The sequence below is a fragment of the Barbatula barbatula genome (assembly GCF_947034865.1).
Source record: "Barbatula barbatula genome assembly, chromosome: 20".
Taxonomy (NCBI): domain Eukaryota; kingdom Metazoa; phylum Chordata; class Actinopteri; order Cypriniformes; family Nemacheilidae; genus Barbatula; species Barbatula barbatula.
In genome coordinates this window covers 628,078-761,021 of record NC_136783.1, presented here as the reverse complement: position 1 = coordinate 761,021, position 132,944 = coordinate 628,078, and the positions used below count along the sequence as shown (strand labels likewise).

Sequence of the window (132,944 nt, the reverse complement as noted above, 5' to 3'; positions counted from 1 at the left end):
AGAGAGAGAGACAGAGAGAGACAGAGAGAGAGAGACAGAGAGAGAGAGACAGAGAGTGAAAACCATCGGAATAACTTTGCATGAAATAACTAAGCGGACTCATGTCGGAGTATTTATTTACAAGAGGGAAGTTAAGAACGAACTTCTTCACTTATTCCGTCTCGAGCTACAGTGCAGTTTAACTATAACGCCCCTCCCCCCCCCACACACACGCACATACGCACAATATGTTTACATGTAATGTGTGTGTTTGACAAAACATCGGTTGTTAAGTTAACGTTACACGCATGAGTTAAGCGCATACGGTATGACTCTATGACAACTGTAGGCTACAAAATGATGTTTTCGTTGCGTGTTTGTTTACGGGTTACGTGCTCGTCTGTTCTGTCGGCTTAGGCCTAACCCATCACAGTTATTTACTAAACATGTCATTTCGTAAAGCTCTACGGGAATAAAGAAAACTGTTACCATACGGTGTGAAAATGTCGATCTTCACGTCTGTTTTCTTGCCAAAGGCCTGAAGTAAAACTCAACACTTCCCTGTCACGTCCAAGATTAGTATCAGTTGCGATGGCGTCAGGCGCGTCGCCGACGTAATGACGTAATACACAGGAAGCTGTGTCCAAAATCAACACTTGCTTTAGGCCTTTCTCAACGGTACCGCCCTCCAGTGGGCGTTCGGAGAACTACGGGGGGGATGGGGAGCAGAGGGGAATTGATGGAAGCAAGGGGGGTGTTCAGATGTTCTTTACACTGCAAATTCATTGTATGTGTAAAAACAGCTGAAACCCTTTGCTATAAGTTACATGTTAACATTTGGGTCCCAAATTCCGGGAGACCTGCGATTGTTTTCTCTGGAGGTTCTCCTGCCGTTAGTCCTTTCGCCATCACATTCCAGAAGTTTTAAGGGAGAAAAAACAAAACAATAACAAAACATTGGCTGTGAAAAATGTGAGACCGTTAGCTCCACTCCCCAGGACCATCTCCTCTGCAGCATCCTGGAACTTGCTGGCGAACCCCATGACATCGGAGTCCCCTTGGCGAAGTCCACAAAGGAGGTGAGCCTGACGAGACCGGGCTGCGTCATTTTGTACTGTTTAACCACAATCTGCTCTATGTGTTTCAAGGAATCACCCAACATGCCGTGATTTTTCTGAAACCTGAACTCTGGAAATAACCTTGGTCAACAAAGGTGCACGCATACAAACATACCTATCTAGATGCCACATGGCCTTGACATTTTCATGGAGGGATAGCTTTCTAATTAACCGCACATTCCGTGCGGGGCACATCCGCATGTCAAAATTGTATGAGATAACTTTTAACCACAACAGAAAATTATGAATTTTGTCTTTCAAAAGATGTTAACAATGTTACTTGAATTTGGTAGTATAAGTTGTTTTCTGTTTAGTGAAAGATATAACGAGAGGCACGGTCCAGCGTTTGTCATTAACCATAGATTTCACTAGAGACAGGTGAGAAACAAGACAGAGAGAGCTGTAGTAAGCTATGCTTCACGTGTTGAGACATTCCGCTCATAGCAGGTCACATACAGGACGTAAAAGCAGGGCCGTGCACAGGGGGGTGGCCCGGTGGCTAGAGCCACTGCCCCTCTGCCCTCATCGACTGAGGTGCCCGTTCCCATCCCCCACCGCTCCGCTCAAAGTATTCCACTGATTCCACTATTCCGCTCCACGTTTTCCCGCTCGCTCCGCAGCATCACTCACAGTGTCTGCGGCGCGCGCTCTCTGTCTCTTGAAACTGAGAGTGAACACGACAGTTAACGAAAGCTGGCGCATTAACAGGTCGGTTATGCAAGAGACAGTGGTTGAATCTGCAAAATTTGTCATTAGGTATTATACATTTTTTGTATGTCGGTAATGTTTTGCTCTTGGTATTGTACTAGTGCTAACAACTTGTACAACATATCCACGTTCTTAGAATTAAAGTTCTAAAGAACTAAATGTCCTGTTGTTGGCACACTTTGTAGACAACCCCCCCCCCAAAAAAAACAATGTACAACAATGCCTTCACAAAAAAGACGACAGATACAGAGAGAGAAAGAGCGAAGGGAGGCTGCTAAAGGCAGTTCAACACTGCAAACATGGATTCAAAGCTCCAGCAAGCCAGCAGGTAAATCAAATAGAAGTTAGAACAGTTAGCAGACACAGTTTGTCAGTTTACCCATTGTAATCACTTGTCTTAGTTCTGACTAACACATCATAGGCTCTAAATGAGTTGTATATTAGCAAAGTAGGCTATATAGATTAATGCTATGCTAATATGAAATTAAATGTCTATTACTTATTACTCCATTGAAGATGAGGCAGAGGTAGGCTCAGAGAGTGAGGGAGAGCCCATTGCGCATCAGCCAAATCAGCCACTTACAGGTAAGTGTTGTTAAACTGGCTGACAGTAAAGGATTCTGAATATGCTAGAATTTGTTAACAAGAAAGATAGACATTTAATTATTTGAATGGAAGAGTAGTTATATTACAAGAACATAAATTGAATTAGCACTAAGCCTAACAATTGTATTTAAAATATGATTGTTATTCATTCTCTATATTAAGATGAAACTGCCTCAGAATCAACTCAACAGAGTAAAAGTGAAGGTCTTGGAACTGAGCCAGAGACAGAGAAAGTTCAGAATGAGAAAGAAAGGCAATGCAATGAGACAGAGAGGGAAGAGACAGACGCAGAACAGGAAGAAATGGAGAGTGAGGCAGCCACAGCCATGTACACAAGGGAGAAAAAGCCAGAAGACTTTGAGTTTTTGCTTCAGTTAAAAAATCCATCAGATCCTGCGCATGTAAAGAAATACAATATAATGTACAATGTGGCCTTCAGAAAATTTTCAAATTCGGTAGGACCCTGTCGTCCAATTATGCAGTTCCCAAAAAATGAACAAGGACGTTCTTTTCAGGGACAGTGGTATGAAGAACACCCCTGGTTGGAGTATTCTCCTGAGAATGATGCAATGTACTGTTTCAGCTGCAGGCTTTTCATGAATGATGAAAAGTATAAGAGCAGGACAGGTTGGAAGTCAGTGGGGTTAAGTCTGTGGAAGCAAGCTAAAGGAAAAATAAAGGAGCATAGCAAGACAGAGTCACACATGCTAGGCATGATTCGGTGGAATGCCTTTAAAAGAAAAGCATTGGATACAGCATTGGAAAAGGCTGACTTTGAGATGCAAGCAGCCAAAGAAAGAGAAAGGCAAAACAACAGGGAGATTATCTACCGACTGATTGATATTATATTGTACTTAGCTAAACAAGGCATGGCATTCAGAGGTGACAATGAAAGCCTTGCAAGTTCAAACAAAGGAAATTTCTTAGAGCTTGTAGAGTTGGTTAGCCATTACGACAGTGTCCTTAAGCTTCATCTTGACAACATCAAAGAAAAACAAGCATCATGTCAAAAACCTCAGGTGTCTCTCCTCTCAAACCGAATACAAAATGACCTAATTAGAGCAATAGCTATTTATGTAAAACAGGAAATACTGAAGGAAGTAAGGGAAGCGTCAATATTTTCAATTTTACTTGATGAGACAACTGATGTATCACACATAGAACAGGTGTGCTTTGTGGTGCGTTATGTACATGACATGACCATAAAGGAGCGCTTCATTCAGCTCTGTGATGTTCAGTCAACAACAGGAGAACAGCTTGAAAACCTAGTAATGAACTTGCTGAAGGAGAACCAACTGAAAGTTGAGGACATCCATGGTCAGGGTTATGATGGAGCAGCCAACATGAGTGGACCTTACAAAGGACTACAGTCCAGAATTCAAAAGCAAAATGAAAAGGCATTATATGTTCATTGCCATGCTCATTGTTTGAATCTTGTATTAGTGGAGAGTGCAAAGTCAAGCATTCACTTTGTTAGTTTTTTTACAGTAGTTGAAAAACTTTACACCTTCATTGCCAACTCCACAAAACGACATGCAGCTTTTGTTCAAACACAGCAAGCCATGAATCCTGGCCAGCGTGCCCTTGAGCTACAGAAGCTCTCAGACACCCGATGGACCTGCAGGGAAACAGCACTCAGGACTCTCAGAAAATGCCTCCCTGCAGTTGTGCAATTCCTCGAAGATCTGACCAAGTCTGAGCCACCTGATCTAGCTGCAGGGGATGCACACATGCTGTTGCACAGCATTAACTTTGAATTTATTCTTTGCTTGGAGATAACAACTCCAATATTCATGGAAACAGCAGTTGCTTCAAATGCTCTTCAGCTGCAAGACTTGGACTTGGCAGCAGCATACACTGTTGTAAACGGTGTCATTAGCAGAATGAACACACTGAGGACTGAAGAGAAATTCAAAGAAATATTTCACTATGCTACCATTCAAGCAGAGACAAGAGGGATCAATGTGCCTGAAGAGATTCCAGGACAAGCAAGGCGGCGAAAAGTACCAACAAAGTTTAAGTACTGCTCCACATCAGCAACAGAGGACCACCAGCCACAAACTTTAGAGGAGTACTACAGAGGAAGGATGTACTTCACTTTTTTGGATTCCCTGATTCAGGAACTCCACAGGCGATTTCAAGGAAAGGGGAACACTGACAAAATTGTGATGTCACTGCATTGTTTGATTGAGCCATCAAAGTGGAAAGACACTGCAGATGCTGAAGCCCTTAATGCTGCCCATACTCTATGTGAGTTTTACGGCTTTCAAGAGGAGGAGGAACAGCTACGAACTGAGCTTAGAGTTCTCCACTCTTCATTCACATGCTCACAAAAAAGTGCCCATGCCATTTTGGAAACATTTAAGGAGTTTGATGCTCATGTTGTGTTTCCAACACTTTTTAAGATGCTGAAAATCTTTGCAACACCCTGTCTCAACAGCCACTGTTGAACGCTCATTCTCGAAGTTGAAGCTGGTGAAAACTAAACTTCGTAATGTGTGTGGACAAGAACGACTCTCTGATCTTCTGCTTCTGGCCATTGAAAAAGACATCCCAATCATAAAAGATGAGGTCATTAAGATCTTTCAGCAAATGGTACCAAATAGAAAGGTTTTGCTGTAAAAGGAAACCAAACCAAAATGTAAAATAGTTTGTTAATCAGCAATGTGTTATTGTGATGTTCTATCAAAACATATACAATAAAGTCTAAAATGTATTTGAGCGTGTGCTGAATTCTTTTTTAATTGTATATTTTTTAATAACTGGATAAGTACCCACTTAGTGCCCCTTTTTTTGGTTAAGGCAACTGCCCCTCAAAATGTCTGTGCACGGCCCTGTGTAAAAGCACCCGCATCGCTTCAAATGACCCGGTCATAGTCCGTGCAATGTCACGGTGCTGGACATAAAACAACACATAGCATATTCAAATGTCCTACGCTGTCGCTAAGCTGGAAGTAAACAAGTTAAAATATAACTGTCAGAGCCTCTCTCAGGAATGCCACTGTCTCTGTGAAACAGAACCGTCGTCTGTGTAAAACGTAAATTTTTATGTGTATTCATTTTTCAACATTTCTTTTAAAAGGTGTATTTATCATTTCCTTCAAATGGTGTTGTTACAAAGATCCATAAAAGAGAAAAAAGGAGGAACTTAAATTAAATAAACAGACAATCAAACAAACTTAAATTGCCGGCAGCCACCTCACAGTAGACTGCCGGCCACAAGAACATAAACACAAACTTAACATATGTCCGGGCCCGGTCCTCTCTCGTCATAAACTCCTGTCGCTCCTCTCTTATGCTTCCTGAGCTCCTCCGTGAGAGATGCGAGGCAGCCGACACTCGTTATCACTCACAGCTCTCGTCCCATCCTGCTCGCCACAGGTGTATTTCATTTTTATCATTTCGTATACCGCGGGGCTGTTAAATGCCTCAATCTGATTGGTTGACAAACATTTAATGGGTATGCATTAACTTTCAGTAAATGTACACCTATGAAGGTTTTTCAGGTCTGGCGATCGCATTACAGTTCCATATCACTGTGCCAAGTTTAAAAAATAGAAAGGTTATACAGTATAACATTTTGTGGCTTTAAACATGCATATTTCTAAATGTCGACTTAAAGTGGAAGTTGCCATGGAATTTACTTTTGTAGGCAAAACATATAAGGTTACACAAGTAAAAACACAGGTCAAATATCAGACAGACTATAAATTCGGGGTTCATCTGACCTTCCTCTTCTCCAGCGGGGGCGTGGTTCTTTTTTGTGGGGAAGAAGGATGGTTCCTTGCGACCTTGTATTTATTATCGAGGACTGAACAACATCATGGTATAGAATACCTATCCTTTACCGTTGATGTCTTCAGCTTTCGAGAGGTTGCAAGGAGCATCTGTTTTCACAAAATTGGATTTACGTAATGCTTATCATTTGGTTCGCATTCGGAAGGGGGATGAATGGAAAACCACATTTAACACCCCCAGGGGTCATTTCGTTGATGCCTTTCGGGCTGTCCAACTCCCCGGCGGTTTTTCAGGCACTCGTTAATGACGTGTTGAGCGATATGGTAGATTAGTTCTTATATGTCTACCTGGATGACATATTGATCCTTTCATCTTCTCTCCAGAAACACGTTCAGCATGTCAGGCGAGAGCTTGAGAGGCTGCTAGAGAATGGGCTTTTTCCTATTTATTGCCCTATCTTTCGTCTCATGTTTGTCAGATCGTTGTTGGAGTTATCCCGTGTTGTTTCCTGATCTCCTGGTGTAAAGTCTAGTTCTTCGGGTCGTGTTATACCCGTTCCAGTCTCTTTTGGATCCCGCACCAGTTACCACTCCTCACTCCGGGAACTTCTTCCAGTTACCACGCCTCACTCCGGGAGCTTCCTCAATCCATCAGGACACCTCTTCACTGGATACCCATCAAGGTCATCACTGTCACTGTCATCTCAATAAAGAGACTATTTTCTTGCAATTTGCATCCGCTTATTTCTACGTAACACCCTGATGTAGGGCATTATAGGCAATAAGCAGGATTTTAAAGTTAATGCAATGCTTTATAGGTAACCAGTGCAATGCTGACAGAACCGGGCTAATATGCTCATACTTTTTTGTACGTGAAAGAACTCGAGCTGCTGCATTTTGGACCAGTTGGAGTTTTTGTAATAGGCCTGCAGGGCAACCACCTAATAGTGCATTACAGTAATCTAGTCTTGATGTCATAAAGGCATGAATTAGCTTCTCTGCATCTGATGGTGACAGCATATGATGTAGTTTAGATATATTTTTAAGATGGAAAAACACAATTTTACAGGTGTTGGCGACCTGGTTCTCAAATGATCAAATAAAACACCAAGATTCTTTGCTGAAGATGAGGATTTTATGGAACATCCATCAATAGTTAAGCAGTATTCTTGTTTGTTACCTATGCCGGTTTTCGGTCCAATAAGTAACACTTCAGTTTTGTCTTAGTTCAGTAATAAGAAATTGTTACTCATCCACTTTTTTATATCGACTATGCATTCCACTATTCGATGGAATTGCTGTGTTTCATGAGGCTTCGAGGAAATATAAAGTTGTTTAACATCAGCATAATGTGTGAAAGCTAACTGTTGCATTATTATATCTCCTATTGGCAGCAGGTATAATGCGAAGAGCATAGGCCCTAAGACGGAGCCCTGTGGTAAACCGTACTGGACTTGCTATTGGCGTGACATCTCATTGTTTATTGCTAAATATTGAAAACGGTCGGATAAATAAGATCTAAGCCATTTCAAAGCTATTCCCTTAATGCTAATATAATTTGTGATAATTTGCATGTTTGAGTGTAATAGCTCTTTCAAGGAGTAAAATATAGGGCAGGGCATGATTTCATGCTTTGGGAATTGATTGGATTGTTAGTAGTGGAAAGCCTGGCCATTAGACAGTCAGTATCAGGGCCTACCCGACAAAGCATAGGCGACAATGGCAGATCGCATAGGCCAGAGGTCCACAACTCTATGGTCGCGACCCAGTAGCAGGCCGTGAAAGAATGTGCTGAAATTCCCTGTTACGTCACTGAATATTTTTATTATGCCTTGGCCCTTTAAGAGTGACAATTAAAATTTAAACAGAGGGCGCGTTTTTAAGCAATGATGAGACTTTCTATGTTCTACGTCCGTGTAAATAATTTAAAAACAAAACTGGTCCATGGTTTAAAAAAGGTTGGACACCGCTGGCATAGGCAACCAAGGGCGGAAAATGACCTGAGCGACATGTGAACAGCTTCTTGCATTATGACGTGATTATAATTAATCATCTTAATACGTTAATTATCCACATGTAACGGAAACTAGCTAGTGTGATCTCTGTAGGTAAACTTCACTCAACGACTTCAAAAGATGTTCCTTCAACTCATGTTAGTGTCTGTGGCCTTGATGTGTGCTTACCATGCTGGACTCATCATCGCTTTCAAGTTCCACGCTGTGTGCTGTTTTTGACTGCTTTCAACTAAATGAACTGCTAAGTGTGTTTACTGGCACTGTGAGTAGCCCATGCCATTTATTTAAGAAAATCCAAACCAATACAATAAACTATTATTTGTGTCCCTACAGCATTTGCTTATTAACCTTTATCTAAATAATAATAATGACATATTTGTTTTATGAGCTCTAATATTCAAATACAGTATTATAGAGAAAACAGGGACGATCTGTTTTATTTCATTTTCAGCATTATTTTCGAACAATAAGAAACATGGTCATTAAAAACATTTATTATAACATTTAATATTTATAGTTGTTATATATTTACTTCCCATTTATTCCTATTAATCACAATTCATGTTATGTGAAAATAAAAGACAAAAATTAATTTTGCTTTTAAAAAAGTCAATTTTCAGATATTTGCATTCATTTATTTTTGTATAGGGGGCGTAAACTAAAACCTTGCCTAGGGCACCAACAGAGACTGGGCCGGCCCTGGTCAGTATAGTCCTGCCATCAGGCCAAAAAATATGTAATGCAGAGAAGAGATGTTGCTTTGGAGGGGGAGTTTATCATGTTGATGAAAGATTATGAAGACATATGATTATGTGAATAAACACAAAAAAAAACAATGACCAGCACAGATAAAGCATTTATACATTAACATTTGTGATTTTATGATGACTTTTAATCCTTACACAAAGCCACTAGATGTCTTACTTTATAAAAATAGTGCATATGTTTATTGGATTTTATTTATTTCTTTTAATTATTTCTCGAATTAAGCTTGAGAGTCGCTATAAATGTCCACAAATATCAAATACACTTACCCTAAACATTTGAACCTTTACTGGTGAAGAAATACATTAATCTACACATACAGAAGAAAACAATAAAATTGTCCAGGTGGATGAACAACATAAGTTACTGTATTCATCACCGGTATCATCAAACATTCAGTAAACAAAGATAAAAACAGTAAAAAATCATATTACTATAAATTTGATTTATTCCAAAACTATTTGTACTATTAATTTGCTTATCTAAGCATTAAAGTCTAAACATGGTTTCCTAGACGCTCTTTTTATTTTAAATACACTGCATCTTTTTATGTGCTGCAGAGACGTTACATTACAACATTGTGTATTCCATATATACTTTAAAACAGCCCTTTTCCCTTCTTAATGTTGTTCTTTTTCCACAGAGGCAAAGTGTTAAATTCGTCTCTGGACATTCCAAGGATGGCATGGAAATCAGCATCAGAGAGAAATCTCTGAATAACAGAAAAGGGAGCAGAAAACGTTACGTTGCTTAAGGTAAACATCAACATGGCAAAAAAACGAAATGTTTTGTATTTAACAATTTATGAAAATGTATGCTTAAAATTGACAGGAAATGGGACGAAAATGTGGAAAAATAGACGATGGACTGAAGATATTTGAGTTTGTCTACATCAGTGTCCTGGAGAATCTGCGAATCAGCTAAAGCTGTACACACCTCTTTGTTGGTTGGGTCCACGTTCTCAGGAAGTTCCCCAGCCTGTTTGTTTATCAGCATTTCTGGTGGATATTCGAAAACAGCCTCATGCTCTGCCTCACTGGATGTCTGTTGTGAGATATTACAAGTCGTAATTGAGAAGAACAGTTATATTAATACAAGCATTTTATATTTGTCGTATACAAGAATATACAAACATACGGATTCAACTTGAGTTGGTAATGTGACCTCTCCCAACTCTTCCTTTAGTTGCTCATAGGTTTTGCCACCCTGGCGTGAGAAGAAAAGAGTGTGCAAGTTGAAGTGAAGCTAGTGTGCGAGCGTGTTCACATAAGGAGAGAAAGACTTCCTGCTTTTAAAATTCAAATCAAGCTTACGCTCCATTTTGTCGGGTCCCAGGCTGTAAACCAGCCAGTAAAGGTCGGGGGTTCAAAGCCCTGCTTCACAAGCATTATCGGCGTGTCAGTGTCTCGCACTCCAGGATGGGTCCGCAGGTATTCTTGGCAAGAGGTCAAAGATTCCTTACGCTCCACATCATTGGCTTCATTTCCTATCCAAAGGAATACCTGGAGGAGGCAAAAGATCACAAGAAATGACAACAATACAGAACAAACAAATGATAAAATTACTACATTTTATCAAATACAAGTCAGACTGATGTCACATGATTTTTGATCTACCTGATCCCATATGTCCAAAAGCATGACATCATCTTCTCTCAGATCATCCTGTGTGAACTGGGTTACCTCAGTGGCAATAAACCGACCGGTCTTATTGGAGCATTCAAAAAGACGGGGTTGATGATCTGGAGCAGTCTGTTGTAATCTTTAAGAAGAGAGTACACAGCTATGAATGCTGTCAAAAATGTCAACAAAGGTTTTGTCTCTGTACTTTTCAGACTGTAAATAGCTAGAAGATCGGTCTTCTTTAAACGGTATACCTTCTGTCACTTGCATAAGGCGTCTTTCCACCCAAGAGTTCCCAGAACTCATTTGGCTCCTGTCCTTCAGCCATGATTTCTTCAGTTGCACCTTGACCAATGAAGCCGCTCACTTCTTTTGCCATAGCCCTTTCATCTCCACTAGAGCCCTGCCAGGTTGTGAAAAGAATGGATTACACCTGCACAGTGTGAACAATTAACCCTTTTTTGTCTGACCAGGGGTGGCATTTGCTGATGGTGACAGCAAATGACATAGTTTATATATATTTTTAGGATGGAAAAACGCAATTTTACAGGTGTTGGCTACTTGTTTGGGTGTGGAGGGTGCTTCGGGAGTATGGGGTCTGTGGTCCTTTACTAAGGGCTGTCAGGTCCCTGTACGGCCGAAGCATGATCTTGGTTCGCATTGCCGGCAGTAAGTCGGACTGGTTCCCAGTGCATGTCGGACTCCGGTAGGGCTGCCCTTTGTCACCGGTCCTGTAATAATTTTTATATATGTACCGGTCCGTCGTGGTCAATTTACCGGTCAATCTACGTTCCTACTCTCACCTATGGTCATGAGCTTTGGGTCATGACCGAAAGGACAAGATCCCGTATACAGGCGGCTGAAATGAGCTTCCTCCGCAGGGTGGCTGGGCGATCCGCTGCTACTCCACATCGAGAGGGGTCAGCTGAGGTGGCTTGGACATCTGTTACGGATGCCTACTGGACGCCTTCCCCGGAAGGTGTTCTGGGCCCGTCCGACCGGGAGGAGACCTCGGGGAAGACCTAGGTGGGACTATGTCTCCCGGCTGGCCTGGGAACGCCTCGGTGTCCCCCCGGAAGAGCTGGAGGAAGTGTCTAGGGTGAGGGATGTCTGGGCATCTCTGCTTAGACTGCTGCCCCCGCGACCCGGCCACGGATAAGCGGTAGAAAATGGATGGATGGATGGGCTACTTGTTTCTCAAATGACAGAGTACTATCGAATAAAACACCAAGATTCTTTGCTGATGATGAGGATTTTATGGAACATATTTGTATTAAAAAATATTTAATATACTGTAAATAAAAACATTTATAGCGAGAACAATGATCAATGATGTTTGATATCATTGTGGACACTGCACAATCCGGTGGTGGAGTGGTCCATTGGCTCATATCTTCCACACGTCTCGTACAGTCACGTGAATGGAATTATGCATATGGTAATGTTATGCAGATTACGTTATGCATAATTAAACTAGGCATTGCAAGCTCCATATATGGATATATTAGGGTGGCAATTTCCATAACACCAAAAAGGAGGACACTTTGCGACATTTAGTGAGGCAAGAATTTGACCTACGACATATCTTGATGTAGACCTATGTGTAAGGAATCGTCAGGGTCGGATGCCAGGAGGTCGCCCTCCGATGCTGCGAGGGACATCTCATCGTCGTCACGCATCGAGCCCGATTGCGTGACGGAGGAGTAAGACGGTGTGGTACCGTCTCCCTGGGAACGGTCAGACGAGCGTGACGGGGCGTGAACGGTCCGCGAGCCATCGGCTGACGGATTTACGCTCACGGAAATCACCATGCCACCCAAGCTGCTCACCGCCGCTGACGGGCGGGGCCGCGGCCACCGCGGTCGCAGAGCGGGAAGCAGACGAGGTGGTGGCCGGCCCGTGACCGCAACGTCTGTATAGCCACGAAGGCTGCCTCAGCGTGTTGGACCCCCAAACACCTGACGCAAGCATCGTGTCCGTCCCCCTCCTCAATGAGGGAACCGCAACCACGAGAGCAGCGGGACATGCCACGCTGAGAAATTTGCTCTTTTAGGAAATTTATCTCTTTCAGAAAACACCTCTGGAACTGCTGACACGCCGGGGGGATGATCAGAATCAGAATCAGAAAGAGCTTTATTGCCAAGTATGCTTGCACATACAAGGAATTTGTTTTTGTGACATAACCTTCCAGTACACAGAGACAACAACACACAGACAAGAAATAGGCAAATAAATAAGTGTATAAACAATTGTGCTAGAAATTATAATGGGATAGGATTAAGTAGATGCAGAGATGTACTAGGATGGAGGGGTTAACAATAAATATAAGGATATTGCACATTTTTATTGCATAAGTGGGGAACATTTAACTGTTCATGAGGTAGATTGCCTGGGGGAAGAAACTGTTCTTGTGCCTGACTGTCCTGGTATTTGCGGCTCTGAAGCGCCGGCCAGATGGCAAAAGTTCAAAGATGGGGTAACTTGGATGTAAGGGATCTAGAGTGATTTTCCTAGCCCTTTTCCTCACTCTGGATGTATACAGTTCTTGAAGGGTGGGCAGGGGAGTACCAATAATCCTTTCAGCAGTCCGAACCGTTCTCTGTAGTCTTCTGATGTCTGATTTTGTAGCTGAACCAAACCAGACAGTTATTGAAGTGCACAGTACAGACTCAATGACGGATGAGTAGAACTGTTTCAGCAGCTCCTGTGGCAGGTTAAACTTCCTCAGCTGGCGAAGGAAGTACAACCTTTGTTGGGCCTTTTTCACAATTGAATCAATGTGATTGTCCCACTTCAGGTCCTGAGAGATGGTGGTTCCCAGGAATCTGAATGAGTCCACTGCAGCCACAGTGCTGTTCATGATGGTGAGTGGGAGGAGTGCAGGGGGGTTTCTTCTGAAGTCCAGGATCATCTCCACTGTTTTGAGCGTGTTCAGCTCCAGGTTGTTAAGACTGCACCAGACAGCCAGCTGCTCAACCTCTTGTCTGTAAGCAGACTCGTCACCGTCCTGGATGAGGCCGATGACTGTAGTGTCGTCTGCAAACTTCAGGAGCTTGACAGAAGGGTCTTTAGAGGTGCAGTCGTTGGTGTACAGTGAGAAGAGCAGTGGGGAGAGAACACATCCCTGAGGGGCACCCGTGTTGGTGGAGCAGCTGTTTGACATGAATTTCCCCAGTTTTACTAACTGTTGCCGATCTGTCAGAAAGCTGGTGATCCACTGACAGATAGAGCTAGGAACAGAGAGCTGGGTCAGTTTTGGATGATCGCTTGGAAGGGACAATCCGCTGCACCACGTCAAGAATTCAGCTCTTTCAGTCATTCGAGCGAAGGCTCCGAAGAACAAAAGGTGAATGAATGAGCACGCCGGCTCCCCTTTTATACCTGGATATCCGGGGGCGGAGCCCGGCATGCAAATTTCATTCGACAAATTTCATTTACATTTATTCATTTGGCAGACGCTTTTATCCAAAGCGACTTACAAGTAGTTTTTATACAGTGGCACATTACTGCAGAGCAATCAGGGGTAAGGTGCCTTGCTCAAGGGCCCTTCAGTCATGACCTGCTGGCACTGAGATTAGAACCGGCGACCTTCTGATCACAAGCCCAACGCTCTAACCACCAGAGATGATTGGTTCTCAAGGGCGACACAACGTCGTGAGACCGACAGAAAGGGAACGTCTACTTCACAGCGACATAGTGTGCAAAATCCATGGAAAGCATCTCTACTGCTTTTTGATATGAATTCGTGGTCTTTTGTTCATTCCGGATTAAATGATGTCTGACATTTCGGCATGTTAACGTTATGATGTGACGTAACCACTATGTGGACTCCACCTCCACGTCGTGGAGGCTTGTTTACGTTTTTAACCAATTATATATCAGATATTTATCAGACACCTCTTTCAGCCAATCATTTGTTTGACCGGAGATCTTACGGAGTCAGACGCTATGCTGCTGCGTCCCAATAAAGGTTTTAGAGCGCTTTTTTTAAGGCAGATTCAGCGCAACTCAGAAAAGGAGGACAAATGAGTGTCCGACTTGAGGCTGCGCCGGACGCCGGACAGGGGGCTTAAAATTCGGACTGTCCAGCCAAAATCCGGACCTTTGGCCATCCTAGGATATATAGGAGATGGGGAGGAGATATATACGTATGCACAATCTTTCCCTGACTGGGAAAGAAAATTATGAGCAGGTTTTTCCTTTTGTGCATGCGCACACTTTAAGGACGATCTACACAAAATGTTATAAATGAGACCCCAGGTCGTGCTGTCCTAGAGACTTAGCCTCAAGATGAGCAGCAATAGCAGCTACATAAACTTAGTGTTGAAGGGGAGAGATTGTTCTCAAGTCTCTCTTGGAGGAAGAACAGCACTTCTCAACACATTTCTGCGGGTCTTCCTGAACAACACCAGAACAAGATAGAAGGTTCTTTATCAGGGGAATCAGTTAGGGTGGAATCGTTGTCAGAAGCACCGGCTCTGAGAACCAAGTCTGTTTGCCCCAATAGGGTGCAAGACTTGATGCTCCTCTTCCCTGACCTTGTACAGAATCTGTGTGAATAGGCTGACTGGGGAAAGGCATATTTCTGCTTGTACCGCGGCCAGCTTTGCGCCAGGGTATCAATACCAAGGGGGCCCTCGGGGAGGAAGTTCCAAAGCAGGCAAATGAGTGGTGAGAACCGGTTCATCTATTCACAAGTCAGTCTACACAGAAGTTGGGGGATGGACAGTTTAAATACTGCAATTAACCTAACTTGCATGTCTTTGAGCTGTGGTTGAAAACCGGAGTAAACCCATGCTGACCCATGCAAACTCCACACAGAAAGGCTTCCTATCCCAGCCTGGGCTCAAACCGGAGACAACCTTCCTGTGAGACAACAGTGCTAACCACCGATTAACTGTCTGATTTCACTGATTAGTTGGATTACATGATCATTTTGATTATGCAAACTTTGTTACATAAACTTCATGTTAAACTTTCCTTAATGATGAAAGTACCACGGCAGTTGATAATTGTATCCCTTAAAACACGTCTTTGAGCATCAAAGTTTTTTCAAGTAACTTAAAATTACTAAAATAGCTTGAAGGTTTCTCAATGCACACTTGATCTGAATGTTAGCAACACATATTTTTTGTCACCCTAATAGGTTAGAGCATTAACAAATGCATGTGTGAGCAATAGGTTGCAGAAGTAGAGCTGAAACAGCAGTGAAATTATCGTTTCAGAACCGAGTTCATGCGCCATCCTTGCATATCTATGGATAATTGACAGGCGACAGTTTTATGACATTGGAAACCAGGGTGATATCAAATGCAGGTTTTAAACTGTCTTTGATAAAAAACGTTGCAATTAGATACATTAAAAGTAGTACTTCCCAACCATCATGTCCATAAGAAAAAGACTAGTTGTCTGCTTACTTTGCCATACCACAGGAAGACTCCGTACTGGCTTTTTAAAAGAAATACATCATTAGAGTTGAGAGAGGCAGACAGAGCTGGGACTTCTATTGCTTTTGAATTGGTTGGGTGAGTGCCACAGATCTGGAAAAGACGAATAGGGGGTTCCGGCTCAGAGACCCCCTTTCTTGAAGTCCCCCCCTAGAATGGAAATAAAGAAACTCATGTATTTGGAAAACAAACAAGCATTTTACAAAACCTAGATGTTCTGTAAGACTGTGATCAATCGCATAATATTCATATAAGAAGTCTAATATAAACTTTAAGGCTCTGGACTATCACTTAACTGGATTGTCTATACACCGATGGACACTTTCAGATAAGAAATCGCAACACACAAATATCTATAAGAACGGTTCAGTATTGGTGCTTAATTTCTCTTGACAGTCAACTTCATCCTGGTTTGATTTTGTGGTTTTAAGTCTATAAATTGTAAGTATCTTTCATTGATTTGACTAGGTTGTCTAGTCCTTTTAGCTTATGCCACAGTCACACTTGAGTTAAAAATAAACCCTGAAAAAACGTTGATACAAAAAAGTTGTCATGTACACTTAATGTATTCCATCTTTTATCACTGTTACTGTTCTTTTAGAGCTGAAACAAAATGGAACTGTTTACTTTACCGGAAAAGGTTACACCATGAATTATCAATTCTCTGTTGATCACACGTTTTATGTCATGTATTCGGTCATTGGAAAATGTTCCTGACTGAACGCATGACATCAAAGTGGTTTAAAATCGCTCTCGCAGTACTTTGATGTCAAAGCCTACGCCTGTGGGTTCTTGCAGTGCCAAATGTCCAACACACCAGTTATCTTCACCCTAATCAAACACACCTGGGGCCTCATTTATAAAGCTTGCGTACGCACAAAACGGGGCTGAAAACATGCGTACGCCAGTTCCTGCGCAACAGGTGGGATTTATAAAGAAAAACTTGACGTGAAAATATACGCACATCCACGCAAACTGTGACCCATGCGTACGCACATTTTGAAGACTAAGCAGTTTGGCGACACTGATGGTGAGCTGAGGGATTGACGGTAGATTAATGAAATTAAACACATTGAACTTGAAAAGTTGCGCATATAGACCTATCCATATAACCATAAACATACTAATCACTTTCAACCCTCATTATGCGTCCTAATCATAAAACATGCATGTCCACAATTCCAATTTATATAAATAAATGGTAATAATCTATCAAATAAAAGTGCATCAATTTAATTTATTTTACTTTCATTTGCTAATGATCTAAGGGTGGGCGTATGGGTTTACCACTCATTGTCTGATTGCTATGACAGGTGTAAAGGCTTGAATGTGATCGCTGTAAACATAAATACTACGGTGAAACCCCATCTACGACATGATGGATGCACTGGCATTGCTGGAGGACTATGCCAATGGCAGATTTAGGAGGGAAAGGGTGTTTAGAGACCGCGAAGATTTTCCAGCCCACGATGATGACTGACTAATAAGCCGATTTAGATTCCCTAGAGCCATGCTTTTGGATCTGTGTGCTGAATTGGGGCCAACATTACAAAGGCAAACTACACGAAACCGCGCCATCCCGGGATTTTTTTCATGCGCAAAGCTTGATTTGGAAATTTATAATTCTGTTAATTTGACATAAGTCTGGGATTTCACAGCCATCACTGAGCTCCTTATGCCTGCTGTTTTGAAAGGGATTATTAAAATGACAAATCGATACATAAAGTTTCCTTACACTATTCGGGAACAGGCCAATATCAAAAGGCCATTTGCAGCAATGTCCGGATTCCCAAATGTAATCGGTGCAATTGACTGCACTCATATTGCTATAAGATCTCCACATGAGAACGAGTACATTTATGTGAATCGAAACGTGCATTACATAAATGTGCAAGTTGTTCGTGACGCCAATACTATGGCTACCAAACAAAATAAATTTCCTTTCCTCCACCTCAGTCACAAGAACCTCTCTGTTTCTGTGTCTGTGAAATTTCTCTTTTTCCCCTTAGTTTCCATTGCTGCTATTATCACGCATACAGAACCTCTTGCTCATTAAGATGCACGGCCATTCATGAGGTGATTTGCATGTGCTATATATGGTTGAAAAGGGGTGGGTTGAGGGCGGGGTGTCGATTTTTTTCACGTGCGCAAATTATCAGGTAGACTGTGATTTATAAAGTGAAAATTGCGTGCAGTTGTGCGTACGCACAGTTTTATAAATCTAATTTTTTTTTTGCGTACGCTATTTTTGGCTTTTGTGCGTACGTACACTTTTAGTAAGGTTCCTACGCACAGTTTTATAAATGAGGCCCCTGATCCAGGTAATCAAGGTCTTCACTAGAAACCTTCGCGGGCAAGTGTGGTTTGAGCTAAACTTTGCTGGACACTGGCTCTCCAGGAGTTTGACCCCTTTGAAATAGACCTTTGGAATGCACGAGCATGCTTTTTTAGTCTGTCGCATACTCCTGCATATGAAAGGAAGTCAATGGAACAAAGACTGCCACTGCTAATCTGACAATGATTCTATTTTTTGTAACTCACCCTTTTAGACACAAGATATACAAGATAACATATCATCTGGGGTACAGTGAATTATTTGAAGAGCACTGTAGTTTATTCATGTCATTCAATGTTTATTTATTCAATCTAGCATTTACTTCGAAATAACTGTAATTGACTGAAGGTATATGAGTATATCTAAACTCTATTTAAACATAAACACAATGCCAGCACAAACAATGCGTTACCTCAAAAATAACCACTTTGCCCTTGAAAATGGCCATGAGGTGGCGAGTTTCTTTTCCCATGCAGACTCTCACTTGAACCGGTTGACCATCATATTGCTGGTCCAGAGTGACAGACTGATATGCACAGGCGGTAATTTCATCTTGAGAAGCATGACGTCCCTGTGGGATGTATTTAAAAAGTTTACATTACTTCTGAATTCTGTACTGTGCTGTCACTTCATTATCAGTACTTTGGCTTGGGTATTTGTCATGAGGGAAGACAGAGAACCCAGGCGCATACAGTAATGGGGTAAAACAAAATACTTTAATAATCACATACAAAACAAGAACCCAGGGGATAAAAAAGCAGAGGACAGGGTAACACACGTGGCAGGAGATAAACTAATCAAACTAAAATGACTGACTCTACTAGACAGGTAACAGACTTAACTGGGCACGTAGCGGCTACAAAGACAATGCCATGTCTCTCTCCACACTTAACACGTGGGTACCTCCATGATCCTGACACAAAACTAGAAAACCTTTGCTCTGTTTCAACATTCTCCTATGAATTCCGTATCACTCTAATCAAATAAAGGATTGCCCACACTGTGTGTCAAAAAACATGCCAGATTTAAAAGTTTTCCTTCTATATTTTTCCACCATGAGTCCAAGATAGCACACCATACAACCAAAAGTCCTGACTTTAGAGTAAACAACAACGGTTGACGATGAGCAAAGAAGAAATTTTGAGAATAGTGTTTTTACAGACAATCTGAGGATTGGGTGACCTTTGTGGAGATGGAGCAACATGCGTTACTTGAGCATGGTAGTTATGCTTCCCTCAGATCACTTTCTGATCAGATGTTTTGTATTTAACATGTGGAATATTTATGATTGGAGATTGGTGTGACCCCACTTTGTGTTAACCTACAGCACAAGGAAAATCTGTTACTGAACAATCTGTACAACCATCAAAGACAATCGGGACTTCACCTATGCGGATGGTCGGAAGGGGAGAACTCAGCCAACGATCTGCCAGACTTTCTTGCGTTGTTGTCTGGAGTGCTGTCCATCTAACGCAATGCCCATGTGCCTGATGTTTTGGAGTGTTGCTTTTATTTCTTCATCCTTCTTAAGAATCTTTCTGCATACTCGCTGGGCAAGGGTGGCTGACTGTAACACTGATGGACTTTCCTAAAGGTTCAATGTACTGGCAGTTCTGGTGACTACGGCATACTCCTCAACCCACATCATGCCACAAAACACAAGCAGCATTCCCCAACTCTGTGTTGCATGAAAAAGGCCAAATGTCTGTGTTGGTCTCATTTGTATGGTTGGACAAGATCAATCCAAAGTTTATAAATCATGATGCTTCATAAAAATAATGGTCACAACGAATCATACTTCTGAGCACCTGCCTGAAATCAAACCACTGCAAGTATTTCAAGTCTGTGGTTTTTTAACCTTTCTCTGTGTGTATTATAAGGTCTGTAGAACGGGGCACACTTAAAATAGTTGTTTAAGAGAAGTTGGAAACAATAAAGCCTATTTGGGAGAAGGCAAAGAGTGCAGAAGTGTAGGCCGTTTCACAGGTATAGAATGAAATCTGTTGCATTACCATCCATGTGTAAAGAATGTAGCTGTTCCTGCCATTTACTTCATAGCTGTAGAGAATGAGGTAGCAGTCACCTCCATAGAAGAATCCGTGCATCGCAGGATTTACCTCAACCAACTCCAGATTCTCAATACGCCACACCTGAGGATGTAAGAGATGTCTTTTTTCATTCATTTATAGTTGACAGTCATCTTTGTTAGTGGACGACCAAAATGTGAGGGCTGTATAACACAAATGAAATTACAGAAAAGGAGAAACATACAGAAAATTGGTGAGACTAAATGAATAATTTTTGTGTAGTTTAAAAAACTTGAAACCATAAACATGTGACCGAATAATCTCGGGCATTTTAATGTGGCTAAATATTTTAAAAATGTATAGGAATTTAAATGTATTATTAGTACTTACCACACAGTATTTGCATATCATCCACCTCACGTGACCCATTTTACTGTGGTCATTTACTACATCACATACTGGCTATATATCGCGGCAGAATAAAGAAATATCTCGGCCTATCACTATTCTCTGTGTTCTTTTACTGTACATGACATTTTACTTCTGTATAGCTCATTGTATTATTTCTATCCTTACCTGTATTTTGCCACTGCCATCATCCACCATGCGCTCCTGTGCAGCAACTTCAGGCATCACATGCATTTTTGTGGCGTCAAATTTCTCTTGAGGCACATCAGCTGTGCAATGAAGATATGTTTTGTGTAAGTGGACTCATTTTGAAAGGAAATGTGCATTGGATAGTAACTAACTTTATGTTAACATTAAACATGTTAAAACAATCAAATAATTCTATGTCGGTTTTGATGACAGTTGCCGATGCTAAAATGCAGCAAAGTGGTTGCTAAGCAGCAACAATAAACTAAAACTAGATTTACAAGTAGGAATTTAAGAGAAGCTAGGGCGAAATGCACACACAAAAATAATTGACATTTACATTTATGCATTTGGCAGACTCTTTTATCCAGAGCGACTTACATTGCATTATCCTATACATTTATACATATGCATCTGCAATCCCCTGGGATCCAACCCACAACCTTGCGTTGTTAACGCAATGCTCTTACTACTTACTACTAATTTAATAAAGCACATTGAACAACATTTTATCTTTTTACAGGTAAGATATCAATTATGCATCAGTAACAAAATTAAGGAATCATTAAAGGAGAGGTTCCTCTAAAAGGTGTCTGTTGTGTTCGAAAACTATGGCAAGCTGTTTTAAAGATGGGGTATCACGCTATGTCATTCATTCTGACTTCTTTACAGTGTTAAACGTGTTGTCTTCTCATGCTTGACATGTTAAAAAACGAGTTGGACGTGTGACGTAGTATTTCTGCACTCAATACACTCCCCCAGCACTCCAACTTGTTTCGGAAAGTTTTTTTATAATTCTGGATCCCTGTGTCGTCACAGAGTCCACCCAACCGACGAGCGAGACCCGCTTACCATCAAGATTAGATTATCTGTGCTGCGTCAAGAGGGGCTGCGCTGCGGCTCGTTACTCTTGTGATAGTGAAGTTGAGGCGTGTCTGTTTGTTCACAGCATTTCAGTGATGACTGTTATATAAACGGTGGATATAACGCTATATTTGGAGATGGTTTGAAACTTATAGATGGAGCGGTCCAAGTGCTAAAAGATGCCGGGCATGAACTGCCGGCAATAAGTCAAACTAAGTCATACGTCTTTGTTTGGTTGGCAATCGGCATGTATGTGCATAATTGTGTGCTCGTGCTGTAGTTCCGTCCCACTCCCAGCCTCCAGCAGACCCCGTTTTTCCGGAAATAATCGTACAGATCTAGCTCTCTTTTTAAATGCGATCAAAGCAATGTGGCGGGGGTACGGAGCCAGAATCAGCATCACCTGGGAGATAGCCCTTGGACCGGAGCACCCCGTAACCTGAATAATCCTGATTTCTCTCTGTCACTGCAAAATTATTAATAAAACCTCCCCTCTGTATAGGCACTCAAGATTAATATGAGTTTGGCAGAAACTGCATGTGATACGCCATCTTTAACATAGAATACCACCGGGTGTCCTAGTCATAATTTCATCTAGATATCTATTCTGCAATTTTGACTCAACACCATTTGGATTAATTTATCTACAATGTGATTCTGACTAGTCATAATATGCAATAAAGGTATCTATAGTACAATGTTATTTTGACTTGTCATATTGTACTTTCAAGATATCCATTAATGCTGTTTTGAGTAGAACAAACTATAATTCAAATATCTATAATTTATTTTGCACTAGGCATTATTGTAATAAGAGATATGTAAAATTAAACAAAATTTCTTTCTGCTTCTCGAATCTAATTAGCTGAAAGCCGTGCGATATTCCACCAGTATCATCACAAAACAACGCTTCACCGTTTGTGTCACTCCGCCATTAGGCTAAGTTGGGCTAATGAAACTAAACAAGGAATGAAGTGCTGCAGATATCTGAAAGTAATTTATTACTAGCCAAATAACAATTGTTGATATCTTGAGTTGTATTTTTTACTAGGCAAAACCTAAGATCTCACTTGAGATATCTCCAAATGTAATGATGGATATCTCAATCTGATGTTAGATTGTTGTCGGAGCCTGTGACCATTGAGACACAGTGCTCCAGACACAAAGCCCCAGAGTCCCACCTCATGGTGCTTTCCCAGTCCTGCTACCCTCTCTCCTATCGCTTCCTGTCTCTCTCTACTGTTCTCTTGACAGAAAATAAATAAACAGTATTTACATAAATGTAAATTTTGTGTTCAACCTTTCCAAACACAACCCAGCCCATTCTTTCTTTACACATTTTATTCTGGTTCCTTGACATAGCAATGTACTAAAACAGGAATTGTGGAAGTATGAACATGCCAGAAGTAAAACACATACCCACTCTCCCTACAGCATGTGTGCGTCCCAGGCCGTTGGTCTGCTCTTTGACAGTCCAGGTCTTGAAGAGTTGTTTAAAGAGAGCTGATTCTCCTCCATCACAGACAGTTTCCACTTTAGTAGTATTTGGATAACCCTTTATTTTAATGAACTCCTGGAGAAACCCAAAAATATGATCAGAATACAAATAAAAAAACTTGGTTCATCTTTTATAATCACATCAATGCAGGAAGATTGTGCTTTCTGAGGTTTCTTGTTATTGTGTTGCTTATAACTAGTTAGACCCTATCTCATTGAGCATACGGAAAAACTCCTTGTCCAGGCCCTGGTAATCTCAAGGTTGGACTACTGCAATGCTCTCCTTGCTGGTCTGCCTGCAAAGGCTATCAAACCACTTCAGCTGGTTCAAAACGCAGCAACACGCCTCATCTTCCAACAGCCCAAAAGGGCTCATGTACTGAGCTCTCCACTGGCTACCGGTTGAAGCCTGTATCAGATTCAAGTCACTGATGCTTGCCTACAGGACTATCACTGGATCTGCACCGGCATTCTTTCACACCCTCCTATAACCCATCAAGAACCCTGTGTTCGGCAAACGAGCAGGCCTTCTTTGCCTTCTCATAATGGCAGTAAATCTCTTTCCAGCTCATTCTCCTTACATTTATGCATTTAGCTGACGCTTTTATCCAAAATGACTTCCATTGCGTTATCCTATACATTTATACATAGGTATGTGCAATCCCCTGGGATTGAACCCACAACCTAATGCAATGCTCTTACCACTGAGCTACAGGAACATTCTTCCTAACTAAATGAAAAAAATATATATAATAATTTACACTAACCCTCACTCTTTCTCTCAACAGGAAGTGGTCTAGCTTATTGCTCCTGTATGACATACCGCTTACTGCTCCCTGAACTCTTTGTAAGTCGTTTTGGATAAAAGCGTCTGCTAAATGACTAAATGTAAATGTTTTTTTATGTTGATGCTTTGAAACTGTCTGTTGCCACTAGGGATGTTCATATGGACTGTTTGTAAAGCCACGGCAGCAGATGGAGCCATCGACGGAGGACTGACTGTGTAAGGGACCGGAACAGTGAGGCAAGAGAACACAGGAAGTTGTCTTTTAAACAAATGGGGTTTTATTACCCAAAATGTTGAGGAGTTACATAAGGACCAGAATTAATAGCTAGGCCTTAAAACAATCAACAAAACAGTGACTGCATATAGGCTAATGTACATAGCCTTGTAACTCAAGACTAACTGAACAAAAAACTGCCTCCTAACAAAGACACAGAAGGGAGCTTATATAACGGCTAAGCAAAACCAAATAACATAGAAGGGGTAAAAAAACTAACACTTAACACCACAATAATTAACTAAAGGCAAAATCCCCCCTGGCACATGTTGAGACATGGTATGGCATAATGGGCTGGCTTCCGGATATAGGTCTCCTCAGCCCTCCTCAGCCACTCCTTTTGCCCAACCAGGAAGTGACCGCCCCAAACGATCCAGGTAACTCAAAGAAACATGTGATTAATGCACTCCCTGTAAATCAATGTCAGGTAAAGCAAAATAAACCAAATCAAAGAAACTGTCTTGTGTTTGTTATTTAAATATCAGTTTAGATGACTGTAAATAATCAGTGCAACAAACTAAAGCGAACGAATAAAACTGTAATCAAATGTTTAGAATTGAGGTGATGTTACCCTGTGTGGCCGTAGCCATCACAGACTGGTTACCGCTCCTTCTGCAGACACTTACTGTTTGGCAGCCATATAGAGGGTATGGGTGTGTCGTCACCTTACCAAGTGAACTCCATGTGAGCACGCCGGAGCGTGCCCTTCTGGGTGGCAAAACACTTCGCAATATATCTGCTTACAATATTAGGAAACGCAATTCCGTGCAACCTTTCTGTTTCCAGGAACAGCTGATTCCTCATAGGGAAGCCGTAAGGATCGCGTCAAGTCTAGCTGCTTGTAATTTCAGCAAATAATTGAGTTTTTCAGGATTATTTGTTTCTCCTGTTCTCCTCAGACATTTTAATAAGTGTTTTACCACAGAGGGGCACGTGTCCTGGTATGTTCACGTGTGAAAGTGACGTCTGTCATGAACAGGGTGGTAAGACAAGGACAGAGGACCCAGGCGCAGACAGCGGGTAAGGGGTTAACACAAGAAAAAACTATGAGGGGGTAACATAACAAAAGAGGGATATATGATAACAAGACACTTCAGGACTAGGACTAACTACACTTAAACAAGACTAAAATAAACTTTTAACTTACTGACCCTTTTGGATTGTTGCCTGATTGGACTGATCATTTTGGGATATTGACCCAATGTTTCACTCTTTTATTACGTTTTGAACCTGTTTGCCTTTCCGTTCAATAAATCTCTGCAGATGGATTCTATAGAAATCCAAGCCTAATCATTTCACTGTTACTGTTAACCGATAGTCACATTTTTGACAGATTAATACTATCAGTTACACAATTTAAAATGTTATGTTTATTATTTTAAGTTTAACTTTTATAAATGTTTTTAGCTTCAATATTCTGATTATGCTCCACACTTGTGTAAGTGTGAAACCGCTGTGGCTGTGATCTGTTCATATGCATGCTTATTTCTGTCATTACGGTAATGTAGGGTCAATGAAAGATTATGTCGGGCTTATCAGTGTACTTAAGGTGAAATAAGCAAAGGCAGAAAAGTTGGTGTTGCTGAGCAAGTTTTGAGTTAAAAGCACCACAAAATGTCATAGGTCCTCTCCGTCAGCCACAAAAAAAGAGTTAGGACTATACTCACTGTCCAATGGCCAGGGATTTTAACCCCTCCCCTCCAGGCCCAATTTACAACAAACCAATCAAAAAGTGAAGGGCAAAATAAAACCCCGCCCTATCTTTTTTTCTAATTTCAGAAGCCATTTCACTCAGATATACAGATACGAAAAAGAAGTCAATTGCAACTTCTGTTTCATGGTGAGTTTAAATAGACAAATCAAACAAAGAAAACAAAATGAGATGATTAAGAGACACAGATGAACAAAGTTAACTAAAAGAGTGAATGAACTAATGAATATGAGCACAGACTAAAACTAGGACATAGAAAAGAATCATGTTGTACCTAACAGCAACAGTGTTGACATTGTTATTAAAAATGTAAATCATGTGTAGGTAATGTAAGAAAATGTAAATCAGACATGTTAATCGTTAATGTAAAATAAAAACATGGCAGCATATACAGTACATTGCGATGCACCGGTAATGTGATAAAGGGGGATTTTCAATGGTTAGAAATATTTCAACCTGTTTATTAAATTGTTTGAAAAATTGGACATGAAAGAGTGTTTCTCAATTATTGGGCGTTAAGGTATTAATATTTGTAATCTGCAGTCATTTTACTTCATCACTGTCATTCTGCATTTCATCCTGGCAAAAATTTGGGCTGCCTTTATTTGTGGTGGGTGTGTTTAGAATAGGGGCGTGGCGTGCATAAGGCATTGCAGGTGCAGCTCTAGAACATGCTAGTTATGTGTAAGATGACATCTTCGACCATACAATGGTAAACATGATTTCATTAACTAGGACATTCCAGGTTCAACATTGTTCTTACTGCAATAACATGTCTATCAAGCAATCAGATTTTAGGGTCAATGGTAAAGTTTTAGGTTTGGGACTTGTATTGCATTTATACTAGCCTATTACTTCCCTCTGAATTTAGGGGTTGGTTATGTTTAGGTGGTGAGGGTTATGAGTAGCATTCAGGCCAGGTTATGTTATGTTTTCGCATGAGTTTGCAATGGTACAGCTGAAACTTACCAAAGCTCTGGTCATTGCTGCTTGTCTCTCTGCTTTGTTTGCTGTCTTCCCTTTCCACACAAATATTGACACTCCCCCCTGGTCCAAAATATAACAGTCCTGCACACAACCGTATACGTATCATTAGAGTAAAGCTGTTACAAACACTAGTAGGAGTGCCCGGCAGGTCCACAAGGAGGCACTCCAGGCCAAATATTTGCCACTCATTTTGGACTCATTAGCCAGTTTAGGGAGCCTCACAGATGACGTTTTTTCGGAAGTGAGTTTGCATTTTAGGTTTTCCGGTTCCATCGCTCCAAAGTCTATGGTTTTCTGAATGGGTTTTTGGTAAATCGATCGAAATAAGGTCTGTGGTAAATAAAACCTCTTAATATTTTCATGTTTTATTCTATGACATAAAACATACCAATTATGTATTATTTTTTAAGCCTTATTTTGTCTTTAAAACAGTGGTTGCTAACAAGTTGCTAAGAGCGATTACTTCCTTTAGCAGGGACGTTAGACGTGTAGTAATTACTTACCAGGTAATACATTTTTAATTAAATTTAAATAGAGTTGTCGGAGGCTTGGTGGCAGGGACGTTGATATCCAGCGACCTTTAGTGTATTCTGTTTATAGCATCGCTTTAGCTTTATAATTCTGCCGATTGTATTTAAATGTGGTGTCAATTTGTAAAGATATTTTTTTTTATTTACTATAAAGGTATTATTTTTTGCAATCTTCCAAGTGTCTATGGGAAAAATGCATAGGCTTTCAGTAGAGGGAATCATCTCGGCACTTCTTGGTTAATCTACAAAAATACGTCATCTCTGAGGTACTGGATTGCATTTACCTGTGTCTTGTTATCTGTTGCACCTCGACCTATTTAAAGGCATTAAAAGTTAACAGCAACAAAATGATTGTTAGTTTATGCCGTGAACCTCTTTTAGGAATAAAGTGTTTAGTCAATAGTGATGAATTATTATAGCAACCGTTGTAAACACGACGGCTTTGTGTCGTTTCCAGGGGGTCTGTTATAGAATGCGACACTCATGTCTACTGGAAATCCTGTGAAATTTAACCAATCAGACGACGACTTTGAACGTGCTGAAGTGTTTCCAAAAAAGTGTGCCAAATGCATCAGATGTCCAGCCGACAGATCGTGGGCGTGAAGGCTGGGACTTCTGTTAACGTAGCCTGATCTGTGATTCCTGTCTCGTTTCCCCTGCCTGGTATTTCAAGTATGGTTCTTCTCCAACTTGTTTCCGAAAGTTTTTTATAATTTGATCATTCCTATTCTTTTCACTGGGTAATGGTTTGAAACTATTAGATGGAGTGGCCCCAGTGCTAAAGGATGCCGGACATGAACTTCAAGTAGTCAGTCAAACTAAGTCATATGTCTTTGTTTTGTTGGCAATCTGTGTGTAAATGCATCATTTACAAACACAAAGAGATTAATGTGATGATGTGTTGCTTCCTCGTGCTGTAGTTCCATCCCACTCCCCAAACTATTTCTGAAATAATCACACAGCTGTATCTCTGTGTGATCAAAATTTAAAAAAATACTCTTCGAAGATGCGATGTATCCAATACTACCGTATAGGCACTCAAGATTCATATGACATTGGCAGAAACTGCCTGTGATAAGCCGTCTTTAAACATTTGGATCAAAGTACAGAGCAGTCGTGTGGGTGTATGTGAAATGAAGCTTCAGACGTCATTGGTCAAGTGATTTTGATAGAATGAATCAAGCATCGATACTAAACTTTACAAAAAATCGCTTCATTTCTCACAGCTAACATCACTAATTGGACGGATAACCTGTGTTTCACCTTGGATCCCTGTGTTGCAGTGTGACAGAAGGATGCCTAAGACACTGTAGACTGATCATCGCGGATTAACCGTGTTATCATCGCGAAATTAACTGGATTCTGGAAAACTTCTCTTTAGTTTTCTAGTAAGACTTTTGAACATTTAGATAATTTGTTGTGCAAGCAGTGTGCCTGTCACAGGGACCGACATGCTATGGTCTTATATTTCTTATAATCATATCTGTGCCTCATTTAAACTGGTTATTATCAATCAAAACACATTACAGTGAAACTGGACTAAACCACAAAAGCATGGTTTAGTGCAGTAATGTCATGTACTTACATCATGATTCAACATGTCCTGTGTTAGTGGACTGGTTGCGATCTCAGTGATCTTCATAGTTCCATTCTCATCTGAGACACTTTAGAAAGAGAAGAGAACGTTTCAACACAAAACAACAACATGACTTTAGAGCCCCTTTAACATGGTTTACATTAATTTATTTTTATTGTTCAAATCTATGAAGTAAAGCTGACACTCCAGTGTTACAGTGTGCATAGCATGTTGAGAGACGCTTTGCAACCTGACACAAATCCATGAAAGGGCCTGAAGTCAGTATGATCATCAATCATGTGTTAAATGACATTTTAGTGGCCATATGGCATGTAAATTTGATCGTATGTACTGGTAGAGGGTGAGCTTAGTCAGTTGGTCCTGGTCTGATATTTCATCAGGCATTCCACTGGGCAGCACAGAGGGCCGTTCTCCAAGAATGCTGGTCATAATGTCCATTAGCTGAGGGGACTTTGCTTCTTCATCCCCCTCAATCACCCCAATCTCTGCCCGACCTCCTCGTTCCCGGTCCCTGATGTCCTTGGCCAGCATCATGCCCTTACAGTCAACAAGAAAACTGCATAAACAGCATAAAAGTAGCACTGCACTAACAAACATTAAATTATTTGCATTTTGAAGTCTTAATTTTACTTGCATTTTTGCACCTTTGAGGGACGCTGCCAAAAGAAACCTTTGCCGTGTTAGGGGCTGGTTAAAGTGAAGTGTACTATACACTATAGAAATTTTATGCAAAACAATTTACACTAAAAAAAGAGTACATTTTAAAGCTGTGAAATCAATTAAGGAAATCTGAGTAACTCCAATATATTTGTATATAGTGTATATTAAAAAATATAATTTGTTCTGGGTAGAGACATTTACCATTGGATGCTTTATATACTGTATGTCCCACTGAAAGTTTGGAAAAATGATTTTAAAAGATTTGCGTTAAGTTAATATAGCTGTTTATTTTTATGATATTTACTCAGCCTACAGACTTATTTTTTAGAGTGCACTAAACAAATAGGGCTATATATACCACTAAAAGTGGTCCTTGGCTTGTAATCATATAGGGGAACCACGTTTAGTGCTATAAAGAACCATATCTTGGTGCTTCGGTGGTCCTCCAGCAGTTCTTTGGGTTATCTGAGGTGCAAAAGAAGAATCGCTTAACATGTTCTTTAGATGGAAACAGTGCTATGTACCACCTCATTCACCCCAAAGAACCTCTGAAGAACCACTTAAGCACCAAGATATGGTGCTATATATAGCTCTAAAACTGGTTCCCCTATGACAGTGTTTCTCAAGACACTCCCCACTTTGGAGGTAGGGAAATGTTCCGAGCCCCACCTGTCCCAAATCACCCCAACAAAATGCTAATAAACTTTGTCCACTATCTAGCATGGTGTTGACTGCAGGTGCCGAATTTCCGGTTTTCTTTTCATTCCATGTCACAAACATTGTAGGGTCGGACCAATAGACGATGGATGCCAAAAGAAGATGCGCCTCACTTTATAACTATTTTAATGAATATAACATCAGAATAAGAATACAATCAAGCCTCACTTTATAACTGTGAAGCTCTGAATTGATAACTGCCCAGCTTGCGCTGTATAAAGATGTGTCTATGCACTCAAAGGGTGTAATTTGTTTTGAGAATTGCGGGGGACACAAAATGGGGGAAAATGTTTTCGGTTTTTTGAATCCCATTTCCTGCATTTACATACGTTTAGGCACTATGGTGATACAAAATCCATTAAATAATGAGCGAGGTGCGGATTGAGGGCAGCAAGGGATTTTCTCCTTAGCGAATTCACTATCACAAACTCACAATACCTGTGTTTTGCATCGTTTTTGATTGTTTAAATTGAATAAACCATGAAACCACACAGTGTTTTTATTGTGTAGCAAAGGTGTTTATAAAGGGGAAAAATCCGTGGATTGACTGAGAAAAGGAGGAAAAAATAAAAGTAAGACCTGAATCTGCAGTCGGGAGGAGACGAGCCGGTGTCCTACCCGTCAGATTATCCTACCAGTAATGCGCACATCAATATTACGTCATTTTTTGCATCATTCTACTTGTTTATTTTATACTGCCACTGTATTTTCGTTGTTAAATCATTCTACATATTTATTTAGTACTGGTAGTACAATGTGAAAGGGTATTACGCTGTTAATGAATCCAACATGTTCCAACATTTTAATCTGACAGGGTATTTTGCATTGTAAAATCATCCTACCTGTTTATTTTGTCTGTATTATCAGGTTTAGATTATAGCCTAAATTTAGGAAAATGTACATCCTTCAATTTGCAGGTTATAATTAGAAATATTCAGTTTACGTGTCTTTGGTCCGATAAGTAATATTTCTGTTTTATTCTAATTTAAAAGAAGGAAATTACAAGTCATCCAATGTTTTATATCTTCAATGCACAGGAATCATCTGGTCTTGATGAGATATATAGCTGAGTATCATCTGCATAACAGTGGAAGCTAATACCATGTTTTCTAATAATGTTTCCGAGGGGAAGCATGTATATTGAGAATAGCAGGGGTCCTAGAACCGATCCCTGAGGTAATCAGTGGGTCAGCTGTGGCCTAGTGGTTAGAGCGTTGGGCTTGTTCGAATCTCAGTGCCAGCAGGTCATGACTGAAGTGCCCTTGAGCAAGACACCTTACCCCTAAATGCTCTGCAGTAATGTGACACTGTAAAAAAACTACTTGTAAGTCGCATAGCGTCTGCCAAATGAATAAATGTAAAAATGTAATCTATAATTTACTTGCGTTAGATTGGATGATTCCCCATTTAAATGCACAAACTGATGTCTGTCTGATAAGTAAGATCTGAGCTAAACACTAGCTACTGTTAAAAGAACAAGCACTTATTCCGGGAATAACAACAGTCTCATATTAAACTTGTTTATTTAAAATAAACCACATAACGCGGCTCAAGGCAGCGACAAACTCACAACATAATTTTTTCTGGTATCATGTTTATGTTTGATATCAGTGAAAAACTAAATGTATTTAATTCGGTTAATAAGGGTTCGTTCTATTAACAGAAGCTGGTGTTTATTACAAGTAAGGTTGGACAGAAATTTGGGCACCTGGTCGTTGTTCAGGTCGTTGAACATAAGTACTTTGAGTTTGTCATAGTGAATTCCAATGGAGAAAATTGAAAACCACCGTTCAGTAAGCTAATTTTAGAGTGTGTACGCAACGCCCACATCAACAGGGAAATCTGCTCGGTCCTACTTTTCTGTGGCAATGATGTTGTACAGTTAAAAAATCTAAAACTAATTTGAAAGTGGGGGGACACGAACAGGATTTTGAAAAGTGGAGGAGACATGTCCCCCCTCGGAAATAACGCCCCTGTGAGACGCACCTCACGTTAAAACACCGCAGGGTGATATCATCGTCCATCACGATGTTTCGATGTATCCATCATCCGATGCAAATGTGGTAAACATGGCCCAACACTAATCCAAAATTGCTAACTGTTATACCCGCTACTGCCTACCGCCACTCCACATTAAAGTTTATGTGCCGCTTCAAGTAACATTCCAAGGCTACTATTGTTCCATGTGTCATTTTCTTTGCAGTCTGAGGTTGTTTTAAGTAAAGCTTGCATTTAAATGTGTCGTTGTTTTGTTTTGTGTATGGTCAAAATATAAAGGAATTAATAAAAATTACCCAATTTCCTCCAGTTTGTCAAGCCCCACCTGTAATGTATCTTTTCCCCACCAGTGGGCCCACGCAACACTGAGAAACGCTGTCCTATGATAACGAGCAAAGAACCACTTTTCGTGCTATATAGTACACACTCTTAAACACCCTGGATTCTTTCAACTCATGGTTGGGAAATTATGGAGGAGACACACGTCTGCGCAGCTCGCGTTGTATAAAGAAGACGTGACTCACATGAGTTAATTAAGACCATTGGTTTACATTAAGTCAGAAATGTCACCCAACCATGTAAAGTAATTTGGTCATTTCTTGGAAGCAATATTGCCCTTTATGACCACATAATGCTGAGTGTGGTGTTTGTGTAATTTATTTTTCAAACTGAGGTCACGATGTCCTAATCCTGAAATTCTAAACCTATTTTAACCTATTCTTATATAAATGAAGCAAAGAAGCAACTGTTTTTCTTCAGAGGATTAATATTTGTTTGCAATAATGACCTAATCCTTTCTTAAAACCAGGTTGTGATGGCTGGACATGCACCAATTTGAATTAAAAAAGGCTCACCAAAGTTTCACCAAAAATATTTCCCATAAGAGCAACAAAATCAGAACACATAAATTGATCAACTAGATGTGAACCTTCAACCGTTCTTGTTTGTTGCTTTCGGGCCCATTCCACTGGATAATGGTCTTGCCAAGATCCAGGAGAAAAACACTGCCAGTGTCAAAACTTCCCCAACTCATTTCCACCTAAAACACAAAACTAAAGTTATTGGCCTAAAAGTCTCCAGTTGTGTCTGTTCTGGACATTTCTGGATTTTAAATCAAGATGTTTGTGATTTTACAGAAGACAAGCGTTTGCTCACCTCTGTACCAGTCACCTTCCTCTTTCCTTTCACGTGAAGCAGTCTTTGAATGTCATAAGTGTTTGTCTGCACATGATTCATTCCAGTGGACACGCCTCCTGACTTGTATCTGAGAAAAAAAACACAGTGTCAACAACTCTTAGATGAGTGATTTGTATTATTGTTATTACACCGTCAATCAAATCCGGTTAAAAGTGAACAGCGATCAGTTATTGAGCAAGCAAATAAAAAGTCAGCATTGAAACCTCAAAACACAAAGATGAGCTGCAGTTTTGCATTTCAAACAGAGATGATGATAGGGAGACAAAGGTTTGCAGCTAGATGAATAATGAACCTTAAACACTTGTGCTCACATGATGCCCTGTTTAAAGTATCCACAGAAGATGCTGGACTCGTGGTGCTGAACCTCACGGTGCTGCACGGGTGAGGTTCCCAGGAATTCATCCAGCTGCATGGCATAGATTGCAGCAGCTCCTTGCTCATCCTGTGTAGACGTGGAACCTAGCCAATAATGTATGTCATAGTATGCTGATTTGCCAGCCTTGCGTGTCTGCGGATGGATAAAAGACATTGAAAGCAGGAAACTTCTGAATGAAACGGGGATATGATGAGCAAACCAGAAAAAAGTACTTTTGGAATATTATTTTTGCTTTGGAACATATGTTGGTGTTAGATGTTTATAACAGGGGTGTCAAACTCAATTCCTGGACAGCCACAGTTCTGCACAGTTTAGCTCCCACCTTAATCCCCTGCCGCCAGTTTGACAGCTGTGGTTTATGGGTATTCAATTGAAATATTTTGCATGCACTTACTTGCAACAATAAATAGCAGTCGCTTTCATAAAATTGTCCATGAGCACTTTCCGGGACCAAAACCAGATTCATTTTCTAGGGTAAAAAAAGTGTGAAATTGTCACATTTGGCTTTAAAGTGAGCCAAAGCAGATTTAATTAAACAAAATGGCTATAAAGAGGTCATCAGAACAAATCAACGAATAAGTCAAGTCAAGGCAACTTTATTTATATAGCGCCGTTCACTATTTCCATTGTTACAAAGCAGCTGTACAAGAAAACACATTGACTGTGAGCTAAACATATAAGTCAAAACAAAAAAGGTGAAAACACAGAAGACAGACACACACACAGATTCAGACACACGCACACAAAACACTCCAAACAACACGACCGACACGCACAAAGGCGCACACAGACAGACAGACAGACAAGCAGGTTAACTTACCCTCAGCTATACCCTGAACTCTGGGTTGGTTAACCCAAATCTTGCTTACTCTGGGTATATCGGTTCCAGAACACGTTTGAAGGGTTAGTTTAATGAACCTCACGAAAGATACCCAGAGTTAACGCTCGCTCACGGAAACAACATGAAGACATTAAAGTCAATGGATCACATTGACTTTAAAGTCAATCATCAGCTCACTGTCTTCCGGTAGACAGAGTTTCACCTAACTGCAGCGGAATCGGTTTGTTGTATCACTGCACTTGTACTTTCTTTCATATTAGTGTATTTTATTCATAGCATACATTGTTACTTATCACTGTTGTTGCTAAACTTATCCTGATATCTCAATAACCATCTCCTGGTTATTTATTTGAAGATCTTAAACCAAAACACTCAGCGCCGTTAGCATAGCACAAGCGTGCTAACAGGCTTTCTGTTTACACTACTAAATATCATCTCGCCTTCTAGTTTTCCTGTGTGCTAACAGTTTCTCTCTCAAGCGTATATACTAAGAATCACAGAGCAGCCTTGGTAATTTGGAATTACTCTTCAAACCCGGTGAGTTATGGCTTCTTCTCTTATTATTGTCACTTGCACCTCATGTCAAATGTTTAGCTAAGCCTTCTCAGTCAGCGGCGAGGGCTTTACATGCGATAAATGCAGGGAAATAGCTAGGCTGACAGAGAAGATCTCAGAATTAGAGTCTCGCATCCAATCTTTATCTGAGGATAGTAAGAATGTAAGGAGCTTAGAAAACACTTTGGATTCGAGCAATTATAGCGCACACAGTTCGGTTCCAGTTGAGCAACCCCCGCAGCTGGGAAGCTTTGTGACTGTGAGACGGTGTTGTCATGATTCCGCTATCATGTCATGTTTATTCTTGGTCTTGCAGCGGAGTCATGGCATAGCCTTAGGTTTTGTGTGAGAAAGACATGGCTTTGTTTTAATTCTGACTTGCCATGTGCTTTCTCGTGTCTCGTCAGTGTTTCCCGCCCTTATGTCTCGTTAACCTTCCCTGAGTGTTTCAGTACCCACACCTGACCTTTGTTAATTATCCTTTGTTAGTCTCCCTATTTAATGCCCTCTTGTCTACTGTCTTGTGCTCGTTCGTTGTACATGTTTTCCTGGCTTGTTCCTGTTTCCATGTCGTGTTCTTGAAGTTTACCTTGCTCCTTGTTTTGATGCATGTTTAGTTAGTCTTAGTTATTATAGCGTTAAGTATTTGTCTTTTGTTTTTTGCCCCCTCGTGGGAAGTCTTTGTTTTCTGTTTTTGATTCGTGCCTCAGTTCAGTTTTCCCAGAGCGAAGACATTTCGGATCATTATCTGGTATCATGCTTGCTTCACTACCCAATGGTGGCAAATCAAACTCCAAGTTACAAATATTGTAGAACAATAACTTCGACTACAAAAGGTGCATTTCTTGATAATTTGCCTGAATTGTCTCAAATCTCTACTATGAGTAATAACGTTGAAGATCTTGACTTTACCATTGAAAATATGAATAACACCTTCTCGGAAACGCTAGACATAGTTGCTCCTCTGCGCTTAAAGAAGATTAAAAATGACAGACTGACACCATGGAATAATGAACTCACTCAGGCTCTAAAGAAAGCGGCACGAAAAATGGAGCGCAACTTAAAGAAAACTAAATTAGAGGTTTTTCGTACTGCCTGGAACGATAGTATTAAAAATACAGGAAAGCCCTAAAAACGTCTAGATCTGCCTACCTTTCATCACTAATAGAAGAAAACCAGCATAACCCTAGGTTTTTATTTGATACAGTGGCTAAATTAAACAAAAATAAATCGTCAGCGACTTCTGATTCTGTATACCAGCATAGCAGTGATGATTTTATGAACTATTTCACAAATAAAATCAAAGATATTTAGAGAAAAAATTATAACTATGCAACCAGAAGTGAATCCCGCTGAACAAACGACTAACTACAGCGCCTCTAAGGAGAAATTATGTTTATTTTCTACCATAAATCACGATGAACTCTCTAAAATCATTTGATCATCTAAATCAACTTCATGCATGTTAAACCCTATACCTACAAATCTACTGAAAGAGATGCTCCCAGAAATTATAGATCCTCTACTTAGCATTATTAACTCATCTCTGACATTAGGACATGTGCCTAAAGCATATAAGGTGGCTGTTATAAGGCCCCTTGTCAAAAAACCCCATCTGGACCCTGGAGAACTAGTTAACTACAGACCTATTTCGAATCTAGCTTTCTTATCTAAAGTTCTGGAAAAAGTAGTCTCAACTCAAATATGTTCCTTCCTCCAAAGGAATGAGATTAATTAAGATTTCCAGTCTGGATTTAGAGCACATCACAGTACAGAGACTGCTCTGATCAGAGTTACAAATGATCTGCTAATGGCGTATGACAGAGGTTGTATCTCCTTATTGGTGCTGCTAGATCTTAGTGCTGTTTTCGACACCATTGACACAGCATGCTCCTACATAGACTCGAAAATGATGTCGGTATTAAGGAAATAGCTTTGAAATGGATTAGATCTTATTTATTGCGACCGTTTTCAATATGTAGCAATAAACAATGAGGTATCACGCAAATCGAAAGTCCAGTACGGTGTACCACAGGGCTCAGTCTTAGGGCCTATGCTCTTCGCATTATACATGCTACCTCTAGGAGATATAATAAAGCGACACGGAGTAAGCTTTCACTGTTATGCTGATGATACGCAACTTTATATTTCCTCGAAGCCTCATGAAACACAGCAATTCCATCGAATAGTGGAATGCATAGTCGATTAAAAAACTCCTGTTCACTGCAGTGATTCGGGGCAGCGTTGTGGCATGAAGTCACAGCGTCTCGTTCCCTCCATCAGGGAATGGAGGTTACAGACATAACCGAGACGTTCCCCTTCAGTCGGTCTCTCGACGTTGTGAGAGACTGACTGGGGATCTATCTTAAACGCCACAGCGCTTGCACCGACATCACAACCTCTAGCGGAGCGACCCTGACTGGGCTAGCGAGTCACAAGAGTGCTACAGCGAGACGTAATCTTCCAGTCATATAGTATTGGTCATACTGAGAAGCCTCTACTGACGGCCTCACGGACAGTGGCGTACGCCTCTAGTAGCGAGGAGCTGTCCGGAGCCGAACACCGGCGAAAGACTGCTCTCCTCTTAGAAGAGTGTGTTACGGAGGCCACATCCTACCAGGAGGGGAGGTTACATGTGGAGACACTAACATGGTCTCACCGGCGGGGAGAACAACATGCGCAAAAAAGGTGTCAGCCCGAGTAGGGGGACAAATCCAGGTGGGATTACTACCGGCGGGGACGTCACAGATTCACCAATCGGGAAATCATGAGTGAGGAATTCAACACACGGGACGACCCAGAGGGGAGTCACTACGTATGGGGCACTAGTCCTTGTACAGGGGTCTGCCTGAGCAGGGATGACTCTACCTATACCGGACCTGGTTCTAACAGACGGCTCCGCTCAGTCTGTTACCAAGTGCAAATGCTTAGTAATGGATGGAATGCCTATACTTCGCCACGAGAGGAGAAAGTAGGGAGGCTAAAATAGCGCACTAGTCTCACCTGGTGAGGGGAGAAGGCGCTTTCGCAGGCGTACGTCCAAACCAGGAGTCCGTCCTACACGCCGGGGGCGTTAAGGACATGGGCTGCAACTGGTTCCACGCGGAGATTGTAAAATCTTGCGAAGGTACTGGACAAAGCCCAACCCGCAGCATTACAGATGTCTGCTAGAGAGGCGCCCTGCGCCATTGCCCACGAGGAGGCCACACTCCGAGTGGAGTGGGCCCTCACTGCAAGCGGGCACGGGCGATCTTGGGACTGGTATACCACCGTGATGGCATCCACAATCCAGAGCGCCAATCTCTGTTTGGAGACAGCCCTCCTCGGGTGCTGTCCTCCGTAAAAGACAAAGAGCTGCTCGGAGCTTCTTAGGCTCCGTGTGCGGTCTAGATAGAGGCGCAGTGCGCGTACTGAACACAACACATTAGAGGTTGGGTCTTCCTCCCCTGAGGGGAGCGCCTGCAGGTTCACCACCTGGTCCCGGAAGGGAGTGATGGGAACCTTGGGCACGTAACCGGGACGGGGTCTCAAGACAACGTGAGAATCGCCGGGCCCGAACTCTAGGCACCCTTGGGACACGGAGAATGCCTGTAGGTCCCCCACCCTCTTGATGGAGGCGAGCACCGTCAGGAGTGCAGCTTTCATCGACAGATGAGGAAGACTAGCAACTCCGAGAGGCTCAAACAGGGCCGTACCAAGGCCCTGTAGGACCACGTTAAGGTCCCAAGAGGGTACAGAGCGCGGTCGAGGTGGATTCACCCTTCTCGCGCCCTTGAGGAACCTGGTGACCAAGTCGCGCTGACCGAGAGACTTACCCTCCACGAGATCGTGATGCGCGGCAATGGCAGAAACATACACTCTCAGCGTGGAAGGGGAGAGATTACTCTCAAGTCTCTGCTGTAAAAAGGCCAGCACCGACCCGATCGGGCAACTCCGCGGGTTCTCCTCCCGGGGAGAACACCAGGACGAGAAGAGGCGCCACTTATAAGCGTACAATCGCCTAGTGGCAGGGGCTCTAGCCTGCAGAACAGTCTCCCGGACCGCTACCGACAAGCCCCTTAGGGTCTCTAAGCCCCTGCAGAGGCAGCCGTTTTTGCCAGAGGGGAACTGGAATCCCCTGGTTAGGCCTGGTTTCCCTCTGAGGTATTTTTCTCCTCCAATGGAGTTTTGCGTTCCTCGCCGCCGTTTGCATACTGTTTTGCACTGTTTGCCTGGCCGGTGGGCTGCTAGAATTTGATAGTCTTATTTAATTAACACTGCGTATAGGAATTTATTGTGTGTCTGATATTTGAACTGTGTTTTGACTTCCATAACCTTTTATGTTTTACGTATAGTCAATGTTTTCTTGTACAGCTGCTATATAAATAAAGCTGACTTGACTTGACTTGACAGAGTTCCTGAGTCACCATGGAAACGGCCGGGAAGCTTCAGATTTTTCACTTTAAAACAACGTTAGAAATCAGGTGTATAAAGTGCAGGTTTAAAAACCATAAAAGTCAAATTATTTCATTTATATGTTAGACGCCTTCAATTAATGATATAACTTAATATATAAATAGTTTAAATATACTGTATGTTCTATTTTTATACTGAAATATATACTCATCATGACTGTCTTTGTTAAATAAAGTGTAGATTTGTTTAGGTGTTTGTAACTGTTATTTTAATAAAATAATAATTTTTGTTCCTTCCCTGTATGTTCCTTTATGTATTGATTCAGCTTAGTCAACTGCTGATGTAGTCATATTTATTACAAATATTTTTTTAATTGGGAAAACTGCTTCATTTTTCATCATTTTGGAAAAACGTGTGATGCTTTTCAGTACACCACACTATGTATGATCATTATTTTTGAGTAGAGGCTGAAGGTCTGCTGGGACAGAGTTAGAGGTTTCAAATGTTAGGCCCAGTCACATGTCCAATATGTCATGTAGCCTAATATATGAAACGTTTGTCTCCAACTCAGTTTTCTCATTGTATTAACATCAATCAAACTGCAGTTGGTTTGTTTTGATATAAGCCATTATAACTAAAACAATACAGCAAACTAACACAATACAACATATAAAAAACATGATAACATAATAAAAAACATCAAATATTATATAGTAAGTGGGGAAGAGTAATGAGATGCAAATGCTTAATAAATAGTTCTGAAGTGTGTATACTTTTTAAACATCCAATCATATTTGTAGATTTAATAATAAACCTAATTAAAATTATGTAGAGTATTCAATGTAAACACATAAAGCCTTAGATTTAGAATAGGTGCATGTGCGCATTTGCAATGCAAACATTTGTATACTTTAACCACCTCCGAGGGTAGTGGGGGTCTCGAGTTACTCGCACTGTTATTTTGGGGGTTGCGGGCTGAAAAGTTAGGGAACCCCTGGTCTAGATCACATGACAATTACAGTTCCAGTGCCTTGCATCCAGGTACGGCTTTTCATAGTGTCACCATGTGCCGTTCAGACGTTTTCAATACCTGCGTTTAACACGACAGCTGCGATTCTCAACATTCTAAATGAGAAATGTATGTGTTTGTTCTGAAATTGGTTTGTTAAAATTATACTTATGCTTTAAATGCTACCAAATCTTCTTCTCATAAGCTCAATGTGGTTAACCATTTATTTTCATGAAACTTTCCAAAACACCCCCTCCGATAAACCGCACCCTCATAAGAAAGAGTCAAATTCACCCAGAGCCCAATGACAGATGTTATGCCAAAGGATCCATCAATTAAAACCATTTCAAGGCAATCCCACAATACAGAACCATCTAGAACAAACAGCAGTTATTATTGAAAGGCTTTTGAAAGGACCTTCACACTCTCTTGCGTTTCTGGATGTTCATTAGCCTATCCATCACTGGTTCACAGTCGTGCACACAAAAGACAATTCAAACACTACATAGAGCATATAATACAAATGACAAATTGAATATAATGAAAAAGTAGCGGATTGTGCCTATGGCGCATTTCTCGGCAGATCTCTCACAGAAAGGCTCATTTGTGCTTGAAACATGCAATACACCATGCACCAATAAAAGATTTGGTGTGATTCACTCTTTCAATCTCAAAATATTTCGTATCGTCTTGTGCTTGAATTGAAAACCTACCTCAATTCTCCAAATAAGTATCCCAGGACTGTTTGTGACCGCTCGAAATGTTTGTTGCATGATTGCTCACTGTGACCGACTAAAACACAACAGTGAAAACATCACATTAGACATTGATTTAGCATCGTTATAACAGGTTCCATGTTAAGACATTCATTGGTTTCAATACCAACTGTTAAAAAGCAAGAACCTACCTTCAGATAAAAGTCAAATACCAATTTTCAAAGGATGTTTCTCCTCCGACAGAATGATGAAAATGTGGATGTGTGCAGTCCAGTCAGTGACATCACCCTGATGCCAGCAATGCACAAAGCAAAACATCTCCTTTTTTGTCCTGTTCTACCTCTTCTTGTTTTGCTCATTTCACTAAAACTTCATTTGATTGCGTTTGCATCTGCCGTCAATTCATGCTGAACTCACCGGCCAATCAGAATAAAGAGATAAGAAACCAAGCACAGTCCAGGCAAAGTAGTAATGTAAACAAAGGCGATTTATTCAAAACAGAAGAAAATAGTCATAAGCAGTCACAGAGCAGATGCTAGCGTGTAAAGCATCACATGTTTGCTAACAACTAGCAGGTTTATACTGTCACATTATTATTCAGTTACACGATAAATAACATGATAATATTAATCCTATATTACATTTTCTGCGTACTAAAATATGATCTCATTCAAGACGATTTTTAATATGGATTTTGATAATAGCATTTCCTAGGATATGTTTGAATTGTCATTTTCACAATGTGGAAATGCAGTGATGACTAATTAACATGACATTGACCCTTCTGTCGACTTGCGGGTTATATCACTTTTATTCAAGTCAAATTTCCAAACAAATCAACATCAAGATGTTTAGTCTCAGATCTTCACTGCTTACCTAAAATAGTTTCTGCTTCTCTCCCACAATCGGCTTTGGCTTGATAACTAGCGATCTTTAGACATATACTTAGTGGACACTTTATGAGACACCCCTCCCCTCTTCAATTGCTTAGAATTTCAAATATCTCATCAGCCAATGATGTGGCAGAACCTCAACACATTTAGAAACGTCTGCGTGGTCAAGAGGATCTGATGAAGTTTGAACCAAGCGTTACATGTGTGACTTTGAACACGGTATAGCTGTTGGTGCCACATGGGCTGTAGGGTTGCCACCCATCCCTTAAAATACGGAATCGTACCATATTTGAGAATGTTTTGAATCAATAGGGGACGGACGGGTTTTGTCACGTATGTTCTATTATTTTTTAAAGCAGTCTCTCATGCAAATCATCCCACATGCATTTTGTGAAGACGCTTCCTTTCCTAATCTTGATTGGGTAATGCTTGATGTCATCGCTGGTTTGATTGCTTTGTTTAACCATCACACAGGAGGGCAGGTCTTTTGAGCAGAGTCTGCAAAGTTTTGGCAGAGAGTCATTTTAAAACGATGGCTCCAGGTGACCCCCTGCGTCTTAAAGTTTCAGAGCGGCTGTAAAAACACAGCAGAGTGGGAGGAAACATGCTTGGCTGTCAACTGCACAATTTGTCAGAGAGTGTTCTATGTGGTGCATGGCGCAGACGGCGACAACATGCCTCCGGAGAGCAGCATTCCCCCCAATGACAATGACAGAGCTCACAAAAACCAAAACACAGTCAGACAGTTCTTCATACCTCAAGCCTCTTCCGAAGCAGACATGGTAATGACAGTGTGATTATCAACAATGTTCAGATTAATTGCTATTTGTTAGAAATAATGTTAAAAATGTGACCCAGTCTATTAAACCCAGCTGAAGTCATTTTTTGTGATTTACTGTTTTCTACATGAAAATAAATATTTCATGTCAATATCTTTATATTTATTGAATATTTACTGAGTAACCATGTCAACAACTGAAAACATAGAATTAACATTAGAATTACATTTAGACACGTTGGCCTAAAATTCTGTAAATTACAACGTAAATGGATCACATTCCAATGTACATTTACATTTTACATTTAGTCATTTAGCAGACGTTTTTATCCAAAGCGACTTACAGATGAGGAAACATTGGAAGCAATTATAACAACATAGGCAACAAAATACATAAGTGCATCAAAACTAGTCCATTAAAGCCTAGCACAGTATACAAAGCTAAGAATAGTGAGAAGGAAAGGGAAAGGAATTATGGTAGAATCAAACCAATGTTGACAGAAGAGATGCGTTTTTAGGCGTTTTTTAAAGATGGCAACAGAGTCTGCTGATCTGGTAGCAGCTGGTAGATCATTCCACCAATATGGAACAGAGCCAGAGAAGGTACGGGAGAGTGACTTTTTTCCTTTTTGGGATTGTACCACTAGTCGTTGTTCCTTTGCAGACCGCAGTGATCTGGCAGGAACATAGATCTGCATTAGTGAGTGGAGATACGATGGTGCAGACCCGGTGTTGGTCTTGTAGGCCAGGAGCAAAGCTTTGAACTTTATGCGGGCGGCAACAGGGAGCCAGTGTAACCTGATGAAGAGCGGAGTTACATGCACTCTCTTCGGTTCATTGAAGACCACTCTTGCCGCCGCATTCTGGATCATCTGGAGAGGTTTGATTGTGCAAGCAGGAAGTCCAGCCAGAAGCACATTGCAATAATCCAGTTTGGACAAGACAAGAGCATGGACAAGGACTTGCGTAGAGTGCTCCGATAGGAAAGGTCTAATTTTCCTAATGTTGTAGAGGATGAATCTACAGGACCATTGGTGCTGGTGTAACCGGCAGAGTAGTCACTGTCGGGTTGAAGTTTGTCCCTCTGCAGCTACGGCAGCCCTCTGACGTCACCCGGTTAGCCATGAGTGGCTAAACAACTAATTTGTGGCTAGGCTAGTCTCTATAAGACGGTCTGCACGGTCGGGCTTTGAGATATTCGCTGGTGTCCAGATAGGTCTTCGGTCTTGTTAGGACTTGGGTATGTGGCTCTCCTGTGCAGCGAAGGGGTTTGACTGATTGCCAGATACTTCCGGGTAGTCGGGCTGTGGATTACCGAAGGTCTTGGGCAAAGCACCCGCCAGGTAGCTGTACCGCAAATAAGACGCGACGTCTAAAAGGTAAATGTTTAGTGTTTGTTACGAGTGGATCCGGGGTGTTAGGACTAATGTCAAGTCAAGTCAAGTCAGCTTTATTTATATAGCGCTTTTTACAATTTTCATTGTTACAAAGCAGCTGTACAAGAAAAAATGACTATAAGTAAAACATAAAAGGTTATGGAATTTAAAACACAGGTCAAATATCAGACACACAATAAATTACTATATGCAGAGTTAATTAAATAAGACTATCAAATTCTAGCAGCCCCCCCGGCCAGGCAAAACAGTGCAAAACAGTATGCAAACGGTGGCGAGGAACCCAAAACTCCATTGGAGGAGAAAAAAAACCTCGGAGGGAAACCAGGCCTAACCAGGGGATTCCAGTTCCCCTCTGGCAAAAACTGCAGCCTCTGCACAAGCTCAACAGTGCTTGCACAACAAGGCGAAAATAAAAAAAAATTAGATTTAAAATTATCATTAATAATCTAATAGTGGCTGAAGTTTTGTAGGGACGTCACTTCCTTCGTCCAGCATTTGTCAGGTCTAGGAATGGATTGCGCCCTGCCCGCTCCGCTCTTGTAACCTTGGAACAATGAGACAAGACTGGCTGAGAGTAGAGTACTGTTCTGCACTCTTTGATGCAACAAATGCATCAGTTGTTATTGGAAGTGTCCCTGGTTCCGGTTGATCTAACTAGTGCAGCCTAGATCTTTGAAATACATATATTATGATAATCTAGTGTATGCAAGATTAAAAAGATGCGTCTTTAGTCTAGATTTAAACTGACAGAGTGTGTCCGCCTCCCGGACATTGCAGGGAAGACTGTTCCAAAGTTTAGGCGCTAGATAGGAAAAGGATCTGCCGCCTGCACTTGATTTTGAAATTCTAGGTATTACCAACTGACCTGACGCCTGAGAGCGTAGTGCACGTGATGGACTATAATACGTAAGAAGTTCTCTCAAGTAGTGAGGAGCTAAACCATGCAGGGCTTTATAGGTAATAAGCAAGATTTTAAAATTTATGCGATGCTTTATAGGTAACCAGTGCAAGGTTGACAGAACCGGGCTAATATGCTCATACTTTTTTGTACGTGTAAGAACTCGACCTGCCGCATTTTGGACCAGTTGGAGTCTTTGTAATAGGCCTGCAGGGCAACCACCTAATAGTGCATTACAGTAATCTAGTCTTGATGTCATAAAGGCATGTATAAGCTTCTCCGCATCTGATGATGACAGCATATGACGTAATTTAGATATATTTTTAAGATGGAAAAACGCAATCTTACAGGTTTTGGCGACCTGGTTCTCAAATGACAGAGTACTATCGAATATAAAGCCAAGATTCTTAGCTGAAGATGAGGGTTTTATGGAACATCCATCAATAGTTAAGCAGTATTCTTGGTTGTTACGTAGGGCGGTTTTCGGTCCGATAAGTAACACTTCAGTTTTGTCCGAGTTCAGTAATAAAAAAATTGCTACTCATCCACTTTTTTATATCGACAATGCATTCCACTATTCGATGGAATTGCTGTGTTTCGTGAGGCTTCGAGGAAATATAAAGTTGCGTATCATCAGCATAGCAGTGAAAGCTTATTCCGTGTCGCTTTATTATATCTCCTAGGGGTAACATGTATAATGCGAAGAGCATAGGCCCTAGTACTGAGCCCTGTGGTACACCGTACTGGACTTGCGATTTGCGTGATACCTCATTGTTTATTTTTACATATTGGAAACGGTCGCATAAATAAGATCTAAGCCATTTCAAAGCTATTTCCTTAATACCGACATCATTTTCAAGTCTATGTAGGAGCATGCTGTGGTCAATGGTGTCGAATGCAGCACTAAGATCTAGCAGCACCAATAAGGAGATACAACCTCGGTCGGACGCCATAAACAGATCATTTGTAACTCTAATCAGAGCAGTCTCTGTACTGTAATGTGCTCTAAATCCAGACTGGAAATCTTCATTAATCTCATTCCTTTGGAGGAAGGAACATATTTGAGTTGAGACTACTTTTTCCAGAACTTTAGATAAGAAAGGTAGATTCGAAATAGGTCTATAGTTAACTAGTTCTCCAGGGTCCAGATGGGGTTTTTTGACAAGGGGCCTTATAACAGACACCTTATATGCTTTAGGCACATGTCCTAATGTCAGAGATGAGTTAATAATGCTAAGTAGAGGATCTATAATTTCTGGGAGCATCTCTTTCAGAAGATTTGTAGGTATACAAATTGTAGGTATGGCGTGGAACGCGTGCAAAATGAGTTTGTGTTGCCCTGATGTAATGCATAGTTGTGTTTGTCAATTCTTAATGGTAATGTATTTATTAAATACGCTGTGTGTAACAACTGTTGTGCAGGATTGTGAAGACTGGTGCAAAGGGGCTGTTTTTCCACTGTGTCATTTCCGTATGTCAACATTGAGGTAAAAAGAAAATAAGGTTTTTATGAAATGTTTGTGATGCTATTTGACTAATTATGTATGTGTATATCAAGCACTGATTTAATGATTTTGTGTCTGCAGGCAGATTGCTCCTGCTGCTTAGCCTTGCCTAAATTAAGTTTTATATATATATTTTTCTTTTCGTTATTTGTGTTGTGGCCTCAGTTAATTCTCTGTCTGACCGATGTGGTGTTGGCTGTTCTAGTAGCATATAGTGTTATATTCTCTATCTACACGGCTAGTGATAACAGCTCGTCTTTTTTCCTTCTCTTCCGGAGTGCTAGAGTAGCTGCTCACGAGAGGTTCCTGGTTCCGTCCTCGCGCACTGCACCACGTGTTGTAGTGGTAAACTGCACTTCACCATATTGATTGAATCATTGACTTGTAGTGGTCGTGCCTGTGTGTGTGTGTGTGTGTGCGTGTGTGTGTGTGTGTGTGCATGTGATGGTGGACACCAGAGTCCAGAGCACGGGTGGTGAATGTCACACGTATCCCGGACAGGTAACTTGCCTTGACAGTGAATAAGTATTTCTCCCTATTAAATGGTTAATTATATTGTTCCTTGTATCAGCCAATACCAGGTCGGGTCTCTTGAGGCCAATTCTTTTGTTTTGGACCTACTGTGCCTCGAACATGATGTTGCGGCACTTTTAATCATAACAGTGTGTAATAAAGTATTGTTTTTCTATCGGAAGCACGTCTCTGTCCAGTTCATCTTTAGTGTAGTGCTACGAACCTGTTTGCCTTAGATTAGGTATTTGGCAGTTGAGGTGCAGAGTATATCCTGGTGTGAGAGGCACCAGGTGGCGTAGTCAAGAACCTTCAAATTTAGATCTGGTCAAAGCTTCATAAGGTCACACTGGCAACATGACTTGTGAGGTTAAGCTGATCATCGATTACCACCCCCAGGTTTCTGGCTGTGCTGGACGGTGTAATTAGCTGATGAGCCTAGTTGAATGGCAAGGTTGTGGTGAATCTTTGGGTTGGCTGGGATCACAAGCAGTCCGTTTTTGCAAGGTTCAGCTGCAGGTAATATTATTATTTGTTTATAAAGGTTAAGCAGGTAATGTAATATTATGATTTGTTTATTTAGGTTAAGTCAGACACATAAGCATTAATGTATAACGTGAAATATTACATTTAATACATTAAAAAAGGCTATGTAAAAGCTTTACTAGCTATTGTTAGTAGCTAGTTGCTGTGTGTGCTGTTTCAATGTTTGGATAGGTGTTACAGTAAACAATGACAAATGTTTCAGCCCAAATCTGTGATCAATACCACACTTTACAATTGCTCGAGTTCATGAGTAGATTCTCCTCTCAGCTATGATTATATGATTGAAAAAGTATGTTGAGTAAAAGAGAAAGACTGACTTAATCTGTTCACACAGATTTCAATAACGGATAGTTTAACATAATGTCTAAGTGTTCATACTTTTCTGAAAACATATTTCAAGTCATGATTTTCCACCACTGGCATGCCATTGGGCCTGGCCTGTGGCCTTGTGTCATGTTTCTGCCGCATCATGTCATGTTTCTTTCTATCCTGTGCTGGTTCATTTTACATTTAGGCATTTGACAGACACTTTCATATAAAGCCTGGGCAGGATTCGGCGCCTGGGCAGGAATCGGCACCTGGGCAGGACGTCACAATGATCTCATCTCCGCCTGCGAAAGTGGGTCCCTCAGACCGGCATTAAAGAGCTAGCTCCTCCTCCCCCATAACCATATCCGCTGCGACATCCAGCAATCTATCAAAATAGTCCTCCAGGTTTGAGTTCCCTTGCTGGATGGCGTAGAGGAGACGAGGTTTCTGGGATTGTGCAGAGTTCATTGCTGCCGGAAGTGCAGGCAGCGGGGATGAACGGGTAAACAAAGCCTTTAATTATAAATACAAAACAAACACCCAGAAAACAAATACTTCCCACAAGGGGGGCAAAAATAAACAACCAGGAATAACAAACAAGGAACTTGGAAATATACCCCCGGCCAGGCAAACAGTGTAAAACTGTATGCAAACGGTGGCGAGGAACCCAAAACTCCATTGGAAGAGAAAAAAAACCTCAGAGGGAAACCAGGCCTAACCAGGGGATTCCAGTTCCCCTCTGGCAAAAGCTGCAGGCTCTGCACAAGCTCAACAGTGCTTGCACAACAAGGCAAAATAAAAAAAGGTTCGATTTAAGATTATCATTACCTAAGAACATTTCGGGAAACACATATTAACAGTAAGGTACAGCTTAAGATATAACTTAAGAACGTCGCAGCGATTAGAAGGTTTCGGGATCTGCGGCCCAGATCATATTTGTGTTTTTGTCAAGGAGATTAATTATTGTGCCACACTCAGTCAATTCTTTCTTGTAATCTTTTGATTTAATACATATAAAACTTATTATGATGCCTATGATCTATTTTTTCTGATCTACCTTACCGCATTCGCACACTCTGACTCCTACCACTACCGTCACTTGCACATTTTTTTATTGAAATAATTTGTAATTGGGATGATAGTGTTTGTAATGCTTTTGACAGAAATGTTACAGAATAAAGAAAAGGGTCTGTTGGCAATAATCGATAGGACCCTCACATGGGCCGATCTGCGGTTGCTGCTCCAAGCAAGGTTACGTTTCCTGATCAGGGTTACATACGATACCCTCCCAAGCGCACAAAACCTCTATCATTTGTATGATATTAAATACATTTGCCAGCTGTGTGGCCACGAGAGTCCCAGCCTACAACACATCCTCTCCAGCTGTAAATCGGCTTTGACCCAGGGCCGGTACGGGTGGCGCCACATCTGTGTCCTGTGGCTAGCAGAGGTCATTGAAGCTCGTAGAGATAAGTTTACCAGGAGGCGAGTGGGACCTAAGAGCCGATCTTGGTTGCCAACTGAAGTTCCAACAGCAGATTGTCTTAACATCTCTTCGACATTACATTGTAATCTGGTTCACCATCACAAAGACTGTCATCATGGGTGGGTGGCTCCCTGTTGATGACATTTACATTTATTCATTTGGCAGACGCTTTTATCCAAAGCAACTTACGAGTAGTTTTTTTTAACAGTGGCACATTACTGCAGAGCAATTAGGGGTAAGGTGCCTTGCTCAAGGGCACTTCAGTCATGACCTGCTGGCACTGAGATTCGAACCGGCAACCTTCTGATCACAAGCCCAACTCTCTAGCCAACAGGCCAGATACGAACCTGCAAATACCCAACCGCCACTGATTGAAGTGCGTCTGGCAGAAATGCCTTGCCTGTAGTCATACCTGTGCTTATACTGTATCTGTCAGCTGGCTCTCTAATTGGGTATTGTTTTGTTCCACGTGACAATCAACCGAGATCTTGGGATCTCTGGGTTTCCACCACACATCAGAATTTCTGATCATAAATATTCAACATGTTGGATATTCACTCTTAACACACATCACACCACAGGGAAATCTGATAAGATTATATTTAGAGACGTTTCAAATCATTAGGACTTTACCTAGGATTGTCGGAAGGGGAGAAATCTGCCCGATTATCTTGTGGTGAAGCCCTGGCATTACCTGCATTCCCTCTACAGTATTCCAGTGTCACTCCTCAGCTCCTCACTGTCACGGTGTCGTGCCGGAGAGAGACAGACGAGAATCCAGGTATGCGAAAACGGGTAACTTTTAATAAATTAAACACAGACTGGTACACGTACATGGAGACATTCAATAACCGACAAAGGGAAAACAGAAACACAGAGTATAAATAGTCTTTGGTGATGAAACTGATGGCTGGCAGGTGCGGGAAACAACGTGATTACAAATGACGGACAGGTGCGGGATCGAGAAATTAAGTCCATGGGGAAAAACAGGCAGGGAAACGGACGGAGTGTTACAGTACACCCCCCTCCCCAAAGGCGCGTCCTCGCGCCAACGAAACACCAGGGAGGGGGGGTGGGCAGCTGAGAGACTCGTGCGGGACATACAGACTAGGACGGGACGGGGAGTCTCTCAGCTGGCTTCCTCCTGGCTTGGGGTCAGGAGGCTTGGGCTCGGGCTGTGGGTCAGGAGGCTTGGGCTCGGGCTGTGGGTCCGGAGGCTTGGGCTCGGGCTGTCCGGAGGCTTGGGCTTGGGTCCATGGGGAAAAACAGGCAGGGAAACGGACGGAGTGTTACAGTACACCCCCCTCCCCAAAGGCGCGTCCTCGCGCCAACGAAACACCAGGGAGGGGGGGTGGGCAGCTGAGAGACTCGTGCGGGACATACAGACTAGGACGGGACGGGGAGTCTCTCAGCTGGCTTCCTCCTGGCTTGGGGTCAGGAGGCTTGGGCTCGGGCTGTGGGTCAGGAGGCTTGGGCTCGGGCTGTGGGTCCGGAGGCTTGGGCTCGGGCTGTAGGTCCGGAGGCTTGGGCTCGGGCTGTGGGTCCGGAGGCTTGGGCTCGGGCTGTGGGTCCGGAGGCTTGGGCTCGGGCTGTGGGTCCGGAGGCTTGGGCTGTGGGTCCGGAGGCTTGTGCTCGGGCTGTGGGTCCAGAGGCTTGTGCTCGGGCTGAGGGTCCGGAGGCTTGGGCTCTGGGCTATCCGGGGCCATGGAACGACTGGCGGGTGCCGGGCTCCCCGGATAGGTAATGTGCACCCCCCCAAAAAACATTTGGGTTGGCCCCTGGGGTTCCTTGGGCTCTGGAAAGCACTCAGGGACGGGCACGGAGGCCTGGTGAGGCTCGGGGACGGGCACAGAGGCCTGGTGAGGCTCGGGGACGGGCACGGAGGCCTGGTGAGGCTCGGGGACGGGCACGGAGGCCTGGTGAGGCTCGGGGACGGGCACGGAGGCCTGGTGAGGCTCGGGCACGGGCACGGAGGCCTGGTGAGGCTCGGGCGTGCATCGGGGCGCTGGCACGGGAGTGCATCGGGGCGCTGGCACGGGAGTGCATCGGGGCGCTGGCACGGGAGTGCTTCGGGGCGCTGGCACGGGAGTGCTTCGGGACGCTGGCACGGGTGTGCATCGGGGCGCTGGCACGGGTGTGCATCGGGGCGCTGGCACGGGTGTGCATCGGGGCGCTGGCACGGGTGTGCATCGGGGCGCTGGCACGGGTGTGCATCGGGGCGCTGGCACGGGTGTGCATCGGGGCGCTGGCACGGGTGTGCATCGGGGCGCTGGCACGGGTGTGCATTGGGGAGGCCGGAGATTTTGACCCACATGGCCTTCCATATTCCGCTGCTGCGGAATCTCGGGAGCGCACTCGCGCTGCTTGCGCTGTAGTGCCCGCCGACGTGGATGGCGCCGACGGGACTTCGTGGAGGAGTGGAGCGCGCTTCCGGAGTGAGTCAGAACGACCCCCGCGCGGATGACCGGTACCGGACGCGAACCGCTCAAGCCACCGTCCAGCTCCCCAACGGGGTTCACGGATTCCTCCCCGGGAGAACCTGACTGATCATCTCCTCCAGGGGAAGGTCGTCCGCGTACGAGAGCAGAACGGCGGCGAGCATGTCGTCGTCCAGACCGGTCAAAAACACACGGTTAAGTGTGGGATCGTCCCAACCCACCCGGTAATACACCTCAAAAAACTCCTCCACGTACCTCTCCAGTGGCCGTCCTTCTTGCCGAAGACCCACCAGCTCGTCCACTGGAGAGATGTAGATGTGATCCATTGGGAGGTCGGTTATTCTGTCACGGTGTCGTGCCGGAGAGAGACAGACGAGAATCCAGGTATGCGAAAACGGGTAACTTTTAATAAATTAAACACAGACTGGTACACGTACATGGAGACATTCAATAACCGACAAAGGGAAAACAGAAACACAGAGTATAAATAGTCTTTGGTGATGAAACTGATGGCTGGCAGGTGCGGGAAACGACGTGATTACAAATGACGGACAGGTGCGGGATCGAGAAATTAAGTCCATGGGGAAAAACAGGCAGGGAAACGGACGGAGTGTTACACTCACCCCTTAAGCCCCCTGGGTTAGGTCTAAATTCCGTGCTCGGAGACCTCTTCCCGGATACGGGGAGAGTACTCCGGGTTCGGAAGAAATGGCAGAGCTCAGAGCCCAGAGAGACAATTGGTGATAATTAATATACAGTATGTCCCCGATATGACTTTTCTTTATTGTCTTTATCAAGACTTTCAAGACTTTTCAAAGTGTTTCTGTACAACTGTTTCATTGTTGCTTCAATCTTCTCTTCGGAGGAGTTTGACAGCTGACAGAGCTGACACCTTATCGACCACAGAAGACTCGTCTCTTTCCACTTCAACGGCAACCTTCTCTCTCATCAAGAGTATCAGTTGACATAACATCTGCAATTTTGTCAACAACAATTTTTGGTACCGATTTCTGCAGTAAACTTGTGCTTTGAGCATCGACAGCAGCAGGCAAAGCAGTAGTAACATTCTGCATCTCATCATCACGTGCAACATTCTTCTTTCTGACACCAGCCGGTGGATGATTTTTATCCAGCTGATTTAATCTGTCTGGGCAAGCGCAGAACAAATTACTAATTTACCCACAAAGATGAAATGTCATGCTGTTTGTTGTGACAAAGATAACATAATTTAATTCATTCTAGCAAAAATTTGGCCAGGTCCAGATCATCCAAAATGTCTTACACAAATCATACACGGTAGACTCCTAACGACATAACATGTTTCAATAGTGGAGACTTTCAACCAATTGGAATCATCTTTATTGGGGAAACAAGTTTGTGAGAGGGCATTCTAGCCAGAACCTCATTCGGGATAAAAGGTGGCACATTATTCTCTTTTTGAGGGAGTAGAGAGCAGATGCACTGGGGTATTTCACTACACCCCTTTCTACTAGCTGGTTCACTAAATCAACTGTTTTTCAAACACCACAATAGATCTGTTCATGTGGGATGCAGACAGGATGTTTTCAGTGCCAATCACTTCACCTACAGCCAGGGTACATTCTTCCACGCTCACAGCGGAATTTGTTTTGATACCATGATTCCGTGTCAGGAAATCAAAACTTCTGCTACCTGAGGCAGCCATGTTCCAGGCACAAAACTGGGAGCAGACACTCCAGTAAGTTACAAACTACCTTACTCTCCCAATTTAAAAAATCAAAAGTATTCAAGAGAAACGCTCACACTCAAAGCTCCACCTATTCACTCAGCACATGTGCACAGAGCGATCGAGATGTGTAAATCACCTGCACTATACTCGTCTCTACCTAGTCAAAAACAGCAAAGTGACCCCTCATTGCTTAAGAATAGAGCATTTCTTTAATGGATTTAATGCAGATATTTAGGAATGAATGTCATGGGCTGGGGCAGACTAGCCATCTGGCGTATTGGGAATTCTCCTGGTGGGACACTTTAAAATGTGGGCTGTAACACGAATGGACAGGGATCCCCGAAATGCAAAAAGAGATTGCACAGTTGAGGTCTGCACGGGCCTCAAATTATCAACTAGAAAAAATATATTAACTGCCAGAGTGGCATTTGCTCACGGCAGTTAACACAACTTGTCTGGCGCCTCCTCTTGTGGAGTCAGCAGGTGACGAAGTCTTTGTGTGCCACATACATACCGGGCGACCTGATCCAGACAGCCGACGTGCTCTCTCGTCAGTCTACGCCCCGTGGAGAGTGGCAACTCCACCCCCGCAAACTCCAGCTTATTTGGTGCAGTTCGGGGCCGCAGGTAGACCTGTTTGCCTCCCTGGACACCACCCATTGCCCGCTGTGGTATTCCCTGACCGAGGCTCCTCTCGGCACGGATGTCCTAGCACACAGCTGGCCGCGGGACAAGCAGAAGTACTATTCCCCCCAGTGAGCCTCATTGCACAGGTCCTTTGCTAGATCACGGAAGAGGAGCTTCAAGTCGGGAGTTGCGGACTTGGTTCTCATAGCTAATGCTTCTGACGACAACTCCTTCTGTATGCCTTTAAGTGGCGATCTTCTCGTCCTGGTGTTCTTCTTGCAAACAAGACCCACGGAATTGCTCGGTCGGGAACATGCTGTCCTTCCTGCAGGAGAGGCTGGAGAGTAATCACTCCCCTTCCACACTGAAAGTGTATGTAGTCGCTATTGCTGCACATCGCGAAACAGTTGCAGGTAAGCCTCTAGGGCAGCATGACCTGATCATCAGGTTCCTCAGGGGCGCGAGGATGCTAAATCTGCTTTGTCCGTGCTCCATACCCTCTTGGGACCTCAATGGGGTCCTGGCGGGCCTTCAGAGGCCCCCCCTTCAAGCCCCTTGGAGAGGCCCCTCTTGCTCATCTTACGATGAAGACGACTCTCCTGATGGCGCTCGCATTCATCAAGAGGGTGGGGGACCTCGGCCCGGCTACGTGCCCAAAGTTCCCACCACTCCCTTTCGGGAACAGGTGGTGAACTTGCAGGTGGGGAGGAAGCTGAGGGCACACTCCACTAGGGGTGTCGCCTCCTCGTGGGCACTGGCTTAAGGCACCTCTCTTGTAGACATCTGTAGAGCTGCGTGCAACACCTATGTGAGGTTTTACAACCTTTGCTTTGAACCGGTGTCAGCTCGAGACTTGCATGGTACCAACAGGTGAGACCAGCGGCCGTTATGGCGTACGCCTGCGAAAAGCACCATCTCCCTTTTTTGGTGGGTCAGTGCGCTATTGGCTGCCTCCCTTCTTTCCCCATGGGTGAAGAATAGGCAGTCCATCCCTCACTAAGCACTCAGGGCAGCGGGCTGGGCAGAGCAGCCCTGCCGCCTATGGCCGAGTATCAAGCTGAGTTATCCACATATAGCTCTAACCAGACCTAGTGCCCCACACGTAGTAACCCCCCAACAGGGTGGTTCCGTCTGAGATATCCTGTGGTGGCCGAGGGCAGGGGCTTCTCATCTTTGCCAAAGCTCTGGGACCCCCTGCCTGTCCACTGGATGGTTACAATTTCATGATAGCGCTCACGTCTGACTCGCCCAGGCCGGTCAGCGTCGCTTCGCTGGAGATTGTAACAGTGTTGTGGCGTTTTCCATAGGAACCCCATCTGTCCGTTCCACACAACTATAGCGCTTTTTACATATTGAATATAAGCATAACATATAAGGTTATACAAGTCAAAACAAAAAAGGTAGACAGAAAACAGTATGCAAATGGTGGCGAGGAACCCCCCCAAAAACAACTCCCCAAAAGGCCTAACCAGGGGATTCCAGTTCCCCTCTGGAAAAAGCTGCAGCCTCTGGACAAGCTCGACAGTGCTTGCACAACAAGGCAAAATATAAAATAATTTAGATTTAATAATTTCATTAATAATCTAATAACGGAAATTTTGTAGTGAAGACGTGTCAAGTCACCGCGTCCTTCTTTATCCAGCTCTATCATCTCAGCTCTTGTCAGGTCTGGGCATGAACTGCATCCTGCCCACTCTGGTAACCTTGGACTGCGTCCTGCCCGCTCTGGTAACCTTGGACTGCGTCCTGCCCGCTCTGGTAACCTTGGAACAATGAGACAAGACTGGCTGAGAGTAGAGTACTGTTCTGCACTCTTGCACATTTTGGACCAGCTGAGTTTTCGTAATAAGCCTGCAGGGCAACCACTTAATAGTGCATTACAGTAATCTTGATGTCATGAATGCATGAATTAACTTCTCTGCATCTGATTGTGACATCATATGACATAGTTTCTATATACTTTGTATTTTTAAGATGGAAAAACACAATTTTACAGGTGTTGGCGACATGGTTCTCAAATGACAGAGTACTATCGAATAAAACGCCAAGATTATTTGCTGAAGATGAGGGTTTTATGGAACATCCATCAATAGTTAAGCTGTATTCTTGGTTGTGACGTATGGCGGTTTTCGGTCCATTAAGTAACACTTCTGTTTTGTCTGAGTTCAGTAATAAAACTTGTAACTCAGTTTTTATATTGACTATGCATTCCGCTATTCAATGGAATTGCTGTGTTTCATGAGGCTTCGAGGAAATATAAAGTTGCGTATCATCAGCATAACAGTGAAAACTAACTCTGTGTCGCTTTATTATATCTCCTGGAGGTAGCATGTATAATGCGAAGAGCATATGCCTTAAGACTGAGCCCTGTGGCACACCGTACTGGACTAGTGATTTGCGTGACACCTCATTGTTTATTGCTACATATTGAAAACGGTCGGTTAAATACGATCTAATCCATTTCTAAGCTATTCCCTTAATACAGACATAATTTTCGAATCTATGTGGGAGCGTGCTGTGGTCAATGGTGTCGAATGCAGCACTAAGATCTAGCAGCACCAATAAGGAGATACAACCTCGGTCGGACGCCATAAGCAGATCATTTGTAACTCTGATCAGAGCAGTCTCTGTACTGTGATGTGCTCTAAATCCAGACCTGAAATCTTCATTGATGTCATTGCTTTGGAGGAAGGAACATATTTGAGTTGAGACTACTATTTCCAGAACTTTAGATAAGAAAGGTAGATTTGAAATAGGTCTATAGTTAACTAGTTCTCCAGGGTCCAGATGGGGTTTTTTGACAAGTGGCCTTATAACAGCCACCTTATATGCTTTAGGCACATTTCCTAATGTCAGAGATGAGTTAATAATGCTAAGTAGAGGATCTATAATTTCTGGGAGCATCTCTTTCAGAAGATTTGTAGGTATTTGGTCAATTGTAGGTATTCTACCAAAAACATTCCGCTCCGCTCCGTATCTAACAAGTTAGCTCCCAAATTGATTGGCCCGTTCCCGGTCACCAAGATCACTAGTCCGGTGGCTGTCCGACTTAAACTTCCTCTGGTACAGGAGAGTACATCCCGCCTTCCATGTATCAAAGATTAAACCTGTGTTTTATTCACACATTAATCTGCCGGCCCACCACCGCAACTCATAGATGGGGAACCTACATATTCGGTAAATCGTATCCTGGACTCGAGACGAAGGGGACGCGGATTCCAGTACTTGGTGGACTGGGAAGGTGGCGGACCGGAGGAGAGAAGTAGGGGACCTGCTAGGGACATCCTGGATCACTCCCTTATAGATGATTAAAATCGACAGGTAGGGTCGTCTGGGCGTTCCTAGAGGAGAGGGTACTGTAACGGTTGGTCATCCGCTGTCTCATTACGCTGATACGATGATAATCCTTGGAGATCCCTTACATTTTTGTTCGCAGACTCCATTGCTTGACAGATATGTAGCGCCTTGTCAAAAGTAAAATCCACTTCCGCCAGTAGCCGTCTCTGCATTCTCTCATCATACACTCCACACACAAGTCTATCCCGCAGCATTTGTTGAAGCGTAGCCCCGTACTCACAGTGTTTCGCAAACTTTTTCAACTCTTTCACATTATCCTCAACAGTCTCGCCACTCTTCCGTGTGTCGTGAATTAAATTTGTATCTTTGCACGATTTCGGTCCGCTTCGGATTGTAATGGTCTTCGAGCATGTTTATCAATTCCAAATATGTTTTATCACCCGAAGTCAAGGGACACAGCAAACTTCTTAACAAACTGTACGTGGCTGCACCTATTCAAGTCAACTTTATTTATATAGCGCTTTTTACAAATTTAATTTATGTTTCATTTATGTAATATCCTTAGTGACACACAATTATGAGACAGGAAGGAAATATTAACTCAGGCTTTATTTACAGGTGCAGCACACAAGCATACTGCGACGTCCACCACATGACTGTCCTGGAAACACTTAATCAAGGTTGCACAGGGGAACAGAAAAACATGCTAGTAAAATACGGCCTCTACTGGCCACCTCTACCATACAACACTACATTACTACAGTCATCAGTACCTCCAGAGCGTCTGCTAGAGCCAACAGTTCATCTCTCAGTGCTAGAGCAAGTTAAGGAAGGTAATGGTGATACTGGAACCCTATGTATGAACATCTAAAAGGAAAATGGTCAGACTGTGTACAGATATTTACTTATGGACTGTTGCTTGTCCCTTTTGTGTCCTTATTACTGTACTATTGCTCTTTGTATTATATATCGCTTATTGCTCCCCGAACTCTTTGTAAGTGGCTTTTGATAAAAAGCGACTTACAGGGGGTCAGCTGTGGCCTAATGGTTAGAGCGTTGGGCTTGTGGTCAGAAGGTTGCCGGTTCTAATCTCAGTGCCAGCAGGTCATGACTGAAGGGCCCTTGAGCAAGGCACCTTACCCCTGATTGCTCTGCAGTAATGTTCCACTGTATAAAAACTACTTGTAAGTCGCTTTGGATAAAAGCGTCTGACAAATGAATAAATGTAAATGTAAATGTACTTATGGTTCTATGGATTCACTCATCAGAAACACAGCTATAGGATAAGTGTCCATTTATCCTATAGCTGTCTTCTCCACAGAGCTAGTAGCAGTTTTGTGGGCCCTTGGGTGGGTGGAGGAGCAGAGACCTGGAAGAAGTGTTTAATGTTCAGATTCCACTGCAGCTCTTGTATGAATCTAGACCAGATTTAAAATTTTGCACATAATCGGGTGATAAGAATGGGACGTTCAGTGGGGTTTATGTGGGGCAAAAAAGACATAAGAATGAAGTTGATTTGAAAGTCATGCATGGAAGAGTTGAGTGCAAGAGTAGTATACAGTAAAGAATAGTTACATAGTTAAATATGGCAGAAAGAATGGAAAGGAGGGAATGACGGTAGGCATTACTTTTCAATTCAGCAGACATGAATTCACCCATCATTTACATGGTTGGGGCACTGAATTTTGGGCTGGCAATGGATGGCAAGCATCCAGACGATAGATGTTTGTGTGGAGAATTGGAATCTGTGAAGCAGTACGTAGTGTGAAATTGATCATGTTTTTTTCTGATCTGTTGGTGGCTGGAAACTCAACTATATCTTAAAAATGTATTCTTGAAGATAAGGACTATAAAACAACAAAGGTTGGTTGTCAGTGACTTCACACTGGTCTCTATTGGAGGATTTGATCTATAAGATGGAGTTCTTCAGATGAACTGAGGAGGGCAGCGATACCCCTTTGAAGCGCCTAAACTGCCACAAGAAGAATAAGAAGTTCAGCCACACACACACACACACAATTTTGTAATAATGTTAAACGACAGACAACACGAGTGAAGTGTGTCAGACAGAACAAACAGCGCACGAGAGACATGAGACACGTGCTATAGTTGAAATAACATTGCTCGTCGACAAGAAACGTGGTGAGTTTCCCATGAACTTGCGTTAACTTTATAATAATCGCGATGGATGTTTCCTAAAGTTAAGCGGAAGTGATGACGTGTTATTATGGGATGAATTCCGACTCAAAATGATTAACAAATGCAGGCACAGTCATCCGTGAACGTGATACACGTTTCATTTGTATTTTACGATTCACAAACAAATGCCTTATGATTTGATTCTGTGACATTTAGATTTGAATAAACACGAAGCGATTTGTACAAATAGAGGCAGATTTGTGATCGCAATGTTTTATTTTGTGTTCATGTAGATTGATTTTGCTCATACCAATGAGAAGTTGTGCATTTGGTCCATTTATCCTTTTCGGTTCATTTGGATTTTGAGACTTTCTTTACGCGGTTTTCAACATGCAACCTGGACACACTCCCCATATCATTTTTCAAAAAAGTGTTTAACTGTTTAGAAGCAGATCTTTTAAAAATACTAAATACGTTATTTCTCTCAGGATCTTTCCCATAGTCCCTAAAAACTGTATTTGTCAAGCCTTTACTTAAATAAGAGCAATCTAGAAAAACTTACTGTCTAACTACAGACCAACAAATCTTCCTTCATAGGCAAGATCATTGAAAAGGTTTTCTTCAATCAGCTGAACAAATTCCTAAACACAAATGGTAATCTGGACAATTATCAGTCTGGTTTCCGTCAGCATCACAGCACAGAAAAAGTAAATGATATTCGATTAAATTCTGATTCAGGCAAGATATACATACACACACTGCATCCTTTGCACTACAGAACTGTGTACTGGTACTGCATTAACTCATCTACGGCACTGTAACCTTATTAACTGCATTAACTCATCTACTGCACTGTAACCTTATTAACTGCATTAACTCATCTACTGCGCTGTAACTTTAATAACCGCATTAACTCATCTACTGCACTGTAACCTTATTAACTGCATTAACTCATCTACTGCACTGTAACCTTATTAACTGCATTAACTCATCTACTGCACTGTAACCTTATTAACTGCATTAACTCATCTACTGCGCTGTAACTTTAATAACCGCATTAACTCATCTACGGCACTGTAACCTTATTAACTGCATTAACTCATCTACTGCACTGTAACCTTATTAACTGCATTAACTCATCTACGGCACTGTAACCTTATTAACTGCATTAACTCATCTACTGCACTGTAACCTTATTAACTGCATTAACTCATCTACTGCGCTGTAACTTTAATAACCGCATTAACTCATCTACTGCACTGTAACCTTATTAACTGCATTAACTCATCTACTGCACTGTAACTTTAATAACCGCATTAACTCATCTACGGCACTGTAACCTTATTAACTGCATTAACTCATCTACTGCGCTGTAACTTTTATAACCGCATTAACTCATCTACTGCGCTGTAACTTTAATAACTGCATTGACTCATCTACTGCGCTGTAACTTTAATAACCGCATTAACTCATCTACTGCACTGTAACCTTATTAACTGCATTAACTCATCTACTGCACTGTAACTTTAATAACCGCATTAACTCATCTACGGCACTGTAACCTTATTAACTGCATTAACTCATCTACTGCGCTGTAACTTTAATAACCGCATTAACTCATCTACTGCACTGTAACCTTATTAACTGCATTAACTCATCTACGGCACTGTAACCTTATTAACTGCATTAACTCATCTACTGCACCGTAACTTTTATAACCGCATTAACTCATCTACTGCGCTGTAACCTTATTAACTGCATTAACTCATCTACTGCACTGTAACCTTATTAACTGCATTAACTCATCTACTGCACCGTAACTTTTATAACCGCATTAACTCATCTACTGCGCTGTAACTTTAATAACTGCATTAACTCATCTACTGCACCGTAACTTTAATAACCGCATGAACTCATCTACTGCACTGTAACTTTAATAACCGCATTAACTCATCTACTGCACTGTAACTTTAATAACTGCATTAACTCATCTACTGCACTGTAACCTTATTAACTGCATTAACTCATCTACTGCACCGTAACTTTTATAACCGCATTAACTCATCTACTGCGCTGTAACTTTAATAACCGCATTAACTCATCTACTGCACTGTAACTTTAATAACCGCATTAACTCATCTACTGCACTGTTACTTTAATAACCGCATTAACTCATCTACTGCACTGTTACTTTAATAACCGCATTAACTCATCTACTGAACTGTAACTTTAATAACCGCATTAACTCATCTACTGAACTGTAACATTAATAACTGCATTAACTCATCTACTGCACTGTAACTTTAATAACCGCATTAACTCATCTACTGCACTGTAACTTTAATAACCGCATTAACTCATCTACGGCACTGTAACCTTATTAACTGCATTAACTCATCTACTGCGCTGTAACTTTAATAACCGCATTAACTCATCTACTGCACTGTAACCTTATTAACTGCATTAACTCATCTACGGCACTGTAACCTTATTAACTGCATTAACTCATCTACTGCACCGTAACTTTTATAACCGCATTAACTCATCTACTGCGCTGTAACCTTATTAACTGCATTAACTCATCTACTGCACTGTAACCTTATTAACTGCATTAACTCATCTACTGCACCGTAACTTTTATAACCGCATTAACTCATCTACTGCGCTGTAACTTTAATAACTGCATTAACTCATCTACTGCACCGTAACTTTAATAACCGCATTAACTCATCTACTGCACTGTAACTTTAATAACCGCATTAACTCATCTACTGCACTGTAACTTTAATAACTGCATTAACTCATCTACTGCACTGTAACCTTATTAACTGCATTAACTCATCTACTGCACCGTAACTTTTATAACCGCATTAACTCATCTACTGCGCTGTAACTTTAATAACCGCATTAACTCATCTACTGCACTGTAACTTTAATAACCGCATTAACTCATCTACTGCACTGTTACTTTAATAACCGCATTAACTCATCTACTGCACTGTTACTTTAATAACCGCATTAACTCATCTACTGAACTGTAACATTAATAACTGCATTAACTCATCTACTGCACTGTAACTTTAATAACCGCATTAACTCATCTACTGCACTGTAACTTTAATAACTGCCACTATTAACTTCATGAGAAAATGCTTTGTCTTTGAGATTAAACGCCTTATCAATTTGGGATTTTCATTAGTTGTCAGTTATAATCATCACAATTAAAAGAAATAAACATTTGAAATATATCAGTCTGCGTGTAATGAATTAATATAATTGACAAGTTTCACTTTTTTAATGGAAATAGTGAAATGCATCAACTTTTTGATGATATTCTAATGATATGACCAGCACCTATGGTTTCCGTTAGCCTGCCATCTAGTGGTAGTTCTTATTTTGGGCACGGTTGCGCATGGATCTGCAGTTGCGTCTCAACATCCAAATGAACCGAACAGGATAAATGGACTCGCGTCACAGGATCCACAAATGCGCACATTGTTGTTGACATGCACAAATTAAGATAAATAAATACGAGAGAGAACATCCGTATTCACAAATATATCTCTGTTTGTACAAACCCGTGCAGATTCATTTAATTACGAATTTTGTTGATACGAAATGAAAGACATTTGTATTTGGATCATAACACATGAGCGTCGGTTTATTCATCGATAGTTTTTTGTACATGTTGGTGTTATGTCGAATACCGAACAGGATAAATGGACGCACGTTGCCGGATACACAAATTCACAACTTCTCATTGGTATGAGCAAAATCAATATACATGAACACAAAATAAAACATTGCGATCACAAATCTGCCTCTTTTTGTACAAATCGCTTCGTGTTTATTCAAATCTAAATGTCACAGAATCAAATCATAAGGCATTTGTTTGTGAATCGTAAAATACAAATGAAACGTGTATCACGTTCACGGATGACTGTGCGTGCATTTGTTAATCATTTTGAGTCGGAATTCATCCCATATGTTATTGACTGTGTAACGTTACGTGACATCTTTATTTTATATCTGCGCGTGTCAGAGTCTGTACATAAGTGAGTTATGTTATTCACAGCATCACAGTCTCTGGTACCCTCATCATTCAGCCACTTTATGGGAAAGTCACGAGGATATTGTACAGCTATTGTGACAAAATAACCCTTGACTGAATACACTTGACTTTGAGATGAAAGTAAAGCGATGCAGGAGACAAAACCACACAAGAGTCCAAATCTGCTGAGGCATAATAATGGTTTCAAAAGTGATGTTTTGGTCCTTTTAATCAAAATCATAATAGTTCAATGAATTATTTCAAATTGACTTTAAGCGATGTAAACATGTCATCTCACTCCTTTGATCGACTGCGTTGTGTTGTTAAAGGAGAGAGAGAGAGAGAGAGAGAGAGAGAGACACACACATCTCACAGTGGTGTAGTGAAATGTCACGTGTGTTTGTTTTGTGCAGGTCATGGCGCAGGAGAGCATGGTGCAGTACGAGCCGGTCGCAGAGATCGGTGGTGGTGCTCACGGGACAGTTTACAAAGCCCGGGACAAAGACAGTGGACAGTTTGTGGCTCTGAAGAGTGTGCGAGTGCAGACCAATCAGGATGGACTTCCTCTGTCCACGGTACGAGAGGTGGCCCTGCTCAGACGACTCGAGCAATTCGACCACCCTAACATTGTCAAGTAAGTCAAACTTGTTCTGTTAAAAACATTTCTATTGCCTGGTTTAATTAAACAATGCTGCTGACTTTCTTCTGTTACAAACGATAAAACACCATATTGAATCTCAAAATAAAGCGTCGGCTCTGAATCTCTTGAACAATTGGTTACTTTTTATCTCAGGCCTGTCACATTCAGACAAGGGTTGTAAAGGTGTGAGATGTTCTATTATTATAAAGATGACGGTTTGCTGGTTTCACAGGGCACTGTATCAATAATATTAACATCAGTTACAATGACCCTTAAAGAAAGTAGTTTTCCACAAATGCCTTCTATAGCAAATTAACATCTAATCTAATCTAATCAACAAATCACATGGCAGTTGCTTCAATGCCAATTGGGCATCGGTTAAATGCCACGGCCTACCTGACAAATCTCCATCAATTGCAAGATGCTATCCTATCAATATGGGCCAACATTTCTAAAGAATGCTTTCAGCACCTTGTTGAATCAATGCCACCTAGAATTAAGGCAGTTCTGAAGGTGAAAGGGGGTCAAACACAGTATTAGTATGGTGTTCCTAATAATCCTTTAGGTGAGTGTATATATACTGTTTGTGTGTGTGATGCTCGCAGGGAAGTCTGTCCTGCCATTTGCAATTTTCCTGTATCTCAGCCTCTTAAGACCCCATCTTAATACAGTAAATATGATATAAGTGAACTAAAGATTCTGCAGCCATGCTCATGTCAATGAGTATTGTATGTGTCTTGATTGCCTTGATTGCCTGGGGCTCAGGTTGTTTTCTGAAAATAAAATATAATATTTGCAGGTAATTTTCATTTTAATATTAGTAATATAGTATTAAGCAAAAATGAATTGAATCAATAAGGACACTGACTGATAAAATCTCTTAGATTGTGTGTGACCTAATGTGCACCTACAGTATCACCAGCACTGAAGCAAAATGACCTGAATCTGCACTAGTCAACAATCTTCAGTCACATTTATGATGGTACTGTGTTTAAAGACACCATTCCCTGACCCAAACCTATTACACTACAGCTCAAGTCCCGACAGGATCATGATATGGGCAACTGAGAGGAATGAAGGATTTCAGTGTATATCAATTCTGAGGAGAGAGAGAGAGAGGAGACCCGTGACGGAGAAGAGAGAGAGGAGACCCGTGACGGAGAAGAGAGAGAGGAGACCCGTGACGGAGAAGAGAGAGAGAGAGACCCGTGATGGAGAAGAGAGAGAGAGACCCATGACGGAGAAGAGAGAGAGAGATAAGTGCTTGCACTTATCACTCATGCCACCGGCCCCGCGTCACGGCTCTCGTCCCGCCTTCCTCACCACAATGCTGATTAAGTTAAAAAAGTATTTTACCTCAGGAAACTGACGGGACCGGCCGGCTCCTCTCAGAAGGCGTGCTTCTCAATAAATTATGAATATAAAAATATGATTTTAAATCGAAGTGTGCAATATGGTAATTGGAATCTGAAAGAGAGTTAGCAAGCACTTTTTTGCGATTGTTTGCTAATTTTCATTAGTTAATAACCTAGAGGGAACCTGTACATAACGTTTTTGTTTGTATTTTTACCCTCAAAAATAACCTGAAGGGAACGTTCCGAGAACTTTAGCTGTTGGTTAAAAAAAACTAACCTGCAGGGAACGTTCCGGTAACGTTCGCTGTTGGTCAGAAAAAACTTCTGTGAACGTTGCCCTGTGGTTCCCAACGAAAAAACCAAATGGGAACCATAGGGCAACGTTCTGTGTTTGCTGGGATCTGAGGGCGGGGCCTGTTGAATTAAATTAATTAGACGGGTATTTAAAAGCGACTACCCACTGCGGCAGCGGTCGCGTGCAGCCCTCATTGCGTGAAGACCGAAGAGAGTAAAGACATCGACTCTACCTGGGCGCGACTCCACCGAGCCGGGACACACCGACAGGGCACTTGAGTATTGCACTTCTTTTGTACCTTTTTGTTTTGTATTAACACTTGCACTTTTCTTACTTGTTTGCACTTACACTTAAACCTTTATTGTTATTTTTAATGCTTCTACCTATTTCCTTTCTGCTTCTCTTAAATATGTGTTTTAAAATCCTTTCTGTAATTACAACACGTAACTGTGTGTTCACATCGAGCGCGAATGAGGCGTCAAGCGCAAGTGATTTACATGTTAAGTCAATGCAAAGACGCGATAGACGCTCTTGCGGCGCGAATGAGGCGGCGCGAATGCCACGAATGGTGCGAGTTGAAAAATCTGAACTTTGGCGAAAATTCGCGCCGCGTTAACCAATCAGGAGCCTGCTCTAGTAGTGACGTAGACGACGTAGCGAGCGGAGACAGAAATACAAAATGGAGGACAAGCTCATAATCTCTGTTTGTGGACACCCGGAGCTTTACGATACTTGTTCCTACTTTTATAAAAACAGGAATAAAAAGGATCTTGCTTGGAAGAAAGTGAGTGAGGAGGTCGGAGAATCTGGTAAGTTGTAAAAACACTCTTAACTCAATTTGAGTGATATATACATATTGAAACTACAAGGTAGCTAAAGGCGGTAGATTGAGTTTATTTGCCTTATTTTACAACTACGTTCCCGCTAAAGCCCCTCCAATGACGTGAATTTCACGCGCGAATGAAGCGAGTAAACACAAAATGTTCAAGCGTCCAACTATTCGCGAATAACTCGTTTTTTACGCCTCATTCGCGCTCGATGTCAATACACAGTAGACCATCTGCCGCATGCCGAAGGCGACGCAATGCTAATAATCTTCACAATGTATCACTGCTAGCAACTGCCCCTTCTACTTTCCCAATAGGATTGTGGAACTGCCATTCTGCTGTGAACAAAGCTGATTTCATTACAGCTTTTGTTAAACATTCTGGTCTTTCCATTGTAGCACTTACAGAAGCATGGATCAAACCAGTGGACTCTGCCACTCCCGCTGCCCTCTCCCATAACCACACTTTCTCCCACAGCCCTCCCATCACAGGAAAGGGTGGAGGCACCGGTCTACTCATCCCCAAAGACTGGAAATTCAATCAGCTAACACCCATGTGTGACAACAGCTCCTTCGAGTTTCATGCTGTTACTATCACCCACCCTGTTAAAAGTCATTTTGTAGTTATATATCGTCCCCTGGGTCATTTCTTGGAGGAGCTGGATGTGCTTCTTTCATCCTTCCCTGAGGATGGTACTCCTCTGGTGGTACTAGGAGATTTCAACATCCACATTGGAAAGCCACAGTCTGCTGACTTCATCAACCTGACTGCATCATTTCTCATCGAGCAGGTTTCCACATCAGCAACCCACAAGTCTGGAAACCATCTAGATCTGATCTTCACAAGGTACTGCTCCACTCATCACTCTCAGGTCACCCAGCTGCACACGTCTGATCACTTCTTCATCACCCTCGACCTCACTGCTCCAGACATCGCAGATGTCTTACCGTTTGTCACTTTCCAGCGCAACCTGCGGTCCCTCCCTCCCTCCTGTTTTTCCTCTGCTGTCTTCTCTGCACTCCCCCCCTCTGATGAGCTCTCTCTTTTGAATACAGACAATGCCACAGACACTCTGTGTTCCACGCTTGCATCCTGCTTGGTCAACCTATGCCCTCTTGCATCTAGACCAGCCCGTGCATCCCCAGCGCTCCCTGGTTATCAAATGTACTGCGTGAGCATCGCGCCAGCCTCCAGTCAGCTGAGAGAAAATGGCTTAAGTCAAAAGACCCTGCTGACCTCTCTCTCTACCAATCTCTTCTCTCTACTTTCTCTGTTGACGTCACCTCTGCAAAAACTGATTACTACCACTCTAAGTTCTGCAACTCTCCGGACTCTCTCACGCTCTTCAAAACCTTCTCTGCTCTCCTCTGTCCGCCTGCTCTCGCACCTTCATCGGAGTTAACAGCTGCTGATTTTGCATCGTTCTTCGTAAAGAAAACTACCGCCATCAGCAGCCAGTTTTCTACGCCACCACCTGTTGAACCCGCCCACATCCCTGACACGTGTGTGATCCCCGCCTTTTCTCCTCTGTCTGGAGCTGATGTTTCCAAGGTCATTGGTTCCAACCACCCTACCACCTGCCCACTGGATCCCATCCCCACCCATCCTCTCCAGGCCATCCCTCCAACGGTTGTGCCTGCTCTGACCCACATCATCAACACTTCGCTCACCACTGGGACATTTCCCACAGCGTTCAAAGAGGCCCGCATCACACCGCTACTGAAGAAACCCACCCTCGACCCTACAATGCTAGAAAACTACAGGCCTGTTTCCCTTCTTCCCTTCATTGCCAAAGCCCTGGAGCGAGTTGTGTTCAACCAGTTCTCCTCCTTTCTCATGTGAAACAACCTCCTGGGAAGCAATCAGTCTGGTTTCAAGACCAGTCATTCCAAGAGACTGCACTGCTCTCAGTCATCGAAGCCCTGAGACTGGCAAAAGCATCATCCATGTCATCTGTGCTCATCCTACTGGATCTGTCTGCTGCCTTTGACGCTGTCAATCATCACATCCTCCTGGCTTCTCTCAGTGCTATGAGTGTCTCTGGAATGGCGTTGCAATGTTTCGAGTCCTACCTCTCGGGTAGGTCATTCAGAGTATCCTGGAGAGATGAGGTCTCCGTGTCCCAACAGCTCAACACGGGGGTCCCACAGGGCTCAGTGCTTGGACCACTACTTTTCTCCATTTACATGACATCCCTCGGCTCTGTCATTCAGAAGCATGGCTTCTCCTATCACTGCTATGCGGATGACACACAACTCTAAATTGTCATTTCAACCGCACGATCCGACGATCTGCTCGCATCGCGGCATGCCTGAGTGACATCTCGCTTTGGATGAAGGATCATCACCTGCAGCTGAACCTTGCAAAAACGGAACTGCTTGTGATCCCGGCCAACACAAAGATTCACCACAACCTTGCCATTCAACTAGGCTCATCAACTATTACACCGTCCAGCACAGCCAGAAACCTGGGGGTGGTAATCGATGATCGGCTTAACCTCACAAGTCATGTTGCCAGCACCACCCGGTCCTGTAAATTCATCCTCTACAACATGAGGAAAATTAGTTCTTTCCTATCAGAGCACTCTACGCAAGTCCTAGTCCAGGCTCTTGTCTTGTCCAAACTGGATTATTGCAATGCTCTTCTGGCTGGACTTCCTGCTTGCACAATCAAACCTCTCCAGATGATCCAGAATGCGGCGGCAAGAGTGGTCTTCAATAACCGAAGAGAGCGCATGTAACTCCGCTCTTCATCAGGTTACACTTGCTCCCTCTTGCCGCCCGCATAAAGTTCAAAGCTATGCTCCTGGCCTACAAGACCACCACCGGGTCCGCACCATCGTATCTCCACTCGCTAATGCAGATCTATGTTCCTGCCAGATCACTGCGGTCTGCAAAGGAACAACGACTAGTGGTACCATCCCAAAAAGGAAAAAAGTCACTCTCCCGTACCTTCTCTGGATCTGTTCCACATTGGTGGAATGATCTACCAGCTGCTACAAGATTAGCAGACTCTGTTGCCATCTTTAAAAAACGCCTAAAAACGCATCTCTTCCGTCAACACGTTGCTGATTGATATATCCTAATTCTTTTCCCTTTCCTTCTTATTAAAAAACTTACTAACCTCACAATTCTTAGCTTTGTATACTGTGCTAGGCTTTAATGGACTAGTTTTGATGCACTTATGTATTTTGTTGCCTATGTTGTTATAATTGCTTCCAATGTTGCATCATTTGGATAAAAGCGTCTGCTAAATGACTAAATGTAAATGTAACTTGTATACTTAAATGTTCTGATTTCTTTGTATGAATTCAATATTTGGCTTGATGGCTACATCTGGTGGAAATTTTGTGTCAATTGCCCACTTAGAAATCCCCTTACTGATAAAAATGCTGATGTGTCAAATACTTATTTTCCCCGCAGTAAGCATTTTGTCATTCACTTATCCGAGTACAAAAATGACTGAAATGAAAAATTATATTTCATTTGAATAAAAATATAATATAATCAATATAATTGTTTCGGATTTAGATTGGTCAAGTTTGCTTCTAAGCATTTTTACTAGTGTCTGCTTTGGCCGCCTGAATTTGGGCAAGCAGTAATTATTATTAGTGTTAAGGCTGTGAGTTAACTTTTTTTGCATATTGCACTGGTGCTAGAAAGGTTTAAAGTTTGTAGGCACAGGCCAAACAGTAGTAGCAAAAGTATAAATCATTTGTTGTCATCATAAAAAAATATGCAAGTGCAGTTCATCATGAATAGGCAGGTAACTGACAAAAGACATTAATGTTACATACAGATGGATAAATTAGGTACATATCATTCTTAGATTACCTTAATTTGCTTTAAGTTTTCTAAGTTCTGTGTTTTCCCTTTTTAATATACCAAAGTGGTATATTTGTCCACTTAAATTACTGTAGTAATAAATATTATAATATACTAAAGTAAACTGCAATACAATTCTTAGATACTGTAGTGTTTTTGAACTTTACTATAGTTTACAGTGTTTATCAATTTACTACAAGGGCACTACAATTTTCAATAGCAAATACTATAGTACACTACCGTATTTTTTGTCTGAGTGTTCCATTTAACAGGCTTTTTATTTTGACGGGTCTTCCGGAAGACGCTAGAGTTTTTGCAGATAGCTTCAGTCGAACAGTAAAACGTTTGTGAAATAAACTCTCAGAGGAACTCTGGAGCTGAAGATCATGTGTTTATATCCTCATACAGTGCAGACACAGACAAATCCTCGACTATCACTCGTGTAGAAGCAATTTAGCAGCAGAAGCGTACAGAACTGTGTAAGTGTATTTAAATTGTGTCTTGTTGAGTTTTAGTGCTGTGTTAAACTGAGAAATCGCTTTGTATTTACTTCCGCTCTGTCACGTGGTGAAACCGCGCGAAGTTTCGTTCCTTCGTTCGTTCTTGGGCTAGTTTAATTTGTTTGCTTTGTGTGCGCGTGTTATCTGAGGGCGGGGCCAAACGCCAGCACTGTTATTTAAATGGAGATTAGTGTTCAATCTGTAGGAGAAGCAATTTAGCAGCAGAAGCGTACAGAACTGTGTAAGTGTATTTAAATTGTGTCTTGTTGAGTGTTAGTGCTGTGTTAAACTGAGAAATCGCTTTGTTTTTACTTCCGCTCTGTCATGTGGTGAAACCGCGGGTAGTTTCGTTCCTTCGTTCGTTCTTGGGCTAGTTTAATTTGTTTGCGCGTGTCATCTGAGGGCGGGGCCTGTTGAATTTAAGTAATTAGACGCGTATTTAAAAAGTGTCTACCCACCGCGGCAGCGGTCGCGTGCAGCCCTCATCGCGTGAAGACCGAAGAGAGTAAAGACGTCGACTCTACCTGCGCGCGACTCCGCCGAGCCCGGGACACCGACAGGGCACTTGAGTATTGCACTTCTTTTGTATTATTATTTTTCTGTTTTGTATCAACACCTGCACTTTTTGTCTTACTGTTTGCACTAACACTTATTCCTTTATTGTTATCGTAAATGTTTCTTCCTATTTTCTTTCTGCTTCTCTTAAATATGTGTTTTAAAATCCTTTCTGTTATCACAACACGTAAATCATCTGCCGCATGCCGAAGGCGACGCAATGCTAATAATCTTCACAATGTATCACTGCTAGCAACTGCCCCTTCTACTTTCCCAATAGGATTGTGGAACTGCCAATCTGCTGTGAACAAAGCTGATTTCGTTACAGCTTTTGTTAAACATTCTGGTCTTTCCATTGTAGCACTTAAAGAAACGTGGATCAAACCAGAGGACTCTGCCACTCCCGCTGCCCTCTCCCATAACCACACTTTCTCCCACAGCCCTCGCATCACAGGAAGGGGTGGAGGCACCGGTCTACTCATCCCCAAAGACTGGAAATTCAATCAGCTAACACCCATGTGTGACAACAGCTCCTTCGAGTTTCATGCTGTTACTATCACCCACCCTGTTAAAAGTCATTTTGTAGTTATATATCGTCCCCCAGGTCAGCTTGGACATTTCTTGGAGGAGCTGGATGTGCTTCTTTCATCCTTCCCTGAGGATGGTACTCCCCTGGTGGTATTAGGTGACTTCAACATCCACATTGGAAAGCCACAGGCGGCTGACTTCGTCAACCTGACCGCATCATTTCTCCTCGAGCAGGTTTCCACATCAGCAACCCACAAGTCTGGAAACCATCTAGATCTGATCTTCACAAGGTACTGCTCCACTCATCACTCTCAGGTCACCCCGCTGCACACGTCTGATCACTTCTTCGTCACCCTTGACCTCGACCTCACTGCTCCGGATATCGCAGATGTCTTACCGATGGTCACCTTCCGGCGCAACCTGCGGTCTCTCCCTCCCTCCTGTTTTTCCTCTGCTATCTTCTCTGCACTCCCCCCCTCTGATGAGCTCTCTCTTTTGAATACAGACAATGCCACAGACACTCTGTGTTCCACACTTTCATCCTGCTTGGACAACCTATGCCCCCTTGCATCTGGACCAGCCCGTCCATCCCCGTCGGCTCCCTGGTTATCGGATGTCCTGCGTGAGCATCGCGCCAGCCTCCGGTCAGCTGAGAGAAAATGGCGCAAGTCAAAAGGCCCTGCAGACCTCTCTCTCTACCAATCTCTTCTTTCTTCTTTCTCTGTAGATTTCACCTCTGCAAAAACAGATTACTACCACTCGAGGATCTGCAAATCTCCGGACTCTCGAACGCTCTTCAAAACCTTCTCTGCTGTCCTCTGTCCGCCTGCTCCTGCACCTTCATCTGAGTTAACAGCTGCTGATTTTGCATCGTTCTTCGTGAAGAAAAATACTGCCATCAGCAGCCAGTTCTCTACGCCACCATCTGTCGAACCTGCCCACATCCCTGACACGTGTGTGCTCCCTGCCTTTTCAACTCTGTCTGAAGCTGATGTCTCAAAGGTCATTGGCTCCAACCACCCTACCACCTGCCCACTGGATCCCATCCCCACCCATCTCCTCCAGGCCATCTCTCCAACGGTTGTGCCTGCTCTGACCCACATCATCAACTCCTCGCTCACCACTGGGACATTTCCCACAGCGTTCAAAGAGGCCCGCATCACACCGCTTCTAAAGAAACCCACCCTGGACCCTGCACTTCTAGAAAACTACAGGCCTGTCTCCCTTCTTCCCTTCATCGCCAAAGCCCTGGAGCGAGTTGTGTTCAATCAGCTCTCCTCCTTTCTCATGCAAAACAACCTCCTGGACAGCAATCAGTCTGGGTTCAAGACCGGTCATTCCAAGAGACTGCACTGCTCTCAGTCATCGAAGCCCTGAGACTGGCAAAAGCAGCATCCATGTCATCTGTGCTCATCCTACTGGATCTGTCTGCTGCCTTTGACACTGTCAATCATCACATCCTCCTGGCTTCTCTCAGTGCTATGGGTGTCTCTGGAATGGCGTTGCAATGGTTTGAGTCTTACCTCTCGGGTAGGTCATTCAGAGTATCCTGGAGAGATGAGGTCTCCGCGTCCCAACAGCTCAACACGGGGGTGCCACAGGGCTCAGTGCTTGGACCGCTACTCTTCTCCATTTACATGACATCCCTCGGCTCGGTCATTCAGAAGCATGGCTTCTCCTATCACTGCTATGCGGATGACACACAACTCTACTTGTCATTTCAACCGGACGATCCAACGGTCGCTGCTCGCATCGCGGCATGCCTGAGTGACATCTCGCTTTGGATGAAGGATCATCACCTGCAGCTAAACCTTGCAAAAACGGAACTGCTTGTGATCCCGGCCAACCCAAAGATTCACCACAACCTTACCATTCAACTAGGCTCATCAACGATTACACCGTCCAGCACAGCCAGAAACCTGGGGGTGGTAATTGATGATCGGCTTAACCTCACAAGTCATGTTGCCAGCACCACCCGGTCCTGTAGATTCATCCTCTACAACATTAGGAAAATTAGACCTTTCCTATCGGAGCACTCTACGCAAGTCCTAGTCCAGGCTCTTGTCTTGTCCAAACTGGAATATTGCAATGCGCTTCTGGCTGGACTTCCTGCTTGCACAATCAAACCTCTCCAGATGATCCAGAATGCGGCGGCAAGAGTGGTCTTCAATGAACCGAAGAGAGCGCATGTAACTCCGCTCTTCATCAGGTTACACTGGCTCCCTGTTGCCGCCCGCATAGAGTTCAAAGCTTTGCTCCTGGCCTACAAGACCAACACCCCGGATCTGCACCATCGTATCTCCACTCGCTAATGCAGATCTATGTTCCTGCCAGATCACTGCGGTCTGCAAAGGAACAACGACTAGTGGTACCATCCCAAAAAGGAAAAAAGTCACTCTCCCGTACCTTCTCTGGATCTGTTCCACATTGGTGGAACGATCTACCAGCTGCTACAAGATCAGCAGACTCGGTTGCCATCTTTAAAAAACGCCTAAAAACGCATCTCTTCCGTCAACACGTCGCTGATTGATTTTTCCTAACTCTCTTCCCTTTCCTTCTTTAAAAAAAAAAAACCTTACTAACCTCACTATTCTTAGCTTTTTATACTGTGCTAGGCTTTAATGGACTAGTTTGATGCACTTATGTATTTTGTTGCCTATGTTGTTATAATTGCTTCCAATGTTTCCTCATCTGTAAGTCGCTTTGGATAAAAGCGTCTGCTAAATGACTAAATGTAAATGTAGTATGTTAAACTGTGCTTATAATTCACTCAGACATACAGAACAGCCAGATGACATTTAAATAACAGGATTCCACGTCCGCATCTAGTTACATGGACTGATTGGGTGATTATTGACCACAACAAACACAATTCACACAAACATGCAGAGCTGTCTAATGCACATATTCTACATATGTCACACTGTTGCAATCTTTTTTCAAGTTACTTGTTCGGTCGGACAAATAAAATTATCTCTGTTTTGCCAAAACATTCACTTGTCCAGGACAAGGGGCCAAGCTTTAATGTCGAGGCCTGGAGTCGTATGTCACGTGTGGCCTGTGACAGTGAACCGGTGAGAATTGTCACTGTACATCAGTAGCACATAATAAACATAACAGATAACAATGCAGATTATATAAAAACGAAACAAATAAGAATATAAACAGACCCAATTAGCGCAAAACTGCATTTTTGTTATTTCTCATGGAAACTCTCGTAACGCAAACTGGACAGAAGATCCCTGAAAACAACTGCTGACAGGTACGGTCATATATCATTCTACACCACACAACTATATATAGATAAACTATACGCAAAGCCTTGTCATCATGTCCGGAAAATAAGTCCGTAATTTGAGTAAAATCACAGGCCTTGCTTATCCTGTGCGTGTGCGCCACATGAAATACAGATGTGTGGATATATTTCGAAATCACACGAGCGCCCCAGATAATACTTATCGCGTGCTAATAGGGCTTAAATTACATTTATCATAATGCACATAACAAAGAGAGAAAGAACAACTGATGAAACTGTGTATCAGTCTGTGCGCTACAGATTTTGTGTTATTAATAGAAATATTAAAATGTCTTACCTGTTCTGTTCTGAAGAAATAAATCCATGTCTGCCAATATTAATTCTTGAGTCCAATCACATACCCCTTTTCATTGTTAACTGTCATCAGTTTCGTATTTCTTGGTTTTCACAACTGATGAATCCCCAGATGTCAGTGCAGTGCTGCTTGGTGTGTAATAGTAAAAGTACTAAATGGCGCCATAAATAATACTAAAAGTTTCCAAGAAAAAATGTCTTATGTACAATTCTACTACCCCTGTCAACCTCAGCATCCACACGCAGCCGCCAGCCAGATCCACTTCATTCTGTTCACAAATGTGACGAAATGACGCATAGATGAAAGACACCAAATAAGGATTTCCGGAAAAAAGTCAACCCAACAGGAAAATTACAAACCATTATTACAAGCTTTCCGTGGTGAATCCAGCAAGGGTAGTTAGACCACGTTTCTGTGCAGTCTCGGCAGATGTAAAAGCCTTTCAGATGATGTGGACTCCTGCAAATGCTACTGAGTTGCCAATTAAGAAATGTTATTAAAATGGACAGTCCTCCATAAATTTTTCTCAGTATCCTATGCAGGAAAAGTAAGCGACGTAAGAAGAACGTGCCCCAGGGCTCTGCGCAAACAGAGGTCTTGTGATCTCAACGAGCTACCTCACTGAAAGTGATATTGGAGCATGACATTCATTTTTGAGCCTGATGCAACACCTGACGGGCTTGTCTAGTGCAAATGTTGTGAGAAAGGCTGTTTGGAAGATAAATATTAAAATTAGTGCTGTCAACAGATTTCTTTAACAGCATCATTTTATGAATGAAAGCCGACATTCTGATATTATTACTGCAACTAATAATCCATTAAATTGATTCTTTTTCTGTATTTGAACATTACTTATAGCCCTTCAATATTGAAGTACAGTATAATTGAGAGCTATCTCGTCTAACAGGTAGGAAATATACAGATATTGAATTGAAAGTTCTCCAACACACAGTATTTCATGCTAAATTCTAAATTAAATACAGAATTAAAGCTACAAAAAGTATTTTTATTCGATTTAAACCAGAAATATCAGGTACAAGAAAACTATACCGGATTTACCAAAGTGATATAGAGTATTCATTCATTGAGTATATATATATATATATATATATATATATATATATATATATATATCTAATTCATACATTAAATGCTGTTTTTCTCTTTATGTTGTGTGCTTGTGACAGACTAAAATTGATGAAGCGCAATGGATCATCTCATTGGGCCCTATTTTAACAACGGCCCAAGCGTGCTTAGGGTGTGTCCGAATCCATTTTTGCTCGTTTAGAGATGGAAGAAATGGTCAGTGCCCCTGGCACATGACCTGGCACATGATCTTGAAGTCTTCAATATCCCTATTCCCTTAATGAGTCATGGGTGTGTTTTGGGCATGATATCCAGTAAACCAATCAGAGTATCATCTCTCATTCCCTTTAAGAGACAGTTGCACTTGTGCCATCGTGGATTCGCCTTGTACTCGGTGGAATTTGCGAGAACAACTGAACGCTTCTCCAGAGAGGAAACGCTTGTGTGCGAAAATAATATGTGCGAGCAGACCATCTACAGGACAAGTCAGATTTTTATCCTATTTACACAATCATTTTTTACATTGTAATCCATTTATTTTAAATATTTGGCATGTTTGTGTGCTGCGGGTCCCTCTGTGTGTAATAAGCAGAATGTACATGCGCTGCACATATTAGTAACGCGCTCTTTAAATAACTAAAATAGATTGCGCTGTTGACTTTAGAACAGGTTTCAGTTGGTCAGTGGTGCAGTCTATGTCAGTTGCCTCAAAATAGCAACTCGCCAACAATTCGCCTAAACACACCTTGTTTTCAGACCAGTATGCCAATGGGCGGAAAAGCATTTGCTTTTTAAACATGACATGAAAATGATAACTGCGTTGGACTGAAACGCGGAAAAAACTTGAATTTAATTCAGGCCCTGCAAGCTCTTGCAAATCATATTCCAATTTTGGAAAGCATGTAAAATGTAAGTCTATTTAATTGACCAGACAGTCAACAATTTAAGTTGGGAATGTCATTTTAAGAATTTTTTTTGGTTCTCCAGGTTGGTGGAGAGTTCCTTCCTCAAGTGGAGGAGTTTAAGTATCTCGGGGTCTTGTTCACGAGTGAGGGAAGGATGGAACGGGAGATTGACAGAACGATCGGTGCAGCTTCTGCAGTAATGCAGTCTATGTACCGGTCCGTCGTGGTGAAGAAAGAGCTGAGCCGCAAGGCGAAGCTCTCAATTTACCAGTCAATCTACGTTCCTACTCTCACCTATGGTCATGAGCTTTGGGTCATGACCGAAAGGACAAGATCCCGGATACAGGCGGCTGAAATGAGCTTCCTCCGCAGGGTGGCTGGGCGATCCCTTAGAGATAGGGTGAGAAGCTCGGTCACCCGGGAGGAGCTCGGAGTAGAGCCGCTGCTCCTCCACATCGAGAGGGGTCAGCTGAGGTGGCTTGGGCATCTGTTACGGATGCCTACTGGACGCCTTCCCAGGAAGGTGCTCCGGGCCCGTCCAACCGGGAGGAGACCCCGGGGAAGACCTAGGACACGCTGGTGGGACTATGTCTCCCGGCTGGGGAGCTTCTATCACACTACAACCCATCACGCTCTCTAAGATCTCAAAACTCCAGACTTTTGATAATACCTAGAATAACTAAATCCACCAAAGGGGGGGTCGAGCTTTCTCATACGTAGCACCTAAACTCTGGAATAGCCTTCATGATATTATTCGAGGATCAGACACACTCGCCCAATTTAAATCTAGATTAAAGACACATCTTTACTTTTGCATTCACTTAATGCAAAATATGCTAAATAAACCACCGGGAGACTGCTGACACTAGAGAATAATTTAGCTTGTTCTATAAACACCATGTACTGTGCTGTGTTTTACCTTTTTTGTGTTTTTCAGTTTTTCTTATTTTCTCCTGTAAAGCTGCTTTGTAACAATGCACATTGTGAAAAGCGCTATATAAATAAAATTGAATTGAACCTCCGGATCTCTATTGTCTAAAATATGTTGATTATTGTATAGTGTCTGTCGTTGTTACTTGGATAAAGAATAGGTTAATAAAAGATGTTGAAAGATTCACACTGACAAACTGTGATGTTTCATCAGTCAGTTACGTCAGCTAACTCATTAACGTTGTTTACTGTTTAGCTGTGGGACCAGTTCGCTTCCATAAGTGTATAAGTCTGCCGTTTCATGTAGAGCTGTCATCCTCAACAGGCGGACCGTGGTTCGGATCCGGACCTCTGCTTCATTCCATCCAGACCACGAGACAATTTAAACCATTTCATACTTTTGACTATTTTGGTTGTTTAAATTGAGCCGCGGGTCTTCACAACAGAGAATCACATCACACGCGCTATCATGAACATTATGCACTTGATCTTTTCCTGCTATATCCTCGAATATCTTTATTTAGCACCAAACGCGCTTCATTTAAAACCGTTCATTCCACCTATACCGTGACATTCATTTCAAAAGATTTTGGTATTATCCTGTGAATATTTAATATATTGTTATATTTTCACAGAATATTCTGTAGGATGATTTACTGAAGGCCATTTGCTGTGTTCTCACAAGCAGGTTCACATTTTGCAATGAACAACATTTTAATTGGGAAATTATTTAAAGATAGAAGTAGTTCTGGGATGAAAGTGAAAAGGTGACAATGGCATTGAAAGGCTAATGTTGTTAGTAACTCTGTTTTCTCTTTATGATTTTAATTGTTACATTACATTTGCTGTTTGCATGTTGTCAGTAGTTTTTTTATTTATTTACAAATATGAATTATCAGACATCTAATAAAGAGGGCATTCCCTTAAAGCCACAGATATACATATATATATATATATATATATATATATATATATTTCAAAATATTAAATAAAGGGCCTGATAAAAGATTATATCTTTAAAACAGTATATCCAACTGGGCTAAATTGATTAAATATTTAATTATTTTCAAAAAAGATATATTGTTCGGACCTCCGTTTGGAAAAAAAATATAAAGACCCTAACCTCTTGGAACTTTGATTGAATACCCCTGATGTAGAATGTATATCGTTTGGATTCATGATAAAGGATGTGGATAGATTTTGTTTATATGCTGTAAGGCAGAGTTCCTCAATAGGCGGCCCGCGGGCCAGATCCGGCCCGCAAATGAATTTTTTTTGGCCCGCTTAAAGCAATAAATGTGTGTTCAGTTTGATTTGGGTTGGCATGACATCACCGCACGAAAGCACACGAAGCACTCTGATCTCACACACCTCTCGCTGTACTCTATCAGCCAATCACATTGCTGGCGCGAAAATGCAAACGGCGCAGCTTAATTGACAGCGGTGAAAGCGAAATCATGGCAGGTGTAAAAAAGAGAAAGGTAGACACAGAAAACAGAAGATTCAAAAGCGAATGGACTGAACAGTTTTGTTTTATTTTGCCTGACCACCACAATGCAAAGCCAACGTGTTTATTATGCACACAGACCGTGGCGGTCTGCAAGGCTGATAACATGAAACGGCATTTCGGGGCATTGCACGGCAATTTCAACTGCAGTTATCCAGAACATTCTGAAAGCCGCAAACAGAAGGTAACACAATTGATAGCAGCTTACAAAAAGTCAGTTGCTGTTATTCACAAAACCACATCAGCGCAGGAGAATGTAACCGCAGCATCTTTACGTGTGGCTTGGAACCTGGCAAAGGCCAAAAAGCCGTTCACTGACGCCGAATTAATTAACCTGTGCAATTGACATGGTGGATGAACTGCTTAATCACGACCCGAAAACAAAGAAAATGGTAACGGAGCTTTTACAGCAGGTTCCATTATCTGATTGCACAGCAACAAGAAGAGTGGAGGCATTGGCGGGTGAGTGCCTGTCTAATCGGTTATCCGATGTAAAGAGAGCAGAAGCCCTATCACTCGCAATAGACTCGTCTTGCGACCGAACCGACATTGAACAGCTGTCGGTGTTTGTCCGATTTTTTTGATGGGAAGGATTTCGTGAAGAGCTGCTTTGTTCGCTGCCGATGCATGGACGCACAACCGGTGAAATGCTTTTTAACGAACTAACGGAGTTCTTTAAAAATAATGAATTAGATTTGAGCAAAGTTGTGTCTGTCATTACTGACGGGGCTCCCTCAATGGTTGGACATCACAAAGGCCTGATAAGCAAACTAGCTGCTGTCAGCCCGACACTCGTGGCATTTCACTGCATAATTCATAAATCGGTTTGTTGTGCGCCAAATTGTCTGGAAAAATGAAAGAGACGATGGATACTGTGACGAGACTGGTAAACTTTATTCGTGAGAGCTCGAGTCTGCAACATCGTCTTTTCCGAGCTTTACTGGAGGAAATGTCTGCAGAACGGCACGATCTTTTGCTGCACAACGATATCCGGTGGCTAAGCAAGGGTCGTGTGCTGGAGAGAGTTTGTGAATTACAAAAAGAACTATGTACATTTTTAAGTAGCATCCAAAGTCAGAAAGCAGATAATTTTTTGAGGTTTTTGAACGACAGCAAAAAGATGGGATACGTGAGTTTTTTGTGCGATATCATGTCTCATCTAAATCAGCTTAATTTGCAATTGCAAGGCAAGAACCACACTATTGCAGAGATGCACGGAGCTGTTGAAGCTTTCCGTTTAAAACTGACTCTTTTTGAACGGGATCTTCAAGGAAGAAAGCTACACTTTCCACATTTGCAACAGCATTGTGAGAAATACCATATGCGAGAGGACCCGCTAATGCGCGACTTCGTCACAAGACTGGCAGATAATTTCAAGGAGCGATTTGGGAGCTTTAACTTGTCGAGTGAACTCCTTCTCTTCCTAAGACATCCATTCTCAGTTCCGGCAGATGGACAGTGGACTGTTGAGGCGAAAAGCCTGATTCCATCTTTAGATGAAGCATCTTTGCAGCTGGAGATTTTGGAAATGTCAAAGTCTGATTTACTCAGAGAGCAACACAAGGCGTCTAATTTGAATGACTTTTGGAGCAAATTTGTTTCTCAAGATAAATCCAAGAACAGCAGGGAAAGCGAAGAGAAGAGATCCAGTGTGGAGATGAACAGAAAGTCTTGATATGGATGGGAAACATGATCAAGATTTTTTTGATTCTGCAACAATGTTTTTGAGCAATACAAAGTTATGTTTATTGTAATATATTGTTACTGTTTGAAACTGAGAAAATAGAACTAATAAAAAAACTAAATACATTTATATTGTGATTTTGTTTTAAACAAATAAACAACAGTAAAATAAATAATAATAGCAGTTATATCCAACTGGGCTAAATTGATTAAATATTTAATTATTTTCAAAAAAGATATATTGTTCGGACCTCCGTTTGGAAAAAAAATATAAAGACCCTAACCTCTTGGAACTTTGATTGAATACCCCTGATGTAGAATGTATATCGTTTGGATTCATGATAAAGGATGTGGATAGATTTTGTTTATATGCTGTAAGGCAGAGTTCCTCAATAGGCGGCATTGCAGTTATCAAATTATAGTTGGTGGCCCTTGTCTTGCTATTGTTAGTAGAATTTGGCCCGTGGTGAAAACTAATTGAGGAACCCTGCTGTAAGGTTTCATGAGTCACACATATTAGCATTGTGGCTAATGCAACGTTGTTTACTGTGCTGTGTTTACTGTTTAGCTGTGGGTCCGTTCGCTTACATAAGTGTCATTATCTGTACAACACAAAAGGTTACTGATGAGCCTCCGAGAGCTGAAATGTAGATGTGCATCTATGCAGAAAGACCAATCACAACAGACTGGGGTGGCCGACCAATCGGAGCACAGTGGGCTTGTGAAAGGGAGAGGTTTAGAGATCCTTGAGAAATGAGGTGATGTTAAATACATATTTTGAGAATATTGGATTTATTTAAACCTGTTGTTGGGGACTCCAATACAATATCAGGACACTTACAAATCCAACACAATGGGGATTTTAAAGAATGTCAAAGCGTTTTTTTACTCGAGTGGCCAAAAGCGATAAAATGTTTTGACGTCTACTCTCAATCACCTGAAACGTTGTTTGTCCAGCACCTGGTTTCGTTTGGCCAATCAGAATCAAGATAACAGCTAACAGCATCTTCTTTGGTCCTTGGGCGAACCAGAATTCACGTGTTCTCAACGTCATGTTTGCGCCTGTGAAAAGCATTGAAGAAAGGGACGTACGCAAAGTGTCTGTCAAAGAGAAAATGGCGTTGATATTTATTATTCAGGTCACCCGTGTGATGGAACGGCACTCTCCATCTAAGTGAGTGACGTGAAGGCACTTTGATGCGATTGATATTCGTCTGAAGTTTCAGTCGCAGAAGCTGTAGTTATGATATTTAATCATTATTTTAGAGACCAATCAATTGACTTCATAATACATTAATATGTCGTCAGGATCCGCGCGGATTACTTTTGTATTGTTTGTATCTGCACTTTGATCTTTCTTTTTTATGAAAAGGACAAAAAACTTTTTGAGCTCTTATAACTTGCACTCTGCACATTATCTCTCTTAATATCTCTCTTAACATCAGTCCTGCACTTTATTTTCTCAATCCTGCATTTTTTGTTTTAAAATTGAAACATCAGACGTGCAAACACTTTTCTTCTGATGGACAAGCATCCAATTTATATAAGGAAAGACTTATGAAGATGCATCCCTCAGAAAGCATAGACAAATGAAGAGCATTTTAGATGTTTAATTACGACTGAGCATTGGGATCGCGAGATGTATTTATATTTGATGAAAATCTCAAATTCGACCAAAATCCATGTTTCCTGTAGCTCAAAATGATTGTCATGTGATTAGCTGCTGATTGTCATGTGATTAGCATTTGACTGAACAAAGCCACATCACATTCTTTGCCTTTTGTCAGTAGAGGTTTGAATTCGATTACCATTATCATGTCAATGATTCAATTCAATATGATATCACGATGTGTTGCATCCTCGATTTACAGTATTACTGCACATGTGAGTCTCCCTCATACTTTGACTGTTGCACCGCATTACTATTAAGCTCCCGAGGCATGTGTGCTTCTTTGATAACGTGAGGTGGGGACGCAATGTGGTGTCTTTTACTGTACATGTCGAGGCATCTTGAACAGTTTTCAACAGCGGTCCAAGTTCAGAAACATACGAAAATGCACTTCATTTACATTCATCTCACCTCAGAGAAAGAGAAACGCCTGTGCTGATCCTGCTGGTCAAGCAGCATTTTCAGTAACAAGACATAATAAAATCAAAATACAAAAAACTGCAACATACGACATTTTATTGATTTGTTTATGCCTGGAGGCAGAATCGTTCAGATCATCAACGCAATGCATGATAAAAATGATCATATTTAACAGCCCTTGTTATCACATACAGAAGTGTCTGGAAAGCAGTTATGGGTGTGATCATTGATTCTGTCTTCATGAATGTGTGCAGATTGATGGACGTGTGTGCCACACTGAGAACAGAGCAAGAGACTAAAGTGACTCTGGTGTTTGAACATGTGGATCAGGACCTCAGGACGTATCTGGAGAAAGCTCCTGCGCCTGGACTGCCCATCAGCCAGATCAGAGTAAGATCAGTGAACATCCATCTGAACGCAGCAGACGTGTTTCAGTGTGAGTTATGGTCTCCTGATGTTGTGTCACGCAGGACTTGATGCAGCAGCTGTTGTGTGGTTTAGCGTTTCTACACTCGCATCGAGTTCTTCATCGAGACCTGAAGCCAGAGAACATCCTGGTGACCAGCAGAGGGCAGGTGAAACTGGCAGACTTTGGTTTGGCACGAATCTACAGCTGTCACATGGCGCTCACCCCAGTGGTAAAAACACAACAAATGGATTATAAACAAATACATTCTCCAGCAGTATTTGTAATGTCATTTTTATATCAAAATAACTTTATCGCAGGTGGATGCCTTTGTCATTTCTCATCCATCACGGTACACACGGAGCACATCTTAAGATTGACTCATTTAAGTTTTTCTCTTCAGGTTGTGACGTTGTGGTACCGCTCACCTGAAGTTTTGCTTCAGGCCTCTTATGCCACACCTGTAGACATCTGGAGCACTGGATGCATCTTTGCTGAGATGTTTCGACGCAAGTGAGTAGAAGACACATTTTATAAGTGACATTGGATGCCCGTTTTTTTCGATTTGGTATGAATCTTTAGGGTCTTCATGAAATGTCTTTAACATACTTTGCATAAAATGCTTGTGGAAAACAACACGCAAAAAAACCTCTGTTCACAGTGACCGGTCTCTTTAAATAATAATGGGCTAACGCTCACCCTGGTCACTCTTCGCATTGAAGGATGGGATTTGCTTCACGTGACCAGCATGTATGAATCTGGCCTTTAAAAAATTGCATGCAAGGTCCGGAAGGTGATCATGAACTTATTTTAGGTGTCATTGCCAACTGGCATCAGTGGTCTATTTAATTAGATGTAAAATAACAAGTGAACCAGTAATAAATCATAAAATATATTATTTTTAGTATAACAGCTGAATATAATATTTGATTTTTAAATAAAATCTGCATATTTGTTTTAATAAATATTACGCTCTCTTGGTGATAGGCTGCTTTAAAAGAGATATATCATTCAAACTAAAAGGAATAAACCCTAAATAAAAATGAATAATAACTGTACTGTTTGTACTGTATGGCTTCATGTATTAAAAAAGCACAAGCAATTGCATGAATTAGAGCATTTTTTATTACTATTCCTAAAGTATATATTTTTGTTGGGCCTATTTATCAGATTCTGAAAGTTCTGGACTGTATAATTGACAGAAATCCCAAATTGTGTCATCATGTCCAAGTTTTGACTGAAAATGCCATATCCATAGAATTACTCACATACCCACAAAATTACAAATTAAAAAAAATGTGTAAAAAAAAACAGACTTTCTGAACCTGCCATTCTCAGCATTGAAAGCCAGTGCGCATGGCATGGTACGACATTTTTAAATGCATAAATTACAAAGGGGCCCCGCCTCCACTGCTGCGGAAGGGCCACCGCAGTTTAAGATATGCCACTGACTTTTATTAGATCATTTTATACCACAAACTGTCAATATAGGCCTACTTTGTGTTTTGTACGTTTCGTTTTGTATGCTTTCACTCCACACACATACAGGATATAATATTAGTGCGTTGTTATTATTTTATTATAAACATAATTAGCGTGATGTGAAATTGAGAATAAAAATGAACTTAATTTAAATAAATAAATATTCAAATTCGTATATGATTTTAATGAAATATGCTAATCCCTCATTTTGATATTTACTGCATACCAAAGAAATGCGACCTTATTGCGTATAATGAGAACGTCACTTAAAAATGGTGCAACATAAACATTTACATTTAGTCATTTAGCTGACGCTTTTATTCAAAGCGACTTACAAATGAGGTGAACAATAGAAGCAATAGGAACAACATAAGGACAACAAAAACTACAAGTGCAATAGAACTGGTCTCATATAGGCTACTAGGGGTGTGTCATATCATACTGTCAACGATAACACCAGTATAGATTTTTACAAGATTAAAAAGTGTCATATCGCAAATCTCACGATATCAGTGATATAGCAACGCGATGATGTAAGACGCATTTACGTTCCTAGCGCACACAACAACACCTGTCTGAGAGGAACAACAGCATGATGTCAGTCTCCGAGGAAGATTTAGTGCCTAAAAAGGAAGCTACTTCAATAGTATGAAAGTGGTTTGGTTACAAGAGGACAGACCTCCAACAAAGCACAATATTTTGCAAAAATTTGCAAGAAAAATGTAACTGCTGACAGTATGTAATGAGCGGCCCATAATTAAACATAATTAAGTTTTTTTCTGAGACTTCTGAGGAGGAGTCAAGTCGCAGTCGGACGCTCCTGCTTACTTCTCCGCGCTTACTCTGTCGCTTTTATACTTTTATATTTTATCTCCTTTTATCACCTAATTTTAACTTCGGCACAGTGCTCAAACGTATTACTACAAAAATCAGAATAATCTTATTTGACCAGCCTCCAACTGAAAGCTTACATTCCGGGGAAGAGAAAACACAACTGTCTACACTCATAAGGATAAGAGAAAATGCCTTCTCTGGAATCTACTTGCTGCATAAACTGCCACAAACTTTTACAAAGGATTGCAGTTCTTGAAACAAAGTTACTTGTGGGACCACCAATCCAGACGGAACACAAATCAGAGCTCCGTCATGGACGCCCTCAGCACACAGCCGGTGAGTCCCATGAATCTAGTACTCCTCGACCGGCCTTTCTGAGTGTAGAGAAACAAGCCGATCGACTTACAAATAGATGGCATAAACAGGGAGCGAGACCTAAAGGCACTCGAGACATCAGACTGTCACGAGTATCACATATTACCGCAGCAGCATCCTCTACCCCAAATACGGCTACAAGGATTGCAAACACTGGTCTCCGAACACCGCCCATACATCTTGAGAACAGATTTGAAGTACTATTCAATGAGGAATCCCCAAATTTGATGAATGTGTCTGAACACAGACTAAATCAGCCAGCAGCTAACTCTGATTTTAACAGGCGCTCAAGGTCGAACAGACAGCGGCACTCAGCTCAAAGCGCAGCTGAGCCCAGGACTCTGATAGTGGGTGACTCCATAATCAGAAACATTAGTAGCAGGGATACAACTACGTGCTGCCGTCAACAAGCAACAACTTCTGATGTAAACAGGGAACTTCAGAACATTCTGATGAAACATAAGACTGTAAATCGACTCATCATTCATGTGGGGAAAAATTATATTCATAAAGAACAGTCAGAACTTCTTAAGAAGGACTTCAATGAACTCATTGAAACACTGAATGTGCAAACATTCATCAGTGGACCACTCCCAGCAAGAGGAACAAACAGGTTTTCACGTTTGCTTGGGCTTAATACATGGCTGCAAAAAACCTGCAATATAAAAGGAGTGAACTTCATTGACAACTTCAATATTTTCTGGAGTCAGAGGCAACTGTTTCAACAAAATGGCCACCAGCTAAACAAACTGGGTTCAAGAGTGCTTAAGGACAATATCTTCTTCTCCCTCAGTCATCCTTCTGCCAATCCACTCAACCAGAATGGCACACACACACCCGAACACAGTGTGAATGACCACATGTCTTCACCTCAGCACCTGGTTGGACATGCGTCTGACACGTCACACAATGATAACACCACTCAGTTCATGTACACCATCTCAGCTGAGCCCTGCCCACCGAGCTCCACACAGACAGACTGTGACATATTAGAACTGCTCCAAGATTCAGCACCCAAGGACGACTTCCTGGAAAACAGCCAGGGAAACCAGGACAGCGTATTACAGCCTCTGATAACACCAGAGATACAGCCCCTCTCACCAGACACGTTATCTCTCTGCCCAGCATCTCCACTTCTGTGCTTCTCAGAGAAAATGGAAAAACTGGTGTTTGCTGGAAGCCCCCAAATATCGACCAAAAAACGACAAGCCCCACGGCCACCAAAGCCTGCGGACCCAGCTCGCCCTCGCCCTCCTCCTGTGAGAGCTCTTCGGCCTCTACCACAACGCCAGGGCCCATACCCTCCTCCATCTCCTCGAGGTCAACCAAAAACAACTAATAGCAGCTCTAAGTGATGTGTCGGGTCCCCGCTATGATAACAGTAACTTTATCAAATGTTTACAGAACAAGCGGGAATCCAGTGTGCCTGTATCTTTTTCTATTGCTGTGCTATCACACGACAGAAAGTCTAAGGCCTTCAATAGTCGTAGATCAAACCAGACTAATCTGGTGCCCATTGCACGTCAAACCAAGATTGCTATGGGGGCAAAAAGCAAGACTGTTAAGTTAGCACTTTTAAACATCTGCTCACTTAAAAACAAATCACTTCTAGTCAACGACTTAATAACCACATACAACTTGGATTTTATGTTTCTAAATGAAACCTGGCTAGAAGACAGCTGCAGTGCAACAGTCCTCAATGAAGCATCTCCTCCTAACTTTACTTTTATGAGTGTCTGCAGGTCAGTTAGGAGAGGTGGGGGAGTAGCTGCTCTTTTTAAAGATGTCTATCAATGTAAGCAAATATCATTTGGAAATTACACGTCTTTTGAATATCTGGGTATTGTGTTAAAAGGTGCTCCTCACATTTTACTAATCACTATTTACAGGCCTCCAAAATACTCTTCATCCTTTGCTGAGGACTTTATAGAACTGTTATCAACAATTTCCTCAGAGTTTGACTGTTTCCCTATTGCCGGAGATTTTAACATGCACATAGATAATGCAGAAAACAATATGGCAAAAGAAATCAAAACTGTTTTAAAAACATTTGACCTGACTCAGCATGTACATGGACCCACACACAATCGTGGACACACTCTAGATTTACTTATCAGTAAGGGTCTAAACATTTCATCTATTGTTATTAAGGATGTAGCACTATCTGATCATTTCTGTATTTTCTTTGATATATTGATCTCTCCTGCCATTGAAGTTAGATCTGTGTCTGTCAAGAAGAGATGCTTAAATGAGAACACTAGTGTACTATTTATGAAGGCCATATCTTTAACACCAAGCATATCTGCTGACTCTGTTGATTCTCTCCTTGATTCTTTTAACTCGAAGGTTAAAAGTGTAATTGATGATATTGCCCCTGTGAAAGTCAGGAAGAGTGGTAGACAAAAAGCACCTTGGAGAAACTCAACAGCGGTGCAAAATATGAAAAGACAATGCAGAAAAGCAGAGCGCTTGTGGCGGAAGACAAAACTTGTAGTCCATTATAACATCTACAAAGACACCATCCATGCTTTCTATATGGAACTAGGCAAAGCTAGGCAGACTTTCTTCTCAAATATTATAAACAGCAACTTAAACAACACCGGACTCTTTTCGCTCTTTCCCCAAGCCAGATTCCCAGTGAAATGCTCTCAGACGGCAAGTGCAGTGAGTTTGCATCTTTCTTCTCTGATAAAATCAATAATATTAGAAAGGTGATCAGCACATCCTTGAGTAGCGCTGGGGTCGGGCAGATCACACCACAACCTGAGAAAGTAGTTACAATGTCTGATTTTGAAGAAATTGATGGCAAAAATTTGGAAGAAACCGTTCAACACCTAAAAACATCAACCTGCGCCCTTGACGCACTTCCCACATCTTTTTTCAAAAGTGTGTTAAACTGTTTAGAAGCAGATCTCCTAGATGTGGTAAATGCATCGCTTCTCTCTGGAAGTTTCCCAAACTCCCTGAAAACTGCTGTTGTCAAACCCCTCCTGAAAAAGAGCAATCTGGATAAGACCATATTAAACAACTATAGACCGATCTCAAATCTTCCCTTAATAGGTAAGATCATTGAAAAAGTTGTCTTCAACCAGCTGAACAAATTCTTAAGCTCAAATGGATACTTTGACAATTTTCAATCTGGGTTCCGCCCGCATCACAGCACAGAGACAGCGCTCATTAAGATAGTAAACGACATTCGCTTACGTACTGATTCAGGCAAATTATCCGTGCTGGTCCTACTCGACCTTTTGACACGGTCGATCACAACATACTTATAGACAGGCTGGAAAACTGGGTGGGGCTTTCTGGGATAGTCCTAAAATGGTTCAGGTCATACCTAGAAGCAAGAGGTTATTATGTGAGTATAGGTGACCATAAGTCTGAGTGGACATCCATGACATGCGGAGTCCCCCAAGGCTCAATTCTTGCGCCTTTCCTATTCAACCTGTACATGCTCCCAATGAGCCAAATAATGAGAAATAACCAAATTGCTTACCACAGCTATGCAGACGACACACAGATATACTTAGCCCTATCGCCTAACGATTACAGCCCCATTGACTCCCTGCTCAAATGCATTGATGAAATAAATAGTTGGATGTGCCAAAACTTTCTTCAGTTAAACAAAGACAAAACTGAAGTCATTGCGTTTGGAAATAAAGATGAAGTTCTCAAGGTGAACGCGTACCTTCACTCTAAAGGTCAAACAACAAAAAATCAATTCAGGAATCTCGGTGTGTCTCTAGAGTCAGACCTTAGCTTCAGTAGTCATGTCAAAGCAATAACTAAATCAGCATACTATCATCTGAAAAATATTGCAAGAATTAGATGCTTTGTTTCCAGTCAAGACTTAGAGAAACTAGTGCATGCTTTCATCACCAGCAGGGTGGATTATTGTAATGGACTCCTTACTGGCCTCCCCAAAAAGACCATAAGACAGATGCAGCTCATACAGAACGCTGCGGCAAGGATTCTGAGCAGAACCAGAAAATATGATCATATCACACCAGTCCTCAGGTCTTTACACTGGCTACCAGTTACATATAGGATAGATTTTAAAGTTTTATTACTGGTATATAAATCGTTCAATGGCCTAGGACCTCAATACATTGCAGACATGCTCAATGAATACAGACCCAAAAGAACACTCAGGTCATTAGGATCACATCAGCTAGAAATACCAAGGGTTCTCTCCAAGCAAGGAGAGTCTGCATTTAGCTATTATGCGAGCCGCAGCTGGAACCAGCTTCCAGAAGAGATCAGATGTGCTCCCACAGTAGCCACATTCAAATCCAGACTCAAAACACATCTGTTTAACTTTGCATTTGATTAATGTGCCACTGTGCCTCTGACTGTTTGTGCTGTACTTTATTTTATTTATTATCTATTATAATCTATATTTTATTTTATTTTTATTCTTAACTGGTTAATTTTTATTTTTCTTATTTCTTCTAAACTATGTTATTTTATTTTTTATTCTTAACTGGTTACTTTTATTTTTCTTATTTCTTAACTGTTTTATCAAATGGATATTTTTAATTTCTTCTATGTAAAGCACTTTGAATTGCCATTGTGTATGAAATGTGCTATACAAATAAACTTGCCTTGCCTTGCCTAAACAGATGACTCAACCGTGCATCGCTCAAGCACTTGCTAGTAGCACTCCATATGTCCGGAAGAGTCATTGTTAAACGGTGGATGGAAATTACTGACTGTGTCACTAGGGATGTCATGAGCCGATCGCAAAGTTTGGATCCGATCAAGGCATTTTTAACCTGATCGGGATCGGCTATTTAGCACTCTGTGACGCTGTGATAGAGAACACATGTTAGCGTCTGATTTCTTCCTTGATACAGCACTCTACCAGAGCTTTACAACAAACTTTCCTTCACAACTCCTTGCTCCTTCACAACTCCTTCCTGGTGGAACATTCTTCCTAACACGGTCCGGTCAACCACATCTCTCACAACCTTCAAAAAAGTACTTAAAACCCACCTCTTCTGTGATTTCTTGAGAGACATGAAAAAAATAGAAGGTGAAGTAGAGTAGTAGAAAACCAACAGACCCAACAGTCATGACATGCATGCTGCTAATTCTGGCAAAGCCAATGATCAGCTCCAGGGTGATCAAAGGAAGTCTGATAATACCTGTGAGTACTGTAACAATTAGTATATGCCTATGTGAAGCCAAGCTATCGGCAAGAAAACCCAGCAAGTCCCATTGTGGAAAAAACAACATTTTCTGAAGAGGTTACAATATGCCTAAGAACACATTGACTGGCCTTAAGAGAAATCTTTCAATATTTGTTTGTGGACTGATGAAAGCAGCAGACAGTCCTGTGTCAGACAACCCTCAAACACTGAACTCAGGCCACAGTACACTGTGAAGACAAGCATCGTGATATGGGGATTTTTCTCATACTATGGTGTTGGGCCTATTTATCAGATTCTGAAAGTTCTGGACTGCAGGCAGGCCATTTCAACTCTTCTACTATGAAGTCATGCTGAAGCCATTCTGTTGTAATAGCTGCAGTACGTGGTTTTGCATTGTCCTGCTGAGATACACAAGGTCTTCCCTGAAATAGACGTTGTCTAAAAACTTTATATACCTTTCAGCATTCATAGTGCCTTCCTAAACATTGCAAACAATGTATACCGTATGCACTTTTATCCCTGTACCATCAGAGATGCTGGCTTTTGAACTGAATGCTGAAAACACGCATCCGTGATTTCCAACAAATCAAATTTGAACTCGTCCAACCATAGAACACTTTCCCACTTTGAAACAGTCCATTTTGATCCTCGGCCCACAGGACACGACAGTGCTGGACCATGGTCACATATGGCTTTTATTGTGCATGATTGTTGGCATCTGCAGATGGAGTGGCGGATTGTGTATACTGACAGTGGTTTCTTGAAGTATTGCTGGGCCCATTTAGTAATGTCATTGACACAATCATGCAGATAAGTGATGCAGTGTCATCTGAGGGCCCGAAGACCATGGGCATCCAGTTAAGGCCTCCGGCTAAGTGGGGAGTGACCTGGGCCTGTCTGAATGTGGATGGAAAAGTGTGGGTGAGCAGGGAGGTGTTGATGGTGTGTGTGAGTGGAAATGTCCTGAAGGAGATGGGAGGGGATCAGGTCAAGGGGACAGGTGGTGGGGTTGCTGGAGAGAAGTCTAGTGACTTCAGTGACAGTCAGTGGTATGAAAAAGGAGTTTGATGTTTGAAGTGAGGGTAGTATCTACCGAGGTCTGTGGTGCTGAGAATTGTTTGCTGATAGATAATGTTTTTAGCTGTGGTAACACTAGAGAAAGAGGAGAGTAGTGACTGGTAGTACCATAGGTCAGCAGTATTCTTGGTCTTGTGCCATTTCCTTTCAGCAGCCCTGAGTGTACTCCGTTGTTCACAGAGGATGTCTGACAGCCAAGGGTAGGAGAGGGTGGCACAAGCTGGTCTGGAGGACAGAGGACAGAGATTATCTAGACAGGATGTAAGTGTAGAGCATAAGGTGTCGGTGGCAGTGTCAGCATCTAGAGATGCAAAGTTGGCGGGAAGAGAAGATGTCACTTTAGCAGAGAGGGTTCCAGAGGAGAGAGAGCGAAGGTTCCGTCTAAAATAATCAGGTGGTGGTATTGGACCTTTAGTGCATGTACAGGGGTGCACGTTGAAAGTGATGATGAAGTGGTCAGAAATGTGAAGAGGTGCAGTTTTGTAATGTAACGAAGTACAAATACTTCGTTACTGTACTTAAGTAGAATTTTCACATATCTGTACTTCGTTATTTATTTTTCTGACAACTTTCACTTTTACTCCACTACATTTCCGAAATAAATCGTGTATTTTTACTCCGATACATACACTAACTATCTTCGTTACTCGTTACTACAAATTAGAAGAAATTTGTGTTGGTGACGTGACGTAATGCCTGTTCGAAGTCATGTCAAGCGCCAAGCACGTTACCACTGACGGGCATCTCGACTACATTTGTGAACTTTGTGAACTTGGTGGTGGTGACGAAGATAACGTTACACACCCTTGGCCGTATTTGCAAGAAATATTTTCGTACATTCGAGAGAGAATTCTTTCTACCGGATTAAGTGCCTGTTATTCGTACCGAGAGTCACTGAAATATTGGCATTCAAAAACTCCCCGTCCAACATGAAGAAGTGATGCGATGTCAGTTTAAATTAGGTAGGTTAAATACATTTTCATTCAATGAAGCCGTAATGTCAACGCTATTTAACATGAATTAGTTATCATATAAGCCTGTTCTGATATCTGGCTAACGTGATGGCCAGGCTAATGTGTGCTAGTTAACTTTTCTGATTAGCCAATGTGCAGATATTTAACAACACAAATGATTTTCCTGCGAAATAATTCCACACGAAACTCTTGAAGAGATGTCCATAATACTGAAAGTGTTAATAGCGGTTTCTGATATAGTGGCCGAATATTTCCTTCGGTAAATTAGCGTTACACCGGTGGAGGGATTTTTTTTAGAGCACATTAGGCAACTTCATATGGCAGCTTCCAGAGGAGGGTTCAGGATTACTCGTGTCTTCTAAAGCACCATGCATTTTGTTAAACTTGAGATTTGCTTTGATTTAATTACCTCAAAACTTGTTATCGGCTAATGTTATATATTGTGAATGTAGGCTTACATATTGATCAAAGTCAAAGTGCTTTTATTGCCACATAACATAGGTCAGCTAGTAATAGACAGGAGACAAACGGCCAGTTAACACAATACAGTACAGGCTACACAACACCAACAACAGCAATGATAATAGTGTTGGTCTTGCAGTTAGGAAAATATCATATAAAAAAATGCTCATGTGACTGTTATTGTTGATTCCAACCGTTCACTTTTTTTGAAATACTATTACTTTTAATACTTAAGTACAATAAATGTCGGATACTTTAAGACTTTTACTCAAGTAAAATTTTGAAGGGTGACTTTAACTTCTACCAAAGTCATTTTCTGGTAAGATACTTGTACTTTTACTCAAGTATCGCTTTTAAGTACTTTATACAAGACTGAAGAGGTGTGACTTTAATGTTGTCTGTGGTGAAGTTACGGGTGTAGATGAGATCAAGCTGGTTGAGTACTGGCTGTGGCGAGGCATGTGAGGTTGAATGAGGCGGTGAGGGTGTGGAAGTCAGAAGCATAGGGTTCGTCAAGGTGGATGTTGAAGTCCCCAAAGACTACGCCATTCTCCGGAAATGATGAGAGCAGCACATCTAACTCTTCAATGAAGTTGTGCAGAGGACCTGGGGGACGGTAAAACTATGACAATACTGAGCTGAGTAGGAGAAGTGATATGAACAGCGTGGTATTCAAATGAATGGTTGTCGCATAGGGAAGATAGTGTGGAATATTTCCAATTATTGTTGATAAGCAAACCTGTGCCTCCTCCTCTTCCAGTTTGGCGGGGAGAGTGAGAGAAGGAGTAGTTAGTAGAAAGAGCAGCAAGTGTGTCAGGACAAATCCATGTCTCTTCACCTAGAATGTGAATGTCAGACTGGCTAGCGAAAGCATGAACAAAGTCTGTCTTGTTCACAGCTGACTGGCAGTTCCAGAGACCAACAGAGAGAGTCAGAGGTGTGGAAGTGGAGGCATGAATGGGACGGCGTGAGAGTGAACACAACATGGCTTGCATCTTGGGAGAGAGCACTGTCTGCGGTGGAGTACAGGAATAAACTGGAAACACATGATGTTAGTATTCAATTAAATAAAAAACAAAAGCTGTTTTAAATATACTCAAGCTCAAATAATATTAACTAACAACAGGCAACAGTCCAGTTCAACAGTTAAAACAAGGTAGCACGATAAATAGCAGTCTAACTGTGTGTTCACATAGAGCGCGAATGAGGCGTCAAAAACGCGCTATTCGCGAGTAGTTTGACGCTTGAACATTTTGTGTTTACTCGCTTCATTCGCGTCATTCGCTTCATTCGCGCTATTCGCGCGTGAAAAACGCGTCATTCGCGCTATTCGCGTCATTCGCGAGTGAAATTCGCTTCACGAAAATGTTTTTACAATTTACCGGATTCTCCGACCTCCTCACTCACTTTCTTCCAAGCAAGATCCTTTTTATTCCTATTTTTATGAACATGTATCATATAGCTCCGGGTGTCCACACACTGAGATGAGCGTGTCCTCCATTTTTTATTTCTGCCTCTGCTCGCTACGTCGTCTACGTCACTACTCAAGCAGGCTCCTGATTGGTTAACGCGGCGCGAATTTCCGCCAAAGTTCAGATTTTTCAACTCGCGCAATTCGCGTCATTCGCTTCATTCGCGTCATTCGCGCAATTCGCGTCATTCGCGCAATTCGTGTCATTCGCGTCATTCGCGCCGCCTCATTCGCGCTATTCGCGCCGCAAGCGCGTCTATCGCGTCTTTACATTGACTTAACATGTAAATCACTCGCGCTTGACGCCTCATTCGTGCTCGGTGTGAACACACAGTTACGGACTACTGCAGGCTTCTGATGACTATTCGCTTCTACTCTTACTCGAGTATGTTTCCAATTAAAAATCTGTACTTTTATTTGTTGTTTTTTATGTTGTTTATTATAATTATGTTGTTTATTATAATTTGTTTCCAAATTGTATCCAGAGGCTGTTTGAAATAAGAGAAAGCCAGTATAAACTAAGAGGAATGCATATGTTTAAAAAAATAAGGGCAAGAACTAATACAAAAAATAGATGCATAACTGTCAAAGGGGTAAATCTATGGAATAATTTGCATAAGGATCTAAAATTGTGTAATTCACTTTATAAATTCAAGAAAATGTTTAAAAATAAGGTGGTAAATAATTATTTCATTCAATTCTTTATGTATTTATTATAGTATCTGAAATGTGTACCATGTTGTTTTTTTCTCTTGTCTTGTATTAATTAATACCTGTGGAAAAATTATGCTAAATTGATTGATAATGATGTATAAAGGGTAGGCTTAATAAGCAGAGGCTTCAGCCTACACCTTTTTAGGTTATTATGTATAGCTTTATTTTTATGAGTGATTATTTGTGAGGAGTCTGAGGACCGAAATAAAATCTTATGTTATGTTATATGTTGTTTATGTTGTTGTTTTTTCAAAAACGGTTACACTTTACAGGTATTTGGCTTTTAACATGTTTTTCAGTCCCTACAGGATTTTGCAATCACAGAATTGAACGCATAATCAAACAAACTTTTGAGACAACTCACCAAATTTAGAGATTGTGGCAGATGTTCCTGCATAATTTGAAATACAGCCAAACATAGACCGGTTTGTATGCCAGGATTGCTTAATTGTCAAACGTTTTCTAAAATGAAAATGTACCTTCCTTAGCTAGCTTTACTAACTGTACTAAAACAGGTGGGAAGTGGGCATATGTCTACAGACATATAAGGAGACTCTGTAAATGGCACAGAGGTGGGTTTTATTCAAATAGCTATGCTATGTAGAAACCGACTGCAGTTTGAAACAGCTTGCTGGATTTTTTTATCCGATGTCCTCTTTAGGTTATTTTAGTCAAACAGGATCTGATCGGGGCTGTAGTCAAGTCCACCTTTGTCTAGTCCAAGACCAGGACTACTCGACACCGAGTCAAGACTGAGTCCAAAGAGGTTCGAGTTAATGTTGAAAAAATTTAGAAGTTTCAACAAACAATCATTATTTGCTTTAATTGGGTTCTTGATTCTTGTGTTTTGATGTTAGGTTCTCATTGTCTGTTATAACAGTGTGCTAAAATACAATTTTTGAGGCAATAAAAACTTAGATCCATTGGGATCAGGTGATAATGATAATAGTCTTTGTCCAGTTACCTGAATATTTGCTCACGAGTGCATTTTGTTACAGATTTTTTTAGTATTGTGCGATACTACATTGTGAGAATAAAGCAGTGGTGTGGCTAATAAAACATTTGTCCATGGTTTTGTTTGTCAATTTTCACTAATTCCTGTGAAGGCACTTGTCAACTGAATATACCACAATGCAGGGTAGAGACATTGGATTTTCATTTGTAGTTTTATATGATGTTCTCCGTCAGCATCTCGCCATGCTCGGGGAGAGAAAGTGGCGCAAATCTAAAGAACCTACTGACCTCTGTATCAGTCTCTTCTCTGCTTTCTCTGCTGATGTCTCCTGTGCAAAAGCCCAGTACTACCACACTAAAATCGACAACTTGCCTGACTCTTCTACTCTCTTTAAACCTTATCTGCTCCTCTTTACCTGCCTGCCCCCTCATCTCCATCGGACTTAACATCTGATGATTTTGCCTCTCTCTTTGAAAAGAAAATGACCACCATCAGCAGTCTATTCTCTGCTCTGGCGCCTCTTGACCACATCCTCATTCCCCTCTTTCTCTCTCCTATCTGAAGACGACGTTTCCAAGGTCATTTCTTCTAACCAACCGACTACCTGCCCGCTAGATCCCATCCCCACTAATCTCCTCCAGGCCATCTCTCCATCTGTGGTTCCTGCTCTGACCCACATTATTAACTCATCTTTCACCACTGGGACATTTCCCAAAGTCTTCAAAAAGGCCCATATTACCCCACTACTGAAGAAACCCACTCTTAATCCTGCACTGTTAGAAAACTACAGAACGATATCTCTCCTCCCCTTCATTGCTAAAACTCTTGAACTTTTTGTATGTAACCAGCGCTCATTTTTTCTCACCTAGAATAACCTCATGGACAGCAACCTGGTTTCAAGGGTGGTCATTCCACTAAGACTGCGCTGCTCTCCGTCATTGAAGCTCTGAGACTGGAAGAGCTGCCTCTAACTCATCTGTTCTTATTCATCTGTTCATCTTATTCGCCTTTGACACCATTAACCACCACATCCTCCTGTTGACCCTCAAGGCTATAAGTGTCTCTGAAATGGTGCTACAATGGTTCAAGTCTTACCTCTCAGGTTGGTCATTTAGAGTATCCTGGAGAGGTGAGGTCTCTGAGTCCCAACATCTCGATACAGGAGTGCCTCTAGATTCAACAATTGGACCGTTGCTCTATTCTGTATACATAACATCCCTAAGCTCTGTCATTCGGAAACATGTCTTTTCCTATCACTGCTATGCGGAGGATACACAACTTCACCTGTCATTTCAGCCTGACGATCCAACGGTTTCTCACACATTTCAGCAAGCCTGAGTGACATTTCACTCTGGATGAAGGACCATCACCTGCAGCTGAACCTTGCAAAAACAGAACTGCTTGTAATTCCGTCAGACACAAAGATTCATTGTAACTTAAACATTCAACAGGGTTCATCAACATCTTCCAGAAAGGCCAGAAACCTGTGAGTGGTGATCGATGATAAGACAAACTTCACAGATCATGTTGGCAGCACCACCCGGTCCTGTAGATTCATCCTCTACAATTTTAGGAAAATTAGACTTTTCCTGTCTGAGCATGCTACGAAAGTCCTAGTGTGGGCTCTTGCTCTGTCCAGACTGGACTATTGAAATGTGCTACTGGCTGGACTGCCAGCCTTCACAACCAAACCTCTACAGATGATCCAGAATGCAGCGGCAAGAGTGGTCTTCAATGGAGCGAAGAGAGCACACATCACTCCTCCCTTCATTAAGTTACATTTGCTCCCTGAAGTGGCTCGCTGGCTTACAAGACCACCACTGGTTCGTCACCCCCCATCTTCACTCGCTAATGCAGATGTATGTACCCGCCAGAATGTCTTGTGGTGCCATCCCAAAAAGGTAAAAAATTGCTCTCACGTACCTTCTCTGAATATGTTCCACTTATGTGGAATGATCTGCCCGCTGCTACAAGATCAGTAGATTCTTTAGCCATTTTTAAGAATTGGCTGAAAACACATTTCTTCGAGGCTATATGAGACCAGGTGCCGTTTCAATAAGGAGTTTCAACCAACTCTTGGTTAACCCTTGAACTCCGAGTTGGCTACTTAGAAATGAGAAACTTAGAGTTTAGGTTTCAGAACAGTTGATTTGAGTTAGTTCTATCAACTCTGGGCAGACTGACCTTGAGTTAAGCGCTTGGGCCACAAATACGACAAGCCATGATCAATGGAGCTCCAATATTACGGTTCGCCATGGCAACGGCACCAAAAAAAGCAACATGGCGGCAGAAACCGCCTGAGAGCGAGTCACACTTTCCGCTCTGCGTACAGTGGATTTACTAATGTGCTGAAAATAACTGAAGTTTAAACTAATAAATAGATAAATGTATCAATATCGTCTGCTTTCTTAACATGTTCACTATTTTGATGGCTCACAGTACATTTTCTGTAATTAATTTATGGACAAAAAATATATCAAATGAAAGAACCGAGTCTCTGCTTTCAAACTAAATAAACTGTATTCTTTTATCTTCATTTGTTCTTTTTTCATCACCCCTTAGATGTGGGTAGGTTTCTTAAAAAATGCATCACTTTGATTAAACAGCTGAGATAATTAAAATGTTTTGGTCAACGACTCCGCCCAGATTAGACTCCGAACAATCATTAAAAACGAATAAAATATATTCGTTCTAGGTTCAGAGATTCTGTACTTTTTCCAAAGGTGTGTAACAGTGCTACCTGGTGTACATCTGAACAAACACCAATTGGCATAATAACTCGTCTTTGGCGGGGAAAGAGTTAAGACTGTCGAGACTGACAGAATGTGGGTTTGACTTGAGAACCTATCATCTCCGATTCTACTTTGAACAGGCCAATTAACTTGGCAAATGGGACGGCATGCCAGACAACGCCCCGTACATACGGGTATAAAAGGGAAGAAGGTGGCCCATTCATTCACCTTTTTGGGCTGAGGAACTTGAGAGGCACCCTTGTTCGCTGCAGCGGGCCGGCGCGGTGCTCTTGGCATGATGGTCACAACGTTTCCTTTCTTTCGGTCTCTCGACGTTGTGTCGAGACTGATAGAATGGGGTCCCTGTCGAAAACGCCACGGTGCTGCACCGTGTCACAATTTCCAGCGGAACGACACTGACCGGCCTAGGCGAGTCACGAATGAGCATCCTCGCGAATCGTAACCATCCAGTGGTGTAGTTGGACATCAATTTGTGTGACCACAACGAGAGGTTCTTACTACCGGCCGTACAGGCGGTGGCCTTGCTATTCTAGAGGCGAGTAGACACCCAGACACCATAAGGAGCACTGGGAAGCGCTGCCCCCTCGCCTGAGTTGGTTCGAGGCCCGTGCAGAGCGGGGTGAGTGGAACCGGTTACACAAACTTCAAGTATTCACATTGGAAAGGTCATGCAAGCGGAAGTTCCAACCCAGTGTTTATGAGTCTGGAGAAAGAAGAGCATTCAAAAGTGCTTGGATGCTGAATGACACGTTATATGTCTTGTGCAAGATTATTGTTTAAAATAGTCATTTCCTGTGCATAATGAGGGATGTTTAAATCTTTTGAAATTTAAGCCACGTGTAACCTTTCTAATGTGATTGCGTAATACAGAAGTCGTGGACGCGCATCGCATAGGCAGTGGAAGCTGTGTATTAATGTTTAAAATGTATATCATTTTTTGTCTTCTACGATTCAAATTAATTCAACTTTATTTATATAGCGCTTTTCACAATTTGCATTGTTCCAAAGCAGTTTTACAGGGGAAAAAATAAAAAAAACCAAAAATGGTAAAACACGCTACATGGTGTTTTATATAGTAAATTAAATTATTCTGGTAAGTAATGTCTAATGTCAGCATCTCCTGGTGGTTTATTTAGCATATTTTGCATGAAGTGAATGCTTGGCTGAAAAGATGTGTCTTTAGTCTAGATTTAAATTGGGCGAGTGTGTCTGATCCTCGAATAATATCAGGGAGGCTGTTCCAGAGTTTAGGTGCTACGTATGAGAAAGCTCGACCCCCTTTGGTGGATTTAGTTATTCTAGGTGTTATCAAAAGTCCTGCGTTTTGAGATCTTAGAGAGCGTGATGGGTTGTAGTGTGATAGAAGCTCTGTTAGGTAGGTAGGGGCTAAACCCTTTAAGGCGCTATAAGTGATTAAAAGAACTTTAAAGTCAATACGATACTTAATGTGTATCCAGTGAAGGGTTGAGAACATTGGGGTTATGTGATGGTATTTTCTGGACCTGGTTAGAACTCTGGCAGCTGCATTCTGAACTAACTGTAGTTTGTTTATTGATGATGCAGGACAAACACTAAGTAGTGCATTACAGTAGTCAAGTCTTGAGGTCATAAATGCATGAATAAGCTTCTCCGCGTCAGCAACACATAGAATATATCGTAACTTGGCAACATTTCTTAGGTGGGAAAAGGCTGTTTTTGTGACATTTAAGATGTGATTACGAAATGACAGGTTGCTGTCTAATATAACGCCTCGATCTTTTACTGTATTAGTTGGAGTAACAGTACATCCTTCAACTTGCAGTTTATAATCAGAAATTTTCGGTTTACGTGTCTTTGGTCCGATAAGTAATATTTCTGTTTTATTAGAATTTAAAAGAAGGAAATTACAGGTCATCCAATGTTTTATATCTTCAATGCACTCTGCCAATTTGGATAGCTGGGAGGAATCATCTGGTCTTGATGAGATATATAGCTGAGTATCATCTGCATAGCAATGGAAGCTAATTCCATGTTCTTTAATAATGTTTGGGAGGGGCAGCATGTATATGGAGAACAGCACGGGTCCCAGAACCGATCCCTGAGGTAATCCATAATTTACGTGAGTTAGATTTGATGATTCCCCATTTAAATGGACAAATTGATGTCTGTTTGACAAGTAAGATCTGAACCATTGTAGTGCCTGTCCCTCAATACAGGTATATTTGAATAAATGATCTAGAACTATGTTATGGTCTACGGTATCGAACGCAGCACTAAGGTCAAGCAGGACCAGGAGTGAGATGTTACCTTTATCTGATGCTATAAGCAGGTCGTTTGTAATTTTAACGAGAGCAGTTTTAGTGCTATGATGCGATCTAAAGCCTGACTGAAATTTTTCGTGTATGTTGTTATTTTGTAAGAAAGAGCACAACTGAGTGGACACTACTTTTTCTAGTATTTTAGACAGGTATGGGAGATTTGAAATCGGTTCATTTGGATCTAAGTTTGGTTTCTTGATTAGAGGCTTAATGACGGCCATCTTAAAGGGTCCTGGGACATGGCCTAGATTAATTGATGAGTTGATAATGTTATAAATGGGCTCAGTTGCAACAGGTAGTAGCTCTTTTAATAATTTAGTTGATATGGGGTCTAATAAGCAAGTTGTAGGTTTAGATGTTGCAATAAGTTTAATTAAATCTTCCTGTTTTATAGGTGAAAAACGCTGTAGCCTTTCTTTTGGAGCGATGGTTGGTGCTAATTCATAGGACAGATTTGGAGGTTGAGTTTTTTACTATTTTGTCACGAATGTTTTCGATTTTCTCTGTAAAAATATCATTAATTCATTGCAACCGAGGTGCGGCGGAATAGCCAGGTCAGGTGGAGTCTGTTTATTTGTTAATTTAGCGACTGTGCTAAATAGAAACCTTGGATTGTTTTTGTTGGTTTCTATGAGGTTACGGAGGTGCTCAGCCTTTGCAGCTTTTAGTGCCTTTTTATAACAATTTGCATTCTCTTTCCACGCCATTTTAAAGATCTCTAATTGCGATTTTATCCATTTGCGCTCTAGTTTGTGAGATTCTCTTTTAAGGGCGCGAGTGGTGCTATTGTACCATGGTGCAATATTTTTCTCATTAATCTTTTTTGACTTCGTAGGTGCGACAGCTTCTAATGTATTAGAGAAAATAGTGCCCAATTTGCTGGTCATGTCATCGAGCGATTCTTTATTTATTGGTATGGTTATTAAAGGAGTCAGATCTGGCAAGCTCTTTGCGAAACTATCTTTAGTAGCGGAGGTGATTGTTCTACCCTGTCGATAACGAGTTAAAGGGCTGATTCCTGCCGTGCGCAAAGTACCCGTTATAAGATAGTGATCGGTGATATCGTCGCTTTGAGGCATAATATCGATATTGGTTAGATCGGCTTCGTGAGATATAATCAGGTCTAGTGTATGATTAAATCGATGAGTGGGTCCTTTAATGTGTTGTATTACCCCAAAAGATTGTAGTAGTTCTGTAAATGCCAGTGCTAATGCATCGTTAGCGCTATCTACGTGGATATTAAAATCTCAGACAATTAGTATTTTATCAACGTTAACCAATAGGTCCGATAGGAAGTCCGCAAACTCTTTCAGAAAATCAGTATAGGGACCAGGGGGTCTATACACCGTAGCCAATGTAAAAGAAAGCAATGGTTTTTTACTTTTGGTAGGAATAATTATGTTCAACGCAAGCACTTCAAATGATTTTTGAATCATTTCAAATGATAGATTTTTGCCGCCACCCCGACCAACCGGACGTGGCTCATGCATATAACAGTAGCTTGGTGGGGTACACTCATTAAGACCGAAATAATCATTTGGTTTAAGCCAGGTCTCTGTAAGACAGAGTATATCAAAACTGTTGTCCGTGATCATTTAATTTACAATAACTGCCTTTGAATTTAGTGATCTAATATTAAGTAGACCGAACTTTATGCGTTGCGTACAGTCTCGATCAGACTCCTGAAGTCCCTGTTCAGGAACTCCGACTGCCGCATCCTGACGTCGTTCACTCCCGCGCGCAGCACGACAGCTTCGACGTTAGCGTCGTCCTTCAGGATCGCAGGTACCTGCGCAGACACATCAAAAGAACACGAGCGCCGGGAAAACAATGAGTGCGCACCTTACCTTTAGTGGAGGAAGTGCGTACGTTCCGGACGATCGAGTCTCCGATGATCACAGCGTTGCATTCGGTCTCGCAGAGGGCGGCAGAGACAAGCGTTCAATAGACAAGTTTCCAAATTAAAATACTGTTCTACTGATAATATTTTTTGATATATTCTCTTTCTTAACATATGTTGCAGTTATTTCTGAGGCTTTTTGCAATATTGTTCATATCCATATTGAATTGATACAGTATTGACTGAAATGAAGAAATATATATCGCAAATATAAACGTGGCCATATCATGCTCTAACAACTGAGCCACAGCTTCAGATTTAAAATAGAACCTAATGTTTGCATTTGCATGGATATAATCACACACTGAGGATTGATTTATTTGGAGGTGTGGTAAATGACTTCTCTCTGATGTCTTGTGTTTCAGACCTCTCTTCTGTGGAGATTCAGAGGTGGACCAGCTTGCCAAGATTTTTGCGTATGTCGATTTGACAGCATCATTGAGATCAGACTGTGTGCTGTTGCTTGGAAAAGATTGTTTCCATCAACATTGAACTGATAATGAAATGTGTGGATTGTTTGTGCTCGCAGTGTGATTGGTCTGCCGTCTGAAGAGGAGTGGCCATCTGATGTCTCTCTGTCCCGTCAGAACTTCAAACCTCAAAAGCCTCAGTCAATCACAGACTGTGTTCCAGAGATCAGTGAGATGGGAACAAAGCTCTTATCGGTACGTTTACATCGACATTACTTCATACATCAGCGGTGCGTGTGTGAGAACACAAGCTGGAGCAGGGGCGTTTCCTCCAAGAAGGCAAGAGAGGGAGTACCTCCTCAAAATAAAGGAAATAAAATAGTTATCATGTAAAATGACATGAGGCTAGGATGCCTCTAAGATGCACAACCATTGAAAAGGTAAGCTTCTTGCAACCGTCATCAGGAGGAGTGTTGTGGCGGATTCAGACGGTATGCAGTGAGCGGTGTAATTGCCGCGTGGCAGCCGCCTTTCTCTCTAGTTGAAGCGCTTTGTGCAGTCTAGTCGGTGCTCGCGTTGCGGTGTCGAGGTCGCACTTGTATTTGCTAAAAACTAAAACTAAAATTTCACTTACTGCCTTCAATAATTTAATAAACATTTTTTGTTTGGCCCAACTTCGGCAAGGCAAGGCAAGTTTATTTGTATAGCACATTTCATACACAATGGCAATTCAAAGTGCTTTACATAGAAGAAATTGCAAATATCCATTTGATAAAACAGTTAAGAAATAAGAAAAATAAAAGTAACCAGTTAAGAATAAAAAATAAAATAACATAGTTTAGAAGAAATAAGAAAAATAAAAATTAACCAGTTAAGAATAAAAAGTAAAATAAAATATAGTTTAAAATAGAAAATAAATAAAATAAAGTACAGCACAAACAGTCAGACGGTCAGAGGCAAAGTGCACATTATTTAATGCAAAGTTAAACAGATGTGTTTTGAGTCTGGATTTGAATGTGGCTACTGTGGGAGCACATCTGATCTCTTCTGGAAGCTGGTTCCAGCTGCGGCTCGCATAATAGATAAATGCAGACTCTCCTTGCTTGGAGAGAACCCTTGGTATTTCTAGCTGATGTGATCCTAATGACCTGAGTGTTCTTTTGGGTCTGTATTCAATGAGCATGTCTGCAATGTATTGAGGTCCTAGGCCATTGAACGATTTATATACCAGTAATAAAACTTTAAAATCGATCCTATATGTAACTGGTAGCCAGTGTAAGGACCTGAGGACTGGTGTGATATGATCATATTTTCTGGTTCTGCTCAGAATCCTTGCCGCAGCGTTCTGTATGAGCTGCATCTGTCTTATGGTCTTTTTGGGGAGGCCAGTTAGGAGTCCATTACAATAATCCACCCTGCTGGTGATGAAAGCATGCACTAGTTTATCTAAGTCTTGACTGGAAACAAAGCATCTAGTTCTTGCAATATTTTTCAGATGATAGTATGCTGATTTAGTTATTGCTTTGACATGACTACTGAAGCTAAGGTCTGACTCTAGAGACGCACCAAGATTCCTGACTTAATTTTTTGGGCTTGTCAATGGGGCTGTAATCAGATGTGGCCTAGTGGTTAGAGCGTTGGGCTTGTGATTTGCGTTGGGCTTGTGATTTGCGTTGGGCTTGTGATCAGAAGGTTAGGGTTAGGGTAAGGTTCTAATCTCAGTGCCAGCAGGTCATGACTGAAATGCCCTTGAGCAAGGCGCCTTACCCCTGATTGCTCTGCAGTAATGTGTAACTGTAAAAAAAGAGTAGGACCAGCACGGATAATTTGCCTGAATCAGTACTTGATCTTAATGAGCGCTGTCTCTGTGCTGTGTAATAACTAATGTTGCTTTAATCGATTTGTCTGTGGAGCGTCATCACTTGCATGGACTGATGTAAAGAATTTCTGGGAAATACGATTTTGTATCAGGTAACACCGTAGGATAACCTAAACAAGTCAATAATAGTTCAAAATAAAAATTCAAACTTTCGTCTACAAGATGGGTAAAATGTTCTATGAGTAGCTGGTAATAATCTGTTCATTGATTGGTAAAATCCTACGCGGCAGCCGCTGCCGTTTGCAAGAACATAAAATATTTTTATATATATTATATATATATATTATTTATATAGCCCTTTTGACAACTTTCATTCTTACAAAGCAGCTGTACAAGAAAACATTGACTATAAGCAAAACATATAAGGTTATGCAAGTCAAAACACAGGTCAAATATCAGACAGACTATAAATTCCTAGATGCAGTGTTAATTAAATAACACTATACAATTCTATCAGCCCACCGGCCAGGCAAACAGTGCAAAACTGTATGCTAACGGTGGCGAGGAACCCAAAACTCCATTGGAGGAGAAAAAAACCTAACCAGGGGATTCCAGTTCCAATGTGACAAGACTGGCTGAGAGTAGAGTACTGTTCTGCACTCTTTGATGCAACAAATGCATCAGTTGTTATTGGAAGTGTCCCTGGTTCCGCAACTAGTGCAGCCTTAACCTTCTGAATATATATATATATATATATTATGATAGTGTAGTGTATACAAGATTGTAAAGATGCGTCTTTAGTCTAGATTTAAACTGACAGTGTGTCTGACTCCCGGACAGTGCAGGGAAGACTGTTCCAAAGTTTAGGCGCTAGATAGGAAAAGGATCTGCCGCCTGCACTTGATTTAGAAATTCTAGGTATTACACGTGAAGGACTGTAATACGTGAGAAGTTCACTCAAGTAGTGAAGAGCTTAACCATGCAGGGCTTTATAGGCAATAAGCAAGATTTTAAAGTTAATTCGATGCTTTATAGGTAACGACTGCAAGGTTGACAGAACCGGGCTAATATGATCATACTTTTTTGTACGTGTAAGAACTCGAGCTGCCGCATTTTGGACTAGTTGGAGTTTTTGTAATAGGCCTGCAGGGCAACCACCTAATAGTGCATTACAGTAATCTAGTCTTGATGTCATAAAGGCATGAATTAGCTTCTCTGCATCTGATGGTGACAGCATATGACGTAGTTTAGATATATTTTTAAGATGGAAAAACGCAATTTTACAGGTGTTGGCAACTTGTTTGTCAAATGATAGAGTACTATCGAATAAAACGCCAAGATTCTCTGCTGAAGATGAGGGTTTTAAGGAATATGCATTCCACTATTCGATGGTATTGCTGTGTTTCATGAGGCTTCGAAGAAATATAAAGTTGTGTATCATCAGCATAAGAGTTGGTCGCTTAATTATATCTCCAAGAGTATAATGCGAAGAGCATAGGCCCTAAGACTGAGCCCTGTGGTACACCGTACTGGACTTACGATTAGCGTGACACCTCATTGTTTATTGCTACATATTGAAAAAGGTCGGATAAATACGATCTAAGCCATTTCAAAGCTTTTCCCTTAATACCGACATCATTTTCGAGTCAATGTAGGAGCGTGCTGTGGTCAATGGTGTCGAATGCAGCACTAAGATCTAGCAGCACCAATAAGGAGATACAACCTCGGTCAGACGCCATAAGCAGATCATTTGTAACTCTGATCAAAGCAGTCTCTGTACTGTGATGTGCTCTAATTCCTCTAAATCCTCTAAATGGAAATCTTCATTGATGTCATTACTTTGGAGGAAGGAACATAATTGATGTGAGATGACTTTTTCCAAACTTTAGATATGAAAGGTAGATTCTAAATAGTTCTGTAGTTAACTAGTTCTCCAGGGTCGATATGGGTTTTTTTGACAAGGGGCCTCATAACAGCCACCTTATATGCTTTAGGCACATGTCCTAGTGTCAGAGATGAGTTAATAATGCTAAGTAGAGGATCTATACTTTCTGGGAGCATTTCTTTCAGTAGATTTGTAGGTATAGGGTCTAGCATGCATGCAGTTGATTTAGATGATCTTATGATTTTAGAGAGTTCATTGTGATCTATGGTAGAACATAATCGCAATTTCTCCTTAGAGGCGCTGTAGTTAGTCGTTTGTTCAGCGGGTTTCACTTCTGGTTGCAGAGTTATAATTTTTTCTCTAATATCTTTTTATTTAATTTGTGAAATAGTTCATAAATTAATCACTGCTATGCAACCACCTGAAGTGAATGGTGAGCTGATGAAACCGTCAAATAGAGTTTACTCTCCCGGCTTGCCAGAAGAGTCCTGATGAAGTCCAAGCTTCTTTCATTTATGGAAGATGAAGGCCACTGTGCTCATTTAAATGTTTTTGGCAAACTTTATCTTTCCCATTTCTTTTTCAATAGCTTTTGTTAACTTTAATGGATGAAAGTGTTCCCCTTCTCTTTTGAATGTTACCATAACTTTCCTTTCCATTTCTTGAACCTCCCTTCTCACGCTTGACTTTGCAGACTTTGTTTTTTTTTCCAGTCATTCACTTCCAACGCTAAACTCAAACGACCAGAGCTATTACTCCTACCTTTCCTTTTCCTTGACACATTCTGCCAAGTCATACCTTCACTGTCTCCATCCGTATTTTCACTCATGATAGTTGCATCCACGGTACAGTTCTGATTGACGCTAAAGGAAAGAATCCATAAACAACAGGCCGTTCCTGACCTTATATAGACAGTTGTGTGCCTTTCCAAATCATGTCCAATCAACTGAATTTACCACAGGGGGACTCCAATCAAGTTGTAGTAACATCTCAAGTAAGGTCTGTGGAAACAGGATGCACCTGAGCTCAATTTTCAGTGTCATGGCAAAGGCTGTGAATACTTATGTACATGTGTGTAGTGAGGTAGGCGGGACGAGGGCTGGGATTCGAGGCCGGTGCGTGAGTGATTACGAGCGTCACCGGTCTCGTATCACGGAGGAGATTGGGAGCATAAGAGGACGAGCGAATCGGACCGTCAGTGAGAGAGGACCAGGCTTGGACTTTATGTTGTGTTTTATTGTTTGTTTATTTAATTAAAAGTTGTTTTACGTTCGCCGGTTCCCGCCTCCTTCCTTCCTTTTATTGAACCTTGTTACAATGTGCAATCCATTTTGGAATAAGGCTGTAACATGACAAAATGTGGAAAGATTGAGGTGCTGTGAATACTTTCCGGCTGCACTGTATATACACTGTGTCGGGATATATGCTTTGTTGTAAGCTTATGCTGCTATGCAATTTTCTGAGAGCTGGGTAAGCATTAGCATCACAAGGAATATACATGGCAGTTAATCATGACTACAGTAAATTCTCTCGGAAGATAAAAGGGCCTGCATTTGATAATTACAAACTCCCGGTCTGGGCAACAGTGCCTGGCTATAGTCACTATATTTGTGCACCAGTTGTTGTTGACATACACACATAGCCCCTCTCTTTTGCTCTTACCGGAGTCTCTGTTTCTATCTTGGCCCTGTACCGTGTAACCTGTTAGCTCAATAGTGGAGTCTGGAATGGATGAATGAAGTCAGGTTTCAGTAATGACTAGAACACAACTGTCCCTTGCAATGATGTCCGTTGCAGCATGCAGTCTCAGTTCATCTATTTTATTTTTTATGAATCTTGCGTTGGTGAGGAAAATGCTAGTAAGTGATAGTTTGTGTGGCTGCCCTGCAGCCTCGCCTTTGTTTCCTCTACCTGTGGTGCCTCCACCTCCTATCCGTGGGGATGGCAATCCACTGGGAACCGGGACTCCTCCCCTATTCCTCCGTAATTTTAGCAGATATTTCCGGCCATTGATATTGTTTGCCCGACAAAAAGTTTTGGAGACTAGGAAAAACACGTAGAAAAGCACTGGAAGTCTCTGTGCATTCACCTGTTGCTGTTGCAAAAGATTCACCTGTTGCAATTGAGCCCATTTATTACATTATCAACTCATCAATTAATCTAGGCCATGTCCCAGGACCCTTTAAGATGGCCGTCATTAAGCCTCTAATCAAGAAACCAAACTTAGATGCAAATGAACTAGGAAACTATAGAACGATTTCAAGTCTCCCATACCTGTCTAAAATTCTATAAAAAGTAGTGTGCACTCAGTTGTGCTCTTTCTAACAAAATAATGGCATACACAAAAATTTCAGTCAGGCTTTAGATCGCATCATAGCACTGAAACTACGCTCGTTAAAATTACAAACGACCTGCTTATAGCATCAGATAAAGGTAACATCTCACTCCTGGTCCTGCTTGACCTTAGTGCTGCGTTCCATACTTTAGACCATAACATACTTTAAGATTGCTTACACAATTATACCTGTATTGAGGGACAGGCACTACAGTGGTTTAGATCTTACTTGTCAGACAGACATCAATTTGTCCATTTAAATGGGGAATCAACAAATCTAACGCAAGTAAATTATGGATTACCTCAGGGATCGGTTCTGGGACCCGTGCTGTTCTCCATAGACATGCTGCCCCTCTGAAACATTATTAAAGAACATGGAATTAGCTTCCATTGCTATGCAGATGATACTCAGCTATATATCTCATCAAGACCAGATGATTCCTCCCAGCTATCCAAATTGGCAGAGTGCATTGAAGATATAAAACATTGGATGACCTGTAATTTCCTTCTTTTAAATTCTAATAAAACAGAAATATTACTTATCGGACCAAAGACACGCAAACCGAATATTTCTGATTATAAACTGCAAGTTGAAGGATGTACTGTTACTCCAAATAATACTGTAAAAGATCGAGGCGTTATATTAGACAGCAACCTGTCATTTCGTAATCACATCTTAAATGTCACAAAAACAGCCTTTTCCCACCTAAGAAATGTTGCCAAATTGCGAAATATTCTATGTGTTGCTGACGCGGAGAAGCTTATTCATGCATTTATGACCTCAAGACTTGACTACTGTAATGCACTACTTAGTGTTTGTCCTGCATCATCAATAAACAAACTAGAGTTAGTTCAGAACGCAGCTGCCAGAGTTCTAACCAGGTCCAGAAAATACCATCACATAACCCCAATGTTCTCAACCCTTCACTGGATACACATTAAGTATCGTATTGACTTTAAAGTTCTTTTAATCACTTATAAAGCCTTAAAGGGTTTAGCCCCTACCTACCTAACAGAGCTTCTCTCACACTACAACCCATCACGCTCTCTAAGATCTCAAAACGCAGGACTTTTGATAATACCTAGAATAACTAAATCCACCAAAGGGGGTTGAGCTTTCTCATACGTAGCACCTAAACTCTGGAATAACCTTCCTGATACTATTCGAGGATCAGACACACTCGCCCAATTTAAATCTAGACTAAAGACGCATCTTTTCAGCCAAGCATTCACTTAATGCAACATATGCTAAATAAACCACCAGGAGATGCTGACATTAGATATTATTTACTAGGTGTTTATATAACAAGTTAAACTATTCTGGTTCTGTGTTTTACCTTTTTTGTGCATTTCTTATTTTACCCTGTAAAGCTGCTTTGGAACAATGCAAATTGTGAAAAGCGCTATATAAATAAAATTGAATAGAATTGAAGTGACTATGCACATCGCCATCTTCCATTACAGTTTTATTCAAATAATTGGAGGACAAGATGGGGCAGACACATTTTAAAATGTAGTGATATCCATAATGAACAAAAGAAATGAGGAGGAAAGTACACACCACTGAGCTGGAGATTAGTAAAAAACTAAAAAAAGACCCCTTAATTTACTAACACTTTAATCGGGTGCTAAAACATAAAGCATTGTGTCTAGCTGAGGAAGATTTTAAGTTTTTCCTTTTTTTTGTTTTGCTAATAATCTTTCTCTGTCTTAACAGGAGATGCTCACGTTTGATCCGTCAAGAAGAATCTCTGCATTGAGTGCGTTAGAGCACCTGTTCTTTACTGAATGAGCACCTCATTCCCAGCATTCATGCCGATGGGACCACACACAACCGACTGAATGTTTGACTGGATGTTTGGTTGAGTTCAGTTATAGTGCCTTTGGAGTATTGAGCATTGCTCACATTTGTTTATAGACTTGAACTTTGATGTGTCATACTGTACATTTACATTTATGCATTTGGCAGACGCATTTATCCAAAGCGACTTATATTGCATTATCCTATACATTTGTATCTAAGTATGTGCAATCCCCTGGGATCCGACCCATGACCTTGGCGTTGTTAATGCCTTGCTCTTACCACTGAGCTATAGGAAAGCTGTACAATGAGGCTTAAAATCAATCCGCAGCGACAGCTGCAAGTACCCTTGAAATTCATCCGTGGTCTCTTCTTCATCTAAGACAGGGCTAGTTAACTCCGCAGTCCTGTCGATTTGGATTCAACCCTTGTCCATCATTTTTAATGAGTTGAAAGCCAGTGGCAGCTGGTGCACAATTTGTTTGAGTTGATGCAACAAGCCATTTGACATGTGATGTAAATGTATCATCACTGCTTTGCCAATTAGAGATCAGCCACGGGTCACCTGCCTGCCAAACGTTCGTGTACCTAATAGTCTTCTAACGAAGGTCTGGTAACTTTGGCCCAGCCAAGAGGCCATATGATTGACAGGAAAAGCAACCAATCACGTTCGTTTTGTGCTGCTCATGTTAAGATGCGTGGAAATGTCCCTGCAGTATCAGACCAGTGTACATTCACGAGCATCTCAAAAGTTAACAAGTTTATGCTGTGAACCTCGCATAGCTTTAAGAATTAAGCCTAACCCTAAAGCGTAAGTACAATAGTACAATAGCTTACTACTTTGATCAGACGGCTTCGTGTTGTGTCCAGGCGGACCGTTAAAGAACGCAACACACACGTCTCCCAGAAAACCTTTGAAATTCAACCAATCGGATGACGACTTCGAAATTTTTCCTGAAAAGTGTGTCTTATGCTTCAGACGTTTAGCCAACGGTTTTAATAATACTTTAAATGCATGCTAACACAACTAGCAGGCCCATTCATAGTGTGAATAAATCTGTTAATTTCAAAATAATTTAGCCATTTATAATACATGTTGAACATGTCTTCTTCTCTGCGCCCTCTATTGACCAGCCGCCACTGCTGAAAGCTGTGAAATGCCTTCGGAGGATACATCGTGCCACTTCTGAATGACACATTTGCTTCACTTCTGTTTTCTTTTCACTTTCTAATTCTTTAAAATCTGTTTTCTTTTTTAAATATTCGGTAGGTGATCACCAAGATGCTCTTTGTTTATTTTTCTTATTTAAAGCCTGTCCAAAACTGCTTTCGTGAGGTGCCTTCATGTGCCACCACTGCCTCTGAAGCGTGGTGAGGGAACACTTAGTCAGGTGTGTTTGATAAGGGTTACAACTGAACTCTTGTAGGGCACTGAATTGACTAGTCCTGATCTAAGTCATTATACAGACAAACACAACTAACAATGCTGACTCCTCTAATTCACAACTGCTTTTATTCAGTATTTATTTACAGTGCAGGTTGGAAAGTTCTTTAGTCATTTTACTTACTCTCAGGGGAGTCACAACCAACTTCAGGTGCACCACCACCTACTGTAACAGTAGCAAGAGGACACAGCAATATCTGTTATGTTCATCTGCATTTCTGAGCGCTGTAAGAGTTTTATTTTCTTCATAGGGCCGTTTTAGCAAATAGGCTATAGGAATGACGCATGGCTCTCAGCCAATAAGATTCAAGAACCAGAAAGAACTGTTGTACTATAGAAACATAGGGTAATGAGAATGCAAAAAGAGATTGATCACACTGCACTGTAAATGATGACTCGATATTTTCAATCAAATGTGTTATTATTATTACTCTATAATATTACTTTGATGAAGGTCAGACCACGTGTGTCTTCCAGATCGTTCCAAAGGGTTTACAGTTGGTTTCCTAACTGTATATAATCTGAAAGAAATTTGTGCCATTTCAGCCAGTTTTTGGTATATGCTGGATACAAAATTCTATTTTAATTTTGCAAATAAATCAAGAGAGTTTTCCCGTCATGTCTTCAATTAAAAATGTATTCCTTCATTGTTGCATATATCATACTTACAGTTGAAGTTGACCAATGTTGTTACTGACCCTGCTGAGTGTTTGGAGAATGCTAATATTGCTGTATACAGTGTGGATCACTTATATTGGATCTGTGTTGTGTTGTTGGACTACATACTGTCATTGTGATGAAGGGGACTGCTGTGTTTCTCATGTGTTTGTGTTGATTTGTAGCAGTTCTTAAACTGGTCACAGATTCATTCCCTATTCTCACATTGTTCCAAATCTGTATAAATGTCTTTGTTCGCCTCAAAATAAATCTTAAAAAAAACAATTCTGTGTTGCTAACTATTGTGTTGATAATAAGCATCAATGTTTTAGTGTTTATTTAGCTCTAGTAAATTTTTAGCTTATATCAGTGACAATATGGGATGAAGCGATCATGGGTAACTACATCTGGAACTTGGTTTGTGAGGACAAAAACCATCAAATGTACACTTCTGAAGTTTTGGACGACTCATTTCTAGGAATTGTTATGTTAAACTGTTGTTTTTAGCTCAATGTTATGCCAGTACTTTGTCATTTCTGCCTACTAGTAATGAAACTAAAATGTGTGTAAATATAAATATATATTTTTTGTGAGTACTGTCGACGGTAAAAAAAGAAAATCAATATTCACCATGTTAAACTTAAAAAAATTCAATTGTTTTCAATGGAAACGGCATGATTTTATAAAAACACAAGCAGCTGATGTTCATTTCTTTAGCCTCAGCGCCAGAGCTCAGCGTTTTTGTCATGCCCAGCATATTACCTACGCGCCTCCACTAGAAAAAAAAAACATGTTTTCTGCCAGTGCTTGCCATTTCAGCCGGTAAAATGCCTTGTGCATAATAAAAAAATATGAATTTCTCACTGGTAAAACACACATTCATTTGATAGTCATGGCCATTTTAACGGAAATACACTGCTTAAAAGATGCCAAAAAAGTTCTCACTGCAAGTTGGTATGTAATCGCCAGTACTTGCTGGACAGAGGAGCAAGTGGAGGCGGCAACACACCTGTCGGGTGTAACGAGGAGTCAGAGACGTTCAGATCCATATACAATTCATTATTATCAAGAATGGTCCAACAGGCAGAGATCAATGAACAGCGTCAGGTATGTCAGAAACAGTAACAAGCAGTGGTCGGGGCAGGCAGCAGAGAATCACAGTCAACATAAACAAGCCAAGATACAACAAGCCCAACCACAGGGGAAACTGCTCAGAAATGTCAGACAGCCTAAACAAGACCTAAACAAGTCCAAATACAGTATATATAGGGGAGTGGTAATGGGGAACACCTGGTGGTGATTAGCATGGGAAATGGAATTGGAAGTGGGAATAGACACAAATGCCTGAGTTGAGTGCCCTCTACTGGAGTTAATGGGCACTCCAACTGACGATCGTGACATCGGGGAGGCTAAGCTAAAACCCTATAATCTTCCATGTGCCATAATTGTAGACGACATCATCGTTGGAGGAAAAGGGGAGAAGGAGCACGATGAGAACTTAAGGAAGGTTCTAAACAGAGCACGGCAAGTGAATCTGAAACTTAACCCACAAAAGTGTAAGTTCAGGCTTAGAGAAGTCACTTACGTGGGCCACCTGTTCACAGAACATGGATTGAAACCAGACCCAGCCAAAATACAGGCCATTACAGAAATGGCACCGCCAAGTGACAAAGCTGCCTTACAACGTTTCTTGGGCATGGCTAACTACCTCAGGAAATTCATTCCAAATTTCAGTGAACTGGCAGCACCACTACGACAGCTGCTCCACAAGGATGTAGCTTGGTGCTGGTCACTGCAACAACAGGAGGCATTTGACACACTAAAAAATTGCATCACATTTCCACCAGTCCTGAGGTACTTTGATGTAGACAAACCTGTGACCATCACGTGTGATGCTTCTCAATATGGATTGGGCGCAGCGTGTCTACAGAACGACCAGCCAATTAGCTATGCCCCACGCACACTTACCGAAATGGAAATGAGGTATGCTCAGATTGAAAAAGAGCTACTGGCGGTGGTTTTTGCCTGTCAGAAGTTCTATGACTACATCTACGGGAAACCGGTCTTGGTGGAAACAGACCATCAACCCCTTGTCATGATTCTGAACAAACCCCTACATTCTGCTCCAGTACGACTCCAGCGAATGGTACTGAAGCTGCAAAAGTTCCATCTGACTCTTACTTACAAAAAAGGAAAGCAGCTCTATTTAGCTGACACACTGTCACGTGCTCCCAGAAAGGTGACAACGGAAGATCTTATTGACAAGGAGGAATTCGAGGTGATGGCTGTCCAAGTCATTTCAGTCAACCGACTACAAGAGCTCAGAGAAAACACTGACAAAGACAGCTCTCTGCAAAGTCTATGCAACACCATCAAGCCTGGCTGGCCGAAGAAAATTCAGAGTGTTCCAGTGCAACGCAAACATTATTTTCCTTTCAGGGATGAGCTCAGTATTGAGGATGGAATCATCACAAAGGGAAGAAGAGTTGTAGTTCCTCACAGCCTACAGAGTGAATATCTACAAATCTTGCACAAAGGTCATGCAGGAGCCGAAGCAACCAAACGCAGAGCACGCAATGCCGTTTTCTGGCTGACTATGACACAGGACATCGACAATTTTGTGCAGTCCTGCAGCATATGGAATGCTTTGAGGCCTCATCAACAAAAGGAGCCATTGCACCTACACAAGATCCCAGAACTGCCTTGGTCTGTTGTTGCCACTGACATATTTGACTGGAACAGCCAACAGTACCTAGTGCTGGTAGATTCTTACTCTGGATGGTTTGAAATTAATTCACTAAGGAACATGTCTTCACAAACTGTCATCAACAAACTGAAGAGGCACTTCTCTGTACATGGAATTTCCCAAAAGCTCTTCACCGATAATGGCACTCAGTACACGAGCCAGATTTTCAGAGACTTTGCAGGCTCATGGGACTTTTGTCACATCACTAGCAGTCCTGAATATCTGCAGGCAAACGGCCTCGCAGAAAGAGCCATTCGTAGTGCGAAGCGCCTGCTCGAAACCACTAAGTGGGAGGGGACAGACTTGCATTTGAATCTGTTGAACATCCGCAACATTCCTCGGGATAAGATACTGGGTTCACCTGCACAGAGACTGATGTCCAGGGTAACACGTACCACTATGCCAATCAGCAAGCAGATGCTGAAGCCCAGGTGGAAGGATACTGTGAAAATCACAGTACAACTCTCAAAAAAGAGACAAATGCACAAAAGGTTCTATGATAAAAGGAGCAAGCCACTCTCTCCGCTACATGAATCACAAGTAGTAAGGATGCAGACAACAAAAGGACACAACAAGATCAGAGTTATTAAGAGCACTCTCACCGAGCCCAGATCGTATGTTGTGGAATCCGACAGCAAAGAGTACAGGAGAAATCGTAGACATCTACTCCCTGTACTCCCTTTCAACACTGCACACAAGCCGACCCGGATGATTTGTTGTCACAACTCAACTCAGTGCCAGACAGTGACAATGTGTCTAAAGCGGTTGTACATTCAGAGGAAAACGTTCCAGCGGAACCAACAGATAGAATGTTACCATACCGTACTAGAAATGGTCGAGTTTCCAAGCCTAATCCTAAGTACTTAGATAACATTCTATCAACCCATGTTGTTGGGGATGTAACGTAAGAACATGTTATTGAAAGGAGTAATTCTGATATTTTCGGACAATTTTCTAGATGTTACAAAGATGTTTGAGAAATTTAAGAGTTTCTTTTATTTAAAGGGAAGTACAAATCTAAAGAAAGGGGATGTAGATAAATGATGAAATGCAATCTAGTTGCATATAGGCTGTGTATTAGAAAGCTATATTCATTTGTGGTTCTGGAGTGCCCCCTGGTGGTGACACACATTTTGTATACTGGAAGCATGTGGTGTTAGGAGCTCCCGAGGTGAGCTAATAAACAAGTTGTTTTTCGGCATCCAAATGTCTCCATTTCTATAACGAACTACACTCTCTTTACATTCTTCCAGTCAGAGGCACTTCAGAGCTAAGAGCTAACCCATATAGAACACAAGTTCCATCCATCTTTCTCTCCAATGTTTTCTCCTTGGAGAATAAAATATATCATCTGCATTTGAAATGAACCTCTAGATGAGAGATGAGTAAATGTTTTTCTGAGAGAGACTCGTCAGTTCTGGACAATGGCGTTAGCATCGAGAGGCTAGCTACATTTGAGGGGGTTTTGTGCATTTACAGCAATACCAACTGGTTCATTATTGCTAGCATTGTGTTAAGTTATTGCTAAAAAGACATTGAGCTTTTGACTATAAATTGTAGACCATTCTATCTGTCCAGTTACCATCACTGCTGTATACTTACCCCCCTGGGCGTCAGAAGCATGAAAAATGTGGGTGGGTCCTCCCTCAGAATTTTAAGACTGTCAAAATGACACGCTTTTACCAGCAACTTAAATGGTGTAGTGCTAAAGATGCGTGTCAACCAGGTTTGACACTATCACAACGTCATTTCGAATCTACTTTTGCCAAACTTGCTCTTCTACATTTTCACATCACGTATTAGATCATACAGGCATTTAATTTCAGTAAAAAGGAAGAATATATTTAAAAACGGCTTACAGGTGTTTAATGATAAAGTGTATGTTAAGGTTAGGGGTAGTAGGGAAATCCTAATTGTCCTAGTTAAATGATTTTCATTCATTAGATTTTTTACACTCTGACAAATAATATTATTATTATTATATAATCTACAATAATACTTTGTTTACCTTGCTTTGTCAAAACGAAATTTAATTGAATTTATATTTATTCGAATTTTTATTAAGCTTCTTCAATTAGCATGGTTTTGTCTGATGGGTGCTCTGTGTTAAACGAGAGACGCTTAAATAAGCTAAATAAATATAATTGGTCTTAAAAAGGGAGTGGGTCCTATCCCTGCCACACACATGGCTTACACAAACAACAATGATGCATGTAGAGAATCCCTCCAACCCATAGGTTAATTTTGACCTCTTCTTCAGCCGAGTCTTCCGTCCGGTGGTCGGCTGGAGGAAGGAGGTGAAGGGCGTGGTTGTCTCCGGGTTGAAGGCCTCTGAAGAGGACCTCCAGGACTCTCGCCTCCCCGTTAAAAGCTGCAACCTCTGCACAAGCTCGACAGTGCTTGCACAACAAGGCAAAATAAAAATATGATTGTCAGCATTTGGGACTGCTGTTTCCTTAGTTCTGCCACTAGAGGTCATGTCACTCACCTGTGGTCACTCATTTGTGTAATTATCTTCACCTGCACCTTGTTTCCCCTGTGTATTTAAGTTCTGTCTTTGTTATACTTTGTTGCTTGGTCTTTGTATGAGATGTCTGCCTGGTGCCTTGAGTTTAAGGATTGTTTGAGAAGCGACAAATTATAAGATTACTTTTTCTTTAAGTTATTTAAAGAAGTGCTTTGCATCTGTCTTTTGTTTTTCTCCCCTCGTGGAGGTTTTGTTTTCCTTTTTATACCTCATGTGGAGAAGAACCTTTGTTGGAGTTTTGTCATCTTTCATTTATTAAACCTTTTTATTGAGACCTCGTATCCGGTGTTTCTATTGGATCCTACCCCTGCTTTCTGGTGGCTCAGTTGTTTTACCGCCTAGCGATTACACCAGAGACCCAAGTTCTAGGCCGGGTTCTGAGAATGATTAGATTAAAGATTATCATTATGTTTGTTTGTTTGTTTATTTGTTAATTTATATAGCACAATTGAATATAACTGGGTTTACTCAAAGTGCTTCACAATCACAACTAGAAAACACAGAACAATAGAATAAATAAACATATCACACATAGACAAACCCAGTTAAGATCTCCCTTAGAATAAAAAAATGCTGTTTTAGCACAGCTTTGAACATGGATAAGTTTTGGCAGATCTTATCGATTGAGGGAGGTCATTCCACAGTTTAGGACCTGCTTGAGAAAATGATCCCTATGTATATATTTAGTCCTGGTAGTACAAAGCAACAGTTTATTTTCAGATTCTACATTTTACTGGCAGCCACTCTAGTGAAATTAATAGTGGGGTCACAGATTCATATTTCTTGGCCGACTTTTTCATTTTTCACACTAGATTTTACAAAACCATTCAAAGAGGTTGTATTCAAGCACCGCAGCACGTGTTTTGGGCCAAACACAATGACATCAGTTTTATTTTCATTAATTTCAATAATTTTGCATCAATAATTTCCCAGCAAACACGTGTATGTGGGGCCCCCATGGGTTGTAAATGGGGTACAGGGGTTCAGACTGGGCATGGGCTCAAAATGGGCATCTTATCTGGGGCCCACTTGGGTGACCCAGATAGGACCTACATGTGTGAACCTAGGTGGGCTCCCCATGCAATAGCATCTGGCTGCAGACAAGATGCACTGTCAGACACATGCACGCTCAGCCGCGCATGCGCACTCGTCACATGCACGCTCAGCCGCACATGCGCACTCGTCACATGCACGCTCTAATGTGGTGAACTGTAAGATTATCTGGTGGTTCAGGTCAAGGCCAGGTATTTATTATAATTATAGCTGAAATACATTACTGAACATCTACACTAATAATGAAAATACATTACTAAATAAAACCTTTTCTTGTACACGTATTCTTCCGGCCTAAAATTATAAACAAACACACATGTATACATAAATGAGTCATTCTACAATAAAAAGGTGCTTGTTAATCAATGGTTTAATGATAAAGTTTTATTATGTAGACAAACTATATATATATATATATATATATATATATAAAGAGCAGGACGGCTCACATCTGTTTTTTTGCGAAATAGAGGCTTCCATATCAGTTTTCAATGCATATGTGGCATAAAATCATAACACAAAACAAAAAATGGACAACCCTGTTCAATTTTGTACTCTACAAAAGACTCTAAAATGCATTTTGTCCACCACATTCTCTAAAAATGTATGCATGTTCTGCATAAAAACAAACATCAGAGGCTCTACACTATCATGTTCTATGAAATCTGTATTGAAGAACTGTTCCAAGGCCTCTGCAGCTTCATCATCCTCCAACTGAGCCAAGAAGATTCCCAGAGAGTCAGTTGTGATCAGAAGGTTGCTGGTTCAAATCTCAGTGCCAGAAGGTCATGACTGAAGTGCCCTTGAGCAATACACCTAATCCCTGATTGCTCTGCAGTAATGTGCCACTGTAAAAAAATAAAAAATTACTTGTAAGTCGCTTTGGATAAAAGCGTCTGCCAAATGAATAAATGTAATGTAAATGTTCACCAAGCACCACTGACTGGCAGTTTTAAGATCCGTCATGACACGCTCCTAAGAAACAACAATGTAGAAGATGATAAATAAAAATATGCACAAATATGAACAATAATGGCCACATCCTATCTAACAAAACCTACTTTTCGTGGAGACTGAACCACCTGCTTCTCAGATGAAAAGATTGGTTTCATCTACCTAAAAAGCAAATATTAATTTTAGTCACCTTTAGGACTACCTTTTTAAGGTTACTGGTACTTTTCCTGAGGAGTTACCTGAGAAGTTACCTGTCCGTCAAAATGCTCTTCCTGTTAGGGGAGAAAATACAGCCCAAGTTTACCAAGTTAGTCATGACAACATGCCATTCTTTACCTTATGATTAGTCTATGCTTTTACCTGAGAGATTTATTCCAACTTACGTTTTGCAACCTAAATACAGGCTGCTGATCACCTCTCAGGAAGGCTTTGGACTCCTCTGTATAGTGAGCAAACAATTTTCCATGCCTGGAAAATAGTGATTGAATGTTAGATAATTCCTTTCTCATAAAAGCTTTAAATATTCAAAATACAAACAACTCCATACCGGTCCAGTCCAAAGTTCTCCATTAACATCACGCACCACCATTTCCTCAGCTCTATCATGTCCTGCTGATCAAAACATAAAAGTCAATGCCCTTTGTCTCAAAAAAACTTATTGAAAACTGTACTAATACTTACAATTGTGTAGTCAAATGGGGCATCCAGCACAATGTACAATGCAGACTATAAATGAAAGAGACGTCAGTATCATGGCAAAACAATATAATATTAACTACAAACATAATGTACTTACCATCAACATAAACACACCACAGTCGTTGCCATATGATTGTACTGGAAAACCCTTAAATATAATGAAAGGAGGTAATAAGCAAAATTTCATAGAAAGATAGATACATAAGACTTAAAGAGATGGATGGGATAGATAAATGGACGATATGATACAATTTGGATAGATAGATTTGAATAGACAGACAGATATATGGATGGATAGATAGCCAACCTTTCAGTCCATTTTACGGGTTTTAACCTATGTGCAATGCCCCTGTCAAAAATGCAAAAAACAAATACGTAAATAATAATTGATGTGTAGAAATATAAGGCTGTACAAGCTTATACTGTATGCACAAGGTTATTGAATATATAAATAATCCGAATCATCTGAATATTTAGTTTTCAAGCAACTCTACAAAATTAATTTAGATAACGTTAGTTCTTCAATAAATTAGTGTATGAAGAACAGGTATCGTTACCCAAGTATCATAGATGCGATATATCTGGTATCATTATAAGGATTAAGTTAGTTTTCGAAAACATCATCTTATATATTAAAACAATACTTTTACATCTATCTAATACTGTATGAATTAAATCAATATACTTACAACATTCGTCTGATAATGTTAAAGAACGTTTTCGATTACATGTCAAATAATTCAATAACACTTTTACTTCGACTTAATCTTGTTCGAATTGAATATAGTTAAAACAACACTTTCACTTCGACTTAATATTGTATGAGAATAAATACATTGAATATTGAATAAATATACTTACAATTGGCCTGTAGGTCCATTTGATTCACAAACGTGTCTAACAGTGCATTTGTTGGAGTGCGCATGCGCTGCTGAGACTGCATGTGTCGGAGTGCGCATGCGCCGCTGACAGTGCATCTGGCCTGAGAGTGCATCTGGTCTGCAGCCAGACCCTTCTCTCCCCATGTGGTTTCTAGTTGGGCAATTCATGGGAAATGTGTGCATGGGTTTAAAATGGGCTACAGTTATGTCTTTTCACAAGGAGTAATATTTAATTAATTAGTTTTCTTTTTCTAGCCAAATTTAGTATCCAAAAATGTACATTTCGAGGAGACAAACCTATATAGTTGTTAAGGCGGAAATCCTATCTAATTCAATGTAATGTTTAGCAAATATAAAAGTATTTTGTTACTTAGTGTTAATTTAACCTATTTTATTTTTTTATTTTGATATTGCTATAATTTAAATATTGTGTATGATTTTTGAATGTATTTGCATAATGTACCCAACATTTATATTTGAATAAAAAAAAGAATGGTCTTCACTGCGCAGAACGATTGGCGTATGTCATCAAAGTATCGCGAGATGTAATCCAGAAAGATCCGGTGAGATTTCCTTTAGCAATTCCCATCCCCCTATAAGTATTTGAATCGCGCATTTTCCTGCAAGTGCACAGACTTGGTAGTACTTTGCCTGCAGTTTATAGAAGGTAAGAATTACAAGTTTAAAAATATATATATACACACACAATGTATATACTCTTTAAGTATGAAAATACTGTTTCATTATGGTTCAAAAACGTAGTTTTGATTCTTGTTATGATAGAATTAAGACAATATCGCGTCATTTGTCTTATTTCTGGCGCCAATGCTAAACGATAATGCTGTAAATTATGCCTTTGTTCCCAACGCCAACTAATAGTTCAAGACACGAAAAAGCTTATACTTAAACTACAAGTTTGGCACCATGCGGTGTGCTCACGATCGAGGAAGATTAGCGTTATAATTAGATGAGAAGGCTCATAGCAGAGAAGCTAGTATACACTAGTGTATAAAGCAGCTTGGGACAGATCTCTGTCAATGACAAAAAGGCTTTAACAACTTTTAACAATACATACAATTAAAACATTATTTCATATTTATCAAGCGAACAAATCGTTATGCAAGGGCACAAGATCGGTAAAAGACTCTTTAATTTTAAATCTTGGTGTTTGGCGCCAAAATGCTAACTTGACAGCCCTTGTTTTAACTGTGAAAAGTGGTATCATGGTTGAGTAATTATTGTCTTTTCACAGGGCTGTTGGGAGAGAGAGGAACGAGGACTGAGGAGCTGCACAGTTTTTTTTCCTGAAAATTGTATTAAAAGTTTAGATTATAATACACAAAGTTGTAAATGTACCTATTTTTTTAAAGTTCTAAATGTACATTTGTTTTATAAAGTTAGAATTTATATTTTATGTATGTATGAATGATGTATGTATGATTCAAAAGAAAAGTTTTAAATTGAAATAAACTTTGCTTAAAAGCATGCACTACTGGTTTTGATTCATTAAATACCTTTAGGATTTTAATGAGATAAATGTATGGATTTAGTGTAAAATAATTTAACCCATACAAACAATACAGCATATACAAATAAATTAGCCCATATGTATACTAATTGTGGCCCATAAGAGACCCATATAAGACCTAGCTAGGTCCCATCATTAACCCATCTAGGCAAACTCCTGTAGACACCAAATGGGAGCTATCTGGTTAACCCAAGTGGGGCCTATATGGCGTCCATTAAGGGCCCATCATAAGCCCATGTGGGCTAACACATGTGGGGCCACCATGGAAACTGCGGACAAAATTAGCTGGGTCCCAGTTGGGTTGCCCAGGTGGGCCCCAGATATCAGCCCAAGTGCAACCCATTTGGGCCCCACATGATAATGTTTGCTGGGTTGCAAAAAATAATTTTGCAAATAAATATTTTTTGTAGAGTCGCCACGTCCTTTGTCCAGCTCTATCATCACAGCATTTGTCGGGTCTGGGCAATAGGAAAAGGATCTGCCGCCTGCACTTGTTTTTGAAATTCTAGGTATTACCAACGGACCTGACGCCTGAGAGCGTAGTGCACATGAAGGACTGTAATTTGAGAGAAGTTCACTCAAGTAGTGAGGAGCTAAACCATGCAGGGCTTTATAGGCCATAAGCAAGATTTTAAAGTTTATGCGATGCTTTATAGGTAGCCAGTGCAAGGTTGACAGAACCGGGCTAATATGATCATACTTTTTTGTACGTGTAAGAACTCGAGCTGCCGCATTTTGGACCAGTTGGAGTTTTTGTAATAGGCCTGCAGGGCAACCACCTAATAGTGCATTACAGTAATCTAGTCTAGATGTCATAAAGGCATGAATTAGCTTCTCTGCACCTGATGGTGACAGCATATGACGTAGTTTAGATATATTTTTAAGATGGAAAAATGCTATTTTACAGGTGTTGGCGACTTGGTTCTCAAATGATAGAGTACTATCGAATAAAACGTCAAGATTCTTTGCTGAAGATGAGGGTTTATGGAACATCCATCAATAGTTAAGCAGTATTCTTGGTTGTTACGTAGGGCGGTTTTCGGTCCAATAAGTAACACTTCAGTTTTGTCCGAGTTCGGTAATAAGAAATTGTTACTCATCCACTTTTTTATATCGACTATGCATTCCACTATTCGATGGAATTGCTGTGTTTCATGAGGCTTCGAGGAAATATAAAGTTGCGTATCATCAGCATAACAGTGAAAGCTAACTCCGTGCCATGTATTATATCTCCTAGAGGTAGCATGTATAATGCGAAGAGCATAGGCCCTAAGACTGAGCCCTGTGGTACAACGTACTGGACTTACGATTTGTGTGATACCTCATTGTTTATTGCTACATATTGAAAAGGGTCGCATAAATAAGATCTTAGCCATTTCAAAGCTATTCCCTTTATACCAACATCATTTTCAAGTCTATGTAGGAGCGTGCTGTGGTCAATGGTGTCGAATGCAGCACTAAGATCTAGCAGCACCAATAAGGAGATACAACCTCGGTCAGACGCCATAAGCAGATCATTTGTAACTCTGACCAGAGCAGTCTCTGTACTGTGATGTGCTCTAAATCCAGACTGGAAATCTTCATTAATGTCATTCCTTTGGAGGAAGGAACATAATTGAGTTGAGACTACTTTATATTTGAAATAGGTCTGTTGTTAACTAGTTCTCCAGGGTCCAGATGGGTTTTTTTTGACAAGGGGCATTATAACAGCCACCTTATATGCTTTAGGCACATGTCCTGGTCTCAGAGATGAGTTAATAATGTTAAGAAGAGGATCTATCATTTCTGGTATCTCTTTCAGTAGATTTGTAGGTATAGGGTCTAACATGCATGAAGTTGATTTAGATGATCTAATGATTTTAGAGAGTTCATTGTGATCTATAGTAAATAATAATAGCAATTTCTCCTTAGGGGCACTGTAGTTAGTCATTTGTTCAGCGGGTTTCACTTCTGGTTGCATGGTTATACATTTTTCTGTAGGATATTGGGATTTTTTTGTGAAATAGTTCATAAATTCATCACTGCTATGGCTGGTATAATTGTTTTTTTATCGAACAAATACATCGCCACACAGAGAACTGGCACAGCCATGGCTAAAATAGAGGGAAACACAGATGAGGAGCAGGTGAGGGTAATTAACAGCGCTGAGTAAACGGGGTTCCAGACGAGTGGGAAGTAAGGAAGACACAATCCAGCAGTAAAACTAAATAACCAAGTAAAATCAAAATCAAAAAGGCAAAACCTGACCGAATCCCCTCCCCAAAGATGCCTCATGGAAACCAGAAGCTACTCATGAGAGTGAAGGAACCGATCAAGTCAAGTCAAGTCAGCTTTATTTATATAGCGCTTTTTACAATTTTCATTGTTACAAAGCAGCTGTACAAGAAAAAATGACTATAAGTAAAACATAAAAGGTTATGGAATTCAAAACACAGGTCAAATATCAGACACACAATAAATTACTATATGCAGAGTTAATTAAATAAGACTATCAAATTCTAGCAGCCCCCCCGGCCAGGCAAAACAGTGCAAAACAGTATGCAAACGGTGGCGAGGAACCCAAAACTCCATTGGAGGAGAAAAAAAACCTCGGAGGGAAACCAGGCCTAACCAGGGGATTCCAGTTCCCCTCTGGCAAAAACTGCAGCCTCTGCACAAGCTCAACAGTGCTTGCACAAATCAAGGGAGCAATAAGGGAGCAGTCCAAAATGTCTCGAGCGGGGATCCAGCATCTCTCCTCCGGGCCGTAGCCCTCCCAGTCAACCAGGAATTGGTGACCTGGTCTATCAAAAGCTGTCTAAAACATTCTGACCATTCAAACCGTCTCAAAGTGGAGGTGAACTCCGACAAGGGGAGAGCCACCTGACTAAACCCTCGGATGAACCTTCTGTAAATATTGGCAAACCCCAGGACTCGCTTGACCGCCTTGTGATTCACCGAGGTAGACCATTTAGCAATTTAGCAACTGCTTCTACTTTAGTAGGGTCCATCGGAATACCCTCAGGCGACAAGATAAAACCAAGACACGGAACCGACCGTGCGTGAAACTCGCACTTCTCCACCTTGGCGAACAGGCAATTCTCAAGGTACCGGTTTAAGACTCGCCAGACGTGCTGAACATGATCCTGTTCGTTTTGCGAGAAGATCAAAATATCATCGAGGTAAACGAAAACGAACCGGTCGACCATGTCCCTTAGCACGTCATTGACGAGTCTCTGAAAAACTGCCGGAGCATTTGACAGGCCAAAAGGCATCACACGATACTCAAAGTGGCCTGTGGGAGTATTATAGGCGGTTTTCCATTCATCTTCCTAATTCTGCCTAGGTGATAAGCATTACTTCTTAAGTCTAACTTCGTAAAGATGGTTGCACCCTGTAAGAGACCGAAAGCCGATGACATCAAAGGCAAGGGATGGCTATTCTTGACCGTGATGTCGTTCAGCCCCAGGTAATCAATGCAGGGGCAAAGGGAACCATAATTCTTACTAAAGACTTTAGGAAAGACTTACTAAAAACCGCTCTCAGGTCATGCTAAACATTAGGTACCCCCGTGAGATCAACAGGCTCCTCCTGAAACAGAGGGGACAGAGCAGTAGTTAAACAATAAGGATAACAGAAATCACTCCATTCACAAACAATATTCTTTCCTCAGAGCCTCAGAGAGTCTCTGACGCGATGGTCTGAGCGAGCAGAACTACGGGAATCCTCCACATCTTGGCCAGTTCTTTGTCAATGAAATCACCCTCCGCTCCAGAGTCAATGAGGGCAAACACAGAGTGGCTCACTCCTCTCCACTGAATGACGCAGGGAGAACAGTCCGGCTGCGAGAGAGAAGACAGGTAGGTTTAACGCTTACTCTACGGGAAGTCAAATTGCTTGGATGAAATGGTAGCCTCGCGCCAGTGGCTCCTCAGCCAAGCGCACGAACCAAATGTCTGAACCTGCGGTTCCTCTCGTACTGAGCAGGATTGCTGTCGCAACAACGCGGCATCAGTAGGGTAAAACTAACCTGTCTCATGACGATCACATAACCCCAATGTTATCAAACCTTCACTGGCTACCCATTAAGTATCGTATTGACTTTAAAGTTCTTTTAATCACTTATAAAGCCTTAAAGGGTTTAGCCCCTACCTACCTAACAGAGCTTCTATCACACTACAACCCATCACGCTCTCTAAGATCTCAAAACTCAGGACTTTTGATTACACCTAGAATAACTAAATCCACTAAAGGGGGTCGAGCTTTCTCATACGTAGCACCTAAACTCTGGAATAGCCTTCCTGATATTATTCGAGGATCAGACACACTCGCCCAATTTAAATCTAGATTAAAGACACATCTTTACAGCCAAGCATTCACTTAATGCTAATATGCTAAATAAACGACCGGGAAACTGCTGACATTAGATATTATTTACTAGAATAATTTAACTTGTTATTTTAATACCATGCAATGTGTTTTACCTCTTTTGTGTTTTTTGGTTTTCTTATTTTCCCCTGTAAAGCTACTTTGGAACAATGCTCATTGGGAAAAGCGCTATATAAATAAAACAAAATTGAATTGAATGCCTTGAGTACCTAGCAAGCAATCCATCTGGGCCTGCAGCCTTCCTTTGATTTACTGACTAGAACACCTGTCTCACCTCATATTCCTGTACAGTCAGTGTCTGAATGCCTGTAGTAGGCGGAGATGTGAGTGGAGACTTCATTCCAAAACGTGCAAAGAAACTGCTTTTTAGGTTAGCTCTCGCGACACAGTACAGAGCCATGTCACCTGATTTGAAGGCCATATGTGTCACAAACGCCAGTGAAGAATCCTCTGTCGGCCACCGGAGGTCTCACTCTCCTGAGTATTAGCATTGGCTTTGAACTACACTTCCCAAGAAGCCACATGCTGGGACTGAATCATCATAGCTGTCCATCGTTTCCGATGATGACGCTTGCTTCGGGGTTGGGGAGGGGATCAACGACATTGCCGTTGGTGCCACTTCTCGTGGGCGCTGAGGCCGATCCTTGAGCCGCACACTCGTCCACAGGTGGAACAGGGGAAACCGAAGGACAGTGGAACCCCAGCTGCCCTCTGGTATCTTTGTCTGCGTCTCGCGGCTCTCTGCAGTTGGTCTTTGTCGTGGATTTGTGAAACTACTCAAGCTGCATGGGACTGATGTTGGAATACTTTAAAAGTCCCTTGGTGTAGTCCTTATAGCGCTTTTTTTGTCCGCCAGCAGCTCGTTTGGCGCCTTGTAGTTGGCCATAGAGGACTTGGCGGGGCAGGCGGTGGTCCGGCATACGGATGGTATGCCCTATCCATCGTAGGTGTTTCTTAGCCACTGCGGCTTCCATGCAGATAGAATTGGTGCTCTGTAGGATTTTCGCATGTTGGAGTTTCTGAGATGTACTTAACTAGCCTATTGAGCATGATTTTTGCCAGAACTTTCCCTGCGATGGAGAGGAGGGAGATTCCACGGCTGTTGCCACACACGGCTCTGTCCCCTTTTTGTTTATAAATAACCACGATATCGGCATCCTTCCAGTCTTGTAGGACGGTCTCACATTCCCAGATATAACAGATGAGGAGCCTCTCAGACCTCTGCCGGAATGCCATCCGGTCCAGCACTTTTATTGTTTTTAAGACACGCAATGGCTTGGCGTGTCTCCAGAAACTGAGGCGGATTGTTGAGGTGTGTGACTAGTGATAGGTCGGGAATGTTATCCAGAATAGAAATGTCAACAGGGTTATTGAAATTGAGGAGATTCTCAAAGTGGTTTGCCCAGCGGGTGAGGATCTCATGGCGGTCCATGAGGAGTGTCGAGCCATCAGCTGAACGAACTGGGGCAATCGCTCTCTTCCTAGGGCCGTAGAGAGTTTTGATGGCATCATAGAAGCCCCGTGAGTTGTTGCAGTCTGCCATGCGCTGTATCTCTTCTGCCTTCTTCACCCACCAAGTGTCCTCCATGATCCAGAGGGCACGCTGGGTTGCAGATCTCGCTGCGTTAAAGGTGGCTTTCAAGGTAGGAGATCCAGGGCAGGACAGAAGAGCTTTCTGGGCATCATGTTTTATTTTGAGGAGTGTCTGTATCTCAGCCAAATTGCTGTCAAACTAATCCTGATGGTGTTTCCTCGGCTGGCCCAATGCCTCTGAAGCTGCACTGTGGATGGCTTGGCGCAGCGTTGGCCAGTCAGCTGATTCCTCCGGGATCTCTTTGAGGTTATCAGCGAGGAGCTGTCGAAGGAGGTCTTGTGAAGTGGGGCTACTGAGTGCTGAGCAATTGATTTTTTGTTTTGGAGCTGTCGTCTGACCAAGGGGTCTAATACTCATGAGGAGTTTGGATCTGACCATACGGTGGTCAGTCCAACACTCTGCTCCGCGCATGACTCGAGTGGAGAGGACATCTGTCCGGTCATTTTGACGGACTATTATGTAGTCAAGGAGGTGCCAATGTTTTGAGCGTGGGTGCTGCCTGCCAGGTGGTTTTGAATATGTTCTTCATTTGAAATATGGTGTTGGTAATGACCAGTTGGTGTTCTGCACAGAGAGAAAGGAGCCGGAGGCCGTTGTCATTCATCTTTCCAACTCCGTGCCGGCCAATTACCTTATCCCATACCAGGTGCTCTATGCCCACTCTGGCATTAAAATCTCCCATGAGAATGAGTTTGTCTGTGGCTGGAGTTTTTCTTATGGCAGAGTCGAGAGCAAGGTAACAGTCCTCTTTGATGATAGACTCGGCAGCAAGCGTTGGTGCTTGGGCACTAATGAGGGTGGCAAAGCAT

At 41.6% G+C, this 132,944-nt stretch overlaps 3 protein-coding genes across 6 annotated transcripts in view; 1 reads left to right on the top strand and 2 right to left on the bottom strand.

Annotated features, from left to right (window-relative positions):
- Positions 1 to 1,637, bottom strand: part of tegt (testis enhanced gene transcript (BAX inhibitor 1)) — an 11,350-nt gene extending 9,713 nt beyond the window's left edge. Inside the window, exon 1 of one of the 3 annotated variants that reach the window (XM_079483187.1) lies at positions 469 to 1,637. The gene's annotated coding sequence lies outside the window, so the exon portion shown is untranslated. The remainder of the gene's footprint in view (positions 1 to 468) is intronic. The other 2 variants (XM_079483188.1, XM_079483189.1) reach the window with 2 other exon arrangements.
- Positions 1,638 to 8,575: 6,938 nt separating this feature from the next.
- Positions 8,576 to 42,002, bottom strand: avil (advillin). The gene is made up of 20 exons (XM_079483834.1): positions 41,856 to 42,002; positions 41,662 to 41,740; positions 34,543 to 34,617; positions 34,084 to 34,280; positions 33,731 to 33,839; positions 33,504 to 33,614; positions 29,532 to 29,737; positions 29,189 to 29,267; positions 27,056 to 27,154; positions 23,237 to 23,390; positions 20,936 to 21,036; positions 20,345 to 20,482; positions 18,745 to 18,903; positions 15,968 to 16,147; positions 10,805 to 10,953; positions 10,545 to 10,689; positions 10,242 to 10,430; positions 10,066 to 10,134; positions 9,865 to 9,972; positions 8,576 to 9,640 (listed from the first exon to the last, which is right to left on the bottom strand). The coding sequence occupies exons 2-20, from the start codon at positions 41,719 to 41,721 to the stop codon at positions 9,527 to 9,529; spliced, it is 2,442 nt and encodes an 813-aa protein (XP_079339960.1). The 5' UTR covers positions 41,722 to 41,740; positions 41,856 to 42,002; the 3' UTR covers positions 8,576 to 9,526.
- An 18,038-nt stretch (positions 42,003 to 60,040) lies between these two features.
- On the top strand, positions 60,041 to 116,059 carry cdk4 (cyclin dependent kinase 4). 2 transcript variants are annotated; one of them, XM_079482611.1, is made up of 8 exons: positions 60,041 to 60,198; positions 64,660 to 64,880; positions 84,836 to 84,971; positions 85,052 to 85,219; positions 85,391 to 85,500; positions 105,800 to 105,850; positions 105,964 to 106,099; positions 113,601 to 116,059. In XM_079482611.1, exons 2-8 carry the CDS (start codon positions 64,663 to 64,665, stop codon positions 113,673 to 113,675), a joined length of 894 nt encoding a protein of 297 aa, XP_079338737.1. In that variant the 5' UTR covers positions 60,041 to 60,198; positions 64,660 to 64,662; the 3' UTR covers positions 113,676 to 116,059. The 2 variants fall into 2 exon arrangements, with proteins under 2 accessions (XP_079338737.1, XP_079338738.1); XM_079482612.1 differs by lacking the exon at positions 105,800 to 105,850 and having other exon boundaries at positions 60,058 to 60,198.
- Positions 116,060 to 132,944: the final 16,885 nt, after the last annotated feature.

Bases quoted from the DNA above. Each gene is read 5' to 3' on its own strand.
- avil (XM_079483834.1), bottom strand. From the start codon at position 41,721: ATGCAACAAACATTTCGAGCGGTCACAAACAGTCCTGGGATACTTATT. The intron at 10,135-10,241 runs GTAAGCTTGATT...TTCTCACGCCAG, and splicing joins GGGACCCGACAAAATGGAGC to GGTGGCAAAACCTATGAGCA. The intron at 9,641-9,864 runs GTGTGTACAGCT...TCTGTTATTCAG, and splicing joins TGGACCCAACCAACAAAGAG to AGATTTCTCTCTGATGCTGA.
- cdk4 (XM_079482611.1), top strand. From the start codon at position 64,663: ATGGCGCAGGAGAGCATGGTGCAGTACGAGCCGGTCGCAGAGATCGGT. The intron at 84,972-85,051 runs GTAAGATCAGTG...TGTGTCACGCAG, and splicing joins TGCCCATCAGCCAGATCAGA to GACTTGATGCAGCAGCTGTT. The intron at 105,851-105,963 runs GTATGTCGATTT...TTGTGCTCGCAG, and splicing joins CAGCTTGCCAAGATTTTTGC to TGTGATTGGTCTGCCGTCTG.